Source organism: Tyto alba, unplaced genomic scaffold (assembly GCF_018691265.1).
Source record: "Tyto alba isolate M040663 unplaced genomic scaffold, T.alba_DEE_v4.0 Super-Scaffold_5, whole genome shotgun sequence".
NCBI lineage: Eukaryota > Metazoa > Chordata > Aves > Strigiformes > Tytonidae > Tyto > Tyto alba.
In genome coordinates, this window is record NW_024881326.1 from 20,891,350 (window position 1) to 21,035,528 (window position 144,179).

Sequence of the window (144,179 nt, forward strand, 5' to 3'; positions counted from 1 at the left end):
ATTTGGATGATTTTAAAAATAAACAAACATATCTATCTGGTAACCTGCAGATCGTACTGACAGATAAATTCACAAATAATTTCTGCCCTGCAGATGGCCCAATTTAAATGGCATAACCCAGTATTACTTTACATCTAAAAATACGATGTATTTAATAGTACACAGACATACCACCCTGCAGTGCTTACATAAGTGATTTTTTTTTTTTTTTTCAGAATCTGTTAGCCTTTAAAACTTAATACAGAAATACAAGAGGATTTAAAAGTTCAGCTATTGTAGGGACTCGGTTCTGACTGCTCACCCATCTGTATTTTCTTTTAAAAAAATGAAAAAAAAATAAATCTTCATTTGCACAACGGTGTTACTTTTGTTAAATCTTTAAGTTAAGCAGAACAGGTCCAGTTGTGAGCAGTTTAACTGCAATCACCTGACCCCAAGTACTTGGAAAAAAATCACTGTTGGAAATTTTTGTGTACAATAGAAGCTTTATCATCATTTGTGGAGATATACCATCCACTTATCTTCTGCACCTACCAGATAATTAACATATTCATGAAATGGCTATTTACTCTCAAATAGGAAGGTAATAGAAAAATAACACTAATTGTTTTGACTGCAGTTTGCTTAAGGAGTTATCTGAGGCAACAAATGTTTCTTTTGTAGTTGCAGAAAGGCAGAGATGCTCCTTTCTGTAAACACTTTTGACTTCAGCATTCCTTTCTCTCTGAACTTTCGACACTACCAGGTAAAAACTGCAAAATCAGTGAAAGGAGGAGGAGGAGGATTTAAAAATTAAATTATACTTAGCTTCGTTTGGATAATAATTTTTTGCATATTTTTATTACAATGCAAACCACAGAGTATAACAACATTTTGGAGAACGAGATGTAATGTGCTTTGCAAAGTACAAGCAGAACTACACTGCATGCGAGCTAAATGAAACAATGACACTTAATGGTGCATGAACAGCGTGTACATAATTTTTTAAGAGGCTTGGGCTATTACGACACACAGTCTTTCAAAGGCTATTTTTTATGTTTCTCTGGCTGGACTATAAAATGTCTCCTTCCTGGCCCAAGTCTGCTCCTAATGAGGACAGCGGGGTGAGTGCTGACAGCAGGTCAGCGAGCGCGCTCTGCCTCGGCCCCACCGCTGGAGCAGGATCGGGCCCCCTGGCACTGAGGCCCATCCGCGTGCAGGATCAGGGCCCCCCCGCCCCGCCCAGCGAGGAGGGACACATGCTGGAACTGCTGGTGCTGCACCCCCAGCTCGGGCTGGCCCCAAAGCACCGCCGACTTCCTCAGCCCTGCGCCCCGCCAACCCTAACCCTAACCCACCCTGATCCTAGCCCTAACCAACCCCAGCCCTAACCCTAACAGACCCTGACCCTAGCCCTAACCAACCCCAACCCTAACCCTAACCCACCCTGACCCTAGCCCTAACCAACCCCAACCCTAACCCTAACCCTAGCCCTAACCAACCCCAACCCCAACCCTAACCCACCCTGACCCTAGCGCTAACCAACCCCAACCCTAACCCTCACCCACCCTGACCCTAGCCCTAACCAACCCCAACCCCAACCCTCACCCACCCTGACCCTAGCCCTAACCAACCCCAACCCTAACCCACCCTGACCCTAGCCCTAACCAACACCAACCCTAACCCTAACCCACCCTGACCCTAGCCCTAACCAACCCCAACCCTAACCCACCCTGATCCTAGCCCTAACCAACCCCAGCCCCAACCCTAACCCACCCTGACCCTAGCCCTAACCAACCCCAACCCTAAACCACCCTGACCCTAGCCCTAACCAACCCCAACCCTAACCCTAACCCACCCTGATCCTAGCTCTAACCAACCCCAACCCCAACCCCAACCCTAACCCTAACCCACCCTGACCCTAGCCCTAACCAACCCCAACCCTAACAGACCCTGATCCTAGCCCTAACCAACCCCAACCCCAACCCTAACCCACCCTGATCCTAGCCCTAACCAACCCCAGCCCTAACCATAACCCACCCTGATCCTAGCCCTAACCAACCCCAACCCCAACCCTAACAGACCCTGATCCTAGCCCTAACCAACCCCAACCCCAACCCTAACCCACCCTGATCCTAGCCCTAACCAACCCCAACCCTAACCCTAACCCACCCTGACCCTAGCCCTAACCAACCCCAACCCCAACCCTAACAGACCCTGATCCTAGCCCTAACCAACCCCAACCCCAACCCTAACCCACCCTGATCCTAGCCCTAACCAACCCCAGCCCTAACCATAACCCACCCTGATCCTAGCCCTAACCAACCCCAACCCCAACCCTAACCCACCCTGACCCTAGCCCTAACCAACCCCAACCCTAACCCTAACCCACCCTGATCCTAGCCCTAACCAACCCCAACCCCAACCCTAACCCACCCTGATCCTAGCCCTAACCAACCCCAACCCTAACCCTAACCCACCCTGACCCTAGCCCTAACCAACCCCAACCCCAACCCTAACCCACCCTGACCCTAGCCCTAACCAACCCCAACCCTAACCCACCCTGACCCTAGCCCTAACCAACCCCAACCCCAACCCCAACCCTAACCCACCCTGACCCTAACCCTCCAGCAAACCGGCCATCTCCCACGTGCCCTCGGCTCCACCGGCCGCCAAGGCCAACCCCACGGGCCGCCCCGGACCCGCCGTCAGCCACAGCAATCCAACCGTGCCGGCCGGGAACGTGACGGCCATTTTAACGACGCGTTCCGTCTCCTCGCCGGGATGCAGATCCAGAAGAGAAGGAACACAGCACGCAGCTGGGAGAGGGGAATAAGCTCAGAGAATCGACAAGGAAACCTCTCCAAGCCTGGCAGCTTATCAAAAGGAAAAAATAATCAGCGCGATGTTTGTCTGCAGCCCACCAAGCCTCTCTCGCTCATGATATTAGAAGATTATTAAACCTAATCAAATAAGAATTATCAGCAAATTCGCCACTCGCTTTTCAGCCTGAGGCTGGGAGGTGAGCGGCAGAGGGTTCCTGGGCTTTCCCAGGTTACCCTGGAAGGAATTTGGGTTTGATTTTAAAACCAAAGTTCACCTCCTCAGCACCATACAGCGGCTCCAGTACTCAAAAGCAATTGTTCTCAGCGAGTATCTTCCTGCACCTAAGGGCTCTCCGCAATAAAATATGAATGCAGCATTAATTAAATATAGATGCAATTTCCTCCTTCTTTTTCTCCTTGGCTGCTATCAAGAACATTAGTGCAGGCGCCTAAGGAAAGCATTGCTAACGGAGAACAGCTGCCACACTAATTAAGCACCGTGGTCTATTGGCCAGGCGTGGGCCCAGGAACCAGCCACCTGACTTCTCCCCTCACATTTCGGCTTGTGCTCAGCCAGAGCCTTTGCGCTCGCTCAACTTTAAGCACAGGAGAAGACACCACTGACTTCAAAAGAACGGGATTACCACTGACCCCCGGTGGGTTTCGATTTAGCTCCTTAAATGCAACAAGCACGGTTGCATTTGCTCTATACTGAAGACACTGCAAAGTGTTCAAGTTTGCAAAGCGTCTGGAGATATTGCTTGGCAGCATTGCCATCTTTGGGAAATGCTGACGGAAAGCTACTGCCAAGGAATAGTGTTGCCGTGTATGAGCGGCCAAAAATTCCTGCCCCAGCAGACAGTCTGTGCCGAGTGCTCTAGCAAAACAAAGCCAACCCTGAGCTAACGGCTGTGTTTTAGACTGCTGGGCCCATCCCCACCATGAAAAGAGGGGATCAACCCCGCTCCCAGAACAGCAAACCCAGTGAGCAAGAGGGAAGGATCCTGCCATTAAAAGACCCTTTGCTTTCACCGTCAGTTCGAGGACTCCAAACTCCATCTCCATCCCGGCTGGGCAATTTGACAGAAGCTTTTACCTCCGAAATTGTATCACTGGGACAAAAAAAAAAATTTAAAACAAGATTCAAGATTGCAGAGGCCAGAACAGGGATAGGGCATGACTGGGACCTCTTACTCCACTGGCTACCAGACACACATGAGCGGCGAAACCTGCTTTCCCAGCTCTGCTCTGTGGCTGATGAACCACTTCTTGTGATACCACTTTCTGTACCATGTGTAAGCAGCCTTCCTCCATCACCACCACCACCTGCTCCCAGTTTAGCCAATTACCATTTAATGTTCTCCATCTGTACAGTCGGAGCAACGGTACTTCCTGACCTCACAGGTATGCGTGTGTGTCTGCATGTGTGAAGATAAATATATTAAAGATTGGGACGCATTCAAGTCCTGGGCCAATGGGAGCCATATAAGTGCCAAAGAGACTAAGACAAATGAGGGCCATATAAATAGATGGCTGGAGAGCTGCAGCCCTCAGGCTACAGGCAAGAAAGGGGCAGAGGCAGAGACTAGCCCAGGAGAACCGTGGGAAAGAGCCCTGTGAAGTATCTAACAGAGCACGTGAGTGCCAAGGGAACGGGGAATAAAGGCCAGCTCCCTCACACTGGGAAGCTGTTCTGACACCCCTGCCTTCGGGAGGCAGCCCACGGAGGAAGAGGTGCGGTTGTCAAAATAAGCCTGGCTTTAGATCAACAGCTGGCTTTAGATCAGCATGCGTAAGCCCTCCCGTGGCTTCTGGAGAGATACCAGTGATGCCAGATGAACCGCTGCGCTCGGAACAGCTCTCAGCAGAGACAGGTCCTGGGCTCACCCGGCACTAACCCCCGCCTCTTGCTGCAGACACTGCAAGTGGGGAAGCAAGGACTGAGCGAGCAGAGGTGTCCCCACTCAATCCACGGGTGGCTCCGAGCACAGGGACAGTCACCGGGGGTAGATTCCATCCCCTACCTGCCTCTGCATCCCCGTCTTGGGTGGACTTCAGTCTCCAGCTCTGTCAATCCTGTTGCGAAATGCACTTTATAAAGTGTTATAATTCATAAAACACATCTCCCCCTCAGATCCACTGCCTCTTCTGCAGCTACTGAGGAGGAAAAAAAGGCACCTGGGAGAAATCTGGCCCACAAAGGTTCACAGAAGACTGCACACAGCGCCTTACTGGCAAAGAAAGAAAAAAGAACAGAGGAAAGGTATAGACTGTAAGAGGTTAGAGGGAAAAGCAGCAACATCCTTTGAGAGCTCCCTGAGCTTTTCTGCCTGGCAAGCTTTGGGAATCTCTCACAGCTTTCAAGAAGAAGGCAGCAGCATTTTTCAGGGGGAAAAAAACCAAACAAACAAACAAACAAAAAACAACATAACATCGGAGGGCCACAGATTCTAACCATCAGTGTATTTATAAAGGAAATAGGATGATGATTTTGCCACAGTGGGTCTTTAAAGCAACTCCCATGCCCCCAGCTGGCTAAGAAAGGGGAGAGACTAACAGGATCTGCTCTCGATTTCTTCACTGGTACACCCAGATACTGTTAAAGCAGCATCTCTTCTGGGCTTTATTATTTAACATATTTATTAAGGCAGTACCCAGAGGCCCTCTCCCAGGTCCTCAACAGTGTACAAACATGCAGAGAGTCCCACCCCCAAAAACACTGAAAGGCAAACCACAGGGCACAGCAAGGGAGAAGGGTGGTAACAGAAAATGCCTCTTTAAATCCAGAGCAGCTGAGAGCAGAGTCACACAGCTGATTAAAGGATGTGGAGATGCATTTTTGTGAGACACCTCTGCCTAACTGGCTTCTTAAAGCGTAGGTTCATACACACCTACGTGGGAACCAAACTGTGGCAACAGAGCTTCCCAGTCTAGCAAAGGCCTAACAGAAACTGAAGTTAAACAGTCTGACTAGGCTGGAAGTCAGTCGTTCACCTCAGGTGACAGCAGTGCAGATCCATCGCTACAGTTTCTCAATGAAGACAAAGCAAATTGTTTAGAAAAGCATCCTCGTTCAAACAAATTCATTCATTTCAGGAAAATCCCACTGCCTGTTTTGGAGGGGTGATCAGACAGGGTGATCACAGTAGAATTAAACACAAATTTCTCTGCACTCAGAGGATTAATCACACTGGAAAGTATTTAACAGTGGGGTAAAGGATGGCAAAAAAAGTACTAGAATGCGACAACAATACATATTTGCTCCTGTTTATTTCATAGGGAGAAGAATGAGATTTGTATTTCTCTCCAAGGGCTTAAACTGCTTTAAGATAAAAATGAAGTTCATCAAATATTCCAGACAAACAGACTGAAATATACTGATATTTAGTTTTTGCCTGGGGCTTAGAAAACTTCCCAGCACTACCATGCTCCATAAATCATCAGTTTAAACACACTCTCCACTCTCCCAAGAAAAGAAAAGGAAAGAGATCTGAATTCACTGAAATTGATATAGATGCAAAGCAAAGGAAGCTTCTTCTAGGAGAATTAATCTTCCCTTTTGCTCTCCTCAAAGAGACTGATGCAGCAAAGCCAAAATCCCTATGCATCCATACAGAATGATGGGGTAGTTTAGGAACCAGATAACCCAGACAATTTTGGCCTGCTTGATGCTGGCTGCAGGGACTCAAAGGCATCAGTTCTATCGAAAAGCTACCAAAACTATCATTAACATTAAAACAATAAAGCTTAGGGAAAGTGTAGTTTTAAGACATTAAGTCATTTGACAGTATGATCAAATCTCACATACCCAAAACCCCACCATGCATTTTCTGAAAAATATATCTATCTGTATTCTGGCTCCAAACCTTCATTCTGTTTTGGGTTTGGGGTTGTTTGGTTGTTGGTGTGTGTGTGTGTTTAATTTTTGTTGGTTTTGGTTGGTTGGGTTTTTTTTTTACTTTTTAACCTTTTGTAAGACCACTAAAGCTCTTAAAATCCGTGTGCCTGTGTCCCCCCCCCCCCCCCCCCAAAAAAACCAAAACAAAAAAAAAAAAACGACAACAAACAAACCCAAGACAAAAAAAAAAAAAAAAACACACACACACACACAAAACCAGTGCATTATAAAAATTATAAACCCAACCTAACTAACTTCCCCCACCTGGGTCTGCTGAGCTGGCTGGGATGAGTTCAGCTGGTGGTGTGGTGGTGGCATGGGACTTTATCCAAGTACCTCCACCATGCTCACCAAATCACAACTGATCATTTTTAGGGCAAGCCTTAAACGCACCATGGGGCTTTCATGGTCTCTACCTCACCTCTGTTCTTGTATTCAATCTTTTCCTGAGTTGCAATGCTAAAGAAACAAAAGCAGAATGAGTCCCCAATTTTCATGCATCGTACTAAACTGGTTTCCCCACAGCTGAAATCTGTTGCATGTGTGCTATTTCCAGCATTTCTGCAGTGTAAAAGACATCTGAGGTAGAAGAAAACACAGTACCAAAATCCAGCAGCTACCCTTACTTTTTAAAACGTAATACATTGAACACTTCACCTAGGCTTAGCCAGAAAAGTTCAGCCCACCCCCACCCCTCCCAACGAAAAAAATACACCATTGCTTAAGCCTCAGGAGATACTTACGCTGTTAAAATGATGCCTTCACTGACTAGGGAAAGCACTGAGTTTTTACAAAAAGGCAGGAGAAAGCACTGCCAGCTAGAAAGATCTTTGACAAACAAACCACTGCAGGGCAGCAATGGGAAGGGCACTAGAGGTTTAAGAGGGAAAGATGTTATGTACCACCCTCCTGGAGCTAGTCCTTCATTATTCGTGTTGAAAGTAAGAGTCCAGTGCACCAGGAGGCAGAGCCCTCCCCAGATCCAGCCCTGCAGTTTCTGCTCTGCACCATTTTGCTTAAATCCATCTCCACTTCCTTGAATGTCAAATGATGGGATGATAACATGGCACACCAGAGCCTGAGGTGAGGACCACTGGACTGCACCTTTTTGCCTTCTACCCAGTGAAAGGGACCACAGGAGAAACCACCTCTTGCCCTCCTGTTGTAGCGGGATGCGATTCAGTAGCTCTTAAAAGTTTTCATTCAGTTTTTCTCTCCCCTCAAGACCAGCAAGGCTGTGCCCCTGCCTCAGTCACTCAGAGGGAAGCATCCCCGCTGCCGACTGCACCCTCCACGCAACACTCAGGCGGAAGGCAAGCAGTGCTCCTGGCTAACAGCAGAGTACCCTGGCACATTACAGCTGCATCTTTACTCAGCCACACTGAGTCAAGGGCTGGTCCAGCTAATTCAGCTGGTCCCTGATCAAGCCGCGGGCTTATACAGAGCTCATTTCCCTTTGTTTGCCCTCACATGCCCAACAGCAGCACACAATGAAAGGGCACATCCCCAACGGGGTCAAGTGAGCCAAGACAATAAGGAGAACGAGATAGAGAGAGATCTCCCTTTTGTGGTGTTACTCTTGATTTCTCAAGCATCCGCAGTTACAGAAAGGCAACTGTAAATTTAAGGAGAAACTGAAATCTGGCTATTTTCCTCATCTTTGCATAGAAAAAGAGAGAAGGGGAAGAAAGAGAAAAAAACCCTCTTGGTATTTGTTCTTTGCTGTTCCATATTTTAGAAACCCAGACTAAAAATAAGCATGGCTAATAGGAGCTGTCAGACTTCAACCATTATGTCTCTCTGGCTCGTCTGAGTGACATACACTGACAAGGAGATTCTGGCATTGTCCAAAGGAAAAATCAAGGCAGAAAATGAAAATTCAGCTGAATATGAGAGAATTGGAAACCTCTCACACCAGCGGATCCCTGGCAGCAGAGATCCCACTCCAGAGCATCAGATCCCAGAACCAGAGTCACATCAGCCTGGGCCACTCACCCCTGCTGCGAGAGGCTCTCCGTGGCCCAGCCACCGCTAGAGGAGGTCAGAGTGCCACAGAGAGAAGGGGTGCGACGCTTTGGGAGACAAATTACAGCCTAAATTATCATAAATAGACCTAACACTCCCTTCTTACCTTTTACGTTTTCATAACTGAGAAGTCTCCTCAATCATACCGAGATTCAGTACTAGTTAAGGGCCTGGGGGGGGGGGGGGGGGGGGGGGGGGGGGGGGGGGGGGGGGGGGGAGGACAAGGATCCAAGACATCTCTAAATTTTATTTAAAACCCAGAGGATCCCAAACCAGTAGTCATCACTTCTAGACAACAGTCATAGCTAATGATACTAAATCATGATGTTTCAGAGAATTACAGCTGCAGAAATCAAGAGGTCGCAAGACAGAGAGTTGTCTATTTTATATTTAAACAAAAGCTGAAAGTTTCTATTCCTTCTATTCCTTGCTATAATCCTCACAGAAAATCTTCAAAACATGAGCTGAATGCAAAATAAAGTTGGCAACCAAGACAGCAGGACAGCCTTCAAAAGGACTCCAATTTAAATACAAAAGATAATCTTCCCATTTTTAAAACCATCTCATCATTTTGGGTGGACCCAATTGCTAATTTTCAAGGGTACAGAACTGCTTATTTTGTGGGCAAGGCTCCGACCCTGGCAGAACAGAAAAAGCTATCATTTTGAAAGATAGCAAGACTGCAGACCTCAGCCAATTTCAGACAGGCTGCAGTTTCAGAGCCACATCTTGTTTACCTATCAAGTGTTCTCAGAACCTTGAAAAGGAGCAGAATGGTTGCTAAAGGCTTCAAAAGCCTACCTCTCTGAAGCGTACATTTGACTGCATCCCACTTCATATGGTGATGTGCTGGAATTTAAACTCCTAGCCATGCTTTGAGCATGCTAAAATCCAAGATCCCATCACCCTGAAAGACTCACGACTCACCGTCACGCTGCAGCGTGGAGCACTTCTCGGAGGACAGCTGATGGTTTCATTCTCTACAGGAGATGCTTGGATGGAGTTCCTGAATAAGGGCCACTCCAGCCAGTCAAGAAGCACATCACAAAAACAGCTAGTCCTAGAGCTCGGTTACAAGCCCCAGAAAGGGAAAATTCCCATGGTAATGCCTTAAGAATTTGGCTGGAGAGAATGGGAGAACGTGCATTATTAAGTAACTGTCAACAGCATGAGTAGGCATTATGCATTATGCCAACTACAAGTCTAATTATTTATGTCTATATACACAGACACACACACACGGATAAACACACAGAGGCATACATGTATACATTTAGTGAGAACAGCTTCTACTTTTTGGCACTGCAATTCCTTCTGCAATTTTTTTCCACTTAGGAAACCCATGTATGATCTCTCTATTCCCTTTACATAACAAGATCTCTGTTTAAAAAACAAAACAAAACAAAACCAAAACCCAACAAACAAAAAAGTCTTTCAGTTGTGAAAGCAAATCCTTCTACAGCAAATATATTAACTACAGCCCACAGCGTTAGACTGAAATTTCAGCAAAAAGCAAACAAGATACACTTATTTTAATATATATATATAATCTAATACAGGCATTATGTTGGGACATCAGAAACAAAAAAATAACATCATTGATAAGACAAAAAACTTTTCAAAGCATTGAATTTAAAAATCCTGTTGGAGAATAAGTTCTTCCCCAGGCTCCAGAGTGTTTTCCCACCTGCAAAATGAATCACAGTAGCCAGAACTCAGGAATTGGGACGCAGTAGAGCACTACTCTTTAAAATACATTTGAAATGCTAATAGCCAAACTAGACTACAAGTGAAGTCTATTGCAAGAGCATATTTTCTGAAACATGATATTTTAACACAATGGTGGCTATTTTTGAACTTTAAATAAACACTACTACTTAACTGTAAAATAAACTCTACAGGCTCTTGCAAATAGCTCCATCAACTTGGATTAAACAGCATACATTTCATGTGGCAAGAGGTACACCATATTCAGTGCTGAACTTAGCTATTTTAAAAATTAATTAGGCAATTATACTCATGGGGAAACTGTTCTAGTAATTTAGCTGCTTAATCAAATCCCAGGTACCAAATTATGGACCTGATCCTGCAGTTCTTATTCAAGTCAAACTCCTATTGATGTCAGTGGGAGTTTTGCCTAATTAAAGATCAGGACATACGCGTGTGGAAGCCTGCTTTTAAACGATGGCTTTGAATTTAGTCTTAGGAATATGAGTATAGCTCTGAATCCCAAATCGTTGCCTACAAGTTTCTCACGTGAGACTGCGGGTATATTAATATATATTTTTCCTAAGTCTCTCTCAAATTAACTTCTAGCTGAAGTCTGGAGATTTAGCTAAAGAGACTTACAAGGCCCAATGGCAAATTGACCTAGTTTTGCATTTTGTTTAAAACCAATTAGATACTGTTACAAAACAAATCAGGTTGTGAAAATATTGGCTATGAATCACGCTCAGCAGCACTCGCTAGGTTTGTGTTATTGTTTTGCTCAGTGCAGTCCCCACAAGCTCTCTCCAAGGGGTTCCATGAGTAAGTTTGCTTGTGTCGTTCCCAAAAGCGGCTGTCTCAAACACAAGGATTCTGAGTGGTGTGCCCAAGTCTCTGCTGAACAGGCTGCAACGCAGAGAAGCAAGGAGGAGTATCTGGGGTGACGGAGAAGGAACAGTGTCCTCCCTCAAGCTCTTCAAGCCAGGCCCAGCCACCAAAGCTGCCTCTATGGGATGCACTTGAGGCAGGAGCAGGCTGAGCTCATGGGGTCATGCAAGAGATCCGTCTTTACCCCTGGCTGCTCATTTTGATGTTCCTGACGATATCAAACCTGATGCCTTCTGAGTGGCTGTACTGACATACTCTGCTGATCTTGCCTCTTCAGATGCCTTGGTGATGTGTCAAGGGGCAAACACTGAAGCGTCACAAGCTAGGAAAAGGTAAACCAAAATCACTCAACAAGCAAGAAATCTGGCGGAGCAGAAGATTGCTAAACACTGACAGTCGCCTGATTAGTATTAAATTCTTAAAGGGAAATGCCTGTCTGCCAAAAAACATGGGAGTGGGCATATACCCCGCATCCCTTCTGCTCAGCAGCAAGGGAGACCAGCAAACCTCACTTTCACTTAAGCAAAATATAAACAATATTTGTCAGAAAGCACTGGGTTGTCTACGCACTTGGTAAGTTACGCCTGTAAAGCGGGAAGGACAAGAACTTGTGTGTGTCTGAAGATAGAAGGAAATCACATTTCTGTCTAATATACTGGAGCAATTGACCATGAAAAGGTTACACGTTAGGAAATAATTATCTCTAGACACAGCTACTGACAGGGTCAGTGTCCACAAGGATTATTTCCTGCTAACCCAGTGCCAGCTGCCTGGCAGGGAGGGGAGTCTCGCCCAGCCGTATCCTGCGCCCGCTCCCAGCCCCACATTCCACTGATGCTAATGGCACTTGTGCACCGAGTGGCCCAGCAGCTGAAGCAGATAACCGGGAGTGAAGGGGTTAAGTGCCTGTCACAATAGAAACCTCTGGGGGCACTTGACCTTTTCACATTTTTTATTCAGGAATGAGCATTTTGTGCCTGTTTGAGGAAGTTCATCTACATTTGTCCTCATTCTTCACCCTGTTTGCGTATTGTCCCTTCCCTTCACTCAGTGCCTGAGTGTCCCATTAAGTACCGAGCAACCTCTGTTGATGAATATGAATTTAGGGCAAAGTTACAGAGGGGACACAAATACTGCATATTGATCAAGTGACTTACAAGGAATTTTAACATATTCAAGGCATATGTTTCTGCTGAATAGCTTCCTACACATATAATACTCACCTGTCAGTACTTCAGCGTGAAGAAGAAAATCACTCATACGTGAGCAGAAGCACTACGCTGGCTGAAGCAACAGTCTCACAAGAGCATTAAAGATGTTTAAATACTAAAAATGCTAAGTCACGGCATTGATTTTCACATGCTAAACAGTGGGCAGCAAGAGAAGGCACGGTGATACCTGCCCTTGGTCATTCATTCAGCAATTAGACTATGAACTCCCCTGTCCCAAGAGGGAGGGTCTGCAAACCTCTCTGCAAATCAGTCAAGGAGGACAAATCCAGAATGAGTTTGTCACTGTCTGTTTCATTTAGAGGCAGATATTCTAAAAAGGTACAAGCAATATTCAAGAGTTTGATCCTGCTGGGATCAAGGAGAGTTTCGCATCGGCTTAAATAAGAGCGGGCTCTAGTCTCAAAGCACGTGTGTCCAATTTGTTAATGTTTTGGGTTCAAATAAAAAACAAATCTCCAGTCTTCCCTGCATGGGAGTTTCAACCACATTCTTCCACTGAGGGAGAGCATCAGGGCTTAGACAAGAAAGAGTTTCTGAATGATCTAAGTGAATTGTCCTGAGGAGACTGGCATTACTGTGAGCTTTGAACACAACTACAGAGGGTCTTTTATAGATGTACTCCAGAGGGGAGATCCTTAGATGGGTCCTTTAATGCCTGCCCCCATATGCAATCCAGATGAAATTCTTTATCAGATGGGGCCTGGATCTTGCTCCCATTAAAAGTTCTGCCACTGAATTCAGTGGGAGCGGATCTATTTGTCTTGGATGCTTATACAGCTTCCCTTATCTCAGCGCCTCAAAATAATTACCCTTCATTCTTTTGAGACAAGCGAATACTATTTTCTCCACTTTGCACACAGAGTACAGCCAGGCCAGGTAATGTAGGTGTGTGTCATGCAGATCCAAGCCAGTAAAGGGACTTAACTCTAGGTCTCCCAAACCTTACACCAAAGAACTGTTTTTCCCCCCGTCACCATCATGAAACCACCTTTCCTGAGTGGAGACACAGAAGTCAGATTAAAGCAGCCAGCTTCCTTCTCCAGTTTAAATAAGGAGGAGCAAAACCACATGAGAAGATGATATCCAAGTAACTCTCACTTCTTCCTTCAAGTAAGTTCTTCCAGCAGGCCCCCTTAAGGTAGCATGTTGCTGGCCTTCCTCAGCCACCACTGCGTGAACAGAAGTCAGCCCTCAGCTGCTGAGTTCTGCTACAGTTCGAGGAAATGTCCTGCACAACTTGTACATCTCCAGTAGCAGCTTTCCAGGGCTTCCCAGCTTGGCAGTCCATCCCAAGATAAAAGCAGTGCTAGTAGACCTGTAGTTATAAAGCCGACACTCTAGTAAAATGCCAGGGACCTTCATTCACTGCCCACAGTGTCCCAGAGGTAGCAGGTAAGAGTGCATTGTCACCAAATTGTCCCTGAAGCACACTCACAAGAGGGCTTTCAGGAGGATTCAGTGCAGAGTAGGAAGCAGGCCCTGAGCTAGAACAAAAAGTAACCGAAGGTGCCTCAAGCTCACACAGGAACGGCCCCTGTGAGTGAAGACTGCAAAATCCCTGGAAGACCTCCAGAAACCTCCCTTTGCATAGTCCCCACTCCCAAGGGACAGGCGTGCTCCTCCAGTCACCGGTCGCTGACAGCCTCGCCCCATGTCTCCAGGGATGTGTGCCAGGACAGGGCCAGGCAGCAGTGAGGAGCAGGAGTACCGCAGGCAGCGATTTGGCTCCAGGACCTCTTGCACACCGGCATGGCCAGCCCACGCCTTGTAAACGTGCAAGATGTCACAGCAGCCTCCTGGAGAGGTGGCAGCGTCCGCTTCCCCAGCAGCTTCACATCACAGCTGTCTACAAGCCATCCAGCACACTACTGCACCTGACAGCTACTAATCGCATGAGCATTAAAAAGGAAGGCATTCTGAAAGCAAAAGCACCCTCCTGAATGTTTGTTACTGCTTACATTTCCGTGAGCCCCAAAAGGGCTCCAACTCTGGAAATCACACCAGCCAGTCCCTGTGTGCTGAAGGTTTTGTGTGTGCAGAGCCAGAGCAAAGGCTGTCAGCACCAAAAGGAACCTGGGGAAGCTATGGAGAAAAGGTGTCTGGGAGCACTCAAAGCAGAACTGAGGTTCCCCACTTCCAGTCTAATATCCTGCCCAATGGCTCCCTCCTCATTTCCAGGAGTATTGACCCAAACGCATAAATGAAAGCAAGCACATGTTATTTCCAAGTGTGAATGGTTTGGTTTCCCCTGCGCTTCATGTTTCTTGGAATTATCTGAACTAGAAAACAATCAGCCTGTATTCACCATTGATTTATTTTCTAAAAATCTCTCATCCCTAAAGTAACAGTGCCTTTCCATGTCTCAACCTGCTGTTTAGTGACACAGTAATCTAAAAGCTATAGATCACTTGGGTCTCTACAGCCATAACATATCTTTCTAAGCGCCTTCATGTGGGACTGTATTTGCAACATAAGTAGTATAAACGGCAGGGTTGCTAATGCAAACAGCAAAGATATTAATAGAGATGTAACACTTGCATAGTAACACAGCATGGACAAGGGCCAATAGAGGCCAGCGTCAAGAAGGAACAAGTATAGTCACTATAGCAGAAGTTGCATTTCTCTTTGTACACAGGATGGGTTGCGACCAAATTTCAGACTAAATAGGAACTCAAGCCTGGACACAGACTGGTCAAACTTTCCCCAACCCAAGCAGGGCAGTATCAGTGCTTGGAGAGACCAAGATGGTCTCGTTCTGCTCCAGCAGTTCTATTTGACTTCAAGTTTATCTGTAGTTCACAACATCCTGCATACACTTTTGCTCTTCTGCATTAGCAACCAGGGTTGGTGTCCCGCACAGGATCTGGGGCAAGAGAGGTGTTTACACCTCACAGGAGACGTGCTGTTGCAGAAGTGCTGTGCCCTCTGGCCCCTACTGCTCTGAAGGGATGCTGTTAGCACGTGGCACCTTGCAAGTCAAGTTCCTCAGTACTTTTTTTCCACACTTCTCCACCGTCCGTATGACCAAAGCCATAAGAGCACAGATGACCACATTACTGTGGACCTGCCTCAGAGTCATGTAGAAAGAGCCTATGTTATTTAGACCAGGACCTGTTCCAGTAGAAATATGAATAAGTACATCAAATTAAGTCAGAAACAAGGTCTCCAGGGAGGAGTCTAGTGCATTACCCCAGCTGAGACATCCCATGAGCTACAAATTCAAATTAGAAACATGTTGCCCAACATAAAGATAACGTGTCTGCAAGTCAACAGCTATCAGCATGAACCACTTTACCCGGCTTCCCTGCGGCTGTCCAGTCCTTTCCTCCAGCAAGAACTGAGATGCGCTTATTTTACATGGCATAACTCAGCCCTGCAGCCTGGACCCTGCTCCACGCTCTGTGCAGCAGTGTTGTTTTCATGACCAGAACAGGACATTTCCTCCAAAAAAATGATACCAGTCATGGCAACAGGACAGCTCTCCCTGACACTGTTAGGCAGTGAGCCTGGAGACAGCCCTGCTCAGTAACATTCTTCCAGAAGCAGCTTTCAGGAGACATTTGTAACCATTTAAAATTTCCCACCCAAGAAGTTTTGCACTTGTCAGTTTACCTTATGCCACAGGTTTTTAATTTAGTTGTACGGGAAGAAACTTTATATGCCTCAAATTTTATATGTTAATGCCAGATGTGAACACACTAGCACGTGTTCTCTCTCCACCAGGCTGCACTTCTTGGGAAAGGATGCTGTAATGCCGCAGCTCCAAATACTCAGACAATCAGCAAAACTAGTGGCAGACCAAAACGAGAGCCAGAAGGCCCTGTTCCTCAGCATTTCCCCCAGTGCCCTGGGGAATTCCAACTGACAAGGCAATCTGCTAGCACATACTTCCCAGCCTTCTGAGCATGAAATATCCCTGGATGCGAAAGGATTAAAGACAAAAATTTGATTTGCTAATTATGAAAGATAATAAGGGAATTGCTGAAGACCATGCACTGTCTATTGCAACATGAGAATGCATTCCAGCTGCTTCAATGTATTGAGAGAGTGGAGATTATTAATGCAAACAGCCCTCACATTAACGCAGGTGACAGAATTTTTCTACTATGTAGACCTGAGATGAATGAACGAGAAAAGCTGCAACTTCTTTTGATTATCATTGTTCCGCTCTAAATCAATGAGCTCCTTTGTGCATTTTACTGTTGGGTTTCTTCCTGAAGTTAAGTATTTTTGCAACTTTTATCAGATATTAAAGGGTAACTCAATACATGAATACATGATACCTGTGCTTGCCTTCCTGGACTTTTCCCAATGCATTCCTGAAGATGAACCATACAATTCCAAACTCCACTAACATTATAAAGAAAAAAAAAAAAAAAACAAACCAAAAAAAAAGCATTACTTGTTAATGGTGTTGAAGAGTTTGCATGTGTTAAACAATAAGCAGTATTTTCTTGCTAGCAGCAATATTGTATTGCTGTCACCAAATACTGCTGTCACTGGCAGGGCTTCTTCTCCCAAAGCCTGGGAGAGATGGCCAGCCCTGAACCCTGTCTCCTCCAAGCCCACCTCTCATTTTCATGTTGATCCTTTAGCACGAACTGCCCCTGCACATTCATGGGAAGCAAGATGGGTCCTGGGGACAGCCAGGGTGAGCGCCCAGGCAGAGCAGACATCTCTTCTGGCCATGCTCAGCATGCACCCACTACCTCCCTTAGCCTCCAACTTGAAACACTATAAACTAATTCTTTCAGAGCACAGTCCATCCTTAACAGGACACTTGTGCAATTCAGAAGCACATGTGTTTGCCCCCAACCGCCTGCTTCGAGCACTCACTCAGCATTATAACTTTCAGCAAAGCAGGGGAGAAGGGGCCCAGGGCAGCTCAGCATGGCAATGCAGAAGACACGAAGGGGCCCATTTCAGTTTGATTTGTTGCGGCACTCTAGATGCAAGATGAAATCTGAGAGATGAAATCTGAGCAATTTCTTGCTTCTCTTCTTTTTGGACAGTTATTAACACTATAAAGAAGGCTGAACAGTGGGGCTTCCCAACTCCATTATTGTCGAGGCCTGTTTCAAAGGCAGTGGCTGAAATGCCCAGTACTGCCTTTGTTGATCCTGGACTCAGGTCTCCTCCACGTTGCACTTCTGTCAAACCGCAAGGCTGAGCAAATTAAAAATAAGCTTTCCCTGAAGGGGTGGAGGAGGGGGGAGACAGGAGGAGTACTACTGCCTGAGCCTACACACAGTGCCCACGACATTCACACAACTCTCAAGTTCCTTGTGTAAAAATAGGGGAAGTGGAAAGGCTGCAACAGATGCCAGTTCTCCTACCTGAAGTCCTGGACCTGGCTTGCTAGGCACCAGTGTGAAGCCAAGCCGTGGTCTGGGCTGTCAGTGGGTGCTGCAGTCCGACCAGCGCTGTCAGTCAGTCTGCCACCACCCATTCTGGTCAGGGAGACATACAAGATGCAGGGACTCTTTATTTTCCACCTCCGGGACAGGGTTTATTTGTCCCCGAGACCCATGACAAGCTTATTACAGACCGTTCCAATTCGAATCAACTTGTCAAGAAAAGAAAGTGGAGAAAACGCATTAATTAAGCAGCTTTACTCATGCAGAAAAGCTGCCAGCGTGAGCATTTTAAATTACCTGGGCACACCTAGCAGATTTGCATTCCCTTGGCACAGCTTTACTCTGGCCCACAAAGCACCATCCACTTCATACTTTCATCTGAGCAAGGAACAAAAGAGACTGACAGCCCAGCACCACCTTCCCGGCTTGGGGGCTAGCACCCTTTCCGAAGGATTTTGTGTCAGTTTATGCAGAAACCTTACTCCTGCTAGATGCAGGGACAGGAAGTTTGGATTCTTCTATAAAACTAAAGACCAAGGCAAAAAGAGGCCTTCCAGAAACAAAGGAGGTGGAGCTGCGGCCGGCAGGGGGGTAACTGCATGCCATTGTTAAATATTAACATAAAATAAAGCAGTAGAAATGGATGTCCATCAACAGAATTAGAAGGAACTAAGTGAGTTTAAGAACAAAAGGTTTACTTATTTAAATTACAGGAGATGAAAAACAGCTGGGAATGCAATTTATAGCACAAAGTACAAAGCTACAAGACTGTTAAATGTAATTATATTTCAAAGTACTTTTTTCCCTCCATTTTAAACTAAACATGTACAATTATTTTAACTAAAATAAAACTAATGACAGTGTAGCCTTTAGATGTTCCATCCCTTCCCTCGATCACTTTCAAATCCAACCCATCCGTTTACATTAACTAAATAGTTTGATTCCCCTCATCCAAATAGAGGTTGGCTTTTCAGATAGGATACTAAAGCTTGAAGAAAGAAAACCACTATGAGCAGATCTTTATTTTTAAAAATTACCTCTTACTATTAAATTCATGGACCTTAGATTGTACTTTCACATTTATCACTTCTCTGCACAAAGGAAGAGGGGGAAAGTAGCTGGCTAATTAACTTTACTATTTGTTATATCTGATTTGTACATTTAGTCATAGCAGGGATGCCTATCAGTGAAGATATTTAAAGATATTCAAAAGTTTGAGGCTCTGGGGGTTTTTCCCCCGCTCAAGAAAAAAAAAAAGCACCACTGTTCAAAGATTCTGGGCCAACAAGACCTAGCGCTAAGATGTAGTCTGCATCAAGGGAGAGCCTTTCAAAACCACCCAGTACCGCCTTTATTGTGATTCCACTATTACCTGCAATAAATTCTCCAGGTGAAGACTCTGCTCCCACAAGAGACACTGGCTTGTTTTCCTCTACTTCTGCAGAGCTGCCGCTTGGTTCCGATGGGCTCAGGAGCAGCAGACTCCGAATCTCCACCACAGGCTCCAGTGAGTCCTGTCAACTAAGGGAATTTTTAATTCCAGGTGCTTCTAGCACTGAACCACACAACTGGATGCTGCCCGGCAGAGCACTGAGCCACCTCTGCCCCTTGAAGCTGCACCTTGTGCCTGACCTGATTAGACCCTTTATTTAGAAGACGGTGGGTTCCACTTCAGTGTAACAAAGGGTTTATTGCCATCCAGCAGAGCTGCATCTCTAATGGTCACTGCTCAAGGCCATGGAACATCCAAAACTAGAGCTGGGAGGTTTTCAGAAAAATCAAAATGCTAGCACAACCAACTTTATTCCACTACTAGCCTTTCCAACAGCAACAACAAAGTTCAGGATCTTAGCCACATGTCAATATATTACATTTCTTAAAATTTCCTTCTATTATAATTCTCACGTTTAAAATATGTTCAAGACCTAAATGAAAGCCTTTTGTCTCAGTAAAAAGAACTTATGTCCTTCAAAATGAAATGCCTTGCAACTCCTTGCTGCGACAAATTTTTCTTGGTTTAGGTCATCTTAAAAAAAATATTACTTGTTTCAGATGCCAAATAACTGCCAAAGGAAAAGAGAAAATCAGTTACTTGGACAGATATTTTTTAAGTTAGGAACATACTTCAAGTGTTCTGGGCTGCAACATGCCATTGGTTTTGATTCACCTAAAGAGAAAAAAATTACCAATTCACCAAAAATTCACCGAAGAAAGTACCAGCCCATGCTAAGGAGCTATAAAAAACACATGCACATATAAATTAGTTTATGTTCTTCTTCTGACAACAGCCTGTACCAGATGTTTCAGAGAAAGACACAAGAAGCCTTGAAGTAGACAGATGTGAGATAATCTGCCTCCCACCATGGGTGTCTTCCTAATCCCTTAAAACCTGAAGCAGAAGGTTGAGTATCTTTCCAAAACATTGCAGCAGATTCTGTTTGCATTAACTATTATTAAAGACAAAGCTAGCAATTACATGCTTTACAAGACCTGTTTCCAGTTACTTACAGCTTTGCAAAACTTTGGACTGAAAGTTTCATGCCAGGTACCTTTCTTGGACTATATTTTTCCATTCTCTTTTGATAGTTTCTGCAAGAGATACTAATGTACTTTTAGAGAAAATGGCTCAAGGAATATACATCGCTTCATAAACATTATGCCAAATTCTTGCTGACCACCTCAAGGCACAGATAGCTTCCCAACAGAATAGTCCCTTATAGTTCAGCAGAGTGATTTTGCTGGTGACAGGGATTTTGCTACGCCTTTTGCTAATTTAAAAGGAAAAAAAAAAAAAAAAAATCACATTTGGCCAGGTTGTAAATCTTTGGGGAAGAGAGGCTCAGCATAGATCTCTTGGAACACCATATGCACGGAGCAGTCTCCAGCCTGGCTCAACAGGGGCTGAGCTGTATTTTCTCTTCCCCCGCTCCCCAAAGCAGCAGGCAGAAGAGCCAAGGCTCAGGATGTCGCCACTCCCGAGATCCCGCTGCTCCTGGTACCAGGGCAACACGAACAGGCTGCCGAAAATATGGGCAGCAAGAACCACATCTGGGAGAGAACAAACCAGGGAGAAGCAGTGAGCGGGAGAAGTTGGAAGCTGGTAGCTGCAGATGAGGGACGGGTGCTGTGGGTGGGACATGGGAGCACCGCACACAGAGAGATGCAGGGAGGTGGTGGCTGGAAGAGCCACCATGATGTGGCGAAGTCCCTGAAGGTGACTGAGGACAGGGACAGAAGCAGCAAGTGCATGGCTTGGTGCTGATATAAGAAGCGTAAGAGAAAGCACGGGACAGGACTGTCACAGGGAAGAACTGGAAGAAGCCCAGGAAGAAGATGCCATACACAAAGAGACAGGGAGTGCACGGAGACCACTCTACTGCAGGAACTGAAATGGGACCAGAGGTTCCTCCAACAACAAAATATATCATATTCCTAAAAGGTTTCAGTCCTCCTCGACTAGTTCATGCATGAAGGTATTTGCATGCTTTTCTGTTTGTTCGATTTCAGTCATAGGGAACACACATAAAATCTGTCAGGACACTGAAGTCTTGATTACTACAAAATTGCAATACTTTGATGCAAATGTATCAAAGAGTGAACCCCTGGGGATAAAAAAAAAGCCTGATCACCTAAAAACTACAGCAGTGCCTTGTGCAGATGTCATGTCAATATTACACAGTTACCTCCAACACCGATATTTCATTTATTTATTTCCATGCAAATAAGAGTGGACTTATTTCCTTTTATTTTTTTTTTATATATATATACATATTTATCTAGGTGTTTCATTAAATACCAAGATCTTAGGGTTCAGTTCCACACAGCTCTGGTGGCCATGAGCTCCACAGATGAACACTTCTACACAGCAGCCTACGCTGCATCCACTGCTAGATGGAACAGTTGGTCAGACAAGGGACCACATTTCACATGCACGGCTTGTTTATACACACGGTTTTACTGGCTTAATACAATATGCAATCTGAAATCAGTTCAGCCAACAAAAGCAAAAGGTTAAACAAACAATGGTTTTGTTTAAAGTAAGTGCTATTCAGGCCTATCTTAAACAGATTAGGAACAGGTTAAATTTAAGATCTCTGCTGGACCACTCCGCACTGTCTTTTGGTTTAAAAGTGAAAATACACATGTAGGCAATCCACAAGCAAGATGGTTTTTGCCAGCATACTTCAGTAAAGTAAAGAAGGCCAGATGCTCAGATGCTGAAGTAGTTACAACCACAAAAAGTCAGCTCCTAAAGTTTAACTGCAAACAAGATGTGGACAACATAAGGAGGTGCAAAAACAGTTATTAGTGTTCTGACCAAAAAAAAAAAAAAAAAAAAAAGAAATCTAGTTCCCAGGAGATTACTGCCAGAAGAGGGACCTTGTTAAAACATTGTTAATCTCGCAGAATGAACTGTAAAGTATTTAGTACAATAATTTCAGATACTGTGCTCAACAAAAAGGAGCAGTTCCTTTATTTTTTTTAAAGGAATGCATTATCTTTGCTTTTTATTGGGTTTGTTTGAATATTAATTTGTTTTTAAAGTTGTAGCTCTACAAAAGTTTTTCATGTCTGAAAGTCAGAACTCACAGCATGAACATATGAAAAAGTCTTTAAAGGACTGGAGTCTTCCTGTATTTCCCTGCTACAGTCTACAGTCTATACACCAGAGAGACAGCAAAAATCTCACCAAAACCAGGAATGCTTTAATAATATATAAAAGCTTTCCTGCCATTGGAAAACATTTTCACCACAAAAAAAAAAAAAAATGTATTTTTAATTATAATGTTGAACATCTCTTCAACATGGGGATGTTTGCCTCTGAGTGAACCCTTAGCACAGATGTCACTGTGCGGTGACCCCATCCGCCCAAGCACTGGGGAAACACCACCAAAGCGAGCTTCATCTTACAGCAGTGCAGCATATTTGCACCAGGGGCTCTCATGGCTCTGATTTTGTCACCTTCGGTAAAGCAGGTAGTAGAGCTCAAAACTCAGAGCTGGTCTTTGCACTCACACACACAAAAAGGTCGAATTTGATTCATTTGGACAGGGAAGCAACCACTCTACCCTACCTTTCCCTAACATGACATTTATGAATATGTTCTTCAAAACAAGGCTGGGTAAACACATCTGGTCGCCGTGTCCTTCCCAAAGGACTCTTTTAAGCACAGAGCCAAAAGAAAGCAATATACTGAAGTGGGAAAGGCAGCTCCATACAAGGTGCACCAGCACTGCTGCTGAGGGGGAACATGCACAAGAGCCCAGACTGCACCCCACTGCTCTGCTGGGCCACCCAGCCCCTCTGTAAACCCTCCCCGCAGAGGGATGAGAAAGGATGTGATGGGAGGGATGAGCCCATGTGGTATTAGACCTTGGTTATCCACCTTGGACAACCACCAACCTTAGCAGTGGTGTGGGAGCATGAGCCTTGTGTGGATTACCCAGGGAAGAAAGATGGTTTAACAGTGTCCATAAATGATGCAGACTCCACAATTACTGATTAAAGCTGAGCTGGGTCCTCTGAATTACACATCAGCCTTTTCACATACCTTCTCTCAGGTGTTTTTGTCTTTTTTTTTTTGTTGGTTCTGTTTTGTTTGTTTGGTTTTTTTTTTTTTTTTTGTTTGGTTGGTTGGTTAGTTGGTTTTTGTTTTTTTTGGTTTTTTGTTTTTTTTTTTTTTTTTTTGGCCTGGCTACCTTTTAAATCTTATTGCTAATTTTCCACTCTGTTGCATCAAAAAAACCCTGCAAACACTGTTACAGACCATAGCTAAGCATCTGCAAGTTATAAAACATTTAAAAGCTTTACATTTAACCTATCTATTGGCAATAAAACATACTCCAACACAAATGCACTATTTGAGACAGATGTTTGAAATATGAATGAATGTTTGAATATTCAGTTTTAAATACTCATGATAAAAGAAGCTGCAGAGACATGCCATTGATCTAATACTTGTTTGCACATTCCTTAGGGCTATGCATGAAGCATAATGGGATTTCTATGTTCCTAAACAACAAAAGGTGTAAAAATGCCTTTTCAGTTGCAAACTTTGTTCATTTATTCCTGTGGCAAAAGAATGCAAATCTTAAGTCATTTTTTTGTGCACTGACATCAAGTCTTTCTCACACAAAAAGTTCCTTAAAGAAACAAGAAGAAAGTTCAGAGTAAAGTCATGCTTCCTCCCCCATCACGTCCCTTTTTTTTTAAAAAAAAAAAAAAAACAGGGAGAGAAGAAAATTTCACTTAACACAACTGTACCTGCCAGCTAAAAGCAAAGGCTACTTAAGTGAGTGACTCTAAGCTATTAGGCATGTATGTCACTATTAAGAATGGGTTTGCAAGGTCTAAGCAAAGTATTTGTTTCAGTATGGTTAGCCTTCAGTATAACTACTGCATGTATTTCTGCCCAAGCTCTGCAGTTAAGTGACAGAACCTGTTCACAGACAGAAACAGCAAAACAACTCTACGTTAAGGCATATGATAGCTGGTACCTTATAAACATGAGCAAGAAGTTATTCTGTAAAAAGTAACATGCCCTATTAATCCCTCTAATTTTGATTTTCCAATCTTTTATTTGTAGAGTGGAAGGGGAGCTTTTTTTTTTTTTTTTTACTATGAAATTGCAGATATTTAAAATTAATACTAAAGTAGGAACTGAAAGAATGGGGTGGTGGGATGCATTTTCAAGGAGTGTAGGGAAACAGTGTTCATGTCAGAATCAATCCCTGAGCTATGAATAACTTAACTTCAAAGCCGATGCTACTGTCTGACTGAGCACCCTATGTCTTCAAGGAAGATAAAGCCACACATGTAGTCAAACCAATGTTTAATTCAGATTACGCAGAACAATACAGAAACTTGACTGGAGCCAATTAAACTAAGCTTTCACTGACTGATAAAAATGCCATTTCACATCCTTTCTGTGCACAGCAAGGAGCAGCTTGAGAGCGTTACAATTCTGAACCCACATTTATTGACCTAAGACATTTTTGTATTTAACACATCAATACCAGAATTTCAATTATGACATTTGATATTCTCCTTTCAAAATGGGAAGAACCTTTACTTCTACCAGGGAGAAACCCTCGTAACCCTGTAGAGACTATGGAGAAGTACAGAGAATATTTTCCAGTGAAAAATCCAGTTTCTCTAGGAAATCACTAAAGAATGTGATGCTTGGAAAATGCAAGATACTTTGCTTCAGGCACCATCCATACATTCGAGTGCATTTCTCCTACCAGTCTTACTACTGTAATTCAAGAAATGTAGGCAAATCTCGGCCCTGTCCTTGCCCATGGCCAGACTTTAGGTAATCACACACCCACCAACTGCTCTGTGGTGCCTCACGGGAGACACAGTCTGGCCCAGGGCCCCATCATACGTGAAGAACAAGGACAGTTGTCTCCCAACTCACATCCCTGTGGAGAAATGCACCACAAGAAGCAGCACTGAATAGCCGAGCTGCCCAGAAACAACACATTTTAGGTCGAGATAAAAATGTGTAATGAAACATTTCAGGCTTAAAAATTAAGTACTGTGACTCCACTGAGTCATGGCTTTTCAGAATAACAGTTACTGGCACTGCTGGCAGTGAATACAAAAGTATTCAAATCCAAGAACTGACAGTTAACCTAACTTAAACCTTTTGGGATTTGATTCCACGATAGCCAGAAAACTGATAGGCAACTCATCGGGTGTCTATAAAAGATTACAAATTAGCACAGCTGTGCACCAAGATAGGCTGGTCACAAAGCAGTCAGGTGGGAATGACAGCATCTGCAACTTGGAAACAAGCACCTTCATCCCTGCAGAAATAAGCCAGAAGATTACACTATTGATTACGTTCAGCTGCAAGTCTTCCACAAAGCCCTATTTCTGAAGGGGTGGCTGCAGTGTTCCTTCTCAGCTCCTTAAAGATCTAGTTTCCCTGTGCCTCAAACCCCCACCTGTAAAACAAAAACAACTTTAGCCCTGTCCTACACATTGCCCACCTGTCTACGAAACTACAAGCTCTTTGGGGTAAAAGAACTGCAGATAAGTAAGGCGTCACACTGAGGTTGTGGCCTTTAGGAGTAACAAATAAAAATTGTGTACGTAGGAAGTAGTGAAAGACTGTGAGCAACCCTTGGAAGGGAGCAGAAGTATGAAAGCAGCTGCATCACCTTAAGTCTAAACTTTGCCATTGGTATCAGACAAATGGCATGCAAGCAATGTTAACTGCCGGCAGTAAACTTCACCAATAGGCAGCCAGAAGTGGAGGGGGAGAACAATTGAGCTACTTTCCAAGAAATTCTGTGATTTTCCAGCTAACTGTGCAGCTGTAAAACTGAAGAGTCCAGGCTGGTTTATGTAATAAGAGAAAGCAAATATTATAGGCAGTCAACATATTTCAACACACAGTGGTGCGCTTTCTTTGGTATTTCTTCTCCTTCCTTCATTCTCATCTCCATTTTATTAAAATTTAAAACCAACCCCGTTGACATCATTTCCAGGGACAAGGTCTGTGCTGGCCACAGCTCACTCCTCTGACAAATACAGCACCCGACCACGCAGATGCCCCAGTCCCCTCTCCTTGGCACACTCAAACCAGAAGAGAGAGATTAACAGAGAGGAGAGTAGGGTTTCTTAAGAGCTCTTCATAATGGACAGTGTCTGACGCTATACAGAGAGATAAAAGGAGAGCGATAAACTCTGTTGTTGTCAAGAAAGAGAAGAGCGCTTAAAAAGCCTTTCAAATAAGCAATTTCCCCTCTCATCAGTATCCTCTTGACTGCTAAGCTCTCTCTTTTGTCTCTTACCTTGAATGGTGATCAGCAATGCATGATTGGCCAAGGGGCATCAGCTGTGAGTCGAGCCAGCTGAAACCACTGCGGAAAGGAAAGACCTGTCTGCTTCGTGGCAAAGAAGGAAGAAAAGGCAAAGCATGACAGCTTCATTTGCCTTGCCTGCTTTGGCAAAGAGTGTAGGATCTGCCGTCCCCCATATTAGGATTACTTAGCATCCCATCTCTGAGACAAATCAGCTTGAATGTGCAGGTGCCAGGAACCCCACTGCCAAACAAGTTTCCACCCTACAATCCTTAATGACATTTTTGCTTATGTCCTCAAGGATGAGAGGCAGTAGAGCCCTTCCACTCTCAGCACTCTTCCCCTCCTGTCCTCAAACAGCTGCACTGCCACCGAGTTTCTTCCTTGCAAAGTGCACTGTACCTTCTCTGGTCACATCTGTCTTGTGCGTCAACAAACTGGCACACGCCTACCAGCACCCCAAGCTCACACTAACTTAAAAAGCAGCAAAGATCAGCTTCCTGTTGGGTCCAAAGTGCCACAGCCAAAAGGGGGCAATTTTACTCTTTGAAAAGACTTGGTTTCTTACTAGGAATATTTCACCTGTGATACTTTAACAGTGCTGTTTAACCTGGTTGCATGATGAAGGGCTTTCCAGAGTTGTAAGCCATGCAGAGATTCTTCACTAATCCAACTCCGCTTAAGTACAGAGCAAGAAACAGAGTCGAGGTTGAGAGTTTTTATGAAACATCAGAAATCTGCAGTAGCCTGATGCATTAGCACCCATTTTACAATGACCACAAGACAATGCAGAGCACTTCTCTTCACGACACCCAACCAGTATATTTTTTTGGTTACATTAACAATTTTCATGCAAGACCATTTAGACATATAGCTGTCTCCAGCCTAGTCTTACATGGCCAAGCAAACCCTCTCTCCAGTCAAAAGAGCCACTATTCCCACAACAGAGTTGGCCTTTAACATAAGGTTTTGTTAATTTAATTTAAAAAAAAAAAAAAAAAAAGTCTTGGTGCAACCCCCTCTGCTGCAGCAGTTTCAGCCACGGCAGTTCCCTTGCCTCCAGCAGGGTTTTGCCTTATTTTGAGGAAGCTGAAGCAACAGAGAGAGGTGGAGATGAAGAGTCTGAGTGTGCTTTCCTGGGCGTTGGATGGTCTAACACCAACAACCTAAATAATTAACAGAATGACTGTACAGATTTGTACAATGCCAGCAGAATAGGCTTCTGACCACAGAACATGTGGGAGAAGACTGGGAGGGAAAAAAAAAAATATTTGGAGGCTACCAGAATGTGTACCCCATCTGAGACATGAAGTGATCTGCAGAAGTGCTGAGTACTCTGAGAGGTAAATGAGACCAGCAAGGGCCCTGCTCTGAACTGGACAGACCAGAATATAAACTGGCATGACTCTGCAGTCTTACACATTCTCTAAATCGGACAACCCCATGAGTCAACACTACTTCCACTCCTTAGTTCCTCCATGTTGTCCAGGGGGTGTGTGGCATGCTGGTACATAGTCCATGTACATCAATCCTGCACATCAATAAAAAAACCTGGCACACAAGCCTTGCTCGTACACACAAGGGGACTCACTAACAGTTGCATAGGTAAACCTCAGTAGTTGACTCGACACAACCCTAACACTTGATTAATGTTGAGGACTGTCTCTGACACTGCCCCAACGGGGTAAGCAAATGCTCTGAGAGCTGCCAAGCCGCTGAGCTTCCTCACTTCAAAGAGCTGAGGGCTTTCCCCGTATGCTAAACTACGTAGAATGGCACTATTTTCCTCAGAGTTTTATAGTAGGAGCTAATTCTGACCACCAGGCTGTTACTCTGTTATTTCTTCAAGGGCCTGACTCTCCTCTCTCATGACTCTAAAGTTAGAATACAGTTTTAACCGGAACCAACCTTGCGACCATCAATACCAGCTACTACCAGTGAGATGCCCCACTTCAAGAGCACCTTCGAGAGGATGCACTTTGTAAAGTGAAGAGTACTCTTTGGTCCAAAGCCGATGAAAACAAATGTGCACAATAACTTCAGTTCATGCCTTTGCTTCAGGCATTTTTAAGATTTTTACCTACTCAAAACCCATATCACCTCTTCCCCTGAAAGTTCTCTATGTCTTTATTGGCACTTTCACATGGTACAACTTCAATTTCCAAAGGTTGCTTTTCCAATTTACACAGATGCTAACCACAATTATTTACCATTCATACTCTCACAAAGCCCACAGTGCCAGAGCACCACTGTGCTGAGCAACACAAAATCAGAGGAGGGATCCTTCCCTCTTGCTCTGGCTCCTCTTCCCAGTAACATGTTGGGTTACAAACAAGGCACTCCTTCCATCAGGCATCAGCTGGAAGAAGTATAATCATGATCCTGAACCTCCCCAGCTCCCACTGACTTCAGTGGTTGCTCACAGTGTCCAGGTCAGAAAAAGTATTAAATTTTGTCCTTAAAAGTCAGGTACACACCACAGCTCCCCGTTTCTTTAATAACCCCCCTGAAGGCCAGCACTTCAGGACACAGACGCTTCGCTCTTCTCTAACAAACTGATTTTCAGAGACACTTTGCTGGGGGAGGGGAACTACAGGAACACTAATTTTTGTTTAGAAAACAAGAAAGGAGCACACAGTTTAAGGAAAACAAAGCAGAAATTAATACAGTCTGTTACTTTGTGTGTGGGGTCATTTTTCTAAAGAAAAATGTCATTGGGACAATTCTCTGAGCAACAATGTCCTAACAAAGACATCACATATTATGCCATTTACACAAATAATTACACGTAATTTAGATATTAGTCTTCCTTCTCAAGACATCACAAGGGAATCTTCACTTTTTGAGCACATGCAACTCCCATTAACATTAATGAGAGCTCCTCACAAATACAGAATGGACAGTAGATCTCCTGAGAATCTCTGCATTCATCATACCTTGTCTGGAGAAACAATGGAAATGTAACAAAGGCAGACTCTAAATCAAGGAGGAGGATTCACCCACCGAACTGCCACTACCCAACTCTCAGCATTTCTTGTTTACTGCTCCCCCAGCTCCCTACAAAACATTGCTGTGGTGCTGCTGGTCATGCTCCCGAACAGCACGCCTCTGCCTCCACAACTCACCCTGGAGCTGATCTTGCTCCAGGTTACACAGGGCAACCCCACATTCCCTCCACATTAGGAGTGAGCGAGAATCACTTACTGGGGATCTTGTAACCCAAATTCAAATTAGTGGATCAGATACAGATTTTCAGATTGTGCTTTTTACTTTGGACCTGTTCAGATTTTGTGCCACTAACAAATACAGCACCGCAGCTAGCTGGTTTTGCCAGTTAGGGTTTTGTCAAACAACATCATCATTCCTCTGTGGTGTTAGTGCCTTCAGAACTGACATATGCAAAGGAGAGCAGAGGTGCTAATGCTTTTCCACACAAGCGTGGTAGGCATATCACACCAAGACACTACTAGCAGGTATCTTAACCCCTCCTTTTCCATCTCTTCAGCCCTGTCACAGCTGTAGAGTACTGAACAAACCGCTGTTCTCAGTGATGTCAGTGAGGAAAATGCATTTCCATGTGCTATATAAGCCTCATTCCTGCTTATAATTCAGCAGGAGCTCCAAGGGAAATAAGATGGTGGTGTCCCTGTCAGGGCAGAGGAGTGGCCATCAGGGGCTTTGAGCTGCATAGCCAGTTTTCATGTTGGGAAGGAAACCTTTTTTGTTGGTGTCTCAGCCTCCAAAACAGTGACTGCACTACTTCTCAAGCCCTTAGAGGAGTGCTGAAAAGGCAGCCAGTCTTTGTGAAGGGCATTTAAAAAGCATAAGTGCTTGTTACCCTTGTGTGTCTACATTAGGCCTTTTTTCATATCCCTTACAATGCCTCTCCAGTCCCTTGCTTTTATTTCACACCCAAACCTCTGTGCCTCTAGCTCACACCAGTGAGGCTAATGGAGAGAGCACACTCCCCATCAAGAAAGTCCAGCAGTAAACTTCATAGAGCTTAACCAAGTCAACAGAATTTCTATGGGAAGTGAAACACTTCAGAGTTACCACTCTTCAAATAGTAACATAAGCTACAGCCTGAACCTCATGAGCTATTATAAAATTATCACACTTAATTTTTTATTTTTATTAGTAGACTCTCTGCTCAGTAGATAGAAACAGGACTGACTTCCATGGCTGCATTCCCTGCCCAAACTAGATCCCTCCCTACAAATGCCTCCCGTGATGTGCAGGTCTGATTCATGTCCTAAGAAGTCCTTCACTCCCATAAAATGCTAATCTAAATATATCACTTTCCATGGCCAACAACGGTTGATAAACTGTGTTCCCTTTATTTGTACCATTCCATAGTCATTATAAGACTTGGTAAAGAACCTTCTCCAGAGCAAAGTTAAGTCAGATCTAAGCTGCTTCAAAGTGCTGATTCAGCTTGCTGATAGTTTATTGCTCAGAGGAAAACACAATTGTGTCACCTAAGAAGATACTACAAGGAGACACTCCAAAAAGGAAGAGAAGCAATGTTTAGAAAAATCTACTTAGCTTCTCTTTTACCAGTTACCACAAAACCAGAGCTTATCTTAAAAAGAAAAAAAACAAACCCAAATTAAAATATATTATTTCAGGAAAAAACAGCCTCCAAGATCACGATGCCATATTAAATTCTTTCCCAAGCTCAATAAACTATGACTTATAAAACTTGTAAAATCCTTACTAGACTCTTGACAGCTCCACATGTGTCTGTGGCAAGAAGAATGGAACCTTTTGCTAAACATCTGCTAAATCTTGCATCTTGGCTAGAACGACTCTACCCGATAGCAACACACTGTCTAACGCTTGCTGACTGCGGTCTGGGACTGTGATGGAATCTGTCTTTCTGCATGAAAACACCACGCTGCTTTGCCACGGTGCTTTATCATAGCCTGTATTTGCAGCAGCCATTTCCAGTAATATTGCATAATGACACATCTCTTAGGGCAGTTGTGCCTCAACAGTGGCACATTGTTCATCACGGGCTGAAATCATACAGCTGCCAGCTACGTTTTCAAAGAGGACGCACGCACAGCATCTCCATTTGTAGACACTGCTTTGGAAGCTAGGAGTCCAGCAGCTTTGTTTGTGAGCAGTCAGGGTACAAATCTAGAAGATAGCTTAAGAACAGCTAATAAATTTAGTCAAATAAATTTCTGAGAGCAGTCAGAGAAAGTAAATTTGCTCATTCATGCAATATATCTGAGAGATTCTTCTATGGATTATATTCAACAATATTCTCTCAATCTACAGAATGGTGACTTCTGGTTTTCCAGGACAGATCAACATGTTTATGTTAAGCAGTTCTACCTACATATAAGCAGGTATTCTGAAAAACTAGTAAGTCTCATGTTTCTAAGTTCACGCTGTCCTGTTATTACTTGAAACACAGAAGACACCTGAATAGGGGCAGTATCCCCACATCTTTCGGGGGACTCCCACATTTGCTTCAGAAGCATTTTGCAATGAACAGTGCTAGAAACAAGGCATTTGGCTAGTGGCAACTTAGGCCTGCTCTAGCACAGCAATTAAACATTTCTTATTTGATCCTCTATGAAAGATCTTTATGAAGAATCTTTCCTTGACATAATCGGCATTTTCCTTCTTTTAAGTCTTCCTATGAGTCTTGATAAATCTCTCTGATTCAAAAGAACCCAAGTGTCTTGTGTTAATACCAGTTGGAATAAGTTGCTGAAACAGTTCAAAACATGGAGTTTACAAAAGCTTCACTTGCTTATGCTCAGAGCAGCTTTTCAGCTTCAAGAAGCTAATGATTTTACATCGTCCTGCAGAGATGCAGAATAAAATCATTGATGTTTTCATAGTCCACTGAGTTTTGTTTCAAAACACAAGCCCGTATAGCGCCATGAATAGATCTACCAAAAGAAGCTTTGCTCATCTACACCCTTTAGACATGCTGGTCCATGATTTGGGTGTGGAAAGAAGGTGTACATCTACGGACCAGCTGAATTTCCCGGTCTTCAATGATGTGATCCCTCCAGCTCAGTTCTGCTTTCTACTTTGAGATACTTATGAACCTGAATACTTTTTTAAAATAAGCTATGCCACAAGAAGCTTCCCACTTCTTGTAGGCATAACAGATAGCCAGAAGAGCTTTTTGCCGTTTAATACCTTTTTTTAAAAAATATTTTTCTTCCTGACAGTCCACCCAATGCCATGTGTGATAAATAGGCTTTTCCCCCCACTGCAACTCTGCACATCCATACTACTCTGCAGATACTAGTCTCATGGGTCTGACTGCTTTTTGACAATCATTTCTTTCCCCCTGTTGTAAAACCTTTTATTTTCTGAGGCTGTCCCTAACACTGGAAAAAAGTATCTAACCTGAGTAGTTTACTCTTGAGTACAGCAATGGTCAAGACATTCTTTCTGGCTTGCTCTTCAGCATGTGGTGTCATAAGGCATGAAATCCAGAAGCATTTCTCCCTGTATATCACAAGTACTTTTCCTTACTGGGATGGGTTTTTTGAAACTGGTAAGTCATCCTGACAACCTACTCCAGGAGACCTTTCAGAAAAATGCGCACAATACCACCATGTTTATCCCACACACCTCCCTCCATTCAGATGGCAAGAGAATAGAAAGACAAAAAGCATGTCTGCATTCTTACAAGACAAAAAAAAAAAAAAAGATCTCTCACATCTAAAAAAGAAAATGCTATGGCAATCTGGGAACTCCAGTGGATTGGAAGATGAAAGATAAATCGTGTTATGTGAATGTTGCACATGTTGTTGTTATTATCTCCAAGAGGAGGACCCCATTGTGCTAAATACTACACACGCTCAAAATAACAGGCAGTTCCTGCCCCAGAGGCCTCATAATCTAAGATAAAAGCAGTATTGTTGTCCCCTTTTTATAAAGGGGAAGTGGGACACCAGAAGATTCAGTGTCTCGAGCAAGTTACTCAATGAAACGGCAGATCTGGGAATTGAACCCAGATTCAAGTCTCCATCCCACGATTTAATCCACACATTACTGCTCAAAATCACTTTTAGTTAAGCAGCAACATCTAAGCTTCAAATTGGTACCCATGATTATTTCTACTTATTTAATGAGAAAGCAAAATGCTTAATCTATTGATCATTTCCCCTTTCATTTTAGATTCCTATAAAATTAATATTTAAGTATATGTCCAAAAGATGCCATACAGCCACAAGGAAATCATTTGTATTCACTTCACAGTCAATTCTTATGACACACTGAGTCCATTCATAAGTGGAATACTTTCCATTCATAAGTGGAATACTTTAGCCCTACCTTTGTATTTAATTTTGCAGGCCAGCACAAAGGAATAATGTGAAAATATTTATGTTTCTAAACATGAGACATGATTATAATACACTGCAAGAGCTTCTAGCTGATGGAACACAGAAGGGGAAAGGCTGAAGAACTCCACAGTTTAAAAAAAATAAGGCAAAACAGCAATCTGAAGATGACATTTGGTAGGTGAAGGACAGGGAGTTGCTTCATGAGGTATGAAGGCTAAAGAGAAAGAAGATGAAAAGACTCCCCAAAGGAGAGTCAACAGCAACTTCAGGAGGAAGAAGAGAACAGAGCAGGTCTGCTCTAATCTGTGTAGGGCGTGGGAAGCAAGGATAAAGTACTTGAAAGTTTCAGTTGATAATTTACATTCTGTAAATCCAAGTTTAATTCTGTATTACCGTGTAATTAGTGCCAAATGGGGAAAGAATCCCTCTCAAAAAAAGTCCAAATGTAAGGAATATTGGACTACAACGGGGCCAGGTGACTCGGGACAGCCCCAAAGAGGGAATACAAAGACTTTTATTTCTGTGTTCCTATTTGAGAAGTTACTTAGGGCAGGAAAGCTCAAAAGCCATCTGCCTGCCGAGTACAAGCACAAATGCTGGTAGTGCACACAGAACTGGACTGGAACTACACAGCACTTACAGCACCAAGAAATCAGAGTGCCCAAAACAGGAGGCTTTGCTAAAGAGAAAAATGAGTCAAAGGAATGGCCTACTAAAAGCAGAAGTACTTACATATTCAAATTCAGAGAGCACTAACATTTGTCTTTAAACAGGCACTTCAAAAAGAAAAAAACGTTGCATGCAAGTGCATGCAGCAGCAGTATTATGCTTCATAGGTGGTCACGACTTAGAAAAAAATTCTTACAACTATTGGGAATAGAATAGGAGCAATTATTATGTTGCCCAGGAGCATGACATCAAGAACTGCGTTGCTCAAACTTTTCTGGAAAATCAAGACAGTATAAATTGGGTACCTAAAAAACCCACAAAACTACTGGCTATCCCGGCCAGTAGCTTTAAATTCCTGCTTTATTTCACAGTACGAAATTAACTGTGAAATCACACATTTAATAAGCTACCTAAAGGTTTTTCCACTTAATATCTGAACCCAAATCAACATTTCAAGTCTTGAAAATATTTTCTTCTCTTGGGAAATTAGAGACAAAAGGCTTAGAGTGAGGAGGTATACAAGTTCTTGGGGGTACACAGAAAGATACTAGAATTTCTAAACCTAAAAATAATGTGAGAGCAAACTCACTAATGTAGAGCAGCTGAAGAGATGTACACTGTGAAACTGCGACCTTTAGAAGAGTTAACCCTGAGCCTAATAGAAAAGCTGAGGTGGAAGAAGACATTTGCCCAGCAACAAGGCTAGACAGGAAGCTGCACCCTGGGGAACCATGAAGTTTGTGCAGGACAAAGAAAATGAAAACTCATAATGAAGTTCAAACACTTTGGGACAGGGGGAGAGCAGTACAGTCTTGCCAAACTGGATGGCTCTGCTAGGCTGGAAAACGGCCTTTCTCACAATCCAAGAGTTGCCTGAATCGCAGTAAGTTCTTCCAATGATTTTAAAGAAAATAGTTACAGACTACATTCTACTGCCGTCCAACGGGCTTTACATACCTTCATGAGACAGCAATCAAATTTGATTTGTTCTCAATATGCGATCAGAGATTTGGTTTTGGCCATGTCTTAGGAGAACTAGTCATAAAAGGTCAGAAGGAGGCGGCGGCAGCAGGGTTCTCCCAGCAGACCGGGCTGCTACTTCGTTAACCTGGAGGTCACCATAGTGATCCGAGCAAAAACCTTACCGTGTTTGAGAAAACACTAGATTCAACTCTTTAGAGAACTGATTTTTAATCATCCCTCTGGAGCAGAGACTGGGAAGTGCCTCTCACTGCAACTCCTGGGACCTAGTGGAATATGAGCCAAATAAACCGACACCAGAAACTGAGATTATACTGAACATTCTGAAAGTCCATGTCACTGGACTGCTCTTTTCACTGGCGGCATTAAGCCATTCTCCTAGCCCAGTTGCAATCGCTGAGTTTTAAATCACTGGGCTCTGTTCATTCCTGTGGTCTTCTCTGTCTTGAAAGAGTGCATTTATTCCCTTGTTTTTAGGAAGAAAAACATACGTAGGGCTACATAATGGTAAACTGGGAAGAGTAAAACTGATGGATTACTGAACCTGTAAAGGAAAAATTCCCTGTTAACGTTTGACATTCCAACTTGGTCAGTTCTGACAGCTTTCTGGCTTTTCAGCAAGAAAACCTAAACCAAATATTTTTCAAACACTACCTCAAGAAAATTAAGTTTGCAGGGCTTTTCTTTGGACAGGACTTTTTTTTTAGTTAAAAAACAAAACAAAACAAAATAAAAACTCTAATATAGGTTTGTTTTCTGCTCCTCAAAGAATAGAGCATCTTCTTGTGAAATGGCTTCAAAGACTAGCAAACATTTTTCTGAGAATTTTCAAGTAACTCTAGAGAATAGTTCTGGAAACCTCACTCTTCCTATGCAAACTTCTATCGAGTATCAGCATCCCCATATAGAGATCTCAATCCTCCACTGAATGAAAGTATACATGAAAATTAACAGAAATTTCTGCCAATACATTCCCTTTCTCCAGGGAATGCTGAACCAGCTCAAAATCTGTCTTCATTGCTGTGTTACTTCAGTTATTATCTGGATAGCAACATGTAATTCTTTCATTACTAAGTTCGAGAGAAAGATCACTCATCTCTCTCAATCTTCTCAGCAATATATCATCTAGTGTTTGGAAGGAAAAAAAAAAATGAGAGAAACATTGTATTCTCTCAGGAAAAGTCAGATCTGGGACACTACACTAGGAAAAAATAATTGGTCCCATTATTATCATTGTCTCAGGCTTAACACTTAAGGGAGAAATATGTCTGAATAGCTGGTTACATCAGCAATGCAGATAGAGGAGAAATTCCCACAGTGTGAGTAAGTCTTCACACACTTAGAGAACGTGACCACACACAATACACATTACAGTGGAGAAGAACAAAGCAACCTCAGGAAGTGTCCCTGATTGTTTTCGGCTGATTAAGGACATATGCCAACAAGCCTCTAGTTGTTCAGGGAAGCTTTGCAACTTGGGTAGGTCAAATTTACATAGTGCAATTAAAGATATCGAATGGTTTGGGTCTATATAAAACTCACATTCACAACAATGTAAGGTGCAAGTTTAAGACAATTTTGTTGTTTCAGACCAGTTCAACCAAGGGACAGCTTTATCTTTCAAGTTAAAAGAGCAGGGGAGAGATGAAAAGTCAGCTTAGCTAATGTAAATAGCCAATTTACATTAACGTCAGCCATTTGTTTCCAAATCAAAACACACACAGACTTCAAGCAGTAACAGCAGTTTTCGAAAACAGCATTAAGCTGGCATGAACATCAGGCCTTTGAACAAAGACACTGCCTATTACTTATTTCAAAAGTCACTCCACAAAGACCTAAAGCTTGTCGGATAAAATAAACCTCCCAAAGCTGCTCTGGAGTTAGCAGGAATTTGCCAGGTTGTTGCTCTTTCCAGCAGAGCAGCCAGAAGTGCCTGTTGCGGGTGCTGAGCCCCAGCAGGCATCACCAGCCCCAAAGGCTTCCACCGAGCTACACGGCGGGAGAAACGCGCTCCTCCGGGCACGGCCGATGCTGGTATCACCTCCGGGCCCAGCAGCAGCAGAACTCTGGACTCGGACTTAACCAACTGCCAGCATCACCCACCGGCGTTGGGCCAGGAGTGCCGAGGGAGGCTTTGAGAACAGCTCACCTACACAAGGGTTGCTCGCTTCTCTCCTCCCTCCCCAAGCCAGCCAGCCTAATAAAAAGGTATTACGTTTCCCTACAAATCATTCTGTAGAGGAGCATTAAAGACAGCCACAGTAGTTTTTAAAAAAAGAGAAACTAAACATAGTACTTGGAGAAAAATGTAAGGCTTCCTGTAAATTAAACTGAACCTTTTTACATAATAGATCGCTCGCAGCTATTTGTAAGGAAGTGACAAAGCTGCTGCAGATCTTAAGATACTGTAGCGAGGTTCACAGATGCACTTATGTAAATATTTTCTGACAACTCAGCTGCTACCGAAAACATTTTTGAAGTTATCAAAAAGAATTTAAAGTATTTTCCACTCTAGTTATTAACTCTTTATTTGCAAAAAGGCATCACCAGAACTGTTAAGCAAAATGATCCCTTCTACAGAAGGCGCAAGCCCAGGCAGCAGTGTTTTTAAACATGCCACCAAAACCTGAGCTCCAGCACTGCTGTCAGAGGGCAGTCCCCTGTCAGCTTGCTGTCCCAAGCCAAGGAGACGCAGGTTTTCACATTCAGAGCGACCATGTTCAGTCCATATACTGTATGACACGAGAAGCACTCAACACGTTCCCCAGTCGTGAGGCTGCCAGATACAGCACCGCCAATTTAGCCAATGCAGTCGGCATTGTATGGCGAGACAGCAAGAGTCAGAGCCTGACCATGCTCAGCTTTAGCAACCTGAAAAACAGAGACAGAACGCTTTACCTCAAAGCCATTATCAGGCAGAAATACTACATGGCCTGGCAGCAGCCTATTAGCATATGTATTTTATCTACTGTCACATATGCATTGCCATTTAGCTGCAGTTTCTTTTGGAGCTTATTTTTCTCTCCAGACATTTAAATTCAATATTTTTTTTTGGTTGTTAAGCACATACAAAAAGACATCTGTTAAGTGAAGACCACACAAATTAGATACAATTAAGAGCAGCCCATTAATGCTTTGTTATCTCTCTAGCAATCTTCCAGAAATCATTACTGGATGCACCAGATCCTAACAGATACTGTATTTGGGCCTCAGAGTTGAGACAAAGTTTTGTGAAGACACATCTACAGACAGCTTTCCCTACTGGGTACTTAATCAAAGCCACCTCAAGCATGCAAGACTTAAGATATTACTGCTAAGGTCAGCAGGAATTCACATTACTAAAAATGAGTTTTGATATAGCTCTCTTTCAGATGGTGCAACTTGGTGCTTGATCCAGTTGCCTGGGTTTCACCCAAATAGCACACCTTGGTGGGGGTAAGGGCAAAGGATAGGACAAACCCTCATTGCTAGGAAAGATCAGGTGATAGCAAATCACTAGGAGACCACATCTGAGGAACAAAAATGGCTCAACAGCTCCTCGACCATGAAATTCATTCCTCTTCTTGGAGCTGCAAAGGGCAGGTCTCACAGCAGAACAGAACTTCAGGGCAATCTGCTTTCAGAGTTCAATGCCACATAGCACTAGGGATGCTTAGAGAAGTGTAAAAGACAACTGGACATATTTACAGCACCATCTCCTGACCAAAGTACCCAATTAAAAATCATACTTTACAGGAAAAAAAAAAAAAAAAAAGAGACAATTAAATTGATTTACCTTTTTTTGGGTGTGTACTCACATACCAACTCCATACAGAGATTTCTGCAAGTGATTGTTATTCTAATAGAATTAATTAATGCCTTTTTAGTTGGTTCCTTTTAATTGTTATTTGATTTCCCTGTATGGGTGAGAAGTATTTATAATGTCACATGATCCTGGGGAGATGAAACAAATTCTTCCCTCCAGAGGGGAAAAAAAAAAAAAACAACCAAACAAAAAAACAAACAAGAAAAACCCAAACAAACAAACAAAAAAACAAAACACCAAACAAAAAAAAACCCCACCAAACAAAAAAAACCCCACCAAACAAAAAAACCCCACCAAACAAAAAAACCCCACCAAACAAAAAAACCCCACCAAACAAAAAAACCCCACCAAACAAAAAAAACCCACCAAACAAAAAAAACCCACCAAACAAAAAAAACCCACCAAACAAAAAAAACCCACCAAACAAAAAAAACCCACCAAACAAAAAAAACCCACCAAACAAAAAAAACCCACCAAACAAAAAAAACCCACCAAACAAAAAAAACCCACCAAACAAAAAAAAACCCACCAAACAAAAAAAACCCACCAAACAAAAAAAACCCACCAAACAAAAAAAACCCACCAAACAAAAAAAACCCACCAAACAAAAAAAACCCACCAAACAAAAAAAACCCACCAAACAAAAAAAACCCACCAAACAAAAAAAACCCACCAAACAAAAAAAACCCACCAAACAAAAAAAACCCACCAAACAAAAAAAACCCACCAAACAAAAAAAACCCACCAAACAAAAAAAACCCACCAAACAAAAAAAAACCCACCAAACAAAAAAAACCCACCAAACAAAAAAAACCCACCAAACAAAAAAAACCCACCAAACAAAAAAAACCCACCAAACAAAAAAACCCACCAAACAAAAAAAACCCACCAAACAAAAAAAACCCACCAAACAAAAAAAACCCACCAAACAAAAAAAACCCACCAAACAAAAAAAACCCACCAAACAAAAAAAACCCACCAAACAAAAAAACCACCAAACAAAAAAAACACCAAACAAAAAAACCACCAAACAAAAAAACCACCAAACAAAAACACCAACCAAACAAAAAAAACAAAAAACAAAAAACAAAAAACAACAAAAAAAACCCAACCAAACAAAAAAAAACCAACCAAACAAAAAAAACCCAACCAAACAAAAAAAAAACCAACCAAACAAAAAAAACCCAACCAAACACATTTAAAATTAGGGAGTGGCCCATGCTGGAACATACTCTCTCCTGACAATAAACAGGAGAGTAGAGAGTTTAACCCTACAGACACTCCCACAGGTTCTTCCTCTGTTGTCTGAACATACACATGTAAGTTTGAGTGTTCTGGCACTGGAACTGTGACACATTTTCTACAAATGTGTTCACGTTCTAGAGCTTCAGTAGCAAACACTGCAGTGGACATCATTCCAACTCTTTCCGCACACAGCTGGGATAAAATCTTGATGCGACTGAAGTCCAGAACAAAACTGCACTGAATTCAGCGGTGCCTGAATTTCACCCTAGTTTTAAAGGGATGTCATTTTTGGTTGGCAAGATTTCAACCCCTTTTAATTCCCAGAAGCTCAACCACAAATCCCTCTTCTCCTCCCACGCAGCTGCTCTGAAACTCCCCGAGCTCCTCTAAGACAGCAGCCAAGCAGGCGAGATCCCCACCTCCCCAGACCATCTCCCAGGCCCAGAAAGCCAATCTCTAAAAAAAAAAAATCTTCAAGCTGATTAAGAACAGACACCCAGTGTGAGCTTACCCCTTCCCCCTCGAGCTCTGCGGATGGCTGCCCGCAGCAGCTCGGCCCCTGCCCGCCTCTCCCACCCCACCGGCAAGGGACCTGCCCCGGGCAGGACTGCAGAGACACGGCCCAGAGTCCGGGGCACAGCAAAGGACCTGGCGCTGGGCTCAGGAATCTGCCCACGGAGTCACAGCACTGGGATCTAACTCGGAGCCTGACCATCCCCCCAGCTTTTGTTTTTAAAGCAAGAAGACGTTAAAAACAAATTTTTAAAAAAAATCGCAGTGACAGGAACAAGATAAATCAAGTATTGTCCAGCCAAAAATTAAGAACCCTGTTTTTTTATGTCCCCAAATATCTTCTGGATACACAGCTTACCTCAACCATCTGACCATCATACACAGAGACAAGACAGAAATGGCCTAACAGAAGGATAGATGTCAGAGAGCGACAAAGCAGCATTTAATGGGGCAAATAAAAGGATGGATGAAGCCTCCTGAGAAGAAAGCATCACTGTGATTGGAAGAAGAAAGGAATGAACGTCAAGGGAGGTTTTCAGACTAGAAGCTTACAAATATCAATATCCACCAACCAGCCACAGGCTTTGGCAAATTCTGGTAGTTCCAGCAGTGTGTGAGCAGTTGGCGTAGCAGGGGAACACGGGCACAGCACTGTCAGCAGGAGCAAATTTAGGTTTTTTTGACAAATTCTGGTATTTCCAGCAGTGTGAGCAATTGGCGTAGCAGGGGAACACGGGCACAGAACTGTCAGCAGGAGCAAATTTAGGTTTTTTTGACAAATTCTGGTATTTCCAGCAGTGTGAGCAATTGGCGTAGCAGGGGAACAGGGGCACAGCACCGTCAGCAGGAGCAACTGAGCCTGAGAAAGAGGTGTCACATCTGGTTCAATGTGGCTGGAACACTGCACTGGTTACAGTGGCAGTCAGTTTGTTCAACTGCCAGACACAGCGTTAGCAGATCGTGGAGGAGTTAAACCATCATTCTGCAAAGGCTCACCATGTGCTTCACGCTCAGCCACCCCACTGGCTATGGAAATACTCCCACCCACGCCAGTCTTCAATGGATGGGGGACTTTACACAGCTCAGTCTGGTAGAGAAATCAAAATTCCTAGGGCTTTTTTATTTCTGGCCAATCTTACTACTTTTCACTCATGGTGCAGTAAAGCCTAGGGAGGTTTCAGTCAAAAACCGGAGCCATTATGCCCTAACTACTGTTATATTCACATAGGAAAAGACAGCCCTTAACCTGAGTGCTTGCCTCCCTAATACAAGTCAGTCACAGAGAGAATCACCAAAAAAAAAAAAAAAAAAAAAAAAAAAAAAATCTTTCTCGAAGCCCAGATATCCCTTGGGAAGAACAAGAGAAGACAAGATGATTTCATAGTCAAAATACACAGGCAACACAAGTTGTAATACACAGGAGCCAAGTCTTAACTTATTTTGTCCTAATCAGAATAGGCCTCCCATGTCAATCCAGTGTTAAGCAATGTACTCCAGTTGGGCACTGGCAGGATTTCTTCACCCTGTAAGCATTCAGGACAACACTGTGCCGTCTCTGGGCTCTAGTCCCTCATTCCCCTTACATTACATCAAAGGCCGTTTGTTGGCATGTCCTTGCTTCATCCTGAGCCATATGCAGGACAGAAAGTAAACAGATTTTCTAGCCTTGGTGAATTTTCTGTCCCTTGCAGGATTCCACAAGGAATCCCACCTGGCAGTACTGACATCCAGTCAGGGTCCGTCAGCTTGGATCTGACCATGTACTCTTACTAACGATGTGAAAGATCCCCACAAAACTTATTTTAATAGTTCTGCTTCACATGTATAACACATCTTAAGGCTCTCATCACAGCACAGCATTCAGCCGGGAGCTGCCACCACACTCAACATACAACAGGACAGCAAAAGTCATTCTGTTTGAGGCAGAAAACACGTCTGAATTACAAAGCACTTCCAAAAACAGACCGTGCTGCAGCTCCCAAGGGTTAGATGGGGCACTGGAGTCACAACTACCTGTCTGTAGGAGTAAGGGTGACAGTCCCCAGAGGCTTTCCTCAGCAGCATCGTAACCAGCTCCTCATGGCATCATCCCCCAAGGTCGCTGCAGCAGCAGGGAACTCAGTTGGCTCAGGAAGAGCCTGCCACAAAGCACAACGCAACACGTGGCCCTGTAAGTCGTGGGCTCTGGCTTCCTAACCTGGCCCTGTCACCTCCCCTTCTGCAGAGGACAGCCCCGCCAGCCCTACAGTCCCATCCCTTGGGTCCCCAAGGTGTCTCCCACCTTCCCTGTTCAGCAGGATCTCAGAGCAGCTGTGCCACCACCAAGGAGGTGATTAGGTCCTTCCTGAACCCTCCGCAGGCTGCTGCCATTGTTGTGCCCCACAAATGTATTCTGCTTCACTTGCCAAAAACATACAGAAGCTATAAAAGAGGAAGGCATCTTTCAATAGCTCCTAAAATGACTTTTGCTCCCTTCCCTAAAAAGCTGCAATATAAATTAGGGCAGAGATAGGCTGCTGAGGGAAGCTCCTTTGTCCCTGTTATGTTAGAAGAGAAAAATAATTGTTGGCTTTCCATCAGCCAGCAGAACCAACTGCTGCAGTGCCATGCCAAAAGGATTAGCACCTCTCTGTACTTCTTTGTGGACAGCTATGATCTGCTGTTCTCCAAGTCAGTGTTTCTTTATTATGGCACGTATCAAAAGAGCACCATTGTTTAGAATATGCTCCTTATTTCACATCGGAAAGGGAAAATGATAGGAACACAAGGGCTCAAAGTTTGGAAGATGAAAAGGAAAACACAATAAAGACAGTCGTCTTTGAGCTTATGAGACTCTGACATGTCACAACTGTAAGCACTGAATCATCTCCCTAGTATACCTTGTGAACCACTTCCACTTCAAAAATAAAAATAAAGCGCTAGGTTTCTTTATGTTCTTGACAAAATCTGCAGTGCATGGCATTGAGCTGTGTCACATTATTTCCCTTACAGGTGACCGCAGAGGGTTTTTTAGAAAATTGATTTCTGTTTACTTTCATATATTTCTTTACAACAGATAAATAAAGTCTGAAGGATCCTCCCCTCCCTCAAAATCTCCTTCTGTTCTCACTCACTGCCCTCAAACTACTCTATTTCTCAACAGTATCAGGAACTGAATACAGTCTCAGCCCTCTATATCGACTGGTCTCACACACATATTGTGATGCTTCCCAGTCAAAGTAAGCGCTAGGAACATCAAGCCAAAATGTATCTTTCCCCCCAGCATTTAAGAGAGCCCCGTACTGCATCCAACCTACAAGCCAAAAGGCCAGTTCTGATGTCTCCTGCCCAGCCACCAGCAGTCCCAACTTGCCCAGCTTCTGCAGGTGCTTGCCCACTGCGTGCTGCCATGTTTCACCATACCGACCTGCAGGCAACGCAGCTACCGTCACACAGGGCACTGTGCAGCCCACGTGTTCAGCTTTTCAACAGCCTGACCTACCTCAGGTAGGGTACCAGACATGACACAGCCAACCTACTGGTTTTCACTGGAAGTCGCAGAGCCAATACCTAGAGGATTCCTCCCTTTGCTTCCACGCAAGAGACATTTCAAATACGTTTAAGCTTCAGCCCTAGTGCAGCAAGCCCAACACCCAGAAATCAGAAATTTTGCAACTTCCAGATTTCACCTGGACCTTAAACTTCATTATTTTTGTGTCCACATGAGTATGAAGTAGCATTGGCCTTCTCTCCATCACAAGGCTGAGAAAGATGAGCTTTGGATGCACGGACCAAGCCACAGATCATCACAATAGCCTGGCCTTCACTCTACTGCAGCACACAGGACAGACTTCTCCAAATCCCATCCTGCTCCAAATCCAACTGCAACCCGACAAGCATATTCTGAGCCTCTGCAGCAGGTTTCTAGAGGAAAACATCCTACCTTGATATTAAAATTTCTGATGGCAATTAATTCACCATATTCCTCAGCAAGGGGTTCCAATGTTAGGCACTCCTGAAAGACGTACCTTTTCGACCCTGCGTATTCCTACCTTGAGGAATTGGGCTTCATTGTGCCTTTCTTCACAAGATAGAAGAGCCCTCTATTATGAAATATCTGCTCCCATGTAAGTAAGTGCAAACCATGAGCGTCTAAATTTGCTTGATTCAAAGGCATCCATCGGTGCCTTGCCTGCTCTGATCCCACTGCAGTGCCCTTAGAGGGTGAACCCCAGCACTGGGCAGCACTTCAGCAGAAACTAATCCAGTAATTCCATTCCAAATAAACAGCTACTGGCTACTAGCCCTTTCCAAGCATTAAAAACATGCAAAGACCTCAGTCATTTCATCAGACCTTTGCTTCCACGCACAAGAGCAGAGAGGCAGTGGGGTTTACTGAGTGGGCAGGAACACACAAACCCCGGGTCCTGGTCTCAGTTTCCCCAGCGACTAGCATCTCTGCTCCTCTCACTTCTGCTGGAGACGAAGGAGCCGTGGCCATCTGAACCTGCTGGCTGTCCACATGAGCAGTACCCCTTTGGGGAGCACCCCCCCCCAGGAGCCAAGCGCCCACACTCAGGTGTGCGCGCTGCTCCCCATCCCCACGCTCTCTCTTGCAGCTCCCAAGCCCTGGCCTATCCCCAGAGAGGCACAGCCAGCTCCCCCCAGTTTTGTTTTCAGGGGCAGCTGCTGTCTCTCATTACGGGTTTACCCTCGGCCTTAGTAGCAATAAACGGGGAACTCGGAGGCACAGACCCACTTGCCCCCCACGCACGACACACCGGAGGGCAGGGAGCTGCAGCAAAGGGCCCTGTTGCTGCTGGGTCACTAGCCCACGGCTGCCCGCGAAGCACGGCAGGACTCCCCCGGGTGACCAGCTGAAGGAGTTCTGAGAGCCAGAACAAAGCCCAGAGCACTAACTATCTAACTGGTAATTACTTTCTGGTGAAGACTGAAAAATGGGTCATTAAAACCATATTAAACTGTTTTCATTAATACAAAAACCTGATTTACATTTTTTTTCCCACAGAGCCATTATGTTCCAAAAGCGCTGCACGGATGATTTGTTTAATCACAACCACATGGAATAGCAATTTTAAGGGCCTGTGACAATCACTTTTTTAACCAGGAAACCTGGTTTGCAATAATTGTCATGTTTTCTGTTAGCCACCCTTCCCACTGCTGTCATAAACCCTCTCCTTTCTAAACACATTGCCTTCCTAGTTGCACATAAAAGCAGCACAATCCACTGATACAATTAATAACACTGAATATTTAGGTCAACGTCAGTTCTATTAATTTTATCTCTTAAAGACTCGCACATTTTCTAAACAAGTCTAGCCCTTTGGGGGGTTAAACTGTAATTTGCAGTCTGGTTGTGAGTCCCTATCACATAATAGATCAATTAGGTTGAACACTCTAGTATATTAATCTTATTCACACATAGTAAAGGCAAATATGGCTAATTACTGTATTACAATATTGCCTACTTTTCCCAAATATGTATCACAGAAAATGGGAGTTTATTACATTGAACTATCAAATAAAATTATCTTGATATTAAACTGACAGTGAAGATGAATGCCTGTATTAATACATCTTATTTTTCCTAAATCAGTATCCATTGGAAGATCTGTTTATCATTACAGAACTGTTGGATCTGCAGAAGAGGCTTTCTCTTTCATATCAAGAACTCAGCATTTCCACTGAAAGCATAGCTTCTCTATCATGACATTCTATGAAACACGGTAGTGCGATTTCTTTTGCCATATCTATCAGCTTTATATTTGTACTTCCAGGTTATGAATTAATGAGTATGATTTCAACGACTCCAGAGAAATGCAGGTAGTGATCCAAGCCTATTTTCTGTGCCTCTCTCTGCAAACTCGCATGGCCAGAGGGCTTGTCTCTATGATGAAATTAATTGAATTCAGTTTGTAAAACTGCCAAAGTAATCAAGATTGGCACAGCATCTAACTGGTCAGTGGAAACAAGGAAAAGTCATGGCCAGTATTAAGTTTACCCCGGGCAAGCTGAGGTGAGCCTGAAAAGGATTTGTCCTTGTCTGCATTCACTAATTAGCAGGTACCAGCTAATTCATCCATGGGCTGGTAATAAAATGGGGCAAAAAAGTACTATAAGAAGTCACCTAGTCTGCCTCGAGGCACTGTGAAAATTGAGTTTAGATGTGACTAAATATCCTAGCAGAGACCTAATTCTATTCCCTGTTCTGCCACTGATCTGCTGTGTGACCAAGTCACTTCCTCTCTTTCCCCACTGTGGCAATTTCCCCCAGCCTGTCTGATTTAGTTCCCACTCAGGACCCCAGAAGGCAGGAATTCCCCCTCCCGCCCACATGGCACCCACCACAACGGGGCTCGACAGGAGCTGCTGCTCCAGGCATTACTGTAGTCAGATGTTACACACTATTAGTAGGGAAGACAGGGCACAAATTAAGGATGGCTGTGCGTAGTGCTTCCTTAATGTTTTGCACATTTGAATCTTCCAGCAACAGCTCGCAAGCTGTGAATTTGTTAAAGTGGAAACCAGGCCAATGAAAATAATGACAAAAGTCTAAACGCTTGGGCTCCTGCAACAGAAGTCGTGTATGAAACACCTGACAAAAACATAATTTGCCCATGTAACAGACAGTAAATTCAACAAAAATATGTTACTTGAAAAAAAAAAAATAAAAAAGGTGCTATTTCCTCTACCCTGCAGCATATGGAACAGCTTGAATCTCCGGATCGTTCAGGACACCCTGAAAACAGGTTCTTCAGCTTTCCTAAGAACACACAAGTGTTTATGCTAAGCACCTACACATCCCAGAAGCCAGTCACTCTAAGGCTGCCACTACACCACATGAAACATGTTGGCGTGTGATTATTTATACGGTTCCACATACAGGCGCACTCCCACATGCAGGAAAGAGGCAGAGCCATGGAGGACGCAGGAGCCAAAATGTTGATTTCCTGTCTTTGGCTGACATCGTTGGTTTACTATTTGCTATTGGAAACCTCCTTGCTTGGAAGCATTTCCCAGACTTCTTGCATCAATTCTCTGCAAGCTTCGGGAAGATAGGCTATTCTCAGGTGATCCACAAAGTAAAATGTTCCATAATTGATTCTGCTGAGAGCTTATACAGCTGCATGCATTATAAATTATTATTATTTCTGACTTGAAAAGCATTATTACATAGTCTGAGGCTACACTTTGTCTTTTCCATGGCAAGAACTGTTCCCAGCTAGAGCTGCTTCAAACATGTAGCTGGTCCATAAGCAAATCTCATTTCTTAAGTGGGTCAAAGGTCGGGAATACTTTGGGCTCCCTTCTCACCCCGTGGGCCTCTAACTTCAAATCCTCTCTAGATTTTTTTTTTTTTTAACTGACAAGTCTAAGGAATCCATGGCCAGAGACATCCAGATGTTTGTTACAAAAGATCCAGAATGCAAGTAAAAACGCAGAAAAACTTCCTGTTTGCTTACAGCAGAATCAGATGATCTCTGTGCTCAATTTACCAGAAGTCAATTATTTAGTTAAATCTACTCTTCTGAACAACAGGAACAATCTCAAACAGAAACATCAGTCTCTCAGTTCTAGAAAAACTGTGCAAAGGACCACTCTTCTGTCCTTGATTGGACCAAACCATAAAAATCAACAGTTTAAATGATACCATACAGAGCCAATGCTTGGATTAATCACTCTGACAGAAGCATGACCAGCAATAGAATTATTTTCTTCATCGTGTCAGATGTTCCCAAGGACCCAGGTCACCCCATTCAAAAGAACAACACTTAAGGATGCCTGAAGGTAGAACAACTGTCCAGGAGAATCTCCCAAACATGAAAGTGAAGTATCTCCTGCTTCCCAGAGACACTTCCACCCAACAGCAGCACCCTAGAGCACTTGGTCAGTGCTCAGCAAGAAGAACTGGAGGAAAAGGCTGAAGAAGCTGGAGGTAACTTATTTCCATCACTGTCCAGGGTAAAGAGAGTAATCACCTCTGCCAGAATTATGAATTCAGGCAAGAATACACGTTCTCTTCAGAGGACAACAGCATTTGGGGAACAAAGGCATTCCGGAGCCACAGCCACTAGAATAAGGTTTGCTCATACCACAGTCAAAGAACTATTAGGCTTGCAAGCTTTTGCCTTGGCTATATTTATTTATACTTCATCTGTTTTCTTCTGAAATTTGGCACCTTTTACCTGACCCAGAAGGCTCATTCTACAGTGATAAGTGTCAGTGAGCCTTGAACTTTGTGACCAGCCAGGTATGAGCACATCCAGGAGGCCCCTGGTCCAGAACAACTCCAAGCAGAGGTTTACAAGCTAGGTACATCTGTTGGAAATTAACTGGGTTTTGGAACTGCAAATACAAGGTCTTTAAAATATTTTTTGTGTGCTTTTACAATCACATCACTTTGATGAAAAATGTTACATTTGCAGGCCACTTGCTTGTGACTTAGCATCTCTAGGTCTTTCCTGCTACTACAATGTATTTTTTTCAGGGAATGTAAGGATTAAATAGGAAATATACAGGCATGTGAACTGTTGCTACTGGACATTCAAATGAGCAGTTCTCAAGATTTGCCCTTGTTCTGCACAAGTTCTGCACTGCATATTTTTTTTAAGTATGCAACCAACCATCAACACAGCAGGATGTAATTTTTAAAGACTCCAAAGGAGGCAAGCATGTCAATAATCCAGGAATCAAAAGACAACTCATATAGAATACACAGGAGACCAACTTGGGGGCATGTGGGTCTAAAGTATTCTATAGAAGAAAAATTAACACTCAAAAAGGAAAGTTAAACTAACATAAGGGGTTTGCAAGGAACTGTAAGAGTTAATGATCTCTCCCTCCATTAAGCACATCAAGAGTGTTCTTTTCCTAATGAGTTAACCTCTTATTATTCAAGTTTAATGGGGACATATATTTGTTTAACCTTATAGCCTCAGGAGTCAGAATTTCCTGGTGTTAATTATATGGCATATATGCAGACTCTCTGCTAGCAACGTGAAATGGCAATTCCTGCCAAACTTCCAAACTAGGAATCTCTAGCAAGCCTTGGTCTGCTGGACAGAAGAAATACCTGAAGGTTGTAATTCCCCACGATTCCTGAATCCAAATCCTGCCCTCATTGCAGGGCAGTGGAAAACAAGATTAGCACACGTCTTACTTCCTATAGCTAGCTTGGACTTGTGTAAACTGAGCAGGCATGATGCTGCCAGGAGAGAGCTTCACGAAGAGCAGGGCACAGTGCCTTTGCTTTGTCAGGAAAGGGAAGTGATCCAGACAGATCACACACCAGTGTGGAAATTCCACCTGGGACTTCCTAGTTTAACTCAGATGCATGCACAGCTTACTCTGCTAAAAAACAACCCTACCTGAGTGCTTGGGGGGGGGGGGGGGGGGGGGGGGGGGGGGGGGGAAGCGGGTTGTTGTTTTGTTTGTTTTTTTCTTTCAAGAGAGAGTTGTTTAGTACCAAGCCTCTGAGGAGGAACAGGACCCACACTGTAACAAGATCTCCAGCAACATCAGAGCACTGCTTTAAGCAGAAGCCAGCCCAGGGGGTCAGGAACCATTAACTCTGTCACAGAAAGAGCAGGGGGTACTTGTGGCCTGTATCAGCTCTAACTTGGGATCGAGCTCCTCTTTACACATTCCTGCTACTTCACTTAACAGTACTCAACAGGAACAAGAGATGTACTGGCTTAGGGATGAAGATTGTTATCCACCTCCTCCAATAACCTGATGGATGAGATAGGACATATCCTTCTCTTCTCCCATTCTTCAGGTTTTCTACTACTGGGCAGTACAGACATCCAGCCCTTTGCATGGAGCTGGCTTTGCCAAAGGAGACGGGCAAAAGGCAGAATTTCATGCCCACCCATTGCTACCTTTGCAAGCAAACCCCATCTGACCCTCTGCCTGCCCTGTGTGGGCCTGAAGACACAGTTGCTGTGTTTCCAAGGACCTACAAAACAGGAGGAGGCCCAGCAGACCAAGGCAATGCAGGTCTGTGTTTCCAAGAGGCTCGGGCAGGAGGCAGGACATGCTGTCCTACAGAATGACCACTGCCATCGTATCGCCCACTCACCAGGGGATGGACACACGATCCCAAGTGACACGTGAAAGGGGGTGCACGCGGGACATGCACACACCCCCCCCCACATCAGACAGTGCTAGTTGTGGAAGGGAAGGAAACACATTTAGCCCATCAGAAGCCTCCTCCCTGAGTTTTTGCAGATAAAAGCAGACACCTTGGTAAACACAAATATCTACAGAGCCAAGGTTACCCTGGTTGGTCATATGTCTGTTTGATGATCATGCAGGGCCAGAAGAGCATAAATCCCATGACAATAACAACAGATGCGTGACTATGCAGAGGGATACATACATAGCAAACTAGCAGTTAGTTCCTTCAACAGTGATCGCCTAAAACCAGCCCCTTAAGCCACTTATTGTTATCCCAACAGAGAAACATTAAGTCACAATTTGAGGGTGGAGGCAGATAATGCAATAAATATCCCTTGTTTGTTTGTTTCATTATGCGAGCCACAATTTGTTTAAACAATGAACAAGGTAGCGTCACTGATTCAGCATCTCCCCTTCACCTTAATTCTCTGCTCAAAAGGTCTGGGCGCTCAAAAGGAAGAAGGCTATTTGCAGCAACACAGTGGTTAACAGGAGGCTGAGTTTCCACTTCATGATATCCTGAAATGACAGCAAAGGAGAATGAGTTGCTACTAAAAAGGGAGATCAGGTCCAATTGCCTCCAGTACACAATGACACATGAACTCTGACCTCCTCTGGAACAGAGGAGAAGCTGTGCTTAACTCTCCAGAAGCTAGACTAGAGCCTGAAGTTGTGTCCTCCTTTGCTATTTTCGGTTGAAGACAGGATGACCCAGGAAAGCCAGCCAGAACACATTTAGCACTCAAACTTTGTTTCCCTTCCAACAGATGGAAGGTACACACACAAGCTCCTTTTAATCAAATCATGGAGATGTTCCTGAGCCTGGAAAGGTGAGACTCTTCCAGAGTCCCACCAGAATCAGAGCAGAGCTGCAGCTCCAGTGGCCACCCTCGTGGGACAGCCACAAGAAGCCACTTTATTTCCATCCACTTACAGATCGTCTGAGCCTACCATCACTCTACTGTTTTCATCCTGATTATTGCAATGAATAAATATATCAATAATTAACAGCAAGTAAGAAGATGATTTGCACTTCTGTAGGGCCCTTCCTCCAAGGAGCTCGTTAACAGCACAACAGCTTTGCAAGGGCCATTGCTCTCCCATTTCACAGACAGGGCACTCCAGCACATCCAGCAGCAGAGTGCCTCCTCCAAGGGCTCTGGAACAACGCACCAGCAAGGGGAGGCTGATGTTGAACATCTATGCTCTCCCCACCAGGCTGCACTTCACTTAGGGAGAAAAAACGCCAACAGCACAGGCTACATTCCCAGCCACCTTCAGAGCAGTGGTTTTCTTTAAAGCCCTCTTCTTGTGGGAATAGCAGGTTCCTTTTTGTTGTGCAACACTGAAAAAATAAGATTTTTGGGGTGGTGGGCAAAGTCAAACACAAGTGGAAAGTAGTTATTTCTAAACAACCATATAGCCATGCATGGCTTGTGAACCATGGTTAATTAAATACCCACATGTGCTCATTAGAGCTATTCATGCACCCACTGCAATCAGCTTGTTTACACACTTATCAATGACAACTTTCAGATTATTACTTTAATTAAGAAAACCCCTTAATTCAGTGGGATAACATTACAGAAACACTTTTCCACTGGAGGAAAACTAGCCCTTACAGGAAGGCAATGAGCTAGGCAGTACAGCTGCCAGTTGCTATGAGGAGCTCATGCTTCGAGGAGAAAGACACACAGGCAACCAGCATCATCAGATGCCTCCACCACGAGCAGCAGAAGACAGGCTGCAGTGAACCAGGACAGGCCAGCTGTCAGTTATCCGACCTGCAGTCAGCGCCCAACAGGTTTCACAGCAAATCCTGTGGGACTCACTCGCTTCTAAAGGACTATCCTGTCTGGAGAGGGTCCGCAGCATCTTTATGCCAGGCCCTGATGCTCCTGGTATTTCCCGGGTGCCCTACAGCAGCGTGTCACAGACATGCAAAAACTCAGGTGCCCCCGTGGCCAGGCTCTCCCCGTGTAGGACACCAGTGACAGGAGGGGACTGGTCCCAGACGCACCCCCACAGAGGGGACAGGTCCCAAACAAGCGCCCACGGGCACGGGGGAGCAGCAGTGACCCGGCACCGGGCACCCCACAGCAGGGACACGCTCCCAGCCCAGCCCCAGACCCCGCAACCTACAGAAGTACTTCGTTCCCACCAGCCCCACAGAAGTTTGTACTGGGGCACCCGATCCCCAAAACGGGTTACAGATGCTCCCCAGAGGCCTTGCCTCGGGAGAGAGCCCTGCAGTGATGCTGACAGCAGCGGGGCTGTGAGGAAGGTGGCCAGGAGCCATCGGTGGCCAGCACCGACTGGTGCTGCTTGCTCAGCTCCCACACACACACACACCTCGGCACCGACCGTCTGGCGACCTGCTGCTCGACGACAGTTGAATACACACTGACCCGATTTTATCCCAGTAATGCAATAATTCCTTACAGATCTTGTCAGACACCAAGTTCACAGCAAAGCTGCCTGCAAGTCAAAATTATCATCTGATTATCTTCAGTTTCAGCTGGAACAGAACTCGGCTGAAAATGAACGACTGATTAACAACTGGTTAACTCCACCAGCATTTCATAACATCCTCAAGTACTATCTCTCAGTGGCAAGATATGTGACATTATTTCCCAGGAGGCAATTTTAACATTGTTACCATTTTATAGAGCTAAAAAGGCTGTGTTAATAAAACGCATAATTGAAATTTACCCCTCTTTTCATACTAAGAAGCTATAAAACTTTTGCACTGTCTGTCCTAAATATTTTTTGTATTCTACAGCAATAACTGTTTCCCCAAACAAGTTTTAAACTGACACATAAATCAGTTTATTTCTGTAAAGGCAAAGTAAATCCAGCTAATGGCATCTGACCACAAAGTATCCTACAGATTGCTTTTATACATTTGCCAAATACTCATTCCATGCAGCATCTTGGAAAGTAACAGATAAAGAATATAAACTCTGAAGAACACTAAAAAAAATATTTGTCTATTTTTTCCAGCTCACCAATTCGTTTTTTTTTCCATGTGCAGTTCCAATTTTCCAGTATTCATCTCAAAATCCACTTTTTCCTCCTCTTTTAAAATTAAAACCTCAGCTAGTGACAGAGGACGTTCTCTCATACTCTCCGCAGACTGTAATAACAAGTTGTTGAAGGAAGGAACCTTGTACCAACTGGTTTGAACGAAGGTGCCCAGCTCTCGGAGCTGGCACGGCACAGTCTGCGGATGAGCACGAGTGCTCCAGCCAGCCACCAGTGCCTCTTCGGTCTGACTTTCTTCTACATTATCCAAGGTTTGTTCTACAAGCTAAAAGACAGAACAAGCTAAAATCACTTACTCCAGTCTCCCCCCCCGCCCCCTTTAATTTCAAATTTGTACTCCTAATGCTGACAGAAAAGTCATTGAACTATCTGGGCAAATTGTGCATGCTGCTGCCCCAAATCACAGTAGCTTGGGTGCAGTAGTAAAACATCCCCTGATTTTAGCAAGCCTTTATTTCTCTCCACACAGAGTCACTGCTCCAAAGAATCCACACCCTGAGGGAGTGAGCCAGAGCCCTCAGAGCACCAACTTCTAGAGCAAATGACTTATTAGTAAGAGTCACATCTATCTCTCTACAATCAAGAACTGACAAAACCTCCTTCCAGGCTACTAATAGGTGGCCATAGAGCCATTTGTAAACAGTTGTCTACACTAATAATTCAGGAGAAGAGGAGGTCCTGAAGAAGCCCACCAGAGATAACAGGTCTGTAGTAAAGCCCAGAGCAGATGTAGCACTGCCTTTCAGAGACAGATCTGACTTCAGGAAGTGTCCTAGACCTATTAGCTTTAGTCTATGACCCACACAGATATTCAAATAAAGTTATTTTTATTTCCAGACTCTGTTTCCAAGCACCCATTCCTTGGATCAAGGCTTTGCCCCGTACATACAATTACACATATACCCTCAGCTTAAAGAGCTGTGAGTAGGGTGAGGCAATCGATGAATCCTACTCCCTTCTGCAAGGCAGGAACTTTTATCTGAAGGTCACCTGCCTGCTCTGGCACATGCTGCTGGAAGGGCTGGCACCCAACTCTCCTGCTGCCATGCTGCTGTTCCAGCAGGAAAAGGCAAGAGCTTTCTGAAAATACAACATGCACTTGCTGTTATTTTATGCCTACAGAGCCCTTAGTAGATGCAGAACTTCAGCAGCTTCTGAAAACTTTTCAATTCTTTGTCTGCCAGGTGGGAGGGGAGGGAGGGTGGGCTGTCATTATCAAATTACAGTAGCCTTTTGAGAGAAAAATCCTCCTTTGGGGAGTTCACTAACACACAGAAAAAGCCCAGGATCTGTAATTCTGCTAACTTGGAAAGGGTGAAGAAACACAGTCTGAAGACTCGGATAGACAGAACAAAACAAAACATAAATATAACCCACATTCCACAACAGAACTGCCCAGAAGAGCCTCAGCTGATGCAGCCTGCCTTTCCCAGTGCCAACGGGAGCTCTGCCATCCACTTGGATGGCATTAGGGCTCAGCTCTAGATAACTAGCTCTAGTAGAAATGACAGAACAAGCATTGAAACTGGAACTACATGGCAGAAATAGAAAGCTATGGGCCAAATTCTGCCGCCTTTATTCAACTCTCCTTCCTTCACCTCAGCAAGCACAATCCTGGCCACTAAAACAGCCCATTTGCTGCCTAGCAGATTCTTGGTCCTTGATGCTGGATACCAGAGATTTACAAGCCATGTTTAGACATAAATAGAGAACAGTCTCTAGGCAGGAGCACACCAGGGCGGACCAAGTGAGGCAGCCCAGCACTGATGACACCGATTAAAAAGGTATACTCAGAGGAGTGAACCAGCAGGAGACTAAACCAGTGCTGGCACAGCACTGGCACCAATGCCAAGTGTAGCAAGAAGACTAAGACCCAGAGAGCTCCCTCAGCATGAGAAAGGTTCGAGGGTCTGGGCACTTGCAGTGCCCCAGATGTCAGAGCGGATCAGTGCCGGGGTAGCTGGGGTGCTTCGATCCTGGGGTAGGGCTGGATAACAATGCAGGGCACAGACAGAGCAAGGGCTGGTCATTAAAGCTTGAATAGGCAGAAAGGAAAAGGAATCTCCTAATCATTTCCTTCAGCCATCTCAGCTCCCCTCCCATCCTTTCCCCCCCCTCCTGGCCTTTTGAAGATGCTTGCTAATAAGTGTTAACGAGTTGCCTGACAAAGGAGGAGGAGGCGGGGGGGGGGGGAAGACACTAGTGAGGAAGAAAAGGGACCAGACAGAGGTCTTTGAATGCCATGGAAGATTTTGGATGTAAAGGATCCATGGGACAGGACCCCCACCCCTGGCAGGCTCATTTCAAAAGCCAACCTCTTTGACTGCGCTTTTATTTTTTGAATTTTTTTTTTTTGCACATTACATATTTCCTTCTTTCCAGTCTGAAACATGCCTGCAGCTCGCACCCACCAGCTCACCACTGTGTCAGCACCATCACCTTCTCCCATTCCACCACTTGTTTTCTCCCTCCCTCCATTTCAAACCTCTCTGATATGGGGCAGGACACAGCTGCACACACTAGAACACCCTGGGCTGCCCTGCTTACCTTGTCCTTTCCATCAGCCACAAGGTAACTCTCCCGCAGCCCAGGAAAAGACTCACAAAATACTCTGCATTTTCCAACCACCTCTACAGCAGCTGCTCTTTCCACCCTGAAGGATTCACCATCTTTCTCAGATTTACCCCTTGCAGCCTTAAACACTGGTATTCACATTGCCCACAGCACTCACCCTTTGTATGGAGGAGCTGTACTTCCCACCAGAGCTTCCCTCTGGACACAGGATGCTGCTTTTCCTCTGCCCCTCTGGGAATCATTCATTTGCTCAGTATTTCACATCACTTTTGCACTAGACCAGCAAGTACAGAAGGTTGTGAGAGAACAGAGAATCAGGCCTAGCATCTTTTCCCATGAGAGATTTTATCTCAGCCAGCTTCTGGCATGGCTCCATCACTCAAGCTGACCAGTCTGCCTGCTCAGTTGGGAACCACAGCACCAAGAAGTAATGCCACAGAACCCCAAACCACAACCACTTCACTCCCACCTTAAAGAGGGGAACCCTTCATGGCAAAGCAGCATCGCAGCACTCTATAGAAGCACCAGTAAGCCTCTAAAGAGAAAAAGCACAGCTTGCCTCACACAAGTCTATAACAACAGGCAGAATCACAACCCAAGCAGCAAAGCTGCCTCTCCAACCAGCCCTTCCGCCAAGGCTGTCTTTTATACAGCACCCCCCCCCCAGCAATCAGTTAATTCCCCCCAGCTGGCCCAAATCTACTCTCCTTCAAATCACTACCTGCTACACAGGCCTTCCTCTAGTTGGTACCAAGGAGCTGACGAACTTCTTCCCTGCCAACCACTCGAGGCTTGCCTAGTTTATGACAGCTCTCCATCTGTTATTTCCTCTTCCCAGTGCCTCCAAGATTAAAAAGTTCTCTCCCTGCCATAAACGCATATGGGGCTCTGTCTACAGAAGAAGGTCATCTGTCTGTTCACCTCATTTGGAAAATCATTGCCCTTATTTACATTCCTAATGCAAATCTGAGCTTCCAAACGTATGAAGTGGTTCAACATCATGAAATCTCAGTCCTGAGGAATCTCCCTCACCTCCAGCCGTCCCTGTTGACCTCAGAGCTCTCCCCATTTCTTGTGCTAGCAGAGAGAAGGTGAAGCCAGGCCCATACCTGCTACACCACCACTGGAAGGTATTTCTGCCAGCTGAATCAAACTTCAACGGAGTTACATAGTAAATTAATTTGACCCATAATTTTGTTTCCCACAAAGCACAACTGAGACCCTCGACATATGAGTATTTCTTAAGGAAGTGATTTTCTGAGAACAATAGTGAACTTGAAGAGACTGACAATGCCTCTTTAGCGGTTTGGCTAGTAGAAGAAGGTTATCAAGCTGTCCCAGGGAAAAAAAAAGTGAACTCTGAACTAAACGTGCAATTCTTGAATTGCCAGAAAACCATTGATTTAGTATCTAATCAGATCATTGTGTTTTTACTCATTCATGTTCAATTCATCAAGAAAAGCGGTTCATTAATCTAAAGAACTAGGCATAAAATTTATATATTGACTACTCTGTTTTATTGCCAAAGCCTACTGTATTATACTTCAGTTTTATGTGCGTTATAATAAAAAGCATGTGTGAATTCTCATATTTTAAAACAGTTGTGCATCCGTGTGGTTTGAGTTAATGCTTTTGAAAACATAGTCTCCACACGATGCTATCTGAAAATAGAATCTGCCTATGATAAAACTTTAACTCTTGAGATGTGGTGTAATAGCATTTTGTGATAAAAAGAAATCCATTCTTAGAAAAGTGACTTTAGCCATATGCTCAGAAGATATTTAAAAAAAAAAAAAAAAAAAAAGAGAGAAAACTTCTAAAGAGGCAAAGTAAAGACCGGTTCACAGCAATACAAACCAATCTCACCTCCACTGAGGAGAAAAAATGCTTTAGACACTACAGCATGGGGAAAAAAATGGCAATCCCAGCCAGGTTGAAAGGCTAGAGGGAGTACATCAATAATTAATCCTTATATCTTACCCAAGAAGGGGAAAAAAAAGATATTTCAGCCCAGGTACAGGTTAACATTATTATACAGTTGATTGTAAGTACTATATACTGGGAAACTGGAAACATGCTGTTGGAAAATGGCAGAATTAATCTCTGTATTCTTCATATATAGTGAAGTCTGCAACAGTTACAGGAGGCTTATGAAACAAACATTTGTTCCCATTTAACTGAGTCTATTTATTGACAGTAAATATCAGCAGCAGAGATAAGAATAATATCTAGCTTGTATTTTTCAGGACACCATCAAAGAACAAGACCCCCTGCAAATAATGAAAAGAAGATGAAGGTAAATGAAACTCTAAATATTTGTGCAACATAACATTCACGTTACTTACATGCTGAAGAACGGTACTTATGTCAAATGATGGGTATAGCTTTAACTATTTGTATCTTTATTTTTTAGACTAGCTCTGTGTACTTCGAGGATGTGCTAACGCAAGAAGCAGCACGTTTACAGTGCTTAGCATCTGTCATATAAATAGAAGTGATACACCATCTTCATTTGCTTCACTGGTAACAGGTGCCACCACCTCAAGTCCTCACCAAAGGTCAAACGCAGCTTTCTTAGAAACACCGAGCTCTATTATGCTAACAAACTTAAATGCAAATGTTTTTTTTCTGCTAAGGGAGAATGCTGTTTAACAATCAATGTCACAATATGGCCTATTGTTAGAACAAACTACCCAGTCCATTAATTACACAGCTATCTTTCCATCAGCTAGAAGAAAAAAGTACCCCCAATTACATACACATACTAAGTAACCTATTGTTGCAGTATGGCCAAAATGAATGGTAATGTAAAAAACAACGGTGTAACTCCCCTGGCTCTCCTGAGGTTAAACCAGGATGGCTTTGGCCCATCTGTCAAGGAAGTTAGCACTTTCTCTGGGTGACTGATTTTTAGTGACAATTCATAAGTAGTTGTCATATTCTGAAGTTGCTCACCCTGCCCTCCAGAGACAAGAGGCCTGCTTGAATTAGCATTTGTGTCCAAGCAGTGGGAGCCTGACTGTTGCCCTCCTGCCCTGGGGTGCAGAACCCGTGCCGAATCACCATCCTGATGAGCCTGTTTGGTTGTAGCGCCTAGACATCGTAGTCATGGACATCCTTGAGCCAGGCCCCTGCTTCTCAACTCTCTTTGTCTGTAAAACAAAAAGTCCTGCAACTAAGGGAACCAGCACCCAGAGCTTCCCCTTCACAGGAGAGATACTTGGGCTTCTGAGTCCACACTGGATCACACCCTGAGCCTCCAGCAGTATTTAGAGGTATTACATTAATGAACTTCTTAGCAAATCATCCATCACATGGTGACAGAAACTCCAGTACCTGGTGTTCAAAGCTTCAGTATGCTTCCAGTGAGTCAAAATGACACTCAGCCATACAAAACACGGTCATCTTCAGAACATTTCTGGGTAGTCACAAAAGAAATAGCTAGGACCGCGTGCTTTTTTTTTGTTTCCAGCTGCTAGACTTTGTTATTCCACCCAAACAGCTGCTAAAAGGAACCCAAGGTTTCATATGGAAAGAGCAGCACAGAAAGTGGATTACAACCGTTGGAAGAGTGGGGATCTCATGAAAAATGAGAGTATGGTTCCCCCTGTGACAAGATTTGAGAACTCCAACAAAGCCTGGAAACCCATCTGTCATGTCTGGTTACCTCCGCTGTGTAATATGTCCCCCCAAAACATGTTCTTCTTTGGCGCAAATGGGAAATCTTTACTCCTAAACGAATCTAGGGCAGTATTTAATGACACAGCCAAGCAAGCCCAGCATTCTAGCTTCCACAGGGCATTCAGAGCAAGAGAGGAACTTAGCAGCAGCATGTCTGCAGGAAGAGGCACAGACAGACACACTTTCTCCTGCCCCTCAGACAAGATGACTAGCCAGGACTCAGCACCAGGCTACCAAGGCTGTCCTGGGTTTAACCAGCTCAGAAGAGGCAGCAGGAAATGGGGCTGCCTGCGTATGCCCTGAGGGATATAGGCAGCATCTAACAAAGACTGCAGTCTGTATCAGATCTACATTCATGGGGCTGGAGCTTTCCAAAGTGGCAATGGAGAAGTGAAACCTCGGGTCTGATGATTCCCATCAGAGCTCAGAAAAAGTCACAGGATGAAAACAAGCTAGAGTATATGATGGCTCCGATGTTGTTTCCCTTTGCAACCTCGCTGGTGCAATTCTGCTCTTATGGTTTGTTGCTCACAATTATGATAAAAATGACTTGTGGGTGTGTATTTCAGCCAATCCATTGCAACAATTGTATGAGAGGACTCACTGCTCACAGAGCACTATGATGCAGCGAGTTTGGAGACCTATATTACAGCACACTGCATCATACCCAAGCAGTGCAAATAAGCTCCATCAAATACCTGGTTTTGTCTTGCTTAATACGTTTCCTCAGCAAAGCAGGGGCTATCAGGAAGATTTAAGCATATACATAAAACTAAGCATATATCTAAGAGCTCTGCTGAATACATGTCCCTTGCAGCCGTGTGATAATCATGTATGTATCTTTGCAGAAACAAAATGTTAATGAGTATTCGTCAGAATCCTTTTTGCTTCACATTAAAAATACTCTTTGTGCAAGTGTTCCCAGGAGAACAAGGAAGAGAAGATGGAGATTTCACAGCTCTCTGAGGGCTTTTATACGGCATTCATCCCATTTTGTCCAACTCAAAAGCAGCTTCTGCTTCAACCACAAGTACACGTCACCATCGCCACTACCCCCTAAAAAGGCAGATATGGATTCACACTAAAAATGACTGTGATGAAGACAAACTTGGCCGAGTCTCATGATGTAAAAGAGGGACAGAATAGAATAAGTGGAGGTTATAAAAGAAGAACGGTGGGTGACTGAGAGTACAGGCACAGAAGAAGAGCAGAAAGCCAAACCCATTTCAATAAGCCTAATGACAATCTCAGATAGAGATTGCTTTTGGGCAGGGGCTGGCTGAAAGAGGCTTGGACTGGGAACAGAAACTGACTCTTGATGTTTTGCTTACTGCAGTGTCCCAGAGCTGGTGTATCTTCTTGCTGAAGACGTAGAATTGCATCACAGTCATTCCTGTTTCCCCTCTTACAAGCAAACAATCTGCATACCCCACATTTTGACTAACCACCTGATTCAAAAGCAGTGAGGCTCCCTCCAGAGCAGGCAGCCAGAGCAGCTGTTTTCCCTCAGGGAGCAGAAGTGACATTATGAATGAAGTTAAAGACACTGAGGCCAAAGAAAGTCTGTGTCTGGATTCCAGGTTCGTGCTCACACTTTAGCAAGTTTCAGTGCAAGTCTAAGGACATATGGTGTCCTTGACTCCAATGAGTCAAGTTTTACTAGATGGTCAGTAGTGTGACACCATCCCCCGGCACTCAGCCACGTCCTGGGGCTTTTCAGCTCTTCTCAGACATTTGGGCCCTATAAAGAAACAGCAACATTTGTTAGCGCTGGCTGTGGAGGCTCCCTGGGGAATGCCCTCCACCACCCTTCCCACGGTAGGCACCCTGCGCTTTCCAGCTCCCACAGCCAACGGGGCTTGGCTTTCGGGCTTTGGGCTTGAATTACCAGCCACAACTTCCCACTAATTCCTCTATCTATGACAGTCACTTGGGGAAATGCACCACCGGAGCAAACACCCCCAAATATTCCAAGGGCTTCGCAGCACCTCCTGGGAAGCATTAAAAAACAGAGAAGTCTGAAAGTCAGACTGTGCCCTCAGAAAGAGCGGCCGTTTTGCTGTGACAGTGCCATGCACGCAGCGCCTCTCCACCGCCTTTCATGCAGCCCCAGCGGTGAAGCAGGACACAGATTCCCACTACTAGCAGCTCTCCAAAGTACAAGAGACAAATTACTGCCTGGTAATAATTATTAACGAGAAGAGCACTTTGTACTCTTAAGATTTTTGTTTACAGTCTTGCATTGCAAAAAGATTTTGAATAATCTCCCAGCTAAAGCAGCAGAGACCCAGGTACCAATGAGGCACCAAAAAGCGCTTGTTTGGACCAGGCCCGGCTCAGATCCCGAAGGCTGCTGCCACAGCGTGGTGCCAGCCAAGCCACCAACCTACTTTGTACAGATCTGCTTTTCAAACTCGAGGAACCCTGCCAGTTTGAGCGCAGCCACCACTGAAGGGATTTAGCAGTGCTCTTCTCTGCTGCTTTATGTCACTCGCCCGAGCCGGGGCTTGGACTTCCCAGGCCTGTCTCCTAACTGCGGGAGCGCGGTGCCCTCCCGAGCCCTCCCCACCCCTCTCTCAATGCCCTAAACTGACTGACGGAATTAGATTTGTGGAGTGAACCCGGCTGCTTTTGATCTCTATTCAAGGTGCCATCAAGGGATCTTAATAGGTAGTATCTTAGCAAACGCTTTAAGGCCTGAAACCGTCATTAAAGAAACTCCTGATTCTCACACTTGTCTGAAAGAATAGAGGAGCAAGCTGGCTTCAAATGCCAGTTGACAGATGGGAAGACATATGGACTATAGGATTGCTGATCTAAAGAGTCAGAGCCATGGTCAGGCTGCGGAAACATACATCTTTATTTTGATGTTGACCTCAAAGGGAAGAAGTCTGAGCCAACAGAAAGGGGAAAGGGCAGAAAATATCACAAGTCTGAGGCCAGGATTGCTTTGAACTTGAGGACAAATATACTAAACGGTACCAAGTTGACAAAAAGGCTTCCTGACACTCTGTGTCTACAAATTTAGCAGTCTGACCCATATAGCTGCTTGATGCATTTTCAGTAACGAGCCGAGTGAGGATCAGTAACACTGATGAAATCTCTTGTGGCACCCAAGAAGTTTGTCATTTCTTCCAGCGCCAGCTATTCACGGAGCCCCAGCACGGAGTGGGATGGAGGCACACGGGGGTACTTTGGGTTAAGGTCCCCATGATCCTTCTGCCAGTCTTTGGAGGGGTTATGGAAGTACCGGATCGCCTTGAGCCACAGATCAGTGGATCCTTGCAGATCATTCCTCCTCGGGCCCTGTACTTGTTTCTGTACTGGCTCTATATGGAAAAACATATGTCCCCATCCCAACTCACTAACATTGCACATAGCATTTTCTATAAAACTCCCCCTGGGACACTTAACTGTATTCCTTTCCAGCACTGAAAAAATGCTCAGGATAAAGTTTAGACATTTGGAGCCTTCTGCTGAATTTAAATGGCTGTGCGAGGAATCCATGAAACAAATGAAGGGACAGATACCCTATTTTCTTCCCAGAAAAAAGCAGGGCCTTTTAGTTCACTGTCTTTCTGTCTTTCTTCATGTCGTCTTTTTATCACAAGTGTGCACTGATGAAACTACTTTAATGCAGTCAGTTCCAAGAGATTAAATTGAATGTCTGCGTAGAGTTTCAGGGCTCAGCAGCATAGCATGGCAGCTTCGTTTCACATCTCCGGGACACTGGGCAGGCATAAAAATAATTGCAGACTCAGAAACGATCAAGGAATGTATCCCGGCTGCAACAGATGCTGTATTAAAAGGAAAGACAAAAGCCAAAGTGCATAATGAATTTTAAAAGATTTCTTTATCAAACATGTCATTTGTTTGAAGGACTGAATTGCTGGCATCAGATGTGGCAGATCAGCTTGTTACCAAAGTGAAACATGAGGACTGCTATGCAATGGCAATTGATGAGTCAATTGAAATCACTGATGTTGCTCAAATGCTCATCTTCATTTAATATGTCAATGGTCAAAAGTTAACCAAAGACCTTCTGTTTTTGTCGCCACAGAAGCAAACCAAACACTACAAAATATGGTGTGCTAGCACTGAACCGCAGAGGCCCTAATATACTTAACGGGCGCTGACGCTCCAACTACAGTTGTCTGTGAAAAATAATTTCTGACATACCCCTAACAACTGAACTCAGGCTTGTGAGCATCAGTGCCTTGTCCATCAAACCATCCTCTGAGCTGCATTAAAAGCAAGATATTAAAATGGCATTAGATTACCCAGAAACACAGTCGTCTGTCTAAGGCTAACTAGCACCTATTTCTCGTGCTGATCATTTCAGCTTTCTCTTTATGGGGATGTTGTTGAAAGGAATGGTTTGCTAAGTCCTCGGGTGGTCTGTTGATAGAGAAAAGTAAAAATAATGTTTGGTAAAAATAGAGAAAGCTATTTTTAAAACTCTTCCCCCCTCCAAAACAAAACCAAAACAAAGCAAACAAAACCCCAAACACATTTCCTCCACCCTTCCTAGCCCTTTCTAGGTTACCCGGACAGAATTTCTTGGTCTCGATACAACAAGCCTAAATAATCTCGCTGAAAAATCTTTACAAGGTTGACTTTTCATACTTCAGACACCGAGAGTGAGAAGTCAGAAAGGGTGACTTTATACAAGCCAATTTTCAACAGAAGCACCCGTCTGGATTTCTCACTAGAGGAAATAGCAGACTGAGAGAGTGTAAAATGTCTCTCAGAGTCTTTTGGACATATTTCGAAGACTTTACTGCAGAGAGGCAAGTCTCCTCTGAGCTTGGTAAATAACCCCCTGGCTAAACTTGCTGAGAACATGCAGGCAGATTGGACTCGTCGGGAAAAGCTTTCAGCGTGGTTTGCTCTATGGGTTGCACTGCTACCGCTTTTTTTTCTGCCCCGAATTTCCATCTCCCCTCCCAATAGAGACAGACAGGAGCGAGAAGGGAACTGCCCGGGGGTCTCCTGCTGGCGCCCACGGGGCTGACCCAACAGCAGGAGAAGTCGCCCGGTGCCTAACGAGACGGAGAGAAGGCCCCACGCCTCTGCCCACCACCAGCGTGCAGCCTCAATCCAGCTGCAGCGTGATGCCTACTAAATGCTCTGGGATTTGTTAAAAAGGAGGCTTTTCTAATACACTGGAGATGACAGACCTCAAGTTGTCATATATGAAAATGGTGCGTACATTCTTTCCTCCGAGTAACCAATAATGGGACAAAAATCCTCGCCAACTCCAGACTGTCCCTCCTGCCAAGGATTGTTTGAGCTCGGCTCATCCCGAGTGCCCCCATTGGGATCCAGATATAGATTAACACAGTTTTGAAATGCACAAGGGCCACAATCATGCAAGGCTTGATCCAGCCCAGACTGGAGCCCGTGGAAAGGTCTGCATTGACGTAAGCAGGGAGAGAGCAGCACCATCGCGCCTGCTGCTGAGAAACCAGCCCCGGTCCCTCTGCCACGGCAGGACCCGGGCTGTGGCCCCCCCAGAACGGAGGGGAGCGGGAGGGCAACAACAGCTCCCCGAGGGTCCCCCCGGTCCCAGGCCCAGTGGGCACAAAGCTGCCTGCAGGAAGCCAGCCCGCTCCTTCCCCCGCCTCCCAGCCCAGGTCTGCGTTGCCAAAAGGCTCCGTCACCAGCCACGTCCCACAGCCCCGGCGATGCCCACGCACAGTTTTATCGCGGGTGCCAAAAAACTTGCGTGGCGTGGAGAGGACCTCGCCCCAAGCACCGCGCGCTGCTTCCCGCAGGGCAAATCCTGTGCACGTCTCCAGAGCCGCACAGGCTCCGGGGCTGGGGGGGGGGGGGGGGAGGCTCTGCCTGAACAGCCTGCAAATGCAAAAGGCTCAGCTGGACGTATTCACACACAGGGACAGGGAGCAGCTCCTCGCTGCTGCACCAGCCTGGCTGCCTTTCACTCCCCTATTCCTCCTTCGCCAACCCACATCTCTTTTGTTCCTCCTTCCCTCATTCCCACGTTTTTGTGCTGCCCTCCCAGGCATCCCCTGCTTTACCCGACAGCCTGCCCTTCCGCACTCTTCTCAAAGTTTACTTCTCGGCCATCATTTCTTTGGGATTTGCTGCAGTCACAAGAGCAAGAATCAAAATGGGGAAATACCAGCCTTGGGGCCCTCACCCTTTTTCAGTCTCTGATACTGGTACAGTGCTAGCAGGAGCCAATACCAAGCCAAGGGGGGCAGCATTCATGCATGCACTAGCCCTCCGCTTGGGGCCTTCTACTCTACCACAGCAATAAAAAACTGCCCATTCAAGCCCTTTGTCTTAAAGATTTCCATCCTGGCTGCAGCAAGTGCAGATTTATTGGTGGGAGCAACTGCAGGAGGAATAGTAAACAGCACGCGCGTGCGTGCCTCTGTGCCAGCGCGCGGGATGCCGTGCCTCTGCCCAGCGCTGCACAAACTCGCGGCAGTCGGGATTAAATGTGTGACTAACATAAAATGGGGTTCCCAGTGCATCTCAGAAAAAAAAAATAAATCAATCATTTGGCATCTTCTTTCATGACATACACGGCACAGTCGGAGCGTTGTGGGGCTGCGCTGATTGGGGGGGGGGGGGGGGAGGGAACTGCAGCCAAGAGAGACGGCTGGCTACCCCGGATCCGAGGAATCGGACACCTGCTTTATTATGAACAGTGATGCACAGCATGGCCTCTGCTTTCTCCCAGGCCCCCGCTCACGCAAGCTAAATTGCACAACCTGTACCCGCCGCTGCCTGCTACCACCCTATTTAAAGGCGCAGCCTCGCACCCGCCGCGAGCGCCTGGCCAGGGGGCAGACCCCAGGCTTCCCACCCCAAACTTCCTACCGCAGCCTCCCAACCCTTCCACGGAGGCACACAGAACGCTTCAACACTTGTTGACACTTCAAAATAATACGTTAATAATGACAAAATCAGCAGCCGCATCTTTTGCTGACTTCTGTAGGAATTTTGCCGGAGAAAGGATGGCAGGACACAACTCCAAGCACGCTGAGTGACATCTTATATTTTCCAAACTGTCCTTAGATTTTTCACAACATCTAGCAAGCACGCTGCTGACAGAAGCAGGATAGTTGCCTGTTTGTTGGGCAAGAATACGTTGCGATTCAGTAGAATACCAAATTTGGTAGAACGTCTTTCACTTTGGTAGAAGATATTACAAACAACTGTGCATTTTAACACGTTTTCGCATTACGCATCATTCATTCTGGGCAAGGGGGCAGTGATCATTTTCTGCAGACAGCTAGCAATGCTTCCAAGAATGAAAATGTTCATCGAAAGATAATGAAAACCAGACATTTAGTAACATTTTCATTTTGCATGTTTAAATATTTATAACTATGTTCATAAAACCACATGTTTGCTCTCCTAATGCCCTAGTGATTGTGTTTATGAAATGCAGTATTTCTCCGATGCCCCTTCCTTGCGTCAGCTTCTCTGCCGGGTGCGATCTACTCACGCTGCGGCACTGGCGACTAGCTTTTATGTAAAAGACTGTCCGAGATTAAGAACAAAAAATTACTGGAAAGAAGAAAACATATTTTCAGGACGTTAATGTTTCACTGATGCGTATGTGATTTTAAACTTTGTAGGGGGCATTTATGCTGGCTTAATTCTTTCACTGCAATTTATCGTCAGTCTGGAAGGAAACTATTTCTTAACCTACGGCAAAACAATGAAATCTAGAAATATAAGTGTGATAAAACCAAGATGCTGATATAAAGTATTGTTCTCTCTAAAACATTTTTTTTTTCCCCTAGCTTGGATGAAAATTAAATGACAAGAAAGAATTTTTCTTTAATACTGCGGTTGCTCGAGCTTGTGTTATAAATTTCTAAAAAGCTGATCAAGTGACCACAGCCTGAAATTGGGACTATTACACTTAGCGGACCCAGATGCAAGCCCAGTGTATTTTTCTCTGTCCTCTGATGACAGATATCATGACATGGTCTGTTCAGGTGTATTAAACGTACAGAGAAATCACAGCTGCAAGGCAAGGCTTGCAGAACTCAGCTGCACAGCTAGGGACCCAGTAAGTCCTTTATCAAATCCTATCTCTTAAAATGCCCCATGTCAGCTAGTAATTTCAAAAAAGACCTAATGGGTATACAGGTCTATTTTTTTTTGTTCATTTTCTTTTCCTTTTTTTAAAAAAAAAAAAAATCTCCATCCTGAGATTTTTGAAAAGGTCAGGGAATTCCTCTGAAATCAAGTCCTCAGCAACATAAAGTGAGCACCAACAGAGCATTTTTATTTTAGTATCAGCCCAGCATCCTCCCAAAGGTACAGGGAGTATCTTCAAGGTGCAGTTTCAACTCCTTTGGTCCTTTGCCTGCCTTCTCCTTCCATATCAGCAAAGAACAAAAAGGAGACGGAAAAAAAAAGTAGCAAATTGCAACGTCACATTGGTATCTCATTTTAAAAACAAAATGAGCGGTGCAAAGCCATTAAAGTAAATCACTCCACTTACTGAATTATTTTTAAATACTTCTGCAGGCCAAGATTAAAAATTAAATATATATTTTACTGCTGCTGTGTTGTCAATTCTTAACATATTATCAGTAGCCTAATTTTAAAAAATATAAATCAAGCTCCAGAATCAGGCAGTTACATGGAAACTCGAGCTCCACTTTAAAACACAGGTATATGCCCTTTTGGCCTTACAGCTGTCACCAAAAAAAAAAAAAAAAAAAAAAAAAAGAAAAAAAGGCAAAATAAAATCTGGCCAGTGAGGTTCACAGCACTGAAAAAAAATAGGAGAAAAAGGAAAAAAAAAAAAACCAAACAAAAATAGCCACTCTATTTTTCATTCTGAATCTTGTCAAATTAAGCAAGTCCATTTCAGAGGTGCCTGGAATGTGATTTTTAAATATTTATGATTGACGGTTTCAGCAAGTTCCTGCAGCATCTTCTTTATAATAAAAATAAGTATTATGGGAAAAATGAGCATTCTGGGGAACATCTGCCTGCTGCCTTCAGCCGCAGGAGCCCTTGCACCAGTGAGCAAGCAGAGCCCCGTCCCTGCAAACTCTGCGTGCACCGGAGGAACTTTAGTCCCACAATCTGCTGCGCAGAGATTTTTCTCTTCATTAAAGATAGGATTTGAGTCCAAACTCTGATTTTTTTTTTCCTATTGTTGAGTTTCTCTCACCAATCTCAACATAAGTTTTACTTTTTTCCTTGAGGTTATCAATAATTACTGAGAAGCTCAAGTCCATGGATTTAGTAGGGTGCTAAATGCAAACAAAAGAAATGTTTATTTTCAGTAAGAACACACTGAAGTAGTAGAAGCCCTAAATTCAACTGCTTTCTACTAACACAGGTAAAAAAAAAATTAAAAAAACAAAAAAAAAAAAAATAAAACAAATGAAAATATGGGAAAAAAGCAAACAAAAAGAACATCATCAACTCCTTGCCCAAAACAATAAAAGACTTATGTTATGTGAACTACGGAAAGCAGCAAAAATACTTCTTTTTTTAAAAAAACAAAACCAAAAACAAAATACAAAAACCCACAAGATTTTGCACTGGAATAATGTCTTAGTGAAACTGGGAGGAATTTAAAGAAGGGATAAATAGGTAGGTAATTTTATTTAAAGCAAATACTACATGCTGATTCACTGCCTCTCGAGCCTTTCTGGCTGTAGCTATATTTTCCAAAGCTGTTATTCTCTGTGGCACACAATTGCAGCAAGCCCATGGCTAGCAGAAACCAAAGTCCTGACGTTTTCTACCCCGCTGTGACCCTGCCAGCTAAAGGCCACGTCCTGGCCTGTGAATAAAGCACAGCACTCATTTCTGCTCCAGACCCCGCTGCGCTCCCTCTGCAGCACGGGGAGCGGTGACAGCCCCGCACCTGCCCGGGCACAGCCCTCCGCACAAAACATTTTCCCCCCTAAACCAAACCCTGACGATATTACGCTTTTTTTCCGGCCCACGGAGCAGCTTCTGCCTGAACCCCGGAGACGGAGCCGCTGGAAGCCAGGTAGGGCACAGCCTCCTCAAAAGCTTCGGGCTCTCTGCCCAGCCCCTTGCTCTGCCACGCCAAGCGCCCAAAAAAACCCGCCTAAGAGCCATTTTGAGTCTGCGGGACTGCCACAGGCCCCAGCCAGGATTATATGACGCTCTGAAAAAGGACAAAAACGTGGGAATAGCCCTATTCTGCACATATCCTTTACGCTCCTTGGCGTCCCCAGCCTCTCCCCAGCGGCAGGACCACCGGTGACTTTTCCCCTCGCCGAGTTTCCCGGCTGCCCCAGGTCAGGCTGCCTCCCCCAGCGCGCACAGGACGAACCCCCAACCTCCCTCAAAAGGAATTTCACGTATCACCCATTCAACCATTTCAAAGTCGAGCTTTGGCAATTTCAAAGCTGCCACTATTGAACAAGTTGCCAAAACAAAATCATTCAGCTAAACTCTTTTTTTTTTTTTTTTGCCCCCAGCCCTTTTTATTAAAGATTCTTTTCACACAGACATTTGAAATGGAGAAACATTACTGAAGCGTCAGCTAAAAGAAAACCTAAGCAGCACACAACCTTCTTTACTAAGAATAAAAATTAGCATCTTCATATTAAAATACATCTGCGCCTCCTTATACAACTGCCTCCCCCGGTTTCTGCAGAGGGTTTTTCCACGGCTAGTGTAGAACAGATGTCTGTAAAGCCATCCTAAACCATCTCCTATCAAGTCTGCAGGGCAGGTCCTTGCTCTGCCATTCTCACTCGCCAGCATAAGCTCTTACACAAGCATTTTTACTGCCTGCAGTTTTGTTCAGGTGAGCAGGCACTTGCAAGACACATATTATATTTTTCACCCATGCAAACAGCACAGCGAGGTTAACCAAATGTCTTAGTTCAGGGGATGTACAGATTGGTCAGTAGGAAACAAATTATTTCCTTCTGCACACTCCACAATAAAATTAGATTTCTGCAAAGAATTTAAGCCTTCCTCTAGAGTTTTACCTCTCCAAAACAAGAGTGCATCTTTGCAGAGGTATTTTCCATATAGTTTGAGCATACCAACAGCATAAATAACAGAGGTGGTTTATCAGTCACGAAAGTTAGGCTCAGCTAAAAGAGCTGGTATTAGTGTGTGGTGCTTTTAATCTGGGAATATTATATTATTAAAAAAAAAAAAAAAGGCATACACACTATACTACACCCCCTCCACTGCTCTGGAGCTTTACAGCCGACAGAGTTACTATAGGAACTTAATTCCTGGTGCCGTAGTGCCGAGACACTTGAACACAACCTGATCAAATGCCTTTAGGACTCTGCCTTTCCACTGTGTGCAACCACTAGCTGCTAATGGCACGCACAAAGCTCAAAAAAAAAAAAATAAATATTATTTTCATAGGATTACACCAGACACAGAGACAGATATGCAAAAACAATGACACCAAAGGAATCCAAATATTCATGGCTCATAAAGCGTGGTGGAGAAGAAACGGCTCCAGCTCATCGCCTGCCTCTGCTTAGATTCTTTATAGCACAATGAATCAACATTACCCCTTTTAGAAAACCATCCCGAGTTCTGTTCATCTGGGGACAAACCCACCTAATCCCGCTCATCCAAGCAAGCACAGCAACTTCGAGGGAGCTGCCAGCCTGGGAGAGGACGGCAGAATACGGCCCCTATTTTGGGAACAGTCCCCGGACTCTTCTGGGGTGCGACGCAGACCCGTTCTTAATGCCACACTAAAAGCTGAGAGCTACCACGGCACCTGCTCTGCCCGCGCCCGCCTGCCCCGGCCGGCCCTGCGGCGCTTTCGCCCGCGCCGTGAGCGCGGGGAATGCCCGCCGGTCCCGGCTGCCAGGCCCTGGCATTGAAAAATCACCACCTGCCTCACCCCGCCTCGCAAAACCCGCCTGAGAAATCGGGGGGGGGGGGGGGGGGAGAAAACTGATATTTTTTTTTTTTCCTCTAGGACTCTCCGCATCTCCCTGCAACGAGCAAGGGGTGAGGAACAGAGCGGTTGTTTTGGCTTCTTTTTGCCTTCCTTCTATCTCCGTGAGAGCTGAGGGCTCGGCAGCGGGGTGAGACAGCCCTTCCCTGGCCTTCACCCCCGAGATCTCAGCCTGGGGGTGCAGGGGCACCGCACGGACAGCGTGCTGTGCCGGGGGGGGGGGGGGGGGGGAGTGGGGGGCACATCCCTCCTGCCCCACCTCACCGTGTTGGTGCTGAACGCCGTGCTTTGCAAACATTTCACAGCCAAGCAGGTTCCCAGCCCTTTTTACACCCATCCCAAACCCAATCCTCCATCCCAAGCTATACACATCCCCCCTGCTCCCAGCTGCCCCTGCCCCATCCATGCCCCATTTGGGGGGGGGGCATTCAGAGAGGCTGGGGGGGGGGGCCCTGTCCTCAGTGGGGTGCAGGCAACCAGGCAACAGTTTGCTCCCCCCCTTCCCCATACTAGGTGCAAGCCCTGGCTGGAATGGGGGGGGCCCCAGAGTGGGCGACCGGCTGGCAATCCCGGGGAAGCCAAATGCTCCAGGATGCTGGGATTATATCCTAGTAATAAAAATGTCTGGGGCTGTGCTGCCAGCCCAAAGAAGCAACTGAAGGGGGGGGGGGGGGGGGGCGGTTGGGGGGGGCAGGTGGGGGGGTGCTGATACACCAACCCGTTCCGAGGGCCCCGGGGAGCAGCCGGGACCGGGCAGGGACCCCCGGGGGGGTTGCTCCTCCGGAGATGCTGCGGGTCCCCAAACCAGCAGACAGCAGACAGCCCCCCCGCCCCGCTCCCCCCGTCCCAAACTCTGGGCCTGCGTTTTGCAGCAGGCACCCCCCGAGGCCCCCACCCCGGGGCTCTGCCCACCCCTGCGCACCCGCGGAGCCCTGCGCACCCCCGTGCCCATCCCCCCCCCCCCCCCCCCCCCCCCACTCCCCTCCAGCTCCCGAGAAAAGCAGTAACGAAACCGAGCCTACCGGCACCGTTTCCAAGCCTGGCGAGATCCGGAGCCACGCAGGCACGACCCGGGTGGGTGTCCGAGGAAAACCCGACGGCTCCGCTCCTCCTCGCCCGCCGCGCTGCGGGGTGGCCCCGCTCGCCCCCCGGGAAGGGCCCGGCCCGGCAGCGCTCGGCCTCCAGCCCCGGGGCTCGGCTCTGCGCACAGCGAGAGAAAGACTTCACAGCATAAAAGAAGCGGAGATCCACGTCTGGCCGGGGCACCTCGAAGGGGGATTATTTCAAGGGGCCAGGCGGGAAACCTGCCTGGACCCGTCTTTGGGCACTTTTTTTTTTTTTTTTTTAGATGTGCAGCCCCAGAGGTTTCAATCCACCTTTCTCCTTTTTCTGCCCGATAAACCGCCCCCTAACATTTTTTTTTTTTTTTCTCCAGAGGGAGGAGAGGATAGATTTGTTTAAGCTTAATTTTTAAAGCATGCAACGTTTACACGGGTTGCTCGCTCCAAGCAGACCCTGCGGCAGGTTGGAGGGGACGGGGCCGCCCCGTCCCCCCGCAGCGCCCCGAGTCAAGTTCAAGATGGGCCCGTCTGGGGTCTCTCCCGCTCAGCAGAGGCGCAGAGCCCGTGACGGGGGTCCCAGCCCCCCCCCCCCCACAACCGGGGTCAGCCCGCGGTAAGGTCCCTGCGGTCCGAGGGGGATGTGGCTGTGGAGCCGCACGCCCGGGCTGGCCGCGCTTTTGGGGGGAGCAGCCGTCCCGTCGGGGCCACGGGTGTCTCCCGGTCACGGGGGGGGGGCACGGAGGTTTGCCAAAGGTGGGGGGGGGGGGGCAGTTTCCACCATCGCCTTGGCTGCTTGGGGCTCCTGGGTGGTGTCCGAGGAGGAGTTTCTCGGGTGAGACGGCTCTGCTCGGCCCCTTTTCCCTCCTGAGGACGGGGAGGCTTTTCTGCATCCTGGTCAGAAATAAAGGAAACAAATATAACGGAGAAAGTCCGGCGTGCCGCAAAGTCGTCCCAGGGCCCCGCAAGGCAGGCAGCCCGGTACCGGTCCTGCACGGCTTGCCCAGCCCCCCCAAAACACACACACACACACCCCCGGTACTCACCGTCGGGGCGGCCCCGCTGCCCCCGGGGGCTCCGGTCGCTCGGGAGCGAAGCCGCTGGACGGCGGAGGGCGGGGACAAAGGGACAGGAGAAAAAGCAGCGGCGAGGAAGAGGAGGAGGAGGAAGCTTCACTCCGCATCGCCAGCCCGAAAACAACAGCCCGGCCCCGGCGGCAGCGCTGAACCGGGCCCACCACGGAGGTCAAAAACGGCTCTTTCCAAAACAATAAACTTTTAATGCTAAAGCAGTTATAACCAAAAGCTGTACAGAGTTGGAATTTTTTTTTTTGTTGGTTGTATTTTTTTTTTTTTGTTAGAAAACAATTTTTTTTCTTCCCCATAAATATTGTTCAGTTCCCGGCACTTTGTATCAATAATTAAATTACGAACGATAAATATGGCATCATGGATATGTATTTACAAAAAAAGTTATTACAAAAAGGCAACTGTTATACTAAACGTCACAATCTGGGTAGCATAAACACCACATCCTCATCCTGAAAAATACTGACCGACCCCATCATACGAGAATACATTCACAAGTGTAATACTTGGAGAGAGAGAAGGAGAAAGAGGAGGACAGCAGAGAAAGAAGCAGCAGAAGAGCTAGAAAGTTCAAGACATAACAGGACTTTGGCACGGTTTAAGACTGTAAGTTTAAACAATCACCACTAAGGCGAAGGAGAATTTTCATCCTCATGTCAACATCCCACCGAAAGAAGGAAAAACAAAACAAATTAAAAAGGAAAAAAAGTGGGGAATCGGAGGAAGAGGGACTGGGGCAGGGAGGAAAATAAAAAATATCAAAGAAACGACTGCAAAAAATGACAACAACAACAGCAACAACAAAAAAAGAAAAAAAAAAAGAGATCCAATCCTGAGAAAAGGACATGGCTAGTCCAGCGTCTGGGCTTGCAAAAAATAGTAATAATTATAATATAATAATAAAAGACACCCCCCCCCAGATCCTGGCAGTTAACTAGGTGTAGCCCTATGCGGTCGTCGGTGTGGAAACTCCCTTTCCCTGGGAGCGAGCTGCAGTTGGCTTGGTTTGTCCATTTTTTTTTTCAATTTTTTTTTTTTTTTTTCCTTGTTCCCAACGCATTTGGTCCAGTCTCTGGCCGGGCAGCAGCTGCCTTCACACATACCACTCATTAAAATTGGGGGGCAGTCCAGGGTTGTGGCCGGGGTTACTCTGAAGGGCGGCCGGCGGTGTTTTAGTGGAGTCCTTACTGCCGGCGGAACCCACCGCAGGGGGGGTGGAGGACTCGTACCCCGAACTGGCTGCAGGGGAAGAGTCCGACCCCTGGGATTCATGCACCTAAAACCAAGAGGCAGAGATGGGAGCGAGCTCAGGGTCCCCGCCATCCCGCTGAGCCGGGTTGGGGTGCTCCCCACCACCCCCCTCACCCCCCCCACCCCCAATCCAGATGGGACACTGGGGTCCCCCTGCCCGCCAAGCAGGCGGTTCACGCCTTGCTGGCCACCCTGAGCACCGGTGGCAAGCGCCTGCCTCGGGCTGGTGGCCGCTCCGCTGCAGCGTCCCGGCGTGGGGAGCCGCAGCCAGAGCCCAGGTTGATATTTGCAGAATCCCCCAGCACCGAGCCACGCTCTGGAAACCAGCGAGCGTTTGCGCTGGTGGGAGCCCAAAAAATTAAGAGATTACGCCGTTTCCTCGGGCTGTGCTCCAGCCACGACAGCGGGGACGGCGCGGGCCACTCAGCCTGGCCCCGGCCCGGGGAAACGAGCCCTGAGCCCGCCAGCGACTGAGCATCCCCGCTGAGGGAGGAAAGGGCTGGGGCGCAGGGGTGATTACCTTCATGTGTTTCCTAAGTGAGCTGGGGTGGGTGTAGGATTTGTCGCACACCTTGCAGATGTAGGGCTTGTCCGAGGTGTGGACGTGCATGTGTTTCTTCCTGTCGCTGCTGTTGGCGAAGCGCCTGTCGCAGCCCTCAAACTCGCACTTGAAGGGCTTCTCACCTGTGAAATTCAGAGAGGGTGAAGGAGAGCCGTTCCCCTCTCCATCCCCGCCTGCCTCCTCCCAGGACATCCTCTGCCCCGCTCGCCCCACCTCGGGGATGCACAAGCACCACAAAAAAAAAAACAAAACAAAACAAAATGAATAGGAGGGGGGGGAAGACAGACAGCAGGGTTTGTTACATGACGGAGAAATTCGGGTCAGCCTTTATTACTTTTAATTCACCTCCCGCCAGGCCCGTGCTGGGCTCCGGCAGGGACGGTGGCTGGGTGAGCCCAGGGAGGGAGAAGACCCGAAATAAATTCGGTGGCTCGGAGAGTTTTACAAAACGGACTCGAGCATACAAGCCAAAATACGTTTGCTTCCTGCCTTCTCCCCCCCTCTTCCCTCCACCCGTGCGGAGGGCTGAAAGGAAGACGGGGGGCTGCAAATAAAAATACTTTTGCCAAACGGATCGCTGAGTTAATTAGGAGAGACGCCAATCGGGCCTGAAAATTAAATAAAAAAGAGCGAAAGTCACCGAAAATGAGATTTCCCTCGTATTTCTACGGTTCCCTCTGCTGAGGCGCGCAGGGGGCCGAGAGCCGCGGCCGGTCCGCGCGGGTCCGCGGAAGGCGTTAAACCCCCGGGGAGGGGGGGGGGTCGGGGGGGGTCCGGGCCTTACCTGTGTGGGTCCGCTTGTGAATCTTGAGGTTTTCGGAGCGGGCAAAGATCTTGCCGCAGCCGGGGAAGGGGCAGGGGAAGGGCTTCTCCCCCGTGTGCACCCGAATGTGGTTCACCAGTTTGTATTTCGCCTTGAAGGATTTGCCTTCCCGCGGACACTCGTCCCAGTAGCAGATGTGGTTGTTCTGCTCCGGCCCCCCGACGTGCTCCATGGTGACATGGGTCACCAGTTCGTGCATGGTGCTGAAAGTCCTGTCGCAGCTCTTCTTGGGCCGGCTGAGCTGGCTCTCGTCGAGCCACTTGCAGGACAATTCTTGCTTGATGGGCTGGCGCATGTACCGAAAGAAAGCCCCGGGGCCGTGGTGGTGATGGTGGTGGTGGTGGGCCGCCACGTTCATGCCCATATTCATGTTCATGGGGTTGTAGTTGTGGAACTGGGCGCCGGCGTAAGGGTCCGTGCGGGGGCTGGAGACGGCTCGGTAGGGATCCGGTCGCCCGAAGAGATCCCCGCGGAGCCCCAGGTGCATCTGCCCGTTGTCCACATGCCCGGTGGGGGACGTGTGGCTCGGGCTCTGCTCGTGGAGCCCCGGGAAGAGCAGGTAGCCCGGGGGGTCGGGGATGCCGCCGGGGCCGTGCAAGCCGCCGGGGGAGCCGCCGAAAAGCCCGTGTTGCGCCGTGCCGGAGCCGGCGTCCGCGATGCCGGAGCCGCGGTTGCGGAAGAGAAAGTCGCGGGTGGAGTTGAAAGCGGCGGCCCCGCCGTAGGAGGGCACCTGGCCGGCGTGGTGATGGTGGTGATGGTGGTGGTGGTGGTGGTGGCCCAGGGCGCTGGCGTAGCCCGGCGCCTGCGGCGTGAACGCCGAGCTCTGCCCGGCGGCGAGGTCGTGGGGGGCCGCGTTCAGCTTGAAGGCGGCGGCGTGCGAGGAGTCCCCGAAGGGGCCCAGCCCCACGCCCCCGCCGCCGCCGCCGCCGCCGCCGCCGCCGCCGTCGCGACCCGGCATCTCGTGGTGGCGGGGGGCCGCGAAGCCGCCCACCCCCAGCGCCGGGAACTGCGGCCCTCCGTCCAGCAGCATCGTCATGGGCGCGGGGGGGGGGGGGGGGCCGTCGGCGCGCCGGCACCCTCTGTGTGTGTCCCCCCCGCAACCCCTCGCCCGCCCCTTTAAAAAAGTACAAAACCACCCCAAAACTTCCCCCCCCCCCCCTCCCCGCCCGCCCCCGCCGGCGCGGGGCGGCGCGGCCTCCGGCTGCGGGTGGGCAGCGAGGCGAGCACCCCCCCGCCGGGAAAACAAACAAACACAAACAAATAAACAACCCACCCACCCACCCCCCTCCCCAAAAGCCACCCGGCCCCCGCCCCCCCCCGCCCCGGGCCGGGCGAGGCGCAGCGCGGCCCCGCTCCCGCTCGGCGCCGTCGGGGCACTGACGGGGCGCCCGCCCGCGCCTCGCACATAAACCGAGGCCGGGGCCAGGCCGCGCCGCGCCAATGGGGAGCCGCCGGCCGCCGCGTCACCTGACCCGCCGCCCGCCTTCCCATTGGCGGCGCGGCGCTTGATTGGCAGCGCGCCCCGCGCTGCCGGGACCGCTGATTGGGCGCGGGCGCCTCTCAGGTAAAAGCGGGAGGGGGGGGGGGGAGGTGGGTGGGCGTACAGACAGACACACAGACACACACACACACACCCCCCCTCACCACTCCACCGTGACGCGGGGGTACACGGGTGGGAAGCACCCGAAGGGCGGGCGGGCGGGCACCCACCCCCCCCACACTTCCTGCGTGGCCCTGCCCCCCACCTCGCACCCCCCCCGTCCCGCGTGTCCCGCCGTGACGCTCGACTACCCCCCCCCCCCCCCCCCCCCCCCACGCCGCGCGGGACGGTCGCGCTGGGGGACACGGCACACGCGTAACGCCGCGGCAAAGCCGCCGCGCTGCTTCAAAAATAAAACCCCGTTAAAACCCGACCCGGCGCCTTTGCGGTGACTTTCCCGTTCATTTTCAGTTCGAATTCTAATTTTACTTTTCGATTTATTTGCCCGAGCCGCGACTAACTTGCCTGTTCCGGGACTAACTTGCCCACCCCGAGTCCAGCCGCCTCTCCCCTCCCTCGCTCCACGCCGGGGGGGTTCCGTCCCCTCTCCCCCGAGCACTGCCCGGCCCGGCGGCTCCCACGCCGGATTTTTCCCTACACTCGTTTGTCCTTTTTTTTTTTTTTTTTTTTCCCCGTCTCTCTTTCTTCCCTCTCCCCCACCCCCCCCCCCTTTTTTTTTCCCCCCCTTCTTTTCTTTTTAATTTTATTTTGCAAAGGCAAAGTTCTGCCTTGGAATAATTATCAGTTGCAGACAGCGCTATAAATCCACTCATTTTCTGTTCTGGAAAGCATTTGCAAAGAACTATGGGGAGCAAGAGTGGAAATAAAAGGCAGAAAGAAAGATGGCTGTAATTGTAATATCCTGAGATTTGCTGAGCCCAAAGTCTGGCTATTGGGCAGGTCTCAGCCTCGCCGCCGGCTCTCTGCAGGAAACGTAAAATCTGATCAAGTTCAGAGGCGCATTGAGAGCCCGCTTCAAGCAGCGCTTTATAACCGCGGCCCTTTCACATCGTTCCCCCCAGTCAGCCTCGGGAAAGGCTTCGCATTCTTTATTTTAAGGTTTTCAGGGAGGAGAAAAAAAAAAAAAAAAAAAAAAAAAAAGAATAAACGGGGGTGGGGGGGGGGGAAAGCCACCGGTATAAAATCTCCCCGAGAGGTAACACCGGTGCCCGTCAAACACTCCAATTTCCCAGGCCACAGCCGCCCAGAACAGTCCCAAAGTTGGAAGGTGAGTCCCTCGCTGCCGTTACTGCGCGGTCGCAGCGGAACGACGAGAGGCGGGAGCGGGGGGGGGGGGACCCGCCCGGGGGGGCTGGGGCCGCCTCCGCTGCGCGCCCGCGCTGCGCCCCGCGGCTGTTGCGCGGGAGCGGGGGGAGCCGGCAGGGTGGGAGCCCGCTTCGAGGCGCGGGGGAGCCGGGGCAGGGCTGGGGACCCCCCCCCGGGACCCCCCCCCCCCCGGGGCTGCGCTCCCCCCTTCGCTGCTCCGCGGCGGCTCTACCTGCCCGGGTGCGGCAGGGGAAATTAATTACCTTCCGCACGTGTGGGGTTTTCTCGGTAACAACAGCCCTGGGGGTGTGTGTCGTGCCCCACTCCCCCCCAACCCCCCCCCTAAAAAAAAGGGGAAAAAAAAAAAAAAAAAAGGCATCATTCAATTAGCCCATCAGCTGAGCGCCGGGGAGGGCAGTGCCTCTGATGTCGCCGACCTGGCGCGACCGAGGGCGACTGACCTTCGTGTGCAGGGACCTGACATGTGGCATTGTCTGTCCCTAATGGGATGCGCTGGTGGCGGGGAGGCGAGTGGGCGCTGCCCGCCCCGGTGCCCACGCCACGCGGGGGTGCCGCCGCCCCGGCTCGCGCAGCGTGGGGAAGGACGGACGGACGGACGGACTGAGAAACGATTCAGAGAGAAGGAGCGAACGTGGCTCCACGGCGGGAGAGGCTTTCCAAAAAAAAAAAAAAAAAAAAAAGAATTAATTTGGTTTTTCGCTTGGAAAAATCCCCGCGCGGCGGCAGTGGCGGCACCGGGGGCTTCGGGAAAAGCATCTCGAGGGGGGTGGGAGGTGGGGGGGAGGGGGGGGGAAGCGATCGTAGGTTTGGACCCGCCGTTTTTTGGTGGCTTTGCAGGAAGCGGCGCCCGCAGCCCGGCCACGCCGCCCTGTACTTGCGGATCGGGCTACAGCAATTCACCTATAAATCTTTTTTTTTTTTATACGTTTCCCGTTTCTGACTCCGCCAACTCCGCCTGGGTGTGCGCGCCCAGCAATATCCGCACGGGCGTGCGGGCACTGATCCCACCCCACCGCTTCCCGCGTGGAATTTGTCGGCCCGGGGACCTAAAACGGCATAAAACGCGTTTATTTTTTCTTTTTAAAGGCATTGTCAGTGTGGCCTATGATGTTTCGTCCTCCTGCGCTTTCGTAATTAAAACAAAAAAACCTATAATATATTTTATACGTATTTTACCAGTTCAGTAAAATCCATTTTTATTCAGCGGTATTTCTGGCCGATCCCAATTTATTTTCCAGAGGCGGGGGAACATCACATCCCTCTCCTTTTTAAATCTATCTCAATCGCAAAAGTGCAAACAACAGCAACCGGAAAAGTAATCTTGCAGGCTCCCCTTCTCCCGTCGCGAGGGGAAGGCGGAGAAAGACCCCCTGTTTTACATCAAGAACAGATATTCATGTAATTCTCCTCCACCATCTACTTTCTTTCTTCTTTTTTTTTTTTTTTTTTTGACTTTGGGATGGTTTGGAAATCTAAGGGCCACAAAAAACGTGAAACCGCTGTGGGTCCCTCCGCGTCCGGAGCCCCGTGGGTGCACGGCTCCCGTGGGTGCCCCCCACGGTGCCGGACCAGGATGTCCCCGCCGGGGTTCTCCCCGGTGCTGCCCCCCAAACCTGGCTTGGGGGTCCCGTCCCAGCACCCCAGCACGGTGCGGGGAGCTCTGCCCGGGGCGGGGGAGACCGCAAAATCTGGGCCCTGCAGCACAGGAGGAAAAAAATGGTCCCCAGTGGGTGCCCACTCGTTAGGGCGGATTTCGCAGCGGGGCAGATGAAGTTTCGTCAACGGCCCCGGGAGCGGCGGCTCCGCGGGTTTCCCCCCGTCCCTTCCACTGAGGGTGCGAGGAAAAGGCAAAACAAACCCCGGGGAAACAGCAACAAAAATCCTGCGAGCCGGCCGGCGAGGGGAATATTTCATACGCCCTAAATAGCTTTTAAACCGCGCTGTATCGCGGATAAATGAATATCCCTAACAAGCGTAAAGACAAGTAGTTTTTCTCCTGCCATAAACATATTGCATCTCCAGTGTAATTAAATGCAAACCAGGAGCGAACGAGACATTTCCATTGTAGCTGTCACTCAGCGGAGGGGGAAGCACATGTACATTTGAACTTCAGAGATACGGGCTGGAGTAAACAGGTCTGAACTTCGGCAAGGGGAGGGGGCGAGGAGTATCAAAGGCCAGGCGGAGGCAAGCAGAAAGACCCGAGTGGCGAGGAAATGTAGGTGCCAGCGGGCTCCATCCTGCAGCCCGGGGGGCCGGGCCGGCACCGGCGTCCTCGCCCACGGACCAGGGTTTGTCGCGTGTTTGGTGGTGATGGGGAGAAGTTCCCCCCCTAAAAAAAAAAAAAATTAAAAAAAAATCACCGTTCAGCTGAGTGGGAAACACACGTCCGGCTCGGGAGCGAGTGGGAAAACCACGAGGATGAGCTATAGGTGCTGCAGAATAAATGGGTCCGGTCGGCGCAAAGGGGGTCGAGGAAAACTCCCGGGGCAGGGGACAACCCTGGGATCCCCACGCACCGGAGTGACCCCGGGGGGGAAGGCCACCCCCTGGGAGGGGAAAAAAAAAAAAAAACAAAAACAAAAACAAAAAAACAACAACAAAAACCAAACAACCCTGCAAAACCGTTCGGACAGGGCACAGTGCAGCCCCGGGAGCAGGCAGGGGAGGAAGCCGGGTCCCCGGCACCCCGGCCCGGCCGAGAGCATCCTCGCCCTCCGTCCGCCCCCTCGAAATCCGCGTTCCCCCCCCCCACCCCCCCCCCGCCTCCGAGGAGCGGAGGGGGTGGGGGGAAGTGGCGAATATCTCAATCAGCGAGGAGGTGACCTGTGACCCGGAGGGTGGCTCTATTGTCCCGCTCTTGCGGGGGACACAGACTTTAAGTCAGCCTTTCTGCGTGACTGAGCCCTGAGGGGCAACCGCAAGCCCCCGGGCTCCGGGGAGGCATCCCGGCCACGGGAACCGCCAGCCCGGCATCAGCTCCCGGGGCACAGCCGCCCTTTCCCCGGTGCACCGGGGCGGCTGCCCCCGATCCCTGGGCTGTTTCCGAGCCCTTAAGCCGAGCTCCCCGGTCCCCTCCTGCCCCTGGGCCTTTCCGCGGGGACAGGGCAGAACCTTCCCACCCGACGGCGAGCCAAGGCGGGCCGGGAGGTCCCGCCGGGTGCCCCTCGACCGTGCCCAGGCTGGGGCAATGATCTGAGGGGTCGACGTGGACAACGGGAGGGGAAAGGCCGGAGGGTCTGTGTATGGATCGCCGGAGGACCCGCTTCTTCATCTCCCCCCCCCTCCCAAAGAAACTTGCCGGCCCCGACGAGCAGGGCTGGGAGCCGGGCTGCGGGAGCTGCCTCCGTCCCTGCCCGCCCGGCCGCGGGGCCCGGAGCGGAGCCGGGCACGGGGCGGCGCTGCGGAGCGGCCCGGGCCGGCCCCGACGGCTGCCGAGACCCCCGGAGGCGGGGGGGGGGGGGGCCTCCGGGCACCCCCCCGGAGCGGCTCCGCGACCCTGTCCGGACACGGTGGGGTCCCCCACACTTTGCCCCGCAACCCCCGAGGATGAGGCAGCCGAGGAACGTGGGGTTCTGTCATCAAATCAACCCCGGGCCAGCCCATCCCCGGGGCCCGGGCCCCCGCCGAGCCGCCCCGGGGCTTCGCAGCAGGTGTAAACCCCCATAACAAACTCGTTCCCCGGGTGTAAATGGCTCCGTTTGAACCTGCACCCCCAGGGGCCGGAGGCAGCCGTCTCTAGCTGCCGAGGGCCAAGAGAGGGGGAGCTGCCAGGCTCCGGGGGGGCAGCCCCAAGCCCGTCCTTGGGATACCCCCCCCCCTCCCCCCCAGCCTGCAGCAGGTCCCCGGGTCGTCAGCGGGACACCTCGCTCCCCGCCGCTCCGGGCTGGGAGCTGCGACCAGCCGGGACTCCCCGAAGCAGAGCCTGGCTAGTGGAGCAGAAAACACTCGGAGAGGACACGGGGGGGGGCCGCAGGTGGGCTCCGGCCGAGGGGGGCCGGGTCGCTCCGGTCCTAACCCGCAGGATCCCGGCTCATCGACGGGCACACCGGCGGCGGGCACCGAGAGTGTCTCCCGCCGCCCGACATCACCCTAAAGACGAGGACACGATTTCACCAGCCCCTAGGACGCATTGGAACAACGTGTGGAACGATTTAAAGTCTTTTTAAAAAAATAAACGAGGACTGTGCCGTTTTCCACCGCTCGCCTTTTGACATCCTCCCTCCAGCCGCATCGCCCACCGACTCTCACCTCAGCCACCGGGGGCTTTTCTCGAGGTGCCGGGGAGAAAACCGAGCCCCTCTTCGCCCCTCCGGCCCGGGGAACCTGTCCCTGCCGGTCCCTTTGGCCATTCCCTTTTCCTCTAGCTTTTTTTTTTTTTTTTTTGCTTTTTTTTCCTCCCAGGGAACAGCGGTGCCGCCGCAAAGATGCGGGGCCGGACCCGCTCCCTCTCCTTTCTTTTTCTGCCCCACTCCATTCGCCGAGGAGGGGGACGAAGCTCTGCAGCCCCGACGGGCCGTGGGACGGCGCGGGGTGGGCGGCCGCGGCTCCCGAGAGGAGCTGGGCACCCTTCCGTGGGTTAAACAGCCCCGCAACGGGACCCGCTTTCGCCGGTAAAGCCCCACTCGAAACCTCGGGGCCAAAGGGGGGTGAATGCAGCGGGGCGGGGGGCGGGAGCTCTTGCCCTTTTTTTTTTTTTTGCTCTGCCTGCGACCTCGGGGCTTCGGGGAGAGCCATCTCCCCTCTTGCTGCCGAAATCCCCAGATTTCGGGCCCACAGACGACCCCCTCGCCCCCCTCCCTTCACTATTTTTGCTAGCGAATACCCCGAGGCAGCGTTTCCTCCACCGCTCCGCGCAGGCCCCGCGGGCGCGCAGGAAGCGCACCCCGGGTGTGGGGGGCAGCGACGGGGCCCCCCCGACACAATTAACCCCCCCCTCTAAACGGTGTGCTCGCCACGGGGCGAAGGAGTCGATGCTTTTTAAAGGATTTTTATTCCCCTCCCCAGAGGATCGATTCCGTAACGAGAACCATGTCGGGCAGGGGCGGGGGAGACGGCGGCGAGAAAGGTGCCTCAAGTGATAACCTGGGCTTCGATGGGGACCGCGCTAAAAAAAAAAAAAAAAAAAAAAAAAAAAAAAAAAAATTAAAATGAGAGAAAAAGAGAGAAACCAAAACAAATCCAAAAAGCAATCAAGCAAACCGAAACCCTCAGCTTTTGCGGCTCCCAGCTGAAGGCAACTATGTGCCCTCGTTGCGTTTAAAATTCCCCCGCAGAGCTGCGGGATGGGATGCGGGAAGGGATGCGGGAAGGGGCTGGCCGCGGGACTTCGCATCCTCTCAAGTTTTCAAAGCCAGGAAACAGCCATTTCCCGCTACCTTCGCCCATTCCCCGATAGCTTTCAAGGCGTCCACGTTTATTTTAAAAACTCTTCTGAAAGCTGTAGTAAACTGCGTTTGCTTGTAGCTACAAAGGAGAAAGTTAAGCATTTGTCTCTGCTGTTGTATAGGCAGCCAGTTGTTTTAATTAAAGGGTGGGGATCCGTGATATATACACCAGATAAAAGCAAATGCACAGAATAAACTAATTAAAACATTGTGTTTGGAACACATTTTATTTCTTTTTTTGATCTTAGTTGTGTTTTAAAGAAATGTCAGCGCACTATAAAGCAACCTTATTTCCCTTATAGTGTGCGGCGCTTTTCAAAGGCTAGTGTGATATATTTTAGAAAAGAAATCCCGCTGTGAAAGCTTGCGTGTCTTCTCTTTACCAAACTAAGCTCTTGTCAATCATGCCAAGGCATATCCAATCACCAAGTCCCTTTTTGGAAAGCAGCTCATCCCGCTGTGCTTTTATATATCACACCGCAGCATGTTTAGATGCATTTTTACTATCACTTCAGGAGCGGTGACTGATGAGAGCGCAGTTACAGCACCGGCTTCCCCAAACGCCGGAGTTGCTAACAATTTGCCTGGCTATTGTGTGCGTGTCTTTCTCTCCCTCCTCCCCCCTTTCCTGTCTCGCGTTGCCTCTATTTGTCATGGACACTAAGATGCAGGGGAATATTTGGGGGGAGGGGGAGGGGAAAGGGGGGTACGAGCTTCCGCGGTGCCCATCACCTGCGTGGGACGCGTGACAGGAGGCTGCGTGGCCGCTCAGTCAGAAGCCCCGGCGGCTTGGGGCTTCCCCGGTGGCACTGGGGAAAAAAAAAAAAAAAAAAAATGAAGGTACCCCAGCTTGTAACGCCCCCCCCCCCCCCCCCCGCCTCTTCTGCACGCCCAGCTGAGGGCTGCAAGGAGCCGCCGGGCAAAACGCCCCCGGGCCCGGCTCTCCACGTCCCGCTGCTCCCGAACCCCACGGGGGTCCCGTCGGGGGGGGGGGGCGGCTCTGGGCGGACAAGCCCTTTCCGTGGAGAGAGGGGGGGGGGAAGAGCACGGCGAGGTGTCTGAGGCACCGACGGGTTAGGCGGGGGGGCCACGGTCACCCGGGCTGGTCGCCCCACGCAGCCGGCCACGCCACCACGGAGCGCGACAATACCGCCTGTGTTTTCTCTCTCCTTCGACCGCGAAGCCCTGAAATCGTTGCAGGGGCGCCGCGTTTACCTCTTGATCCCGACGGCAAGTGAGAAAAAAAATAGACTTTTTTTCTTTTTGCTAAATTTCTAGACCTTAATTGAAGACAAGTGGCAAATGGTTTTTATTAAAATCCCCCTCCCTTTCCTCCGCCTTCAACTCCGGGGGTTTTCAGACAAACTGTGCAAACCTCTGGCAACGCGCACGTAGAAAACCCTTCGATATTTCGCCGTTCAGTAATATATTAATATCGCCTGGTTTTGTCTCTCTTGCCAGGCGCAAATTTCGGGGACACGTCTGAGCACAGACCTCCCCGGCGGGTCCTTTGATGTGACCATGTCAGAGACCGCAGAAAAGGGAGCCGGGAGGGACGGGCATCCCCGACGCCCCTCCGCCTTCCGAGGCGACCTGGCCACAAAAGGCTCCCGATGCTCAACCGATTTCCCGAGATTTCCCCCACACACACCCCCACCCCTTCTCCCCATCGTCTGATCTCACAAGATTTCCCACCCCTCGTTTGCAGGAGGGGGCTGCAAGTTTTCCCCAGATATTGGGGTCTCCCCAAAGGTGCTCGGGTGGATTTGGCCGGACGGGGAGACACTAAATGATTTTGCCGTTTGTCTTAAAAAAGGGACAGATGCAGGCATTTATTTCTATCTTATTTCCCGTTTAACGCACAGGCGGCGGCTGCATCGCAGCCCGCCCTGAAACGAGAACTAAAGGTGCAAATGAAGCAAAGTCTTACTGGTGCGGGGGTGGGGGAGAAATAATTAAATATATGTATATTTTTTATATTATTTAAATCCTTGGCATTTCGGATGCCGGGCGTCACCCCGTGCCCGCCCCATTTGCCCTGCAGGAAGAAGCGCTCGGGCATCCGCGCTGCCGCTCCGCGCCCGCGGAAAGGTTCTGCGCACATTCCACTCCCCCCCCCCCCCCCCCCCCCCCCCCACACACACACACCCCGCAGTACGACTAGGGGACCCCCCCCAAACCCCGGAGGGGCTCTATCCCAGCACCCCCGGCACGGTGCTTGGTGGGGGGGCGAGCAGTGGGTGCTGCCCAGCCTCCCGCCCCTCTCTGCTCCCCCCCACCCCACAAAGGGCTCACCCCAATCGTGTCGTGTCGCGTGTCCCGTCCCCCCCCACCCCCCCCCCCCCCCCCCCCACCCCCGAGCAGTAATTAGCTGTTTTCTTTGACCGCCCCTGGGAGTTTTCCTCCACATCACACACAGAGTAAAGGTCTTCCAGGTTTTTTTGTCCCGCATTTCCCCCATCCCCCCCAAAATCTTGTCTCTTTGACCCTCCTCAGGAGCGATGCTTTGAGCAGGGTCTCAGCCCTCCTGGCCACAGCATCAGGCCACGCAACGGGACCAGCCCGAGCCCCCAGCATGTGCTGGACTTGCTGTTGCTTTCCCAGGAGGCTCCCACTGAGCCAGGCTGGGCTGTTCCTTCCTCCCTAAACCTCCCCCCAAGGGGACTTTCTGCCCCTTCACCCCAGCTGCCAGGAGGCAAGCTTGGAGCCGGTGCCGTCGGGGGGGGGGGGGGGGGGGGGGGTCTGGGGTAGGAACCATGCTGAGAGGAGGTGGCTGGAGGGGCAGAGACCTCCCAGCTGGAGGTCAGCCTTTGGGGACAGGAGGCCACCTGGGTAGACACGCGTCCCAGGGGTTTCTCACCCATTTAGGACACCAGAGGCCCTGACACGGGAGAGCAGAGCTCTGATGTGGCACTTGGCAGGCTGGGGCTGAGGGGCAGCACCCCACGCCGAGGCCAAGCCCTACCCGTGTGCCGGCATAAGCCACAGCATGGCCCCCGTTGTCACATGCCTAGAGTCAAAAATATTGTCACCCTGCACAGATATGACACAGGGGTTTTGCCTGCCTGGGGGAGTAGCCTCCCCCAAAGCTTTGGTGGCAGAAGGAGAAGGGACCCTGTGGCAAAAGCACCTGCTGGGACTGCAGCAAAACAGGTACAGCTGCAGGTGCCAGGAAAGCTTCAGCATCGCCTGCACACGCCTGCCAAAAGTAGAAGCCACTGCCAGGTCTCCAATATTGAAGGGACTCACTTAAAACACAGTTTTCAAATATCGGTGTTTCAGAAGAGTACTGCGGCTTGGTCCCTTGCCTCTCCACTTCTTTGTGTTTCTTGAACATTTACAGGGCACAGAGATACATTTCCATGGGTCTTCTCCTCTAAATAATGGATTTAGCAATTGTTAAAAAAAAAAAAAAATCAAAGGTAAAAATAAGCACATAAAACTAATATAAGATCTGGGAAAAAATACAAGATATGCTCCAGCCTAAAGATCCAAGCAGTACATACACATCTCAACACTAAAATAAGCTTCCTCAAATGTGGGGGGGCTGGGGTGGGGTGGGGGTGGGATGGATGGGAAATGCAGCTCCCCAGTCAGAGCTAGAAAACATCAGAAATGACAGTTTAATCAGCCTTCTTCCAAGTTGCCAGGAGGCCCCTGTGTATGTGTCCCTTGCCACTGCTGTGACCACCCACCCACCCTCCCACCGCACACCAGGCGAGAGGTGGCCAAAGGGGGGTGATTGGGTGGGTGTCCCGTCCCCGCCCCCCAGCCCAGGAGCCCCCCACAAGGGTCCAGCGGGTTCACCCACATCACAGCACATCAGATCCGTGCTGCTGCAGCACAGGATTCCACTTCCCCACAGCAATGGAGGTATTGGTCCCGCCAGCTAGGAGGATCTGGGCCTTAAGGTCTTTAGCTCTTTTTTCCCCTCACGCAAAAGGTTTTTCCACCTTTCCCGTAGGACGTGTCCCTCATCTTGAAGCAGCATCAGCCACCACCCAAGTTACTCGTAAGCTTGCAGGAATCCCACTGATGGAGAAACACCAAAGCTGCCCCAGCAGGGAAATGTTCACCAGGAGAAACACAGCAAAGTCCAAAAGCAGGGCTTAAATACCTTTGGAAAAAAAATCTGCGCTTCAAATTCTTCAGGGTAAAGCCAGTCCAGAAAACTCAGGAGGTTGGAGTCACGCTGAAGGTGCAGCCGTCTCCTTGCTGTCCCTACTAGCGTTCTTCAGAAAATGTTGCATTTCCATATTACACCCCCCCATACACTGCAAAACTCACCCCGTAAGACCCAAGCCCAGGCTTAACTTATTCAAGCCCGTGATGCTCCTCACCTGCTGACAGCTGAGGCAGCGCCGAGGTGCTGTGCAGGTGTGGAGTGCTAACGCAGGCACAGCACGGGGCTGATTTGGCTGCCCAAGCCTGGGGTCAGAGCCCCCGAGAGATAAATCCCCCCCCCCACACACACACACTGCTGCCTAGTTGTGGTGGTTTGCGCCTGTTGGCTTTCATGAGGCTGGAGGAAAGCAGGCAAAATTTCAGCCTGGGATCTGCAGAGATGGGAACAGGATTTCTAGCCTTACACTGGAAACGATATCCATTTTTCATAGCCATTTTGAATTTTCATCATATTTGTGTTAGATTGATTCATTCATAAGTGTGGTGGATTTTGTTGTTGGAAAGAATTTTACACATAGTTTTTATACGAAGATAGGAAACTGAAAGCTCCCAAATCCATCTGCCTGGAACAGTGTGTCAAGGAACAGCACACAAACGGCTACATCATCTTTCTTCTCTGTAGGGTGCAAAATAATTTGGGGTCCTCAAATCCTCACTAGAAATACAATAATGTGTAAATAAAGCGCATGGCCTGAGCTCTTTGGCAGTTTCTAATTCTTGCTGATATTGATGGCAATTAGATGCATAAATATCTTTGAGAACAGGGCCTTGGGGCCCAGACCATGAGGCTGTGTGGGCTCTCAGCCCCACCAAACCCCAGGCAAGGATGAGCTTTTTGGAGGTGCAGATGTTGGCATTATTTAGCTGATATTTTACAGATGCTGCTGTACAGTTCTTATACGTTTCTTCATAAATTCAGCGTAATTTTACATTTATTATTGAACTTCAGACAGCAGATAGAAAAATTATTTGGGTTGGAAAGTTTTCAGGGTATGAAAGCAGATGATACCCAGACCGACTGTGGTATCACTATAATAATATATATCATTATAATAATTTCCACCTTGAGAATTAGGAGCTGCATAAAATAGCAGCGTAAAATTGGTATTTAAAATATAAACTTGGCACCAAGTTCTGTCTGCAGCTGCTGCAAAATTGCACACAAATCTCGTCATAGGAACAGTACTATTGTTTTGAATGGATTACATTTTATTAGTTTTTGAAGAGTTCACATCATAAAATGCATGCAGGAAGTACTGTGTATGTAAAACACAGCCACATTAATTATGAAAGCTAGTAAATGAATCATACATTACTGCAAATATATTATGCATTGCTTACATCGCTTTGCCATGGCATGTTTGCACGATAGAAACAGAAACTAGAAGGGAAGGTTGCAAAAAAAATTAAACCTAAAAAAAAAAAAAAACAAACAACATTAGCTGAGAAGGCAAGAAGAAAGAGGAAAAGCACAGAGGGAAGACGTGATACCAGCACAACCTTATTTTTATACAAAGCCGGACTAATGGCCCTTGTGATATCTGAGTACCTGGGCACTGCAAACCCAAGAGTCGAAGAGAACTCACGGGGTGATTTCTCTGACAAAGTTATGTGTGATTTTGATAAGAGAATCATATGGCCTATCTCACGGAGCATCACTAGAGTTCACAGATTTCTCTCTATTTTTCACAAAATGACTCTTCGTGCCTGTTTGCAGATTTTAGCAAAGAGTTAGTGGTGTACTGTATATGGAGAGCGAACTGGCTTTTTAAGATGATGACTTATTTCCTGCCAAATTTGCTTTAAGAAACCACTTCAGTTCTGCGCACGAGACTTCATGTTGCTTTGATTTATTATCCAGGATATAAACGGAGAGCTGTCTGGTTATAGCAGAATTCAGAGCAAAATTAAATTTTTCTCCTATAGGAAGAACACCACTAGTTCATGCAGCCAAAACACATTATCTCGTCTGCAAAACTCTTGCTGTATATTCGTGTATTAGGCGGGGAGGAGAGGCATAGCATGAGCCTGCCGAGATAATACACGTTCAGCTCAACTTGCAGCCAAATCACGACGCGATGGAAGGCTGCTGATCCATCTTAAAAACTGCAGAGCAGGCTCCTTGAGTACTGGAAAAAGCAAAACCCCCCTGGCACCCCTGAGCTGGGTGTCTCTCCCCTCGCTCCCAGCAGGCAGGGAAGGCAGCTGCCCGCAGAGCCAACGCTGGCAAGCCGGGCTTTAGCTTCTGGCAGCTTTCTCTCCTAAGCAAGATGTCTTTTCCAAGTTGGTTATCCCATTGCTCGCATTCCCCCAAACCTGCTGGGCTGTTTCCGTGGGGGAAGCTGGGCTGGCAGGGCGGGGCAGGGGCCCGGGAACCGCATCCCTGCTCCCCCCAGCAGCGCTGCCGGCTTGCCCCCTCCGGCGGCTCTTGCAGGGGCCTCTCTCTCTCGGCGGCACCGCGCTGCTGTTGGCACCCGGCTGGTCTCATCTGTCTTCAAGGCTCCAGTGCAAACTGCAAGAGAAAACAGAATATGCAGTCGGTATTGAGTTGAAAGCTTGCCAGGCTCTACCCAGGCAGTGGGGATCCAATCCGGCAGTCCGTTCTCCAAAACAACCTTTGCTGGATTTTAAGAAGAGTTTTATTTTAGGCTCAGTCTGCCATGCATACGTTTAACTGAAGAAGCTGCTCCAGCCCGTCTGTGCTCCGCACTCGCTGCCGTGCCACGCCGCTGTGAAATACTGTAGGGACAGAGAGGGGCTGGGGGTTATTAAACCTTGCTAAAGACTTTCACCTTTGTTGTATGTTGAAAGGACCTCTCTGTTAAATGACTCATGTTAATGAACCCTCTGGAGATATCAGCTGATTTTTACTAGAGAAAAATCTTTGAAAGAAGGAAACTTGAAGTGGGGAGTTTGGGATGAGCTAAACCCAAGGAGGAGGGATGCTGAGAACAGACACAAGGCCAGGCTCTTGGTGCTGGCGAGCTTTCTGATAACTGCAGCACACAGCCCACTGTTCAGTAACCTCTGTTTCACACAGCTGAGGGACTAGGACTGTTCTGGCACCTTATATACACAAATAGTTCTGAGAAATATTCAGGTTTTGATGTCAGCTCTTATCGCCCTCCAAGTCTGAACACCCAAAAAAGCCAGTTGCATATTCATTTTGGTGTTAGACCCCACATTACATCTCCGAGATGAAATCATGGAAAAAACGTTGGTTGGCAGGGACCTCTGGAGGTCTTGAGTCCAGCACCTCCTCCTTCAAAGCAGGGCTAATGTCAGCGTCAAATCGTAATAAGCTGCACAGTAGGCAATTTGGAAAAGCCATGAAGGAATTACATTGCACTCCCTCTCCCCAAGTGACTTTGTTGAGATCTCCCACATCAAATTCTACTTTTGTCTCACTTTTGGCTGGACAGAGTATACTAGGGAAGTCTCAGGGACTGTGCTGAGCACAGAATTGGATTTTCTAAGCCTGGAAAGCTTTTGCTGCCCCAAGTACAATTCACCATCCATTCTTAAAACCTCAAACACTGACTTAAGTGTCTGTCCTGGAGAAGGACGTGAGCCACCGTGTTTAAATGGTTTGGACTGGGAAAGGGCCAGATCCCACTGAAATCTGTCTCTGCTGATCCTGGTGTGTTTTGGACCAAGCCCTGAAAGGAGAACGATGGGGCCAAAACTCATGGTGTGTTTTGTACTTGGCAAGCGCTCCCTCTTTGTGCCAGGCTGCCACGTAGCCCCTGGCAGGGGGAAGGACACGGCCCTGGTCCCTGCCCACCCCCTTTCTGAGAAACAAAAAGAGAATAAAGAGCGAACAAAAATCTAGGAACACTGCAAACAGGTCAGGCACCTTGGGAATGCGTTAGTTCCATTTGACAACCCCCCTTCCTCCTCGTCCGTATTCAGCTCTTGCTCCCAAGTCTTTCAGTGTCACCCACACCAGAGAATGGCAGCAATGCCAACGCCTCGGATGGAGGGGCTTAGGATCAGCGTGGGAAGCTCAGCGGAGTGACTCGGGGACCTGAGGGACTCTGCGGAGCATCTCGCCTCCTCGGGATGCAAATCCGTCCTGTTCACCATGGTCAGCTGGAAAAATCCACCTGACGGGGGATCGGTTTGGTGCCCTTTAACACCATCTGGCTCATGTTAGGTCATTAACGTCGCAAGAATAAATGCTGCGGCGTTGGTGTCAGGCAGGGACCGGGCCGTGGCTGGCACATCGTGCATCAGCGAGGTGGGCAGGTGGGCTGGCACCAGGCTCCCTCCCGCCTCGCCTTGGGAGGCTCCGGTGCAGAAGCAGAGCTCTGCTCCCTTCTGTCTTATATTTCCACCACCTTAGAGCCAGTAAAAAACATAAAGCCTTTGGATGATTTCCGCTAGCTCCAGGCAATCTAGAACCTTTGCCAAAGAATTACATAGAGGCAGTATTGAAAAATAGGGTTGTCTCCAAAGTCTTTTAAATACAGGGGTTGCAATCAGCATCGTTCCTGGCAGGCAGGCAGGCAGGGAGACCGACCTACCCATCAGGACCCCATTTTGTGACTTACAGAGCCTGTCAGGAAAGATCGATAGTTGGCATGGTAACAAGCTCATTTCCCAAGAATAGAGCTCCTTTTTATTAAATTTGGCTGGCTATTGATCAGTTCCTGATCCACGTATCAAAACATGACAAGCACTTAATGAATCACAGATTTTTATTGAGGCGAATAAAAAAATAATAATATCACGAGGCAGCTGGGGACTGCTGCCTGCTTCCACGGGCGGCCTGCCGGCTGCGGCCGGAGCCGGGCACGGCACAGGGCCTCCCACGCTGGGGCAGGGGTGGAAACCCAGCACACACGTAACCTACTCCTATGGCAATTCCAAGGCCTGTTTCCCCCTGCCACGCATGTCTCTTAGAGCAGCATCCCCATCAAGCAGCTTTTGGAGCTGCGTGGGATTTTACCCCTCCTCCTCACTCGCTCTCTGTGGCTCTCTGCTGTCCGTTAATAAATGGTGAAGCTGTACAGTCCCTCCCCGTGGCTCCCGACCCTCCAAAGCCAGCGGTTTCTCATAGCTTGCTCTTCGGACCTTGAAACTTCTCCCTCCTCAGCGGGCTCCCAGTTCCCAACACATCTGCAACCCGCAGGCAGCACAGCCTGATGATGCCAGTGATACAGTCAGTCCAGGCAGATTTGCTGATACCATCCTTAAAGTTTGTGTTAAACTTATTTACCTTGGTTCTCCAGAGCAAAGCTTTGCATCCTTAAGCACGTGGCCACAAGCCCAGGCAGCAGCTTGGCCAGTCCTCGCAGCAGCCTGACGTCCCTCCGTTTGCCACCCTGGGGGTCTGCACTCCTCTTGTTTGCCATCCCGGGGGGTGGAAAGCTCCAGTGCAAAACCCTCAGCCTTTCCACAGGAGCGATGCAGTCCATCAGGAAGATGATATGCTTGTTCAAATTGCTTTAACGTGCATTTGCATGAGAGATAATAACAGCTCCAAAGGCTTCTTCCAGCCTATTAAATAGTACTCACTTAAAATAGTGTCTGAATTCATGCTGAAGTGACAGACTATAATAATCCAGTCATATCCATCCGGCATATACAGCCAAATGTAGATGCTTAGAAAAATTGCAAGATGCATTTATTTACATGATATGGTACATGATAGCTGATTTTTTCAGGTCATCTCCTGTGATAGTTCTGATACAGAGAAGTTGCTGCAAGAAGTCTTTCTATCTTCCTCTCTCAGGTATTTTAAGAGGAGAGAAAATACCCTGACCACACACACACACACATGTTAAAGCTTCTGAAAAACTAATGGTTCTGCAAACTAGCATAAAAATTTCAGACACGAGCTAAATGCTCCAGCTATGCCCTTGCACCCCTGGGGGAGAGTTGCCACATCATAGCCAGTCAGTTCATGGTGAAGGCCACCATTTCAAGCCATTTCACTCAAGGAAGTTCTTAAGAAAACACCCAAACTTTTAAGAAATCAGTGTACAGATTTCAAAAGGGCTCGGGCTCTCAGGTCAAGTAATTCGTAAGACTTTGCTTGGCACCTGGGGAGTCTGAACCCCTCCTCCACAGTCGCCACAAAGAGCAGGAGCCCAGTGTAATGAACCACGAGGTAGGTGATGGTGTTCCTTTGAGGCCAAAGGAGCTTTATTCCTAAGCCCTCCATCTCTGTGTCCTACGTGGCACCAACCCACAGCGATGTGTGGCAACCCCTGATGTGGGCGTTTGCCCCTCTTGGTAGTGTCTGTTCCCTCTCTACCCATGACAGTTCTGCTCTGCACCGGCAAAGCTGGACAAGGGCAAGTCCTCCTTGAATCACTGAGCTGAACACAGAGCAACTCGTGAGGCATCTTAGAGCCTTCAGCAGATTAAGCATCATACAGAAATCTCACCATACATACTATGCAGCCAGCAATATCCACTCTGCTTTATGGGTGGGTGGGAAGTAGAGCCCAAACGGTTTATCTGCCTGCAGCCACACCAGTGATCCTGCACCATGGGTAGGACTCAGAATCACCGATGCTCAGTGATGTGCTTGGGGCACCATGAACAACCATATCTATATATACACTCTTCAGGGTGCACTGCTATCACTCATGTCCCTACATCACCATCACTGTACATCATCTTGGCTTGGTGACGCTGCTTGAGCACCACTCTGAAAGGTCACAGGAAGACAGACCAGGAAGCAGTGGTTGCTTTTTCTCAGGCTTTCGGGAGAAAGAGATGCCTGGAGAGCAGAGCAGAGCAGCCCCTGCACTAGTTGAGGATGACAGAGTGCCCCAGGTCTGCAAAGTCACTGACATTCTCCTCTTACAGCAAAGGATGAACTTTGTCATCACGTTACTCATGTTTTTTCCAGATGCTCGAAGAACAGGAAGAAATCAGGTCAAATCAGTAAGTAAGTGGATGAGAGCGATTCCCTATGTCATCACCTCCCTCCAAAGGCAATTTTGGAGGAGAAGGAGGAGTGCTGCATTTCCCATTTGAAACCTTAGCAAATCCCATCAACGTTTCCTCAGGAAGATCATCACGTTCCTATTTGTTTTCTATTTCAGACTGTGCTCCCAGCCCTGCGTGTTCCCCTCCTGAGAACATTCAACCCAGATGAAGCTGCCTAAGCGGCCTAAACACCTGAACATACCTAAAGGCAAACACTGCCAGACGTATCTGGAGACACATCAGACCCACCATGTCATTGAGCTGCTTGTGAAGTCTGACTCTGTAAGACTCCAGACTGGAGTTTGGCATTTGGTTGTGGAGCAGCGGGCATGGTTTGCCTTGAGATTGTAGAGCTGAGCTCCACCTAGAGCCCGGGAGCAGGGCGAGCTTCACAAACCGCAGGCGGCTTTTCCCCACGCAGCCCCCAGCTACCCCGTGCCAGCCCCTGCCCAGCTGCAGAGCCAAAATTCAGCCAAAAGAGCTCAGCAATCCCCAGGTGGTGAGCTGCGGCAAAACCCCGAGTGTTTCCCCTCGGTCACTTATCCCAAAGATGCTCAAAACTGAGTCAGTAAGGGTGGCACTTTCTGCTTACAAATTAACATCCAATTATTCAAGCAGCCAGTATAAATCCCCAAGGAAAGCGGTGGTGTGCGTTTGTGGGAATTGGCCATTTGCCACTTTGAACTGCTTTTGCCGGAACAGTGGGATTTCAACAGACCCCTGCACTTGATGCCGGCGGGAGGCACGGCGGTGCCCACCAGCTCTCCCGGCAGCTCCGCCGCTCGCTGCGAGGGGCTGGGAAAACCCCAGAAACCCACGAACCCACCGCAGAGCACCCTCGCCCTCCTCTGAACTTTCTAGGGCGGGTAAATGCGGCGACGGGAGAGCAGAGCGGAGAGACTTAACAGCCCGATCTTGCGCTAGGGTTTAATTTAAGTTAGAAATAACATCACTCTTTCTCATCTAGATCATATTAGGATTTTGAAAGGGCAGTCACGCAACTTCCCCCGGCAGTTATGGCAGAACCGCGCTCGGAAATGAATGGAGCTCGTGGAAGCATTCAGGACCGAACAATCGGATTTATAATTAGGCCTAAAAAGGGAAGAACGCTGAATAAAAGCAGCACAGCCAATTTTAGAAGAAAAGGAAGTTCTGGATGGAATTCATTGGGGTAGAGCACTGAAGTGGAAATGGAAAGTGTTCAAAGATAAATGAGTTTAGGCCTAAGAGTTTGCTTGACATCTAGAAAATGTACTAGGAACACAGTGTCAAGAAAAGCTAACCTGAATAACAAAGAAACACAAGAAGTGAGAGAAGAGAGGAAAGAGCCATAAAACTTTGGGACAACAAAGAGTTGCAATTATAGAGGGAAATGTAATGAAGTGTAAAAAATCATAATGAAAGCAAAGATAGAGAATGAAAGGATGATTGCATATTTGCTTAATGCACATCGGAGAAGTGTCAAAGACATGGGGAACAAGAGGTCACTAAATGAGAAAATAAAGCCTCAGAGGAAAGGCACTGAATTTATTGCTTTAAATACAGATTTATTTGCCTGGGATTTACCACTTGAGAGCCAATGACAGAGACAAGGAACAGAAATGTTTTCCTAAAGGAGAGGAAAAATTTCTGAAGGCAGTGGAGCTTTTCTCTTAGACAACAGATCCAGCAATGCAGCCTAACCCACCAGCAAAACGCTGGGATCTAATGGGGCCTCAGAAACAGAGGGAAAATTCAGTCTAGCTGGCCCCCAAGTACAGGGGGATTAATGTTTGCTTACCAGCACCTTTTACTGGCACCAGGAGTCCTGTCTCAAAGTGGCTCTGCTTTGCGGGTCCTCTGCATTGGAGAGGGGGGGGATCTCCTGTCAGCCCTGATGGGGCTCCCCTCTTTTGTGGGATTTTTCTGATAGGATGCAGTTGGTACCCAAAATACCTGCCACATCCTATTTATCACTTCCCAACACCCTTGCAGCGTGGGAGCTGTATACAGCAGCTTAATGCTGCGGCCCACAAAACCTTCTTACCAGGTCTAGATCAGCAGGACAAAGCGTGATGAAAACCACCCCAGGTTCTCCTGTGCTGTGTCCCACGGGCTCCACTGCCTCCAGCACCTCTGTGGTTCTTAAAAGGCAAACTTGGGGTTTGCCAGCTATGGGGAAAACTGAGCTTTGCTACTGAATGAAATACAAACAAAACTCTGTTACCTAAGAATATATCCCTTCCCCAGCACGAGGCACAGCTGTGGCTCTGCATTTTCAGATCTGGGTCTATTTTTTGACTCCAGCAGAAGAAAAAAAGCTCTTTCTGCGAAACAGTGTCCCCAGCAATCCTCTCCCACACCCTGGGCACCTGCAGGGCTTCGAATACTCTTTTCTGCCCTGAAATGAGGAATGGCCATGAGATGGGGGTCCCTCTATGCCAGGGCAGCCGGGAGAGGATGGCACCGAGGGAAGGGGCCAGCACCCTGCAGGCAACAGAACAGTTCCCAAACCCAGGGCCTGGGGTTCAGAAGCTCACAGGGGACATGGCTTAGACTGCTCCATCGCACACTCCGAAGAGAAGCACCTGATGGGGCACGAGGAATGAGCCCTCACCTCGTTTACATGGCCCAGCGGCAGAAACCCATTTGGTGCTGGATCACCCCAGCTGAGGGGTTGGGATCCCTAAGGAAGCGTGGGGACACCTGGCCTGGCCCAAACCGTCCCTCCCCTCGGGGACCTCCAGGGCTCGGTGCCATCAGGAGTGGGGCTGAGGAGGAACTCGCAGCCCACAGCAGCCCAGGACACCCGTGGAAAAGGCAAAAAGGGAGTGGAACAAGGCTGCCAAGTGCATTTTCCCTCAAAACCCCTATGAACAGCTCAGTGACACCCTGGGAGCGGGATCTTACTGGTGCATTTATCAACCGAGTGATATCTAGACAATTAGTTGTTTTCTTTAATTTAGGAGTAATTTTGCCCCACCAGTTTAAATTAAAGCCCCCAATAGAGTAATTTCCTCACAACCATAATTTTGTTACAAGCTTTTCATTAATCCAATCACAACTTCTATAATATTATTTGGCAGCTGATTGAGACTACAGTAACCACAGGGGTTCGTGCGCATTGTCTCATTTCTGATAAAAAAAAAAAAGTAAAATGAGTGCAATTAAAAATTCTTTTAGTACTGTCTAATATGTGAAACTCCCCAAAGTCAGGACAGAAACATCATCATTCCAGCCACGCAGCCCATCTACGGGTGACAGCAGAAGCTACATGCTAATGTCAGCCGTCCGTAAGTGTCTGCCTGTCTGTCGCAATAATATATTTAAAGAGAATTGCCAGGGTGGAAATACTCATGTTTGGAAATATTTGCCTATGACTTTGGGGAATTTTCTCCAGAGTATTTTGGATTGACCTCAAGTCTCTTTCAGCACTCTGAAGTCTTACTCAAAGCATCCCAGGCTGTGATGTAAATATTCAGCACACGGCAATTCCCTGCAAATCTCATATTCATAGCAAGAAGAGAGAGAAACCTGGTGGTGGAAAGGTCTTGTGGCAGTAATAACATACACAGCATTGTCAGATGGGGAAGCTTCAGTGTGGAGATGCGTTAATTTGAAGAAAAAAAAAAAAAAAAAGAATAGAAAGCAGTGGGGATTTTAAAGTGAATTCAAGTCTTAAAAATTGCACTTTCTTCAAGTCATACACAATCACTCCTGACAGAAATTTTTCAGACATATTGAAGTATAGAAGGGAGGTGACAGAAATCCCTTGAAATAAACACAACAAAGGAGTCAAAAGAGAAAATCAAAATTAATCTAGACTGTATAATAGAAATATTAAAGCCAACGGGATCAGTTCCCCCCTTCTCCACGAGCAAGAGCCCCCAGGCATGGAGGGGCAGCTTCAGCCTCGGGGGAAGAAGGTTTCCCTCTCCCTTCTGTATGCAAAGCCGTGAGAAGCATCGATGTACCCCGCCATGACCTGGACCAAATCCCAAGAGCGATTGCAAAGGCCTGCCCCTTTGTGTTTTGGTGGGGTAAAGCCCCCCCAAAGGCATCGGACAGGGGGCTGGAGCCGGCAGAGATGCAGGCAGGGGGAAGGCAAGAGGCAGCGGTGGCTCACGGGCCCATGATGAGGGCACGGTGGAAGGGGATGACCAAGGACACACAACAGAAAGGGCATTTTTTTTTCTTTTCCCCCAGTAAACAATAAATGCAATGGCAAAGGGAGGGGAGACAGGCACCAAAACACTCCTGAATTTGGGCCAAACAAGACAAATGTTTCCAGTGACAAAAAAAAGAGATTGTATTTTAATAAAAAAAATACTTTGCGTCGACATTTCAAAGACAAAACGCTCCTACTTTCCACTCCAAGGTTGTATTTGCATTTCAAATTGACGTCATCGCAAATGAAAAAAAAGAAAAAGGTTTAGAAGAACCCAAGGATGAACCCCAGCGCTTGGTTTCTCCTAGATGAAACCCTCTTGTGTTTGCCACACACCTTTTGAGCAGGTCAGGCCACGCTGCCCATCAGCGTACCGGCCTCCAAGCAGGTCCCCAGATGAAAAAACTCCTAATTTTCAATCTATTCCCACACCGTGCTGCTGGGAGGAGGAAGAGGGCTGTGCCTTTGTCCCTGCTCTGTACAGAGCATGGCTGTGTCATGCCCTGGCCCCTCCATCCACGTCACGGGCACGTGAGGTCTCAGCTATCACTGTACTGAAAGAAGCCGGCATCTGCGTCCTTCCATCACCCGCAAACCCCTCGATTCCTAATTAAGCTCTCATATCTCATAAAGAAGCATACCTGCAGTGGCTGGGTGCCAGCACAGCGCAGCCGGCAGGAGCTTTTAATCCTTCCCCAGCTTCACCTTACAGGCAAAAGACAGCACTGAGCAATGCCAGAATTTCTATTCCGTGCGAGAATTTAACATTTTGAAATGCGCTTTCCCTGCAACTCAGAGACAAGTCAAGATCCAGAAATCACCCCAAAATGAACATGAACAGGAAAATTCCTCTCAGGGATGCCCAACTGCTTCCACGCAGGAGACCTAGAACATAGCTGGTAAAACACGAGCCTGCAGTCATTCTTGCTTTGTTTTCATTTTCCACATTATCCTGTCCAGACTCTCAGGGTAATTAATCTGTTTCTGCTAAACAGCCTGTCTCTACCAAATCTGCCTTTTTCCAGTGAAAATTAATTCTGCCAGAAAACATGGAAGGTGAGCTGGGAGCTGCAGCCACATCCCTGCTTGCCTGCTGGGCGGCCACCCCGGCCGTGTTGACCATGATGGGAAAATCAATATCCCCGGCCCGAGCTGAGCACAGGGCAGTTTTAATACCTGAGGACGGCTGCATAGACAGAGAATAAATGGCAGTTCCCTTTTGTGCCCCCTTATGCTGAGCTGATAAGCTTGGGAATTATCATTTTTCCACCTCAACAACACATTTCTGTCGTTGCTTTTTTTTTTTTTTTTTCCCCCCTGGTCCCAGTTTCTACCCCATGTTAAACACACCAAGGCTTCCTTGCTCAGAAGTGAACGTTGAGCAACTTCTGTCTCCACAGAGGGTCAGGAGGGGTTACCATTGCACAGTGGCATCACTCCTCTTTCCTACTACCCAGCTATCCCTTTTGTGTCCTCAGCTAAAAGGAATTAACTTCTACCAGGCTTGAAAATGTCAGGAGCAGCCAATGAGGCCCATATCGATAATTATGGGTTCAGAGGCTTCATGCTACACTTTCCATACATCTCAGCCGACAAGGATAAGAAATGCCCAAGAAGTGTTGACTTTCTTGACATGCAGAGAGGCAATCAAGCCTCATCTCCAAGAAAAGGATCACAATGAAGATCAGTGGAGGTAAGGGGGAAGCAACTGGAGCAATCTGTGGGCCTGGCACCTATGACCTGTACACATCAGGCGTGTACACAGCAGGCAGTTACCCTGGTCTGATTTTTGGATTGAGAGGTGCCATTGGGTGCTAGGATACCTTAAAACCTTGGAGAATTTAATCCCTGCTCAAAACAAGAGAAGCCACAGTGCGTTGCATGGGACTGTGCAGCTTTGCTGGATCAGGACCTGGGTGCTGAGAAGAGAGAACAGAGCTGGAAATGCAGGGTCAGAGCAGTTCAGCTCCATATTCAGAGCGACTCCAGTCCTCGTCCTTGTTGAAATTAGTCTTTGCATGGATACATAGAAATAAATCGAGGACACTGCTTGCGTAACACTAACATTTTGCAGTATCTGGCATTTGCCGCTAGTTGAAGGCTAAGCAAACCATGCTTCAGTGGAGCATAAAATTGCTTTTCCTTTGGAACAAGCTGGGCATTGTAGTAATAGGCAAAACTGTACACTGTGTTAACGGCTGTATTTTCACATTATTGATTTACATTGTGTAATGCCATGCAAGACCTGCTTTCAATGATATGTGCATCTGTCATATCACAATAACTGCAAAAGGCTGGGTGCTGCTTGGAAAAGGAAGCGCTGGGGATCCCAGGGCATATTCACATCCGTGTGCCCATCATGCAGAGGTGATGATTAGGGGGACGGTGTGGTAATGAGCAGGTCCCAAGAGTGAGCTATGTAAATCAAGGCTGTCCGGGTCAGCTTCCACTTACTGTGCACATCCAACATTTTCAGCCTGCTTACTCTTCTGACAAGGAGAGTGTATGGAAATGGCTTCCCCTTGGCAGCTCCCTTCACCTATAGATCTTTCAGGGCATCCAAGATGGATGGGTTGCATTTTTGTCCCCTCTCCTTTCCAACTTTTTTTTCTGCTGGGGCCAGATCTCTGCAGCCCTGGCATGGGGATATCTATGAGGATCACCAGCTGCTGGGTAAAAGAAAGCAGAACAGTATGAGAGAACACCACTGAAGATGAAACCAGTGAGGTTTGTTACAGGATATGTCATCACTAAATTCATCTTAAAATGAGAGGACAAATACTCTGTAGATACAGTGTTTTGATTCTAAGGGAGTTCACCTCAAATACACAATAACAAAGTGTTGATATCAGTCTGAATAATTTTTAAAATCACTACATATTTAATGCTAAGCTTGATTTTATATTATCTAGCCTGGTGATAAATTAAGTAAGCTTTCATTAATCTGTAATATCTGACTTTATTGCTTACCTTAGCTCCAGGTGCTATATATTATATTGAGAAATATGAAAATAATATTTTTCTTCCTTTTTATTTGGTTATTTCTAAATGGATTAAATGGTCTTGTTGCTTAAAGAGAAAAGACAGTCCTCGACCCAGCTTGCCAGACCAAGATGGGAACAACCAGACTTCAATTCATTCCTCAGCTACAGACTTTCTGGCCTCAGGCAAGTCACTTAGTCTCTTCCTGCATCATCCCCTCCAGCTGCAAAAGGACTCAGCTCTTCTCTGGAGGATGCTGAAAACAGCAGCAAGATAACATCTGAGAAGGGCTCTGCCACCCAGAGCTTGCAAAGGGCCATGGGACACCAGGACAGACAGACTGCCCTGAAATCAAGCATCACTTAAATATTTGTCTAGAATGTGTCAGATTTAACAATCAGAGTTGGTTTTGTGTTTTGTTTTGTTTCTGTCAGCAGGTAATGACAATTTGGAATATTCAAATATTGGTCTAAGAATCAGCTTTTTCCTTTTACATTTCTAGAGCCATAGAGATGGCTCAGGTGGGGAGCGTGGGGTGCCCTGATGTTCCTGGTCACCTCGACTTTCTGTCCACACAACGACATGTTATGGCTTCAGACCAGCATGAACCAGCAGCTTTGGATCCAAAACACTGGTGAGAAGAGCAGTGCACCAACAGACACCAGCCATGCAGGGGCTAAAGGAACAAGTTTTGCTTCTACTGAGAACACGTAGGTATCTCTGTGCTGTGGTGGATGTGTTGATTTTTTTTATTTAGTGCCCTCCTCAGTCCTGAAGCACCTCAGCTCTGTCCCTTTGCCATCACCTCATGGAGGAGATATAATTCCAGAAAATTGCTTTTGACATCAGCTACCTACTACAATGCAGAAACACTTTTAAAGCTCAGGTCGATGTGCTGCCCGTCTCCTGCCTGCCCCTGCCTCAATGCACTCATATCCACCGTGTGCTTGTCACATTACTGAAATGGAAAACCAGGGTTAAATGGCAGCTCTCCTTTTCAGTCCACCTTTAACTGGAAATTAGGGTGATTTTTACTTCCTTCCACATATATATGTATTTTTTAATCTCTCCCAATCTTAATCTCTTCTCTTTGTTTCAGTTGAAAAAGTAGGGGTGCATTACCAAATTATTATTTCACATGGTCCAAAATAAGAATCAAAGATATAGCATAATCTTAATCATTGGACTGGAAGAAACAATCTAAGCTAAGGAAAGTTTTCACTCTTTTATCACTGATGTTTTCTTTACTAATTGCTCTAGTGCATTTGGATTGTTTTCTTTTGAGCCTGTTCTATTCTACAGATCTGCAAGTCACTAATGATCAAACATTGTTTTAAATGTTAGTTGTGTCATCAATAGCTAACAGAAGCAATGCAACTCTGAACTTGGGTCTCAGAAGGTAAAAGTCTTTTCAGGTTGTCTTTAAATACTCAGATAAATCCCGTTAGTTTTCTCCACACCATCAAAGCATTTGGATAGCATAAAGCAACTGAATACATAAAAATGTATCTAAACACCTTGTAAATCCCTACACAGAGCCGTTGCCGACACTACTTTTAACCCTAGGAAAACATTTCACCAATTACTGATCAAATACAATACAGCTAAATTTCACCGCCAGCACATCATTTTGATAATGGGTATGGAAATTATCCATTCAATAGCTATTCAGGAATAACTTAGAAAGATTGGTTTTCAGATACTTCTGAGAATCCTAGAATAATCCCCTATAATCACCGTGGTGAGAATCCACCAACATTTTTCCCTTTGAAAAAGGGTGTTTGGGGCGAAAGCGTTGGTGGTCTCTGCCCGTCCTCCGACGGATGTGTTCACACAATGTTTCTGAAATCACCAATACTTTGCAGGCAGAGGACCGAGGGGTTTCACACTCTTACATGACTCAGTCGAGAAAGTCTGCCAGCAAGGGGAGAGGATTTAGTTCTCTCTGGTCAGCTTGGCTTCTCAGGTGCGCCTCAGCAACCTGTCAATATAAATTTTCTTTCTTTCTCACAAGGCAAACTGTCATCATTTTCTATCCGGAGTCTGGAGGAAACAAAACAAAACAAAACAAACAAAATAAAGTACCTAAAATAAGCAATAACTACACTTCGCACTTCCCTGCTGCTCTGTGCCAGCTGCTAAATGTGACCCAGGAGTATTTTAAAATGTTTCGATTTTATGATCTTTCTTGCTTCTTGGTATGAGACTGAAATGATTAATTATTTCTTCTTTTGGGGAAGATACCATTGTCTGATTTACTTTACTGATTTCATAGATGTAAATTTTGGTCTTTCCTGCCTCACTAGAGAAGATGAAGCGAGGTGGCCGTTGGACAAGAAATGTTTTCCTTCTCCAAAGTGGAAATTAGGCACAGGAAAGAAGCATAATAAAAAGAAACCCCAGATATTTCTAAGGCTTTCCTTTCCCTTTCAGTAACTCAGCTTTCGACTCCTTATGAATATTATGCTGCCCAGGTGCCACAGAATCCTCTAGTGCAAGGGGAACTAAATTTCTCTATACTTGCAGATAAAACCCTCTGGGGACCCCCTGTGCTTGCCACCCCTCAGCAGAGGTGGAGGTGTCCTGCTCCCGTGCCACCTCGACAGCAGTGGCTGTCCCCAACGGGGCATGCAACCTGTCAACGCTGAAGTGGCGAAGTCGTCCTTTCCCACCCCCAAACTGCAGGTTTCACACCCCAAAGGGCAGTGCACAGGGGTAAAAGAAGGGTTAATACTGCAAAAAACCCTAGTCTGAAAAAACCTTTCTGATAGCTGCACATTTCGTTCACAAGCAAGTTCACGGAAAGTGAAGAGCAGCCACAAGAACATGGGCACAAACACGCACCACAACGGCCCCGCACTGGCCAGCCTAAAATCTCCACAATTAGAGGAAAGACAAAACGCCATCACTCGGGTCATAAGCCAAACCACTTCCCAGTGGCTTGTGGAGCGAATCACCCACCAAACCCACTCACAATGTGCTGGCTCCCCACTGATTCGGGGAGAGGCTGGCCGTAGCCCAGGACTGTCACACAGTGTCACTGGACAACCCTTCAGCCAGCCAAGTCAGCTCGCACGTCACTCAAAGCCAAGAAAGGGGCTGATTTGGGTGTATTTGCTATAAACAGTTATGGCAGCCTTATGGCAATGGGTTCAGGCATGTTTTGAGGGGTGGAGAGGGCACATACAGTTAGGCAGAACCAGGAGAGGTGGCAGAGGGGCTGCGTCCTCCTCCCTACCTGCTGGGCTCAGCCTTCATCTGCGAGAGAAGCTGGACGTGAAGAACATACAAATCCCCCAAACCCGGGGGGTTTCCCTTCACAGGAGGAAGCGTGGACTTCAGCATCAGCGCCTGGAAATCCCGGGCAGTGTTTGTAAGCCGTGCTCCCAGCCAGGACTTAGGGCACGGGGCAGCCAGGGGGGCCCACCAGCCCCAACACTTGGGTAACCCTCTGAGCAGGCTGGGCAGCACTCAGGGCAGCCTTGCTGCAGGGCTTTTTTATATCAGTTTTACCTTCAAGACAAGATTATTGACCTTTCCAGTCCAGTATTTAACAACCCCCATTCATCCTTACTTTTTCCTTCCCTTCCACTTCGTTCCCTTTGTTGCTCTGTAATAGGAGAGGCAACAGGGCACATGTTTCTGCAGAACAAAGCATTATCACCCTAATTATAGTTTCCTGGTGTTTTCTTCACTTTTACCATTTTATTAAAAACAATTAACTGAGAAGAACCATCTTTTTTAATCTCTACCCTATTGTTCTCATCTCTCTCTGAATCCAAGGAGGTCTTTTCAGAGGCTATTTTATTCATAATTACATATGCTGGAACAACTGCTCAAAAACAGAGCCCAGAAAGGATTCTGACAATACTTTCCTAGTAGGCTTGGTCCTGCTGCCTCTGAAGCCTGTAATGCTAACAATTTAATAAAATGTATGTGAAAACAAGGGCTAATTTTCAACAGCTTGTGAAAATGATGGATGCAGGCATGCCATGAGCATTGGCCTAATGGATTGAGGAGGAGTTGGAGTTGCAGCAAAATCGGGAGCCAAAGACTTCTGTTTTGTGGCCAGACTTGGCTTCCCTGACTCCTCGGAGGAGTCTGGCTGCAGGCAGGTATGACCGTGAGGATAACGCAGTGAGGGCATGGGGATCTTACAAGACAAAGCTCTCCGCTCCATCCATTTGCATGCAAAACCTGCAGGACTTTGTTGCTCATGTAAACTGGAAGGAGGTTGTCCCCATGGTCTAGTTTGGCCCTAAAGCTCCAAGCCTGATTTAATCATAGCCCACTTGAGTTTGAAAGATGACTGCTGGATTATTTGCATATGTATAATTCTTATTCCAAATATTTCCCCCCTTCAGTTCTCTGTTTACCCTATAGGTTTTTATTTTAAATAGTACAGCCAGAGCACTGCAATATTTCATTTCAAAGAGTTTGTTTTTTTTTTTTTGTTGTTGTTTTTTTTTTTTTAATTTATTTTTTTTTTTATACTGGAGAAAACTTTAAAATGTATCATATTCAGTCAATTGGCTCTTGAAGTTTTTTTCAAGCTTCCCCTCCACCACCTTTGTTAATTACCCGCCATTTGAACAAGGGTCTTCTCCTGCCTTGATCCTGCCGTGAAATCACAATGCTATATTTGTCTTTCTAACATCAAAGTCATTTCCATGGTCACCAACTGTGATGTCATAAACACATTTTTAATGGCTTGTTTACAGCAGGGAACAGAAGGAGAGAAGAGATTATGGGTGGAAGGAAACTCTTATCGATACACAACAGTTTTAAGCACAACTGTGAGGCCAAAATAATTCCTTGCTGAAATAGCTTCTCTTCTGAAGCTCATCCCAGCACAGAAGTCCCTTTTTAAGTTACTAGCAAACAAGCAATTCCAACAGATTGCTACTAGGTTAGTCAGCCCAGAGTTGTGCAAGGTGCTTTCTAAGCTTGAGAAACATCAAATCCATGCCCCAAATCCATCCAGCTCACCGTGAACACACACAACACATCCTCATCAATTCCTACAGAAGTGCTTGGGCAGGACACACTGGGACCTGAACACTATTGGCCTATATAGTTTTAGTTGTCTCAGGTCACAATAAGAATCAGAATTTCCTCAAGAGACACTTCATTTGGACCAAAAGCTCCTGTTTTGTCTAGCAATGGTTGTGAGACCCTGCAGCTGATCCTCACGCTACATGGCGGGTTACCACGTGCAGTTAACCATTCATAAGAATTCTGGCAAAGAAGGGCAAATGCCAGGACCAGCTTGAGATTTTGGCCACAGGAATAGTAAGGTCCTTCAGGCTGTGTGACCCCCCCAGGCCAGCCTAGCTCCCCAACAAGCCCAAAGCAACGTGAGCTCCTCCTAGCCAACTCTCTGCTTTGGTAGCAGGGTTGGGACGTAGGCATCTGAAATAGGGGGGTTGTCCAGGTTCCTCAGTTAAAGTCAAAAGAAAAAACCCACATGTCCTGCATTCCTCTCCCACAGGGCACAACCCAGAGATGGTCTAACAGGAGTCCACTAACACATCTGGTCTCTGTTCTGAGATCTACTGTTGCCGTTTCCATGTTTAATATCTTTCTTTGTTCCCAGTAGCATCGACTGCTGGTTTCCAGTGTCTCCCCAAGTCAACCCTGGCATTGCCCGTTCCTGATAGAGTAATTGAGTGGACCCAGACACACTCGGTGTTGGGGGCTGGCTGAGGCAGGGCCTGGTGCAGCACCTCTTGTCCCACCCCAGGGCAAAAATAAGCTCTTTCAGCCTTAGGCCATCAAAGCTCAAGAGAGGGTGGGGAAACCACGTCACACATAATTTATCTTAGAAGCAATGCAGATGTTTCCCATGGTCTCCAGAGGCCAATTCCTGGTTCAGGTATTGGTCAAGCATCATCTCTTCAGATGACAGGACTCTGACATGGAACTGAGCACCCCACTTCTGTCCCGGAGGTCATTTGAGACAGACCCGGTTGATGATTTTGAGATAGCGCTGGGAGATCCCTGGCAGATGGACATTGCTGTGGTCAGCCAAAGAAGCCAGCACTGAGCACAGCTCTTCGGTGTAGGGAAACACAAAACCTTGCTGTTACCTTCTCAGGGGACACCAGGGATGGCCAAGGAAGGGCTGACACACCCCTGGGTCAGCAGAGGAGCTGCAGCAGTCTCTGCTTGGAAAAGGTTTCCCAACCTGGGGTCCTGGTCAGGTCCAGAGGGTCCCTGCTCTCACAGCTTGCCAGGACCAGGGCTGGCCCAGTGGTGTCCCCCGGGCGAGCCAGGCTTTGCACGACCTGCCGGCTCCCTCCTCACCCAGCCTCTTACGAGCAAAATCCTCAAATAAAACTCATCCCAGAGCCTACAGGAGGAAGGATTAGGGCTGCCTGAAGATGTGGAGCCATCCCTGGCACTTGGCTGTCTCAGAGACACTGCAACAAGGCATCCCTGTACATATGCTCCGAGGAGATTACCTCCCTCCCCTACCCAAAGAAAACATGAGAGGGGAGAAACAAAACTCAGTGGATGATGAAATTCCTAAATCCCCATCCCATGAGAAGAATTAATGTAGCTTTTTCCCTGCTCCAATACTGGGAGATCCTACTGTACATCACACACCAGCAAGGGTACATCTTTCAGTGAGCTCTTTTCTGGAGTGAGCGCAGTTCCTGGCACACAGGAGCTGGGATTTCACACACCCTATTCATCAGCGAGGTACAGAACAAGTGAACCACCATTTTGCTGCAGTCCCACAGCAGGAATAAAATGGTGGCATAGATGAAAACTGCCAGATCAAAAACAATCCAGTTGCCTGTCACCACCTGCAGCTCTTCTCCGCCTTACATGTAACGCTGAATTCTTAATCAGGTTAATATTTGATTTCTGGGTGCTTAAGCAAACAAGCAAGAAAAACCCACCACAAAAAAACTCACAACAACAACAAAAAAAGTAATACTATAACAGATGATTAACATTGCAGCCATGAGGTACCGAGATGCAAACTATCAATGTTAGAATTTACATTTCTCCCACAAAATGGCAAGTCCGCAACTCTGGTGTTTATTTGCACAGGTGACTGGCTCACCCAAAGCTACCAAGAACAACTAACTGTACACATGTTTAACATATATCAATCTCTTTTCTAGTATCTTTTGAGAAATGTTACAGTGGCTGAGAAAGGCAAAAGTGCTCACTTAATTGCTCTTAAACAGCCCCTTCTCCATGTTACACCAAATTGCTGCTTAAACACACAAACCTTTCCAAAGGCATTTCTGGAAGAAGGTAGGAAAGCAGGCAGGGGCGGGGTTTCCAGTTAATATGATCAGGCAGGAGAGAGTCTGCGTTTTTTCTTCACAATTTGCACACTTTTTCTGCTCATACACAGAGTAAAGTGTCCCTAAAGCTGAGCCTGATTGCTAGAATAAGTCCCAGGTCCCAGGGACTGGGACAGACACGTGTTCCTCACACTGAACAAGAGACCAGCAACAAAACGAAATTAGTTTCTGTCCATGGAGAATCCAGCTCTGTACTCAGCTTTGAGTTTAAACAATAATTTCAATATATTATACAAGAAATAGATTATTACAAACAACTTAGTCTTCCAACCAAAATGTAGCAGTGTAACATTTAACAGCAGTTCTTCCCAACAGCATAGATTACCTTTAAAATTAAAGCATACATCATCGCTTTAGAGCACAGAGCAGACTTAAAATTCCTTATTTATTTATATCACAGTCAGAGACTGGAACAAAATATTTCTTCGCTTACACTTTTTAACCAGTTTGATTTGTATAGGTTGTAGGTTTCCTGCATTCTGCTCTTCTAAGAGCACATAATTCAGTAGTGGAGCACACTTTCTGTTAGATTCTGTTTAACAATTATTTTTTACCTTTATTTCCAAATACCCCAATAATCAAATGTTGCAAAATGAATTACTGAAGTGATTATTTTTTTTTATTAAAGTCATTTGACTCATTTGTAAGATGTCTTGGTAGCAGTTAGAGATTTCTTGTTCTTCCTTTATCTCATATATATTTTTACATCTGATAGTTAAACTATTATAAAATAAATTAATAATAACACCCAAAGACTTCAGAAACAGCTCAAAAAAAGACTGAGTGACTGAATAGAAAAAAAAAAAAAGCTCATCATACGTTTCTTTACTGGAAATTCTTGACTGACCAGATGAAGGTCTATCATGCAAGGAGCCACTGTACTCAGTCCAGTATTTTATTTCAGATTATCAGGTGCTGGTGAGCAGTACATAAATCTTACACCTTTTCAGCTTCCCATCTAGTAGAAATCACTATATAAAATGCTCAATAAAAGCAACAGATCTGGTCTTTCTCCCGTTTTGATCAAGAGCAGCCTTTTGCTGGGTTCAGTAATGTCAAACTCAGGTTTTAGAGAAGCTCTTTGGATGTCCCAGAAACAGGCACCGAAAAACCTTCCCCCCTTCCCCAAAACTCCCAACACGTGCCCAGCCCCGACACCATCAGAAAGAGCAAAGAAGGGGAATTTCCACTGCCAGCATTGCCACTTTTAGGGTAAAGATGAGCTTCCTTAAACACAAGCTTAGAGCTTAAAGACAGGGGAAAAAGTTCAAGTTGGATCATTTCACAGCATTATCTCTGCCGGGGAAGGTACAATGTGAGCTGACGGGGACTTTTCACAGGCAAGAATTAGGAGCAGTGCTTTTTCATTGCTTGATCTCGCAGACTACAAAAGCCCAGCCTTGCGAAAGGGCAGGCGTTGCCACCGTATAATAGTCCAAGTTTAGCCTAAAACATAAATGGTGCCTATACAGCGTTAAATAGGGAAGCTGGTTCTGATGTATTGTGTCTCTGCTTTTCACTTTCTCGCAATACAGCAGAAATGCCAAATAAAACAGCAGATTTGAACAGCTCGTGCCCACATAGAAGACTGGCTTGCAGGTATTTACCACAGTTTTCAAGAGTGGTATAAAATCTGGCTGTAAAGTGAACTTGTATGAAACTATTTAAAGACAATAATGGAATTTTGTCTTTAATATTAATCAGTGCTAAGGGAAAAAAACCTCAGTACGGGTGACCAGCTACAGGATACCAGGATGGACAAGATGTAACTATACCTTAAGAGGCTCAGAGGCTCCTGAGATCTGGGTCCAGCAAAAGAGGCAGCAGGATTTCCCCCAAGCTGGGCTTGTCACAGCCACTCCCCCAGCCATGCTGATCAGGACATCCACACCAGCAGAAGACCTCTCATTTCCCTCTATCTGCTGTTGACTTTGGCTCCCCCTCATTTTTGCTATGCATCTTTTATATAAATTTTATAACATCCCTAAATGAGTCCACTGGACTCTTAACATTAACAGGGGCTTTTTGACCCAGTTTACCTTAAGGATTTTAAGGGGAAGAAAAGATAGGGAAAAAAAAAAAAAAAAAAAAAAGACAAAAGGAAATTCTGGCACCAAGCAGTCCTTCTGCAGAAAACGTCACACAGTAGGGTTGTTGTCCCAAACTCCTTGAAACCCACACGATGCTTTTGGGAGCAAGTGAGAGCTGGGAGAAGAAAAAGGGAGGGCAGGAGGCACAGTGGTCATCCAGGGGCAGGAAAGATTGTCCCATCCTGCAAGCACCAGGGCTTACTTCCACTTTATTAGTAATTTAGTAAATAGTAACATTGCCGTATGCACCTGCCTCCAAACTGCTGGGGGAAGGACATGCTTTGAGGAGAGGCTTGAAGGCCAAGGCAGTGGTGGAGAGAGGTGGACGGTGTCCCAGGAGGAGGTTACCAGTCATTAGACATCACCCACAGGTGAAAACAGTGCCTCTTCCTGAGATACTGCTTCCAAATGTGATGAAGACATGGGGAAAATAGATGCTATTGTGTTAACATTTTTCACAATAAAATGTTAGAAACAATGTTTTGGATCATTCAGTTTATTAAATGTGATATTTGGCTTAATAAAGAGAGGCCAAAGTGTCAGTGTATTATTATGCTGGAAATAAGAAGGGATGATTAAAATTCTCCCCTGAATTGAGCAACACCAGAAACTGCCCATCACTGGGCAGCTGGGCATTTACACCGCACCCTGGGAGAGCGATCAGATGGGCAAAACTCAGCAGCAAAACTACCCAAACCTCTGATTCACAGGCAGAAGGATTAACCCCTAAGTTATTAAATTAATAGGAACCATGAGGGAAAATATTGAATGTCTGCTTTGGCTCACTGTGTTTTTCTGAGAAGGCTGCAAAAGGAAATTTGTTGGGGGAAACAGTTTATGCTGCTCCTGGAGGCGGCCATCTGGGATGCTGAGATTAGTATTTTAGATTTCTATTATCTGAAACTCCACTGGCAGACTCTGTAAAAAGGATTTTATATATTCTGTAGTGGGGTTTAAGTAAAACTATTTTATCTAGGGACTAAGAAATATGTGTAATTACTGTAGGTGGATAATGCTTTTTCATTGCCATTCACCAAAATTAGTTTACCAGATATTATTCCTAAGAGGTATAATTAAAATCAACATAAAATCCAGAACATAGCGAAAATAAAACATTAGGAGATAATGTCTTTAAAATTACTAGACCAAACAGTCCTCTGCACTGCGGTACAAGCGTAATCACTCTCTGGCTAGTAGTGTTTGTTTTCCCTGTGCAGAGATGCTTTGAACTCCCAGGCTTCTCAGGCGAGCTGTTAGTTTGCAGCCCATTGTAAGAAGCAGTTATTTAATAACAGCCTGTATTAAACTCCTTCTCTAAAAAGCAAATGGGAGAACTTTATTGAATGCAGGGTCTCGACACTGCATTTGGTCTCTGCGTTATTTCCTAAGCTCCCATGGAAAGCAGACTGGAAACCTCCACGTTTTTTTAGGCAGGTTCAGATCTGGACCCATGTACCTGTCATTAACTCCTGCCCTGGCAAAATGTCCAGGGATGTAAATGGGACTCGTGCCAGGGGAAAAAATAAATGTTGAAGCCCACACTGAGTAACAGGAAAGGCATTTCAGAGCCAGGTACTTACACCAGATGTTTAATCCTGTTTTCTGCTTATACAGAAGACATAACCTGATGTTAGATGCCATCTCTCATTATGAATGTCTGGCCATCCTTGTTAATGAACGACTTTGTTTTCTTTTTGCAAATGTTATTAAGCAAAGAACAAACTGATTGTCTAAATTGATTAAGCAGATTCATTCCAGTGAAAAATTTATTATTTGCTTAGTTCATTTCATCAAATCAATTCAGAGGAAAAAGGATCCATGAATTAAACTAATCACAAATATATATTTTAAATGCCAGCCGTTACTGGCAGGATACAGTTAGTGCAGTCAATCACTAGGACAATAACTGAATTTTAAAGTAGCATCTTGCATTGCTTCTCAGAACCTTCTTTGTTCTTTTCTTTCGGAAAAATGGGGTTTGGGGACCAAATTCTGCCCCTATTTAGTCCCATATATTCTCATTAAACTGCTGTGGATGCCCAGGAGTCATTCCTGGGGAAAAAACCCATAACATTTAACTGGCATTTCCTATAAAACAGCAATCATACACTAATTAGAAAGCTAACTCTGATAGATTAATAAGAATTTCTGAGTGCTTCAGCACAAGCTCTTGAAAAACACATATTTAAAAAACAAAATGTCCTTCATTTATTAGACTGAACACGCACATACATTAGGCTCACTCACAGTGCAGTCAGAGAAGGTTCCTGGATAATCTTTGGCAGGACACAGATGGAAAAGTCAGCCTAGAATGCTAATATTCAATTCAGTTGAAAAGAAAGATCAACCATCACATTTATATTTCTCCCGCAAATTACAGACAGTATTTGGGCGTTTTGTGAATGGATGTGTGTACACAGACATAGACATATTTTATAGATTTTTTTCCTACAACAGTAACTTTGAAACCATCATTCAAGAAGAGTCTTTTGTTATCGTCTAGATCTTTGCAAATAGGTTTGTCACAGGTGGCTCGCTAAAAGCACCAGGGCTTCACTTTACAGTTGATCTAATAAAAACCACTCTCCAACTTTTAATTCTTTGTATCCTTTGAGCCCAGAGATGCAGTAGCATCGCTGCCAGGATCTCCTCTCAGCATGGCTCTAACTCCCGTGCCATTAGCAAGGGTTAAGCAAAGACATTGTGAGTACGTGGTGCATGGCACAGCCTGGAGATACCTCTACTGCATTTCCATCTTAGTCTCCAGGTTAACAGTTCAGAATAACATTTTCCTACCAAATGCCTGTATTCAATCCCACAGCTCTTTGATGATGTCACTTTCAAGTAACTGTAAACTGGCCTGGCTGAACTTTCGGAGAGCAATTTGGCTGGCACCCATGGTTCAACACACAGGCACACATACACAAACCCCCCACTTTATAATTACAGCTCACTGGTCTCCTCTTCCTTTTCCAGCAGCTTTTCTCTAAAAAAAAAGGGGAAATTTTGTGCTTGCCCAATGTGCCTGCTGAGGGCTGAATTTGTGGGGCGGATGCTGCCTCAGCACCCATCCTTGCCGTCAGGTAGACTTTGGGATCTTAAACAAGAAAAGATTTTACAACAGCACAGTGTGAGAGCAAAAGCTGTAAACACGGTGGCACCAGCAATGATTTAAAAGCACGTGGCAATAACAGCAAAGCTCCGAAAGCTCACAGCTAAGATGGTGAAAGAAACCTCATCTACAGAACAGCATTACCAAAAAAATGTGGTGCTTTGAAAGACGCGGTGATGACAGCTCTGAGGACTTCATCTCCCCTCTTCCCGCCGGATGGGAGGTGCCCCGTCCCCACCCCGCCAGGGTGGGGGACAGCAGCATCGTGTCACGAGTGTGCTGGTTGCTGCCAGCCCTGGGGAGGCTCAGGCAAAGGAAAGATTCCGCCCCCCACCCATGGCTTCACATGGAGCCCCCCCAGACCACCTCCCCATCCCCTCATTTCTGGTGAGGGGGTGGGTGGGTGAGCCGCAGCCTCTCCGCCGAGCAGAGCTGCAAAAAAGCAGCAGAGAAGGGCTGAAGCTGCCCAGATGAAGCCATAACCCATCAGGGTTCACCGCGGGGCTCCCCGCCAGGGCACGGGGATGGTCAGGGATGCGCCCGCCCCGTCAGCACCCACCGGCACCCCACGAGCTGCCCACACCCAGGGGCACAGCACCCTGCCGGCATCGCCCGCTGCCGCGCTCCCCACCCAGGCGCTCATGAACCTGTTCCCTGGGTAAGCAAACGTTTTGGTTAGGGACTTGGAAAAGAAAGCAAGCGGTGACAGCTGAGAAAAAAACCCAAACACTCCCAATAACAGAAGTTTCCTTCAAAACCCTTGCCTGCTACACAGTGCTAAACGCCCGCAGTGCATATTTACACTCCCGCTTCCAAGTGTTTCCCCCATCTGGCGCTGAACTGGGGTCTGTAGTGGCTGTTTAACGGTGCCTTGCGTGCTGCTGCCCGGGAAGGTGCCCTCAGCACAGCCAAATCGCCGGCCGAGCGCTCCCGCGCCAGCCCTGCAGCTAAAGGCGCCTTCCCCGAGCGTATCGCGGCACTTACCGGGGAACCCGCCGTCTCACCACCCCTTTATCACATCCCTTTGCATTGCATCCCTGTGGCTTCAAAGGAGCTAGAGAAAAATCAAACCCCGGCGCAATTTTTTTTTTTTTTTTTCTTCTCTTTTTCCTGTTTCAAGCTTTTTAAGGTGTTCCCACAATGTTGCACAGCCTGACTCGTGATTTCAAGGGCAATACCAATTAGTCCTGGGATCTGCACAGCTAATGAAGCCCGATGCCTCCAATTTATGGGTTCAGATTTAGCGAAGTGGGGGGGACAGGGACAGACAAGCAGCTCAGAAGCGAGAGCCTCATCTTCTAAAACCAGACTAAAATATTCCATGGCAAGAAACAACCCACGGCCTGAAGACCTCCTGACTTAATGGACTGTTGATTTTTTAAAATAAACTGGAGGAGGTGGCAAAGTCAGACGTACATGCCATTTCCTAGAGCAAATACTGAAACAGAGGAAGAAAAGCAGCAGCCACGCACCCGTCCTGGGCTCCACGGGACCCTGTCCCACAGCACATCAGGTCCGTCAGACCTGCTCCAAGGGCGACGTGATGGGAGGTTTCAGTCACAGGTGGAGCTCACCATTCCCACCGCCGGCACGGCAGCTGCCAGGAGATGCTGATGGCCATGAGCAACTATGGGATGCAATTCCTTGCGCTCCGTCACTTCAAATTCAAAACTGGTCTCAGCGGAGGAAAAGCAGATTTATTTGGGAATGTTTAAGTAACTGCCTTACCAGTTACCCAGTGGCATCCATGCTCAACTGCTTAACTGCTCAGAGTGAAAAAAACTACACTAGGTCTTTTCATCTAAAACCCCGTGCATTTGCCATTCTGATTCTCTTTAGCATCCCAAGGGATAGAAAGCACTCTGCAGACCACATTTGTCAGTTAAGCCAGCCTCCCCTTCCGTACAGCATTAAGGAGCAGGGTGCTTTTCTGGAAGGCAGTAAGGATGGAGCCCCTGGCAAACAGCACCCAAGTTTCCAGGGGGCTGAGCCGAGATGCCAGGTGAGAGCTCTGCCAGCTCGGCTGACAGAGCCTGATGCCGGCTGGGAAGTAACACAGGTTGGAACAGACAGAAGAATGTGACAAATTCATTATTAATGGCACAACTATTTTTTAATACGTAGAAGCCTGTACTAGATTAATAAAAACAGGCTTTTATATTCTTATCCGACAGCAGTGATGGTGTGTGATCTCCGGAAAAGCGAGCAGCGCCGATGCTGTCTCTGGCTCTGACTGGCATCGGGATGCTGCGGCGGGTTCGGCGGGGACAGGATTTCTCTCCAGGACATTGCAACTCCTGCCCGCTCCAGAAGGTCACGCAGGCTGACTTTGTGGCAGGGTGAAGCACTCACACAAAAGGTCAGTGTGCCGTGGAAACCCGCACACAGCTCCTCCTCGGGGGGCTGCAAACCTCTTGGTGCTCATTAGCATCTGCCTTGGTTTATCTCCGTCTATAGTGGGTTTTAAGCGAGCTTGTCTATTTTTAAAATAAAGCGCAACCCGTGGGGTGTATCAGGGACAGAGGGACTTGCTCACTCCAGCCAACCCATCTGTAAATCAAAGCTACAGCAGCTCACAGGTGGATTTCTATCTCTTTCTCTCCACCTACCTGTGCATGTAAACGCACATCCACAAGCTGTCAAGCAATCTGTATCTCAGTCTCCTATATATATGTATACATACACTTATATACATCTATATTTACCTTTATTTTTACTCCAGGTATTTTCACTCAATATGTACAAATGAGACCCATCAACATGTAGTATAAATACTTCATTTAACATCTCATTATCATTTATTCCTCTCTCTCTGCTTTTTTTTTTTTTTTTTTTCCTCACTTGTTCTCTTCAGAGGAAAGAAAACACAGTGTCAGGGAGAAATATTTCAAACAAGTCTTGAAAAGGATGAGTAATTAGGCAAAATATATCCACTCACGCTTATTCTTGCCCTCTTTAAATATAAGCGTGGTTGCAGTGCACGGGCTACTTACAAATGACCCGACACAGTTTCAGAGGAAATATGTGGCCACAGAGAAATACCACTTGACTTTTCAGATTTTCCTTTTAGAAGAGACACAGGTTTATTTCTTCAGAAAGAATTATTCTGATAACCGGCTGCTTTTTTTTTTTTTTAGCCTCTTTACTAAAGGTCTCAGCATTGCCTGGCTGACACGTAGCATCCCCACACAGCATCCCGGCAGTCCCAGGGCTTGGAGGATGAGGCAGGTTTCTGCCAACCTCGGGACGGACACACAGCCGCAGCCTGGAGCTCAGAGGCTTCCCCAGGAGGGCGAGGAGCAATAAAGCACGTGGCGTGCTGTCACCGCGGGGGAAAAGGGCCGACGCTGCCTCCTGCGAGAAGTGGGGTTGGCGGGATTCGGGGAGGAGTGCCCAGCAAAGCCGCCGGCTGCCGGGCCAGCACCGGGGATGCGAGGGGCGAAGCGTGGGGTGGGAATGAGCCAACGATGTGCCGTGTCTGCTGCTGCCCCACCGGCACCCAGTTCCCCCACCGGAGGGGAGTGCTGCTGCCCCGGAGAGCCCAAGGATGAGCCCTGCCACACCTCACGGGGACAGGAAAGGCCAATTCCCAGAGCCTGCCATACTGCCACCAGCTCCTGCCATACAACCTCCGGCAAATTCCATATACTCAAAGGAAAACTCCCCCAGGAAACTATTTCCCTGAATGTTTTAAGCTGAACGTAACACAAAATAAGAAAGAGGTCAGATGGGGATGGAACCGCAAGGGCTGGAGGGTCTCGGGAGCGAGGGGCATCTACATCCCCATGGAGGTGTCGGTCCTTTCCCCTGGCTCCTGCCACATGGGTGCCAGCACCTCCGGGAAGCCCCAGTGTGACCCAAATTAGCCTGGAAGACCTTCTTGCAGTCCCAGTTTGCCTTGCCACCACCCTCTCCACGGGCTCTCCAAGCTAACTGGGGGGCACAGTACCCTGGCCATTGGGCCGTGGCAATCGTGGCCAACACCCTGTACCCGGTGAGAGGGGACCCACAGACACGTCCCAGGAGCGGGCATCAGCCACGCTGCGTGGCGAGGGGGCTGGGACGGAGGAGCCTCCTTGGTTCCTCAACAGCTGAATTAAAAGCCGGGGGGCGATGGCAGCGGCGTTGGGATCCTTTGAGTCGGCGGCAGTCGGCTGCTATTAGCACACAAAAGCGATGCCGAGCAGCCGAGCAGGACAAAAGGGGTGTGGGGCAGCCAGACAAGAGAGACGGAGGGTGGAGCGAGACAAGAATGGGAGAGGAGCCGCGCAGACAAGAAGGAGGGGAGGGAGACACGCACGCACACAAAAATCAGAGAAAGGGAAAGACAAGGGGATAACAAGGGGGGAAGAGACCACACGGGGAAGGGCGTTCCTCACCTGGTCTGCTCCCCCTCCGCACCCCGCGCTGGTCCCCTCGCTCTTTGCTTGGCCCATGCGAGGACACCAGAGCAGAGCATCAGGCCTTTGGGTTGTACCCCGAGAACTGAGAGGTTTTTCCTGCTTACTCAAGTTTTGCGTGGCTACCAGTGAGGCTGCAATCGGCGGATCTGCAAAAGGACCTGGAGGGACTGGGTGTGTTTCTCACCAACAGCCTCATTCCTGTGCCCCAAAAGGTGCCTTGGATGATGCCACAGCCACCAGCATCTGCCTGCAAAGCCAAAAGCTGGTCCTAGTTAATGCCAGCTTATGGACAGGCATGGATCAGCCGGGGAAAACAAGCCAAGATTACTACTCTTGAGCCCAGGGAACACAAGATGCTGCCATCTCACTCAGCCTCACCCCCCTGAGCCTCCAGCCTCCCAAAGCAACCAAAAAATCCCTCTCTGCTTCGTGTGTTTCTCCTTTGAAAGCACCAAACTGGGGAGTCCCAGGGGGAGATGCTCCTCTCCCTCCTGCAGCCAAGAGGCCCCAGCAGCCTCACCAATATTTCAGTAACAGGGTGGCAGAATAACAATGAAACTCAGATGAAGCAAAAAGTCCACATCAGAAGATGCTGTAGAGCTAAAATACACATCAGCTTTAGCTTCCTGATAACGCCTCTATAAATGGCTGAGTAAATGACAGAACAAATGTAAAACTCCCATCGTTCTAGAGGATATTTGAAAAGCTCTCATGTTTCTAGTGTTTCATAAAACAAGAAAGTCAGAAATGGAAAACACATTTTTAAAGTATGAACTTGCAGGGAATTCAATAGAAATGCATTTTTCTGACTGAAAACATTTCTTTATCTTTAGGAATGAAAAATAACACCACCGGCTAACGTGTCTCAGGCTGGCAGCGCTCTCAGCTTCGTCTTTGAGCTCCGGTGCCCCTCAGCGCAGCAGCCAGGGCTCACCCCGCTTCCCTCCTTCTCCCGTCTGCCTCTCCGATTCTAAACTATTTTGAAGACTCTCTCTTCTTTATTAGTTTTCAATGCTATTTTCTTTTTATTATGATTTTTTAGAGTTTTATTTCTTTCTTTTTTTCCAGAGCACCTACTCTCCGGAATTTGCCCTCTGAAATAAAAAAATGTTACCGCTTTTCTTTCTAATGCCACTTCTGCACTTTCAGCCACACTTCTCCTAGTTACCAACATGACCACGAGAGCTGATTTCACAGAAAGACTCATTTCTAATCTCTATACGCTGGTTGCTGCAGCACACAATTTCTCAACCCACATCATCCAAACAATACCCAGAACCAGACTGGTCCTCCTTGGGCCACAACCCTCCAGAGCAAATAAAATATATGAAATTATCAAAGCCTGGATGAAAATAATGAAATGTGAGTGCTGACTTCTCCAACTCTCCTCATTTGAGGCTTCCCATGCCAGTGAGAAAAATGTTGGTGAAAAAAAAAAAAAAGAGAGAAAAAAGGGAAAAGGAAAAAAAAAAAAAAAAGGGAAAGGAACTTCTTGGATTGATCAGGAATGACTCACATGAATGTTCATAACCTAAAACAAGGATCATGGAACAGTTAAACCTTGATTTCAGCTGCAGTTTATCTGGAATAAGGATTTCATTTCCAAACACTAACTTTCACACTGCTATTTATTTCATAAAGCTGGGGCCATCATCATCTCTGGCTTTGCAACAGGGCTAAAGCAGAGAGTTTGTGGGTGCAGGCATTGAAATGTTCATAACACCTTTAAAAATGTTTTTAAAAAACCCCACATATAGTTGTTAGGTTTCAAATGTGCAAAGTGTTAACCTCCCCACAAAAGCGACTTGAAAGAAAGATTTTTGATCAGCACCAGTATTGAGAATAATTCAGTTCATATGCGTTGAGATAGCTGTGGGAGACAAAATATTTTATAAAACTGTTGCCCAGGACCTTTTACAATTTCAATTTTCTACTCCTACAGAATTATGAGGTCTAACCCAAGGATGAGCTGCAAAATATCAGGCAGAAACCAGCAACAGGAACGGAGGGAGGGAGCAAAGACTCAAAAACACACACGCACATGTGCTGGCACAACATATTTCAGGTGGTGGGCAATTCCTCTGCTAGCACATATAACTCTCCACATAGGCTCCACAGTTTGCATTTTAATTTTTTTGTACTTGCTTTTTGACTTCCAGCACTAAACATGATGGCAACACTATCATTAGGTAGTTTGGGAGATAAAATAGGAGAGAAGAATGAAGTAGGAGATAAGACTAGGTTGATTTGGATGTAAGAATTGGTCAGGGGAAGGGGAGGTGGGTTGAGTTTCGGGAAACTGATGGGACGTGGTAAATGCTGCCTCTGGGCTAATCCCAGCATCTTTTTCCTGCTTTGCACTGGATCCTGTGTAGCTCAGGATAACCTGGAACACACCAAAAGGGATTCCCCCATGCACAGGCCTCCAGGAAGCGGTTTAGGTGTGTGATTTCAGATGCAAAACTTTCTGCCCAGCCTAGGCCATCACATGGGAACCAATTCCCAAGGAGCGTGGGGACACCTCAGTCTTCAAATCTTTCCCAAACTCTGTCAGGATACCCTGAGTCTTTGTGATCTAACCAAACGTATGTCACGCTTCCTCAAGTTAATAACAGATGTCCCAGGAAAGACAGCTCTGGAGGTCAGGGATGTTTTTTTGTTGTTGTTGTTGCTTTTTTTTCTCTTCTTCTTTTTTTTTTTTTTTTTTTTTTTAAACTGTTGTCTTTTCACTTCCCATTTGGAAGGGGCGGGGGAGTCCGAGCCCAGACCCCGGAGCCGCCTGCCCGGCCACCCCTTGCCCACCTCCCTGCCCAGCGGCCCCACACCCCGCGGCTGCAAGAGCTCTGTTTATCTTACACAAGCATCCCCTGAATGAGGAAAAATAAATAGAAGAAGCAAACATATGACTCTCCTTAGCACAAAACCTCTCCGCCTCCTCTTCGCCTTTTTTTTTTTTTTTTTATTATTATTATTTTTTTTCTCCTCCTCTGGCGACATAAAAAGAGGCTGCGTCTGACCCTGTTGAATGTAAATGCCTTTGAAGTGGAACTAATCATTTCAAGGATAGTTTGCGTTGTCCTAACAACGCAGCTGAATTGCGAAGCCCCGCTTTTTGTTGAAGATATGTTTTCTTTCTTTCAGCCCAACCTGATGATGATATACTGCTTTCACGCTCTGTCCTCCCGCATCGTAAATCTCCGCTGCCGCCTTCCCCAGCCCAAGCTCCCCCACGCCAGCGGGGGACCGGCCGTGTCCCCCCCCCCTTTTTCTCCCCTCCTGGGTCAGGCTGGACCGGGTCGAGCCCCGAGCGGTCCCTGCACCCGCAAAGTTGGGGGGTGGGGGGGCATGGCACCCCTCCATCCATCCCCCTCTGGGAACCCTTTCATCCTTCCCCAACCCGCCCAGGCACCCCGCGCCCCCCCCCCCCCGGACACCCCCAGGTCCCGTTAATGCCATTAGTGACAGAGGTCGGGTTTCAATCGGGGCTCGGTGACACCGCGGGGTTGCAGCGGGTGCCTCGGAAATTCGGGTCAAGCGGGTGCGGACTCAGGTTTCACGGTCAAGGCTAGCGGGAGGCAACCTCGGAAACGCCCCGCTGGACGGACAGACAGACGGACGGATGCGCGCAGCCAAGCAGCCGCTCAGCAAGCGGCCAGCAGGCACCCCCAGGGCCCCTGCCCAGCAGCGCAGCTTTCCTGACTCCCCCCCCACCCCCCCTCCCCGCAGCTCTTCTGCGCTTGGATGCTTTTCCCACCGGGTCCCAGTCCTGGCCAGGATCTCTGTGGTGGGGCAAGTTCTGGGTTAACTCCCCCCCAGCGGGCATTTGCCGGCTGACAACTCTTTTTTTTTTTTTTTTTTTTTAAGAACACAGAAACATATTTTATTTACTGCCTCCTATAAATTATTTACTAGCAGGGCTGAGGTAATTCCATTAAAGCCGCATGGTTTGCTTATACCAAATAGTTATCTGGGGACTGCTTTTTTTTTCGTGTCTTTTTTTTTTTTTTTTTTTTTTTTTGCCATCGTAAAGCCACACAGTTGCCAGAGAGCAGGGAAAGAGGGGGTCAGGAGGAGCCAACTGCTGGAGAAACAGGCCTCAGGAAGCAGCACAGGAACAGAAAGGAAAGAAATAGCTTTGCCCCCTCTGTTTATGAGGTCCCGCAAGCACGGAAACAGCCACCTCCCAGGCAGGAGCTGGCAGTGGGGCTCGTCCCTCCGTGCTGCTGAGTCGCACCAAAGACGGGGCAGAGAGGTGACAACACTGTGCAGTGACAACCAAAGCCACTTCAGGCCATGCCTGCGCTTCCCGAGCCGTGCCTGCTCCCCCGGGAGCGATGCTCCGCACCGGGCTGGCCTTGGGACGGCTCTGCTGGGGTGTCACCCTGGGGGGCCTCGTCCCCATAGGTGACGGGACATCGTAAGGCACCGGGTCCCCCCCAGCATGGGCTGGTGAAGGGGTCTGGAGGCAGCCCTGAGCTCTGCCCCCACCCCGGGGCTCCCCGAGAGCGTGGGTTTTTTTCCCCGCTCCAGTTGCCCGCACGACACCCAAACCTCAGCACCGCTGGCCGGTGCTCCCGCAAAGCTCAGCTGCTGGGGACAGGGCCGCTTGAGCCCCCACAGCCCCCCACGATCATCACCCCCCACCCCAGGCCCCTTGCAGCAAAAACAGCCTGCAACAACCCCTCACGAGTTCAGCTCAGAGAAGACAAACGCCCAAATCTGTGTATGCTCCCCAGGGGGGAGAGAAGAACAATGCAAAAGAGTGAGAAAAAGGAGAATTCCAGGTAAATATCAAGAAACCCTTTACCCTCAGAAAATGGTATATTAACAATCCTTCCCAGTCTATTAGCATCTTCCCTTAGAAGGAACTCTCAGCATTTCCTGTTTCAAAGGGGAAGGTATGAGGGTTAACGAGACCATCACCCTCTCTAGCATATTTTTTCCAGCCCATGCAGGGGTGTTTGATAGGAAAAAAAAGCAGAGGACTTGGTCCTGCAGCTCTAACTACTCAAAACACAAGTCTGAGAAAAGCAAGGTGTAAAGAAGTTGGAAAGCAAACTGACAACTCCAAACAGGCAGTGCTGCCTTTGGTTGAAATATGATGCTACTGATGGTTTTACATTTATTTAAATGAATAATTCGGTCCCACGCAGGTACCTTTATTGCAGCTGAAGTTCTCTGGATTCCCCATCTGTTACCTTCTAGTCCACAAATCCTCTCAATCCCCTCAAGGTAACGTGGGGCCTGTGAAGAAAGGAGCCGAAATTGCCGCTCGCTATTTCACCACCAGAGAGATGTAATAATGTTTCTAATCAGTGAACTTGAATATTTTAAATTTGCTTTAATTCCTTCAAGCAAACAGTTCCTTTTCACATGGATTCAGTCACACTTTGTTGGCATTTTCGAGCCCATATATTCTTGGCTCAAGAACATTAATATGTTCTTGATATAGCATTTTATATGTAAGGCATGGAAAACCTGTTTCAGTATATATTAAACCAAGGCGTTGCTGATTAGCGTGGATACACCAACTTCTGGGAGGCCAGAACCTGAATGCTGAAGATACAGCCCAGATGTGGAGCGGGTGCCGTCCCGCTGCCCTGGCAGCACACAGGCAGAAGTCCCGTTACAGGGACTGGGGGGGGGGGGGGGGGATTTGTGATTTCTGTGGGCTTTACGGTCGCCTCGGAGCAGCTGAGCAGCAGATGCTTCAGCATTTCACCTTGGCAGGGAGATACGCCCCAGCCATAAGTGCTTCCTGGCCGCGTGTCGCGATTCACGGGACTTTTCAGTGCTTTTAAAAGTCAGATTTATCGGCACTATTTACAGAGCAGACACTGGGCAGGCAGTCTTTCCACGTCAGCTCCCCCAGGTCCTCTCAGCCATACCGGAGGTTGGGGTTGTCCCTCTAAGAGGACAGTGGAAGCAGACCTTTGCCCTGCTGCACCTCAAATACCGGGTTCAGCTTTGGGGCCTTCGCTACAAGACAGACACTGAGGGGCTGGAGTGTGTCCAGAGATGGGCAACGAAGCTGGTGAAAGGTCTGGAGCACAAGTGCTGTGAGGAGTCGCTGGGGAAACTGGGAGTGTTTAGTCTAGAGAAAAGAAGGCTCAAGGGAGAGCTCATGGCTCTCTCCAAACTACCTGAAAGGAGGTCGGGGCGACGGGGGGGTTGGTCTCTTTTCCAAAGTAACAAGTGATAGGATGAGATGAAGTGGCCTCAAGTTGAGCCAGGAGAGGTTGAGATTGGAGGTTAGGAAAAATTTCTTCACTGAAAGGGTTGTCAAGCATTGGAACAGGCTGCCCAGGGAAGGGGTTGAGACACCATCCCTGGAGGTATTTAAAAGACATGTAGATGTGGCGCTTTGGGACACGGTTTAGTGGTGGGCTCAGCAGTGTTAGGTTTACAGTTGGACTTGATGGTCTTAAAGGTCTTTTCGAACCTAAATGATTCAATGATTCTATGTGCATGAGCGACCCAGGGATGCTGGGGGGACTCATGTCTTGGGAAGATAAGTTCACGTCTCCTAAGTTAAGCTCAGAAATCATACAGCTCTTCCTGAAGAATGTATTTAGTCCTTTTAAAAGTTTCTGGCTTTTTGGTTCTCAAAATCATATTTTTAACCCTAAAAGTGGAGATTCTAATATAGGGCCCAGAACTTTATGGTATCCCCAACAAACCTCAAAGACTGGCAATATCATAACTGATTTCTCAAGTATCACTGTAAGAAATCGGGTTTCTTTCTTTTGTTAAATATATTTGTGACATTTGCTGTTGCTGGTAGCAGACACAGAGAATACATTTGGGGTTTGTGCCGGGGCAAGCTAGAAATATTTGCAGTGGTCCAGGGGCTGGATCTAAAGCCCCACAAAACCAGCAGCTCCAGCTGACTCCAGTGGTCTCCACTAGGCACTTACAACCATTCACAAGGCCAAGCAGGCTGGTGGGGTTTGCACAAATGTTCACGCCCTCAGATGGATGTGCTTGAGACCTGGGTTGTGAACGGACACGGAGTCTGAGCCAAGGGACAGGTTCCACCACCACCACCCCCCCCCCCACTGCAAGCGGGTGTGATACCATGGGCATCCCTGGCTGCAGGGCCATTGGACCTGCTTGCACCAGCACCAGATCAAGCCCTAAGCTTCCTAACACAACATATTTCAGCAGAAGTTACCCATTACACCTTTGCTTCCATTTAAAGAAACCTACTTTTTAACATCTTAATAAGTACTTTGATTTCTCTAGCCACACCACCTTGGCAACCATGGAAATTGTTTATGAGAACTGGTAAACCCACTACCCTTTAATAAATGTCATACCCAGTTACAGAACAAGTGCTTTATGATACCAAAAAAAAAAAAAAATATGCAGGCGTTGCCAAAGTATTTGAATATTTCATTTAGCGTATTCCCTCTACGTCTTGAAAATACACACAAAGCAGTCACTTTTACGATACAAAACGCCAATGCAAAATATGCATACATTTGGCAACATGTGCTTTTGTTTTTCCTCTTTCCATATCATCTTTTCCAAAACTATCCTGCAGGGAGTTTGAAATTCTCACCCAGCCCTTCATCGGCTCTTAGTTTACTGAGTTAAGACAGAAAACAGGCCGCAACAAAAGAAAAAAAAACACCCCCAAAAAGCAAAAACCTCAACTTGAAACATCCTGGGATAAATTTTAAAAGGTTTGTAAGACAAAAGAGTGAAAACAGCATGTAGCATGAGAAAGGCTTAATGCTCAAAGAAACACCCTTCAAAATTAATATGTCTGTTGGAGCTGCAAAAGCTCCTTTAGTTGCAGCCTGCCTGTGTTAACACTTTCAGACAGCCTAGTGCCTCTGAGACTCAACTGAGCAAATATTTCAAATACATTTTCTTTATGATGCTCCAGACTGTCAATCTTTACTTAGCACCAAGAGTAGATTCTCTTAAGAAAATATGATGTGAATCCCAATAAGTAATATTAAGAAAAAGATAAGTCTAATAAAAAAAAAAAAAAGGAAATTTGCCTCTTTTTTTTTTTTTTTTTTTTCCACTTTAAAAATAGCTGGATTCTGATCTGTGATAAGACACAACTCTTGCAGGCATGATACAGTGAAATATGGTTGCAGTGGACTATGAAGACATTGCTTGGTGGGGTTTATGTTGAAAAAGACTTAACTAGATCTCAGTCCTTAAAGAGTGATGCTCATCCTCCCATTAGAAGAGCTGCTGAACCAAAGTAAAAAAACATTCTAAATGCAGCAGTAGGAGAGGCCCATCTGACCACACACACCCTCCACTCTCCTGGATAACATGTATGCAGTGATGATAACACATATGCAGCCTCCCCTCTCCCTGGTTGGAATTTTGGCTCCGCCATCCCCGCACCTTCCTGGTGGAGCAGTTTGTAGCACCAAGCTCTGGTGAGACACTTGAAATCTCACTCTTAATATTTTTTTTTTTTTTAAATCTCTCCCCATTCAAACAGTCTCAGCTTGAGATAGCTCGGTATATTAATACGCCTGTCAGGGAGATGGTGACAATAATATGGGCAAAAAGGCCGGGCTGCTCCTGGTTGGGGTTGTGGCAGGGGGCACAAAGGGGCTGGCGGGGGGTGAGGGGGGCATGACCCAGCATTTCCACTCATCTACCTACCTACGGGTCTAATTGCTGGTGAAAAAGCCTGCAGCAAGGCTGGATGACCCAGGGGAGCTTTGAAGTTCCACGCTGCACCCCTGGCAAAGCGGGGTGAGGGGGCACGTGTCCCCACGGCACGATCTGCCCACGCCGCACCCCGGCGGGGGCGCAGGCGCCCTCCTCAGCACCCATGCAGATTCCCCCGTGCCAGCACCATGCTGTGCCCACCTCAGCACCAAGGCACACACCCACAGCAGCTGGGACCACAGCCAGAGAGCCTTTTAAGGGGCCACCACGGTCCCCACCTCTCTCCCCAGCCTGGCGATGCTGTGCACCGGTGGGCAAAAGCCAAGATGGGGCTGCTGAGCCCTTCTGCAGGCTTGAGACACGCATCTTCTGCGGGTTCAGGTCCCTGGGGAAGGAGAAAGGTCCCACAGCCTGGGATCCTGCCCCACTGGGGCGGCAGGGGCAAGATTTGGGAACCCTACGCGTCTCGGTGAGGGCATCCTGTGCGGCAGTGTCCGAAGGGTATGAGCCAGGACACATCTGCAGCGTGGCAAGGAGGGCAAACAGCTCACCCGTGGGCCGAGGTGGCCGTGCCCCGGAGTGGTGAGAGGGGCCATCCTGGCCTCCCAGGCTGGTGGCTGTGCAGACACATCCCCTGTGGAGAAACTACCTCCCCCGCTGGCACCCGCCCTTTCTGAGCCAAAACAGGCTGCTCTGCTTTTTCCCATGTATTTCCCTAGGTCTCTCTTAATTTAACAGGCCCCGCTGGTATCTTCAACAGCGCTACACCAACTTACTCCAGAAAGGCTCCTGACTGTTTCCCAGCTTATCCTGAAGCAATCAGGACAACCTATAGCCTTGGGAAGCTACCTCTATAGTAATTAGCCCAGGTACAAAGGGGTAGTCAGGAGAACTGAGCCCAAACACCTCACCTGTGCATAAACACAGAGGTTGACTGCAGTTTCCTTGTTGCTGGGGATTTTTTTTTTGCTCACTAAAAGCACCGAGAGGAGGAAGTGACAGTATCTGATCGAGGAACAGCCAGCGGATTCACACCTCACACCAGCTGCAGGCTGAGCTCGTTGGTGCCTGCAGGCAGGGCTGTTCACGCTCCTGCTTTACACACCTAAGCTTTGCCCTGGTTATTTGGTCAAAGACTTCCCTGAGATCACAGTTTTTCACCGGGCATTATAATTTTCCATCGACCGACAACAGGCAAGTGACTCCAGCCAGCAGTGTCCAACCCATTAACCCAAACCCAGCGCAAAGATCCCATTTGATTTCTTTGCAAACAAGATGTTTCCATGACAGACACTGTGTTCACTCGGGTACCGCTGAGCTGAGCTGCTGTGGTGCCACAGCAGAGAGCCAGGGTGAGTTCCCCTCCTCGGCCCTTCCCTCCTGGGCACGGGGAGGAGAGAGGGCAGGAACAGGCCATCAGCTGTTAGAATTACAGCCCATCTTTTTCAAGCACTTTTGTACCTATCTGAGCAATTAGTGCCTGATTAGGTCACCCAGAATCACACCAGAGTATCACCTGCGCGGAATTGCCCTGACCGCCTCTGCATTTCCTCATTTCTTTAATTCTCTACCACAATTATACACTAAATAATTTTCCAATTAAGTTAATTTACATAAGCAAATGTGGCTTAGTGTAAACAATTAGCACCATGTTATTGCATGAAAATGTGTAATTAATCCACAGATTTTCCTAAAGAATATTTATTATGAAAGTATTATGAAAGAATCTGTGGCAGTGCTGGTGCCTTCTTTAGTTTCCTATTTGTGCTGTTGAGAGTGGCAGTGGGACCAGAGTACGTGTACACTCCATCCTGACAGCACACACATCACCCTTCGTTCTGCCTAGGTAGCCAATGTTTCATGCTCTAGGATTTACCTCCCAGAACAGCAGGCTGAAGGGGAAAAAAAAAAAAAAAAAAAATCACATCACTGACTAACCTTTAACACTGTCGATCTATTTGTCCCTCTTCCAAATTGAAAAATTACAAGCCAAATTATATTAAAGTACCCTTCATAAACATTTTCAAAAGGTGAAACAAAGATCAAAGCGATATACAAAACAGCTCCCTAATTTTGCTTTGTTTTATTTGTTTTACGCACGCATCAGAGGGGCATCAGGAGGCAGGCTGTGATGATTTTTAATGATTCTGTCATTCCAATGATATCCCAAATCTTTCTTTGCATTTTATTTTAAAATGTTTTCTATTATGGGGCAACAAAGAGCTATTCATTCTGCCTAGCACAAACCTTAGTTTTGATTAAGCGCTTCTGGTAACCATTTAGGGTGCTAAAATCTATCATTGCATTTAATTATCCTTGTTTTTTTATAGTCTTCTTTATTGCTCATTAAATTACTAAAGATGCTTCTGCGGTTTGTTCTTAAGGAAGGATCCAGCAAGCAACATATGCTTGTGAAAGGTTGCTCAGGTTTCTGCAGCATCTGAAGCTGTCAGCATAAATTCACTGATTTTGTTTTATCAAAGGATAAGCAGCTCTTGTAAAACCCTGGCACTTTGGTCACCAAAGTAATAGTCACATAAAAGAGGCCTTTTAGGTATTAGGTTTGGTGAGCAGCATTATACCAGAGTTCAAAACATTTGGAGAAACATTTCTATAATTCAAAGCTGAGCAAATCATTTTGGCTATGAAGGTGGTTGTGAAGGTATTTGTTTTCTCTGGGCCAAGCCATCTTGGCATCGTTTGCATTATAACGCTACGAGATCTGCAACACACATGGGTGCATGACCAGGGGCTCCCCCGCCCTTCGGAGCGGAGCCCCCACCGAGGCAGCCAGAAGCCCTGTGTACCAGTGGGAGACTGTGAAGATGCCAAAGCACTGAAAATACTGGCCACTGTTCCTGCCCACCATAGAAAAATAATCCCAAAGGAGCCATGCCCGTATCCTGACCACACCACATCTGCAGATGCCGTCAACAAGCATCCCCAGTGCTGGTCCCAACTGTAGCCCCGGCAGCCCCTGGTTTGACCACAACGCATGGTTCTTATCCCAAATCACAGACACAAGTGGTGACCCCTTGAGCAAAAACTCCACTGAAAAAGCACATAGTTAATTTTTATTACTGTTACTCATTTATAACTTATTTCCTCCTAACCTCCTGATGCTCACTGCTCGTTGCTTCCTCCCGGCTCCCTCGTGCTGGGACTCTGCTGCCCTCAGAGATGCTGTGGGTGGATGCCGATGGGGCTGGGGGGGCATTTGCTCCTCCTAAACGTGCCTCCCCATCCCCCCGGGATGCTGCAGCAAGGATGGCTGTGTTAGAATGGCGCATCGCTTGGGGAAAGCTGGCAGCCAAACAAGGGGGATTTCTCAGTCTCTCAATAATAAATAAGACTGATAGAGGAAAGCCACAAAACCACAGTGAATTCTTCACTTTTTTCCCCTTCAGACCACGTGAAAGGATGCGATGGAGTGCCAAATAAATCTGTTGTGGAACACGCCATGTGTCGATGGGCAGCCTCTGCACCGATGGCCTGCGGGATGTCCTGTTTTAGCCCAAAAGCCATGGTGCACCCTGGGAGACTGAAAAACCTGGGCTTTCCCTCTGAAAACCAACAACCACTACACACCTTCACCCCTCTTCCCTCCCATAACGAATTGAATAGTTTAAACGCACATTCCCTACCCAGGAACACAAAGTCTTCCCCATGCTACATGAAGGCTGACACCAGCAGTATGAAGCATCCTCTCAGCCTCTTCCAGCTCCCCCAAAAATCAAGGCCTCCCTCCTGCCCCATCTAGTGCTGGGGCAGCAGCCGTTTGGCAGCATGGTGTAGCCTGGGTCATCAGGCTTTGCAGCTTGGTGAGCTTCAAAACCAACGTGAGCTCCTTTCCTGAATGCTTTTTATTCCTTCACCTAGTCTGGCAAGTTAGGGGAAAAAGCATAACATACATGGTTATATTAACTCAGTAATAAGATTACCAGCTGATGATAGGAGAGAACAGAGGTTTTATCTCTGTTTGGTTATTTTATGTAATACTGAAATCACATTGGTATTTAAACATTATATTACACTGTGTTTTTGTAATCTCAAATGAAAGCTATTCAGTTAATTCTCTGAGCTTCATTATGTTCTCAAATTCCCTTTAAAGTGTTCTTATGCTGAACTATATTCACTTAACTATGAAACCGTGAGCAGCCCATATGAATATAGCAGGGATTTCCCCTGTTCATAAATCTATGCACTCTACCTTTTATCAGCTTAGCAAATAACATGGCTCAAAGGTTTTACAGGTTTCCAATTTCTCAGCTGTTACCTTTTTTGCAAGAGGTTGTCTTAGCTTTCCATTTCAGCCACCTTCCAGGCACATCCCAAGCCCCAGCAGTGGGCAGTCGCAGCTTCCACGGGACAGGATCTGCTGTGGCTTTGGGCAGCCCACGCATGTGGCCCGGAGCTCTGCGTTCCACCAGAGCAGGGAGACACTCAGCATCCCGGGCACGAGGCTCTCAGGATAGTGGGTATGTGAGATGCCAGCTATGGCGCTGGCAACATCTTCCCCATGGGCTGTTTTAAGTTTAGCTTTTCAGATGCTGGACCAAATACAGCCAAAACCCTGCCGTCTTCACCCAGGTGAAACACTTTCTTTCCCTCTACTTGTGTCTCTGAAATCAGCTGTGCACAAATAATTATTTTCCCACCTCTGCTATCAAACCATTTTGACTGGGCAATGAGAGCATCATTCTAACTGCAACATCCATCACCTCAGTATTTTGCCATGTGCCAACACATTCCCTTTTACACCTCCCACGGGGCAGGGATGTTGTAACCAGGGCTGCAGAGGAGGATACCCTGCACAGCTGGGCTGATCCGGGCTGAATTGGGTCCAGGGGGACCGAGCTGTGCTGGCTCCAACGCACCTCGTGGCAGCTGGTGCCAGCGCAGGGGTGCTCGGCTCATGCTGCAGTGCCCTCCATCACCGCTGGGCACATCGCCCGTGTCAGTGAAACATCAGAAAATAACAAACCCAGACTGGGAACATGAAGAAAGCAGGTGAAGAAACAGGAAAACATCAGGAAATGCCTTACAAGGTTCATCCACATCTTGCCTCTGACTGCAAAACCAAACCCAAGAATGCTTTGACTGGCCCTGCATCCTCAGAGCCCTGAGCCCACCTTCAGGGCCTGAGAAGCACAACGAAACAATTAGCCACGCTCCATAAAGTTGCCTCCATCCAGCCACCCATGGCTCTCCCCAGCACCTGGAGGACTCCAAAATCTAGGCTGACATAAACTGTCCCCACCAGCCGCGGTGGCAAAGGTCCAAGATGACACCTCCAAAGGTGGGAGCACCAGGCAGCCAGAGCTCTATCCCTTTAACCAAGGCACCAGCAACCAATCCTAAAACTGGGGTCAGCGGGTTTAGAGGCACCACTGAGTGACCCCCAGTCATCCCCCCCCGCCGGGTATCCCCGCAGCTCTGGAAGGTGACCCCACACCTCTGCATCACGTTCGGGCATTGCCACCGCAGCAAGCAGCACTGGGAATCGATGCCACATCGCTTGAGGGAAAAGAGGGGAAAAAAAACCTGAGAAAAGGAATATTAATAGGCAATTACTGTCAGGACAGCACATGCCAGAGAAGTGATCGGTGCTGTCTTCTCTAGAAAGCGTTCCCTTCTGTCTTCAATTCTCATTTGGGAAAACCAGCCAGAGAAGCGCAAACCCCCTAAGTGCTGCCCAACTGCCAGCAGCAGAGGCAGGAGCCCACCTTCCCCAGGGGTTGTGTCCCCTCCACCACGTCTCACCTCCCTGTGCCCCAACCCACCCTCCCGAGGGGCCGCTCTCCGCCGGCTGGGGCTCCCCGAGGTCGCAGCAGGAGGGGGATGGCTGCCAGCACAGATAACGGGATGTTTGTCTGGAGCTGGTGCTCCAAGAAGAGGTGCAGAGAGGAAACCAGGGACGGGCTGCAGGGGGTGGGGGGACCCATACGGTGACGTTGGCGCGACACCTCTGCAGCCACGCGCAAGCTGAAACAGCACAGCCGCTGTTTTATCAGTTATCTGTCTTAAACAGCTCCTTCTCCCTTCCAGTTGCTGTGCTGCGTTGCCACGCTCAGATGGGCAGGAGCAGGCTGTTGAGGCTCTATTTCGCCCCACGCAGCCTTTGGCGGATGGCGGCTGCGGGTGGGAGGGGGGGGGAGTTTTGCAGCGATGCAGCCGGGGTCTTAGCAGGGATCGCGGCATTTTAGCAGCTCTCGGGAACTCTCGACCGAAGTACAGCGTAATTGCCGCGGTGCCTCCCCGCTGCAAACAGCCCCTCACCCAGATGGCGTCCCCGGGAAGAGCCGCCGCGTTACCGCTCGCGCTGCCTTTGGCACGGCGCAGATTCCGTGGGGTGGGAGCTCCTGCCGCTGCGCCGGGCGCGCGGTGCTGGGGGATGCGAAGCCTCCACGCCGACTCATATTAAAGCTCAGAGGACACAGGCAGCACTGGCAAACCGCTTGCCCCAACTGGCGAGCTGTTGCAACCCACCCAAACCCCTTCGTGGGCTAGCGGGGTTTCTGACCTCCTCACTCCTCTCCTGTCTGAGCCATCCTCCCCGATCAGGCTTCTGATCTCCCCACTACTAATCCAATCTCCCCTCCAGCTGCTCCAGGACTCTGATCCTCCCTCTTCAGCTGTGCCAGGCCCAGCTGATTTCCCTTAAGCCTCCGATCTCCCCTCCTCAGCTGCTCCTGCCTGCACCGTAGCTGTCCTCCAGCCCCAGCTGCAAAACGGCTCCTGCCCTGCCCTCCCCCGGGGTGGGTGCTGCCAGAAGCAGCACAGAGGTGAACAGGGTGGGGGGACAGACAGAGCCCCAGCCGGGGCAGTGACCCTGCTGTCTGGTGGCATCACATACAGGGCAGGTCCCGGGGGCTTGTGCACAAGGAGGATGCTCCAGCAAACACCTGCACATGAGTTACATTCGCTGTGTAAGGTTGTTTGGGTCCCTGAAATCTCCCTGTTGACTCCCACAGGCATCATGCATGCACACTTTGGAGCCTGTAATTTATCCATGTGGACACTGAACCCCATAACGTGCTGGTACGCTTGCAGGGGGTGGCAGAGGGAGCACGGGCTCCACTGCTCCTTGAGAGAAGCTGTACCTCCACCAGAGCCCTCCACTCCACTGGCCCTCCACTACAGAGAGAAAATGAAAACAATTTGCAAAAGATAATCAGTATTCTCATGCTTTTTCACCCCACCCAAGGACTAGTTGCCCTTTTTCAATGGAAGTGGGGCGTCTCTCATGCTCACAGGACTCCAGGAATGGGGCACTGAGTGAAACCACTGTGGGTTCACAGCAGAACTCCAAGTGTTGGCATCATCTTAGGAACATGCAAAGGAAACAGGCTCCTGATGTGTAATGTTTCCTTCTGCACCAGCACCGATCACTGTCATGGCCAAAAACTCTGCTCCACCATGGGCCAGAAGGAGAAGATGAGTAGAAGGATAAAGAGCTTTTGCAGAAAGGCTCTCTCTTTCCTTCTAGTGACATGGGAGGAGTGTGCCAGGTTGGATCATGGCACAAAGCATTATGCACAGCTCTGATTATGACAAAAAAGAATTCAGCCCTCCTGACAAGCAAGGACTAAGAACTGGTATTTTTATTCCCCCTGTGGCATCTACGTGCTGGCACTCTTCCTGCCATAAATAAAAATATTTACAAATTATTTCATTTGGGTAAAAAAAAAATCCAAACTTCAAGGGAGGCGATGGGAAGCTGAGAGAGGGAAGCAAGCGGAGCAGCATCGCCACTGCCAGATCTGTGTGAGCTATTCCCAGGAGCTGGAAGGGACCTTCCCCATATTGCTGCTTTCTGCACTGCAGACAGACAAACTGCTCTGCTCCGAGGCCAAACAGTGGGTGAGGAGTAATCTCCCTTTCCAAGAATGGTTGCCTGCTAATTGCAATGCATTATCAGCTAAAGCAGTTTCATAATGAAGCAATAAGACCCAATGAGGTTGATGTTATCATAGGATAATTGGCCATGTCAGGCAGCCAGATGCCTCAAGGCAAAAGCAAAAGCTGTTTAACGTACCAAGAAGGTCAATCAGCACATAATGTCCATTTCCTCCAAATTTATTGCCACCGTATTGGCTGTTTCATTGAAGGAGCTTTCAACAATTTCATCCCTGATGATATGTATATATACTTGTACTCATATTAAAAATGCTCCGGGGTTGTAACAGCACCTAAGAACCTCTCTGGTTTTAAAAATAAAAAAGTGATACAGCCTGACTATGGTCTCAGAGAAGCCAAGCTCTGAGCAAGCAGCAATTGCTACAGGAGGGACCAAAAAATGAGGCTTCTGAAAGTCTCGTCTCAATGAAAACTTCAAGTAACCAATGCATTATTGCAGTTCCTGCCATCAAAACAAATGCAAGTAGTGCAGAGAGGCCTGCTGCCAGCTGGCCATGGCAAGGGAGAAGTCACTGCTCTTAATCCAGTGCCCACGCCCAGGGACCGCCGCACACGGAGCTGCAGGGAGCTGAGGAAAGCCGTCTGGCATCGCCCTCTCCCCATCCCACCACGGGCACCCAGGAGGTGTGAAATGTCTGTGGAGGCAGCGGCTCCCATCCCAGCGAGGTGAGCCCATCGCTGCCGGCAGCGGGGACAGGGGGACGTGGGGACACAGGACTCACTGGGCTGAGGTCTGGGCCGTACCGCCTGCAGGAGCCGGCTCTTGCGAAAAACGTATTTCTTATTCACGCACACGGCCCCGTGGCGCTTCCCTCCAGGCTCTAAGCGGACGGTCACCACCACCTGAGGAGCCCCCAGGTAAATCGCTCCCACCTCCCGGCCTCCTCCGGCGGGTGGGCAGAGCCGGGGCCGCGCTTTGCAATTACATGCTCCAGCACAGAGCGGTTCACTTGGAAATAGGTGTGCATGAAAAAGAGAGACGGCGCAGCCAAAAACCAGGCTTTGTGTAGTCGTACGAGACATCTGATCAGATTAAACAGCTATAACCATTCAGACAAAAGCCATGTTTCCTCCAACCCAGATAAAAGGGAGGCTGTTTCACTGAATGCCTGGCTGGCACTTTACAGCAAAGAAAATAAGAGCAATAATATCTTTCCATGAGAAGCACAAAGCAGGGCAGGACACACTCCCCAACCAGCTTTATGAAAGGAAGAATCCAAGGCAGGGAGAAATGGCTTACAATAGCTGTAGGGAAAAGGAGAGCATGTCCCAGCCTGATTCAAGGCTGTCCCTCCATAATAATGTCATTAAGGACAGCCATGTCCCTCCATACTACTTAGCAGGGCTTTATTAATAAAAGACAGTCATTTCCCTTCTCATCTGCAAATAAAGTGGTATCTCTTGGAGAGGTTCATATACTGGAATAAAGTGGGAAATTTGTATGTCTGGAGACCTTTCCAACAACCACTGGAGAAGATATGGGTAACACCATGGTAAACCTGTCCAGGCCAAGACAGACAAGAAAAAAGGTGCATAAGGCTAAGGAAGGGTCTAGAGTCAGAGGATGGTGGTAGCAAGTGGAGACTGCAGAAAATGAGATGGCCACCAAGGGTCCCAGGGAACCAAGCAAAGGACCCGGAGCCCTACACTCCCTCCTTCAGCTGCGGTGCTCAGCACAGGACAGAGCACTGTGGCTTCATGTCTTTCCCATGCAAGAGCTGCAAGCACCCACATTTTCAATCACTTTTTTGCTTTACAAAGCAGCAAGTTCTAGTGTTAAATGGTTCAAGCCTCTCCAAAAAATAGTCCAAACTGGCAAATTTTCACCCATTTATTTTATTTAAGAAGATCTTCAAACACATCAGTTGCTGGGAACTGGCTCTAGCCGTGCCCTGCTTCTCAAATCCACCCACAAAATTAGGAGTTCAAGCTTACTGCAGCAAAGATCTCTGCCAGCATCTCCTCAGGGCTCCCCACACAATGGGCTGCAGAATGACTGCTATGGGGTTCCAAAGATACCAATTTTCCTTTCTCCAGAAGGAGACTGCAAGTTGTGACTGGAGGTATCAGCAGGTATTGGCATTTTAAATTACAACCCAAAGAGAAATCCAGAGGTGGTGATGGACTGAGTTGCTGATGGACACGGAGGCACCTGTCCAAGACAGCAAACCTTGATCTAGTTGAAGATGTCCCTGCTCATGTAGATGGGTTGGGCAGGATGACCTTTAAAGGTCCCTTCCAACCCAACCCATTTTATGCAAGAGCCCCGTGCCAGGGAGCTCCACCACCCAGCCACGCTTCGTTAGCTGACGCTGGTGGAGATGACAGCCTGGGGAGGAATGGCAGAGATATGGGGACCCAAAAAGGCTGCAAACCAAACAAGTCTCTGGCTCTGCAATGGGAATTTCCTACCAGTGAAAGTCAGATTTGGAGAAAAATCTCTCATCAAGCCTGTTTGTTCCTTGTTCTGACTTCCTCTTCCCTCCGGATGATGTCATTTGAAGCACCGGTCCTGGACATGCTGCACTTCCACTGACTGCATCACACATGTCTGCCTTTAGCCAGACACCCCCAAATCCGCCCGACACTTTCCCCGTACCTCCTTTCAGTGCCCATCACCATGCTCAAAGCCGTCCCCATACACAGCGGGCACCTCTCTCCCTCCTGCACTCACTTGTCTGATCCAGGCAAAATCCATCAGGGAAGAGGAAGCCAAGAGCACAAGGCTGCTTCTTTTCTCCTGACCCTACCCTGGTAGCAATAGCTCCTGTTGCCCTCCTACAGAAATCCTGACCTTGCTCAGGAATCCTGCACAAACTCTCTCCCATAAAACAGACACCTGCTACTGCGGGGTTGGACAACCAGTGCCCAAGGGCCAGCTCCAGGCAGTCCTCGGGGGGCTGTGGCAGCCAGAAAGGATTTCTCACAGCAGCAGCCAGCAAAAGGGCTGCTCCACCCAGGAGGCTGACAGACCCCTGCACTTTTTCCATATATATACATTTTTTTCCTTCCTGATACCAGCAACCTTGAGCAATCCAGAAATTCCTCTGGATAAAGCAGCACAGAGGCTTGAATTCAGCATGGAAGTTGGATCTTCTAATTGTATTAGGGATTTATATACCGAGTTAGTAAAATACCATATGGCCCTTGTAATGCAGGCTGGTTTTTCCTTGGCAGGCTGCGTAAGCTGCTAACAGCAGACAAGGTCATAACATGTCTCCTTATCACTGCTTTATGTTCTGTATCCCAGGCCAGCTTTTACTTCATGTCAACCAGCAGAGAGACTGGATGTACTTGCTAACCTCCTGCCTTCTCAAAAGATTCCCATTCCCAAGTCTTATGGCAGAAGCATGGCCCCTGGGTTGTCTTTAAAGCCATTACTGCGTGTCTGGGTTTAAACCTTTCGGTCAGGCATTGTCCTGGGTGCAAACCATATTCTAAATATCACTTCCAATTTCCATCCTGGCTCACAGGGACTCATTGTCTCCATCCCCTGCCACGCTACGCCCTGTGCATCCTCACTGAAGCTCCAGCCCAACAAGCACGAGTATCCTCTTTGTATTAGGTACTCAACCCTCCATGGATCCTGGAGCGGGGGGAGCTGCACTGAATCAGCCCAATAAAAGCAACAAATCAAATTTTTCCACTCATATATAGCCCTTGTTTTGGGGTCCGTGGTGGTTGGTTGGCCACCCCAGCTCAAGGCCATCTGTGCAGTTGATCCATCACCTCCCCAGTGGTGGCTCAAGCCTGAGAACTTGTGGCATCTCAAACCAGACGCAGTTCCTGTGCCATCTCCAACTCCTTCCAGTCAAGCCAGATGGAAATCAATAAGGACAAGCTCATTCTCCTCTCCTTGTTAGTCATTTCTAGCCCGACACGATACACAGCACCCCAGCACACAACTTAATGCAAGCAACCAGAGCAGAAATGCAAACGCTGCCTGCTCTCGCTCAGCCTAAGCAAGTCCATTAAATATATCAAATAAATTAATAAAAACGGGCTGGCCCAAGAAAAGGGAAAAAGCAAAGAAGGAAGGACACCTGCTCTCAACTGTACTTCCTAATTTCTCCACCAGCTCCCCTCCAAGCCTACTTTTGCAAACCAAAGGCCACACAACGTGCCCCAAGGAAGGGGCAGCACAAGGACTGCGAGCGCAGCTGCCCACCCCAGAAGGCAGATCCTGCATAAACCCCTGCTGGCAGCTGGAAGTTGTTTTTTGGCTTGGCTTCAGGAATTACCACCATTTGACAGGAGCAGAGCCCCGCGCTCTTCTTAAATTAGTCACTGCTGGGTCTCCCTGCTCGGTTTCACCCTGTGAGGATGTCCGTCTGACAGGCAGAAGTCGCATGTGGGAAATTTTCCAGATTTCCAGGAAAGGGAAGGTGAGTCTTTTTTTTTTTTTTTTTTTTTTTCTCAGGAAAGCAATCAAGTTTCATGGGGAAAAATAAGTCTGAGTGTTTGGTCCAGAAGTGGTTTCTCACCACCACACTCCAAGTACAGAAAATAATGACAAAGGCAGGGAGCAACCATTCTGTCACAGCTGCATTACCGGCTCCCAGCCGGCCCCCTGCGTTAACTACATACATTCACTTTATGAAATCACCGCAGCAAGCTATAAATGATGCATGAAAATTAAATGAGAGAACTCCAACCAAGGCATGAATCCCTGGCCACATGGCTGGGTCGGGCTCGGGGAGGGAGGCAGAGGGGCAGACAAAGCAGAAGCAGACATTGCCCTGCACGTTGGGGAAACTAGAACAACCTCCCCAGCACTCTGATTTTGAAAGCCAAAGCTGCGTTTCAGGAGCTGGTTGAAACAGCATCAGTTTGAAAGGTATGAATACCCCAGGACAGAGAGAAAATCAGGCTTTATCCAAAGCATAAAGTATGTTCTCTAAGCTGAGATTAATTTTAAGGAGAGGTATTTTCCATGGCTATGGGTTCACTTACATGCACCAAAAGCCCTGGTGCAGCCATGCAGCAGCGAGCAGGGATGGCATACCATGGCACAGAGAACCTAAGGGATGACAAGAAGAACCCAGGGGATGGCACGCAGGACCAAGTCTGGACTCTGCTCTGCCCCAGATGCTGCCTGGTTAAGACTTAATAACTGCACATGGGCTTAGCCTGTGCCCTACCACTCCTCCTGCTTCTTCATCACAACAGGCACAGGCATTCCTACAACAGTGCTGCACATAAAAGCATGAAGGTGGGACACTTCTAGAGAAGGACTGTCATCCTAACTGGTTCACAGCTGACTGGCTATTAGAAATAACCTGGACTTTTAGGGCAACTCTTCCAAAACTAAGAGTTGTACCTTGAACCCAAGCTGAGGTAGCTTCTAGGAGGGCCCAACAGAAAAGCGCTTGCCTACACCAGGATTTAGGACCATTGGCTCCTCAGAAGTAGGACTTGCAACTGAAAGGGAAGTCAGAAGAAGAAATGCCCGGAGATGTGCTTCCAGGGTTTCTATAATTTAGCAGTAATGTGCAAATGGCTCACGGACAACATGTCCTCTCCAAAGACTGGACAGAAGAGCATAACTCCAATTCAAGACTCTCGGGTTTGCTCCCAAACCTCAGAAACTCCACAGCCAGCATCACTGCTGGCCAGAGGAGGACAATGGCAAGAGATCAGAGCCGTGAACGCTTTGCAGACACAGGACTCGAAGCGATGTCTAAGTAGGGGACAGAGAAGTGGTAAGCCAAATCTTACCCACAAAAGCCTGGGATTTCTTGCACAAGCACAGTTCCAAATGAAGCCAACAGGCTGCTCTCCCATAACATCTGCAAAACTAAATTGCTCTAATTGCTCTAGATACAATAGCCAAACCTTAGACCCTAATCTGGCTGCCTAATACTCTTGCTTGGTTGAAAATAACTCTTGTGAAAGCAACCAGCTGAGACAGAGTTTATCAGACAGCAGCACGGAGCAAGACGGGTCTCAACCCACAGCCCGAGCCTGGGGGACCCTGCGGGGATCCCTGCCCAGGAGGCCGGGGCTGTTGCTAACCCCTGCTGACCTCCGAAACTCCTCTCCCTGTGGCCATAATGAACTCTCCAAACTCCCTGCCTGGGCACCTCCTTTTAAAGAGTAACATTTGACTCATTTCCTAAAATCTACGCATCTCTCCGGCCAGCCTGCTGTGGGATGGCCAGCGCAGGGCTGGTCCTGCCGACTCCCCTTCCCCTCCTGCCCCTCGTCTGGCCAAAGGATGCAGGAGGGAAAACCCCATTTTTCCCCACATGTACAAGCCGTGCCTGGAAGAAGGAGGCACGCCACTCAGCTGGATCCCTAGAAAATGTCATAACACAAACAATAAATACGTATCATCATAATTTAAGATTCTTGATGACTGCATAACATGGGTCACGGCCAAGCACTTACGGCCAAAGCTGTGGTGCCTGGAGTTACACATCCAAATAAAGCGCCGGACTGTCAGGGCATTACCCATGTTGCCTCCCATCACTAAGAGGAGCTGACTATTAACAGAAGACAAAACACGATGAGAAAATGTGCACACAATGGCGAGGCCGCTTGTTCAGATGCCAAAATAGTGACGTGGGTACCAACCTTAAAAAGTCATTAACATTTCTGTAGCACGCGTTAAATAAACCAACAGCATCCAAAATGGTCGTGCATACCTGACACGCAAGAAGACAGCTGCATGTATATAAGAGGGAGGAATCACTGAAAAAAAAATTTGAGGTGGATATTAGGGGATTTTTGTCAATGGTATTTTCTACAGAAAATAT

General features: G+C 47.5%; 1 protein-coding gene across 5 annotated transcripts; it reads right to left on the reverse strand.

Annotated features, from left to right (window-relative positions):
* Positions 1-10,354: 10,354 nt before the first annotated feature.
* ZIC3 (Zic family member 3) lies at positions 10,355-78,501 on the reverse strand. 5 transcript variants are annotated; one of them, XM_042807503.1, is made up of 5 exons: positions 77,411-78,501; positions 76,585-76,748; positions 74,772-76,089; positions 73,690-74,619; positions 63,539-64,535 (listed from the first exon to the last, which is right to left on the reverse strand). In XM_042807503.1, exons 1-3 carry the CDS (start codon positions 78,483-78,485, stop codon positions 75,907-75,909), a joined length of 1,422 nt encoding a protein of 473 aa, XP_042663437.1. In that variant the 5' UTR covers positions 78,486-78,501; the 3' UTR covers positions 63,539-64,535; positions 73,690-74,619; positions 74,772-75,906. The 5 variants fall into 5 exon arrangements, with proteins under 5 accessions (XP_042663438.1, XP_042663436.1, XP_042663437.1 ...); XM_042807505.1 differs by having other exon boundaries at positions 73,690-73,867; positions 74,158-76,089; XM_042807506.1 differs by having other exon boundaries at positions 63,541-64,535; positions 73,690-73,867; positions 74,507-76,089.
* Between the last annotated feature and the right edge of the window lie 65,678 nt (positions 78,502-144,179).

What these genes read in the sequence shown, in the direction of transcription:
- ZIC3 (XM_042807504.1), bottom strand. Translation starts at nt 78,485, where the DNA reads ATGACGATGCTGCTGGACGGAGGGCCGCAGTTCCCGGCGCTGGGGGTG. An exon ending in TCACAAGCGGACCCACACAG is followed by an intron (nt 76,749 to 77,410) that starts GTAAGGCCCGGA and finishes TGAATTTCACAG; the next exon opens with GTGAGAAGCCCTTCAAGTGC. An exon ending in CACTTAGGAAACACATGAAG is followed by an intron (nt 76,090 to 76,584) that starts GTAATCACCCCT and finishes TCTTGGTTTTAG; the next exon opens with GTGCATGAATCCCAGGGGTC.